Genomic DNA, 144,179 nt, shown 5'->3' on the forward strand with positions numbered 1-144,179 from the left:
CAAGGCACCTAGAAAGAGGTCCACCCGTCTCCAAGCCAATGCTTTTCTCCCTGACATGATACTTCCTTCTCAAAGGTCATTCCTGGGAATGGGACACAGTGGCTGGCTATTTTGGACCTTACAACATTGAATTAGAGACCCTTCTACTCTGCTTGCTTAACCACAGGATTTGGGAAAAGAAGACTGCTGAGTATGGATGAAGTGACCTCAGTTGTGCTGGGGGGGGGAGAAGCCTTACACTTATTTTGACATTAGGAGAACTGAAGCCTGAAACTCTCAGAACTGTCAATCAAATCACCATCTTCACACCCCAAATTGTTCAAACCAATGAGTAGCTCTGCAGCTATGGGAGCCTTGGAGAAGCAAGAGAGTTGTCAAGTCCTCATCCCCACCAAGGGAAGAAAAGGACGCCTCTTACTCCCTGCTTTAAGCGGCAAGTGTATCCTCCGATGAAAGAGGACACCTCCATGCACAACCATCGAAGGAAAGGGGACGACCCTGGGAGAGCCAACACTCGACTTCTTGGTTTGGCAGGAGGATAGGAAGGAATCCATCCGTGTCTGAGAAATAGACCTGGGCGGATGCGTCATCTGCCTTTCCTCAGGAAGTCCGTCTAGCTGCAGCGCCCGCTAACCTCCGGAGGAACTCTCAGCCTTCGCTCGGCACCCCTAGGAATGCGGATCACAGGGAGAGCTGCCTGGCTCCGCTGCACTGAGACCGCATGGTGATGGGAAATGGGAAATGCCTGGACGTGGGGTTTTTCATTCTCCGTCACCCTAAGAATGCCACAGCCTGAATGGCTACAAAGAAGGTGAATATGAAAATAAAATAAAGACTGATACCAAATTTGATGAAATAATGCCACTTGACACTGAACTCTGTTAGGTGCTTTTTAAATAGAAAGTTTTTATCTTAGTAATTAGTCACTGATTTGTGGCTTGAGCTCCACTGAATCATTAAAACACGACCAAAGGTCTAAAGTCTATTACAATATGTCCTGTGCTGTTAGATATTTGTTAAGGTGAGAACTTAATTCCAACTGCATTAGAAAGTCTCCATCTTTGATTGTATTTTGAGTTTAAATCTACAATATTGTTACTTAGCCTCATCTAGACTTCTGAAAAAGAGAATTACTAATTATATTAAAATAGGGCAAAATACATAGACTGTTGTAACTGGGTAAATTTTTGAAGTTTCCAAATCTGTGAATTTAATAAACACTTATTACATATGCTGTACATAGACAATTTATAAGACTCAACACTGAGCTATAAAATAATTTATACAATATAAGAGCTATACAGTAAAAAGTTTTTATTTAGTGTAATGTGCATAATGTAGTAACATAGTACTATGTAAATACACATATAAAAAACAAAAGGATCTTTTCCCTCAGTATCTGATAGCTTAAATGAAGACGGGTACATAAACAATTAAAATTCTAGGATTAAGCTGACATGGGCCATTACAGAGGTGCAGATAAAACGCTAAAGGATTTCAGAGGAAATTCTCCTCCCAGCCATGAGAAGAACAGGCACCAATCTATAGCTAAAGGCCTGGTATCCAGTGACTAGAAGTAAATGAAGTCATTTAGTAACATGTAAAGTAGCATCTTGGCAATGCAAAATCCTTCCTTAATGACTCACTTGAGATGCTGAGGAGAGAACATGGCCAAATCCACTATACATTTCCTTCCCTTCCTCAGAGGAAGTCCAAGTAGCTTAGGGCAGCTTTATCCTGTGCTTTATAATTCAGTGTCTGCAGTATAGTTAGCCATCCTTGTATACGCCAACGGGTCATTATGTAATAGTTCAGCTAAAAGTGGTCCTGTCGTGAGGTTAAAAGTAAGGCAACTACACAAAAACTGGAACTTGATTTCTTCAAAAAGATGCCAACCTTTTTCTTTTTTTTGAACTTCTGTCTTCAAGATGTCAATTGAAGGATGTGTGTAGTTGCTTGCATTCCTAAGTTTTATAGAATAGTTGTGTGTGTGTGTGTGTGTGTGTGTGTGTGTGTGTGTGTGTATTCTATCAGGTTAAATTCATCAAAGGCCAACGCTGTCTTTCTCCAAATGGCTTTCTCAAATGTTCTTAAACTCTTTAGCACCATTCAAAAGAGCATTAGGCCTGACTGGAATAGCTCAGTGGTTGAGCATTAACCTATGAACCCGGAGGTCACAAGTTCAATTCCCGGTCAGGGCACTTGCCTGGGGTTGTGGGCTTGGTCCCCAGTGTGGGGTGTGCAAGAGGCAGCCGATCCATAATTCTCTCTTATTGTTGATGTTTCCATCTCTTTCTCCCTCTCCCTCTCTGAAATCAATCAATATATATATTTTTAAAAGAGCATCAGACTTACATACCCCGTGTAAAAAACAAGCTCCTTCGCATGAGCCTGTACCCATCATTCTAGGTCCCTTGAAATACGTCTGACCATCGTGTTGAAGTGGGAGCTCACCTTTTCAAGAACGGGTGCTGCCTTCCGTCTATTGCCCGCGCTGCCTTCCTTGTGCCCTGTCTGCTCGAGTGCCCTCTCCGCCCACCGCACCGGACACACCTCCTACTGCCTGTGCAACCCGGTTTGTGCTTGAGAACCTGGTCCTTGTCCGACCTCGTCTGAGGCTCCCCTGACCTTAGGAAAAAACTTCTTTTAAATCTGTGACAGGGGAAGCACTCATGGAAATGGAACAGGAAATAAGAATGTTGGGAAATGTGATTAATGTTCTTGGTTCTACTAATTGTATGAGCTTAAATATACACACTGCCTTGTAGTTAATAATAATTACTCAGCATAACATCTGGTTCTATTTCGAGCTTCAAAAGAGATACAGGGCTTTGAATTGGTAACATGAAAATAAATATTTGAAAGTTTTCAAGTGTTTTTTACAAAGGCTCTGTTTCCTAATGACACATTTGCTTAGCGTCACTGTGTTTTGGATGTTATGCTGTCCTCGTGGGTTCATCGGGACAAAGGCAGTCCCCACCACTCAGCAAGCCCCAATGCTTGTGTATGTGCCCCATCGGCACTCCTCTGGGCAACAAGCTGCAGGGATGGGCCTCACAGCTGGTGGGTTTCCCTCCTTCCCTCCTTCCCTCCTTCCCAGAGCTCGGGCCTGAGCTGCCTGCTGCCCGTATCTGAGAGCTGGTATTACATCCCATATATTTCGTCTAGATTTCTAGTTGTGTAAGTGGAAGAGTCGAGTCAGTCTTTCAGATCCGATGTGGCCCAACGTGGACATGCTTATCACAGTGTTTTACACAAAATAATACCAAGAAGCATTTATGTAAGTAACGGGGGCAGAAACCTGACTCCCTGAATGTCTGAATTATTGATTTGGGGTTGTCTTACCCTCCACGAACCAAAATTCTTTGGCTGAAATTTCCTGTGGGTGAGACAGATGCAAGAACATCCGGAAGGCAATAAAGATATGGAAGCAAAACTAGAGAGACACATATTAGGAAGTGAGTCAAAAATAAATGTTCAGGTGGATATTGAAGTTTACCTAGGAGTCCTCATTCTTACATCAGTGTTTTAGGGAAAAAAAGAGAAAGAAAGGAGCCTGATCTACTGAAAGGAGGAAAGAATCCTCAGGGTGAGTTTCATTTTTCCACGGGCTGTCATAAGAAATTAAACGTGTGGCCATTTGGTTTTTGAGGTTCTGAGGTTTTAAATCGTTCCGATACCACACTTTGGAGTCCTGCCAAGATGAACAATAAACAAAGCGAATCCAGAGAAGGTGCTGACCGTGCTCTTTCTATTCTAGTTTATAATTCATGAGTATTTTTCTTTCTGGTTTAAATTCTCTCGATTGCAGCCTCATAACCAGTCCAATCCCAACCACAACTCTACTTTTCTCTTTCAAAGCCTCAAGCGTCACCATGGAGGGAAAAGACCTGTGCATAAGAACGCTTAGGCACGGGAATGGAAGACCACAAACTGCTACACTCGGTAGGCAGAGTGGGATGTGCCGGTGTACAGACATACAGTCCAGTCTCAAAGCAGACCCAAGAGAGGAGAGGTGGCCACATATTCACAGGGTTAGGAAACCAGCAAACAAAACTTGTTTACAAAGGTTCATAAGATAGAATTAAGGACGTTTTGTACATGGATTGGCTAATATCTGTTTTGGTGTGTAATAGAGGTAAATTGAAAACAGCCTAAATATTCGATAACAAAGTCCCGGTTAGGTGTATACTTATAGTAAGTACTACCTGACACCAAATACATGAAAATGTTTTTAGTCCTTTCCTTTTCTCCACACACAAGATGTGTTCGCTGAGGTATGCCTGACCTATAGCATGACATTGCTTCCAGGTGTTTTTAAGTAGGAGGTGCTATAATGTCACTTAAATGGCAGCTCCGCTCTGGGGCAGGATCCTAGTCCCCAAACCACTGGTTGCCTAGATCCGTGGTCGGCGAGCCACATGCGGCTCTTTGGCCCCTTGAGTGTGGCTTTTCCTACGCCTTAGGAGTACCCTAATTAAGTTAATAACAATGTACCTACCTATATAGTTTAAGTTGAAAAAATTTGGCTCTCAAAAGAAATTTCAATCGTTGCAGTATTGACATTTGGCTCTGTTGGCTAATGAGTTTGCCGACCGCTGGCCTAGGTGATGCTGGGTGGGTAGTACTTAACCTCTCTGTACCTCAGGCTCCTTTCCCGTGAAATGAGGAGAATCATATGATGGATGTCATGGGCTGCTGTGCGCAATGAACGCAGTATCACACAGACAGCGGTCACAGTATGCCTGACACAAAACTCAGTCAATAATCTGAGCTCTTGTTATTATTTGTATAAAATTAGGATACCCGAATCCATGTGGGATGCGCAAAGTCCTTAGGAACAGGACTTCATGAATTGCACTAACATGTTGAAATTAGTCATCTTTGAATGGTAAGGTTGTTGCTGTGTTTCTGTTTTGATATGACTTTTGCTACACTGTCTGCATTTTTATACACTTATGGCTTTTTTATGAAGAAAAAAGTCACCTAATTTTTAATTGTTATTTAAGTTTTAATAAAAAAGAAATATCTCTGAAAATTTTTGTAGACCTCTCTCCTTCTAAATCGGCAGCTCTGTGTCACCAGGAAAAATGTCAACTGTGTTTCTCAGTTACACATTGGAACGCTAGGCTATAGCTATCCTAATTTGTTAGAGATGAATATATTTTCAAAAGAAATGACTGGGACACAATTTCATATTCTCCTCGCTTCTCAATTATAGCTCAACAGGTATACCTCTTTTCCTCTCTCTGACTAAAAATGTACACTATATGGCTAGCCATGTAACATTCTACCTGCCATTTTTCAAAGACTTCATTTCAAAACGACATTTCCAAACTAATCAGCACAAATGGAGGAGGAATTCAAATATAAAATGACTTGCTCCATTGAATATGTCTACATTACAATGTGCCCTTTGCTATTCTATTTGTCAACGAATGTCTTCTTTCTTGGTCTTTGTCATTTTATAGTTATTTCTAGTGCCATTTAGAGAGTCTTCACCTTAACTTGTATGTAGGGTTTCCAGCTTAATTGGCCCACAGTGAGGCTGCTCCCTGCAATTACCCCAGCCAGTGTCAATAAGTAATCATTGTCATTTGAGCATCAATGGCGACTTTAATAGGCATGAGCAAAAAGGTTCATAATAGCACTTCATTGCAGAGTGCTGAGTTGTAAAAAAGTGGTTTCACAGAGAGAAAGCAATAGCCTATATTATATGCAGTAGGCTATCTTCCTCTTATTTTAATCCTTGCTTATTTGATGTGGTATTAATAAGGTTCGACTGGTGTAACGATTCAGTTTGTCCCTGAAACACACACACACACACACACACACACACGCACACGCACGCACGCACCACAACAAAGCATAGTGCTGCTAAGAACTCAATGAGTGGGAGTGGTAAGATCCCAGAAGTAATACTGATGCTGGGAAAGCTCAATATCATGAGATATATTCGCTTCCATGGGCCTGCAGTCGCTCAGCTCCCATGGCACTCCATGCCACTCCCCTCACCTGAGAGGACAGCTTTCAAAATCAAGGACTGCCGATTTTGATAAATCAAAAACAAAGTCTACTGTGTCTTGCCCTGCTTCCCCATGTGCACCTGTGTTTAGATAAATGAGGTCAAGTTGATTTTTACCCCTAAGGATGCGCATTGACCCCTCTCTTGTATGTGACTGCCCCCGCTGCTGAAGTAAATTCTTGGCATTCTCACTTAGAAAGGACACAGATAGAAGCAAACTGTGGGACAAAACCAAGCCAAACGTCCAGGCAAATCTGGGGCCACTGACTGGAATTAGTGGGTATTTGCTGTCCCCTATTTATCTGCACTGTATTTATTATTTTGCACATATCCAATATGCTATGAAAATAACATCACTTTGAAAAATAAGAAGGAACTAGGAGAGCAGGGTGTTCCGTGTGCAGCAGCCCCTGGAGGGAGAAAGTGTTTGGCTGTGTCCTCAGGTGTGGGGATGGGGGTGTGAAGGGCTAAATGGAGGAGGCTCCAATTGACCTCCCCACTTCTTAGGAAGAGAACTCACACTGACTCGCCTTTCTCTTGAGATGCTTCTTGGACGCTGAAGACAACACTCTGTTGTTTATTGTTTTCCTGTGGGGCTCATCCGCTGCTTTGCTCCGAGGGTCAGGGTGTGTGTGAGGAACAGGAAGCAGACCTTCCTCTGCCAAACCTGTACCTGCCCCCCTGGAGTCACCGTCTGCTAGAGCGCCCCGGTCAGAGCTCCTTCCATCCACGCGGGAACGGCCCTGGCTCCCCGTCTCAAAGGCTGTGGTCTGCTCTCCTGTTTTCTGTCATTCACACTCTCTCTCCTAACTCTTACCTTGAACAATTTTACTGAAACCTCATTTCCCTGATATCTCTGTTCCCCTGACTTTATACAGCATCCTTAACAATTCATAGTCTACAGAGTTAAGAGGATCACTAGAGGGAGAAGCAATAAACAGACGCCCAGTCTGCTATCTTGACCGTCTATCATTACTTCCCACTGTCAACATACACACGCAAAAGAAAAAAAAATACCAAATCCAACTAGACACGATGGGTTGGAGAATGAGCTGTTGGAGCTACTGTACTTTTCTCTCGACTTGCTAGAGGAGAATGCTTGTGGTTTCTGCTTAGGCCTTTAGAATGCCAGCTTGCGGGCTGTTTGCTCAGAACCTTGCTGCTCTTCTGAAAAAAAACATGAGCCACACAGAGAGATGACATGGCGGTCAACCATGTCACCTGAGCAACTAGTGACAGCCAAGAGCAACTGCAGCCACGTGGGTAAGCCACTTGGACATCGAGCCAGGTCTAGGGTGAGATGACTCCAGTCTCCTGCATCAGGAACTGTCAGTGAGAATTATCACAGACCCACGAGAGTTCATGATATATTTTTGTTTTAAACCACCACCCGTTGGAAGGGTTAGTTACGCAGCAACTGATAACCTAAACATCTTCAAGAGTTTTACAATCAGGTGGAGAACAAACACACACAGGTAGATTCTAATAATCCAATGTAGCACATATGTAAATGACAAAAGTGTGCACAAGATGTTATGGGGGAAAACTGAGAAGGGAAACATTGAGAGCGGGTACTGGGGGGCCAGGGAAGACTTTCTAGATAAGATGGCATTTACAAGGAAACTGAAAGGCAGAATAAATAGTTCAGGCAAAAGAAAAGCAAGTCATGACCAAGGTGAACAGCATTAAGGGAAATATAAGCATTAAAATTTTACTGGATTCTAATTATTGGGAGACAATGGTCAGAAATGCGATGGAAGATCGAGGCAAAGGGCCAACTCATTCAGGGCCCTGGATAAGCCAGATTGAGGATTCCACACTGGGCCACCTAAAAGACAGGAAGCCACTGAAGGCTTTCAAGCTAAGGAGCAACATGACCAAATTAGTTTTTCAATTGAAGGTTGAAAGCAGATGCAAAACTGGTTGTCCGGCCAGGGGGCGAAAACCACTGTAATAATTCAGATAATGTAAAGGGGGGTCTGATCTGGGTCTGCCTGGAGAAATGGATGAATTTGGAGATATTATAGAGAAAAAGTCAACAGGACTATTGATAGATTTCAAACAGGGACGAAGATGGGGGGGATCAAGTGTGACTTTCACGCTACTTGCTTTGCAATAGAGAGACAAATTGTGCTACAAACTAATGGGATTGAGGAAAAAAAATATTGATTTGAAATATTGAGTCTGAGGTGCCTGCAAGAAATTGAGTGACATCTAGCAAACCTTGGGCATATAAATATCCTGCAAGAAGGAATTAGGGTTGGAAATTCACTCATTCATGCATTCATTAAATCATTATTGATTAAGTCACTGCCAGGTGCCAGGCACTACTCTGGGTGATTAGATTACAGCAGAACAGCAAATGGACAAAGGGCCTTCCTCCTAGAAATATATTCTACTACAGGAGACAGACAGAAAATAACCAACCTTCTTAAAACAATAAATAGACCGAGGATGATTGGGGGTGTATTTTAGACAGGGTAGTTCTGAGAGGTAGGGGAGCTCAATGAGCGTGGCTTAAAAGCCAGCAAGAGAGAAAAGTCGCCTCCAGTGAAAACTGAAGAAGAACAAATAAAAGAGAGTGTGGCAGGTCAAGGACATGAGAAAATAAATCAAAAACTATCCTCACTTATATAACAAAAGATGAACATGTATTCAAGGGTTTATATAACCTGTTGGATTGCCGGGAGCCGGTCCATCCTTGCTGTTTCAAGGGACCTGGCATACCTGGCATACTGTTCTTAATATGTTTGCTCACCTTCTTGGCACTATGTGTTTTAACCAAAGTCACCTCTTTGAGAAAGGTTGTTTCCCCAGGTAGGGATTTTCCCCTGAAGTTAGGGAGGGAATAAAACCCCTTAATTAAGTGCCAGGTGGGTAATTAATCACTTTAACTACGAACAATCATGCTACATAAGCTACATAATCTTTACTCCCCGGAATGGAGATAAGAAACGCCCTAACCTTTGGAATAGAGATTGATAGGATTGGAATCAACTGGTATAAATACAGATATAACAAGACAACAGACACAGAACCTAGACACAGAACCTAGACACAGAACCTAGACACAGAACCTAGACACAGAACCTACACAAAACCTAGAGGCAGAAGAACTTCACTGGAGAGAACATGGCAAAAGATCCTGGACAGAAACTGGAGACAGAACCTAGAGACAGAACCTAGCGAGAGAACCTGGCTGAAGAACCTAGAGACAGAACCTGGCTAGAACATGGCAAGAGAACCTGACTAGAACCTGGCTGGAGAACCTACAGAACCTGGCATTAGAACCAGGCAAGAGAACCCAACCATGCTGATCAACTGAACGCTGCCTCCGAGTCTTTCCCTCTTTGCCGACTCTGTCCACACCTTGGGGAACCCTGGACCTGCTGGGGTTGGAGCCCAGCACTGGATAATCTTTTTTTTTTCTAAAATAACTAAGTCCATCAGTGTTAAATGATCGATGGAAATCAAAATAAGCAACAGTATTTTTTTTTTAACGAAATTGAACATCCCTGGGATACTGGTGCAGTATGAAATATGTAAAGAAGAATGCCATACCCTCTTTTATCAAAAGAAGATGAACACACACTCAACACAGTCAGCTAAAATAGAATTCATTATACATTTAAGTACTTACTTTTGTAATACCGGGCATAAATGTTTTAAAAAGTTACACCCTTTGTTGTAGGTGTTTTTGTATATGTACACCATTTCATATCAGCTTATTTTTCTGCATGCCTCTGTAGATAGCGCTGGCTAAAATTTGTGCAGGACTTTATAAATTTCAAAGCAATTTTGTACCCATTATAGGCTAGAAGGCTAACTTTAATTAGATACATAAATTTCAAATACTTTCTCACATATGTATTGGAAAACGCAATACAGTAGGTCCGCGGGTTACGTCAGAGATCCGTTCCTATGGCGCGACGTAACGCAACTGTCGCCTAAGTCGGAACCCACCTACATAAGCAACTACATCACTCACAGGGAGCACAGACACAGCAGTAATGAAGTGAAACAGTAAAAAAAACTTAAAAGCAAGGTAACGATTCCTGACCTTTACTTGTGGTAAATAAATAAAAAACAAAAAGCACATATGTACATACGTCGAAATGATGGGACTTTTTTAAATAAATAAATGGGAGATGGCAACGTAACCATGAAATGACATACGTTGAGTCCAACGTAACCCAAGGACTGCGGTATTTCTAAATCTATGCTATGCATCACTTTTTTTTTTTCCATTTTGTTCTAAGTTGCAATCACCAATCTAAGTTACAGTAACCTAGCTGAAGTGACTGTGAACACAAAAGTAGGCACACCATTTCCTTTCTATGATAGAACTCTTTGGAATGGCTAATACAGGCCACAAGTTGCAAAGAGCTTGATGGACTTTCTTCCCAGGGGAGAGGTGTGTAAATGGCTATGTACAGATAAGGTATGCTGTGGTCCATAATCTCATCAAGTTGATTGCATGCAAATATAAGACAGCTTTACTGTAAAACAAATGGCTACGTGCACACACTGTCAGAATTATGTTTCAGAAAAACTGCAATCTTATTTTATTTTCTAAGTGCGACAGAGGAAGTATTAGGGTATTGGTGAATTTGTGCTGTTACACTTTTGTTTTTCAGTGGCCTGTATATATGAGTTTCTTTGGTTTATTACTAAACTTGATTATTCTCTACAAATGACTAAGCTTTTCTTAGGGCAAGTAGGTTGTAAGTATTCGGAGATCATCTGTTTTCATTTGTAGCATAATTACCATACATTGCTTACTTCAGTATTTAAGTATGATCATCCATCACATTTCTCTGGCCAAGTTTCATAGAATTTGTCCGCTTATTAATTCACACATATAATACCAGGCTAAAATAGATGCAATCTGATGCAAATCCTTGGCAATTGTAACTTTCAGAAGTCTTGAATCCTAATTGAGATTTCTTGCATTACAACTATGAAGTTTTCAGTGAGAGATGGGTAGAGATTTTATACACAGGATGTGTCTGATATCTCAAGCAATGTATCATCTTTTTAATATGGAAGCAATGTTTATAGCTCCAATTCACACATTTAAATCCTTGGAAAATATCATTTCCAGAAAAATCAACAGAAGACATAACTCAGAAAGTACTAAAGGCCATCACTATATGAGAGGGAGGCCTCAGGGCGGCTGCCAACTCCTGCCCACCTTGTCATCATGCAGAACACTTGCATTTTTCAGCTTCGAAGAAATAAAGTTGCTTGAGAATAGTTAAGTGGTGCAGGGCCTAGGGTTAGCCGTTCACTCTTTCTCTGCTCTTAGGAGGCAACTATTCTGCCTCCTTTCCTGAACTCTAGAAAACAGAAGCGTTTGGGAGCTTAGGATAATCATTTTTCCCATTCCACTGTCCATCCATCACTGCATTCCCCCTCGGGCGTAAACAGGAGTCAAATTGACAGGGAAATTATATTTCTGGGTATCGCGGTGCAGGAGGGGAGAGATCGCAGCTGTGGGGGGTCGCTAATGCAATATCCCATTTATAAGGAAAAAAGGCAAGCCTCTTCATTCACGTACGCATACCGCATTTTCAGATGCTCCCACGCCCTAGGTGGATAAGTGCACATTTATACTAACCGAATAGGTTATTCCGGTGGGCTGTGCATACATGACAGTGCATCTATGCCAACGGAACAGCTCTGGACTGGGTGCCTCGGACAGAAAGCACACATGGAGAGTCTACACTGCAAACTTCGTTGAAAGCGATCAATAGGGTATCAAGTCCTCTGTCAATGACGGCAGAAGGTTCCAGGCGCTGCTGGTTTCATAAGCCTGTGTCCCACTGATGCTTACTTCCCTGCGGCCCCAGGAACCAGCACAGGCTGCACCGGAGCTGAGAGTCTATCCTCGTTTGGTTAACAAATTCCCAGCAAAATATACCACCCCCCCCGCCCCCCCCCCCCCGCCTGCCCCGCCCCGAGCCCCCAGGAGCTGTAGTGATGTCATATCCGTCGTCCAGGTCTCCACACCTCTCTGGGCGCCTACTCCCTCGGTCTCTTTCTTGGGTCCAAACTTTTGAGGTGGACGGGCGAGGAGAGGAGGGCAGAGGGGCGGCGCGCAGCTGGGAGGCGCTTCAGCACCGCGGTCAGCACCCGCTGCAGACGCCCCGCCAGGAGCTGCGGGCTGCGCGCCGGGAGCCGGGAGCAGCGTGGACGCCCCGCTCCGAGATGCCTGCGGAATGATCGCCCCCCAGGGCGGCTGCTGGGGCTGCCGCTGCCTCGGTCTCCGCGCGGCTCTGACCCGCGGGCGGGAAGTGCAACTGGAGGGGAAGGTCTCGGTCTCCGCAGTGACACTGGAGCGGCGACAGAAGAGAGAGTGAAGAGGCGGCACCCAACCCAGGGCAGGATGCAGGCGACGGCGCACCTGCTCAATCTGCTGCTGCTGTCGCTGCTGGCTGGATTCGGTCCTTCCCAGGTATGCGCGATATGTTAACTCTTGGCTTGAAATCAAGGTGCAATAGGAAACCAACCGACCAAAAATGCAAATACATTACCCCCTCCCCCCCCAAAAAAGGCATGCAAGACGGCTGTCTGGCTACCTTTATGGCTTGGGTGATAGATAACAAGGTGAACTGCCTGCCGAGGAGGAATAGCGCCTCAAGGTAGAGTCCCGGAAGAGGGGAGGGACCAGGCGCGAAGGGAATGAGGCTGGGCAGCGGGCAATGCGGCTCTCGGGGAACGGGCTCATTCTGGGTCCGAGCGCTAAGGTGCTGTTGGGGAGTCGCGGGGGTAATGCCGGGGAGTCAGCGGCGGAAACCATGCAATTTGTAAACACGGATGAGGAGCCGGTGAGCGGAGCCGTTTCTTTGTTGAAAGCGGAGGAGGGCTGTGTGTTTTCCCCAGCGGATCCCGGCGAGGAACGCTCCCCTGGCAGACGTGCTGCGGTTTGTGGCCAAAAACCCTGGCGCTGCTGCCTGCAACACGCAGGGCACAGCGGCAGAGCCGGACTCTGGCCCCGCGGCCGGGCGGGCTGGGAGGCAGGCGTGGGTGAACAGGGCTGGGGTTCCTCTGCTGCTTTCTGTTCATGGAGGGATGAGGGGGCCCAGCAAGTTCTGATCACGGGTGATCAGAGGCAGGCGGGAGAGTCCTGGGAAGGCTGCGGGGTCGCCTGGCTGTCGAACTCTGAAAATCAGCCAGCTCCGGCCACCGGAGTGAACGCTGAGCCCTTGTTATGAAAAGGCAGGAAAATCCGGCGAAATGCTTGCAGCGGCGAATGAGGAAAGTCTTGATGATAAAGTGAGAGAATTTGAGAGCGTCAGCATTGTACGATCATCTTAATTATACTACATAAGAAATAAGGCGTCTGATTAAAAAAAAAAAAGAGCAAGAGTTACAATTTTTAAAATGATGTCACTTGTTTAACTGGCCAAGAGCAATCTGACACAACCGGACAGATGATGCCATGTTACGGCCATTTAAAGCTGTATTGGGGGGTATTGGGAAGCTATTTATTTAAAGCTTCCCATCATCTCCGTGGTGGAGAGAGGTTAATTTTCTTTTCATAATTGAATAAGAACTAATTAAGGTGTAACCAAGCATGATCTAATCCTGTGGCGGACCATATTTCTAGGCCCAATGTAGCGCTTAGTGAAAAGTTAGAGTCACGTCTTACAGACTCGTCATTATCTGTGTGCTCTGTTCGTGTTTAGAGAGACCTGATGAGGATCAAATCATTTTATCTTAAAGCTCTGGTTGTGGTCATACTGTCCCTGACGTCTTCAGTGTGTGTGTATTCCACCTTAGTGATCTTCATGGACAGCGTTAAGGCACGCTACATCTAACTAAAAAGTGTGGGCTTTACTTTTACATTTTCTAAATCTTATTTTTCTTTTTGCCTCTGGACCTACAGTGACACCACTGTGACTATTATGTGGGTTAAAACTTTTAAATGCATTCCATTATGTACCTCACTCGAAATATTCTTAGTAAAATGCTTTTTCAAACTGAACCTAGTCACCGAATTACTGCAGGAGGGAAAAAAAATCACTTGACTTAAAGCGAGTTCTGGCATTCTTTAAAAATGAACTCATGTGAGCTTTCTCTGGTATCTTTAATGCATAAGTATCTTCGCTTCTTGGTCCTCTGTGCTTTCTCACATTAATATATAAACAAAGAAAAGCTTCTGTTAAATATTGAGATGATTCCTCCAAATAAATGATCCACTTTTAGTCAATATGAGCTTTTCTAGTATTAATAAGCTTATTGCTGGGCGTTCGACAATATGAAACTTTTTAAAAAAATTTTTTTAATATGAAACTTTTCGTAGATTTAACTGTGGCGGTTTGGTACAAATGAGTGAGACATTCAGGGAGGAAAGGCACACACATTAACTTTTCAAACTGTCCTTTTCAGCTTCTAGATACTGCCCCTCAGTGTGCAAAGAGGAGAAGACGGCCACTTGTTCTATGCCTCCTAGGACATTAGAGAGAATATCCACGTGTCCATAAACGGTTCTGGACAGGGGGAGAAAAACACTGCTTAAAAAGCGGAAAAAAGCTACTTTTGTATGTTTTATCCGACTATTGTTGATCACCAAACTATCACCCCATCCCATCTCCCATCACGAATGGCACCGTTCAATTCTCAAAGTAATCGTCAATCAGGTTGTAAACCTAGGAATTTTCTCAAATGTTATTGATTATTATACTAACTACTTAAGGGTTTACTTAACAAAATTAATATTGATAATGCAAATTATGCTTAGTAAAACTGAAAGTAAAAATCCAATAATACCACTCAAGATCACAGTTTTGGGACAAATAAGTAATAATGATGTGATGACACTTGGATGCACATAATTTTAAACAGCTGGTTTGTTAATACTAATGTTAGGACTGACATATTTCATAACATTTTAAAATATATTTATTCAAGTAATAAATTTATTCAAGTATGTGATTACCTTTGTGTTTACAGTAAGCATATGTATGTTCACACATGGATACACTGACAAACCAGAAGAGCTCTTAAAATGGAGATTTTTTTATGTGTAGCATTATACCACATATGCTAAATGTTGGAAATCTAAATCTTAGAGGGTGCACATTGTATATTAATTTACCCGGAAACAAAAAGGCTTTCTAACAACATTACCAGTTCCATTTCATAAACACTATGTAACATTAATGTTTATCATCATTTTACCTGAGAGTGAAACTTATAGATCTTATATGACATCTTATAAAGTGCTTAAGTATCGCCATCTTATGGTAAGGTAAGTCACTTGGAACTCAATTTTATCTTTAAACTGTTAAAAAACAAAATGCCCAAACCTCTAGATTGATAGGATGAACTCACTTTCAGCGTGTACTGATTACTCTCATTTAATACATCAGAAAATTGGCAAGATCACTATTCTCTTTCGACAAAGGAAGGCAATTCAACGCTAATTATTTGTATTTTTATGCAGACAGACGATCAATTTTCCTCTCAGGAAAATGATGAGAATTATGTTTTCTTAATTAAAATCTTATTAACGAGTTTCCAGTTCCATTTAGAACTCATGGGTCTATCACTCTGCCTATTGAGGAGATATTAATTAATTCCATTTGTGATGGAGAGTCTGAAGTATAGGCTATGTGCCAAACCACCCTGCTCTCGGTAAGTTCTTTCAGAAAGTGAAAGCTTGCCGGAATTCAGTTGTTGCTTTTAGGGAGAAAGGACGATTTCTGTGCAGGAAATTGCCGAGGGCAGCTGCTAGATGGCATCTCTGTGCTTTTCAAGGGAAGGAAATGAGGCCAGTAATGACCTTGATAGGAAGAAAGTGAGCCTTGCTCCTTTGTAAGAGTTTTGGCAGAACATTATTTGAATGTGATGATAAAATAGTAGCTGCCGTTCATCACAGCCACGCGTGTCTCTGCTCTGCAAGGCTCAGCTCAGAAGAAAGGAGGATACAAACGGGGCCACGCAGGTTTCCAGGAGAAAATTTACACCCGAGGCCGACACTTGAGTACCAGTGGCCACCGTCACACGTGGCAGGGCCTGTGAGCTTTAGGCGGCCAGACTTGTGTGAAAACTGTCTTGCAGAATGCCCCAGCATGCTCAGACGGAGGCGCATTCATTATCTTCTCGCCTGGAAATAGATGGAAGAACTCCCCACCGCGGTCCTCGCTCCCACTACAGACCTGAACTGTAACCATGACTCGGCAATAATCTTCAGGCACAACCTGCTCTTTCTGAACAAAAGAGCCCAGCCACGTAGGGCTCGCCTTACAAGAGACAGTTGCTTTGAAGCCCTATAAACATGACGGGAGCTAAGAGCACGGCAGTCATTATACTGCTAAGGGCTTCTTAATGTAATACACTGCGTCTCAGTGCCTTCGTGTTAGAGAATTTGCAAAAGACAATCATCAGACTTACAATGGCTAGAGGTGAATTTGTACACAAACCTGGTTAAAGTTCCTACCATTTTGTAATGAAATTGATAAAAAGCAAGAGCAGCAAGAGAAATGAACCGAGGTGGGTACCAGTCTCCTTTAAAATGTGCCTTAAATGGTCTCTCTTCTCCTGAACCCACTGTGTGCCAGGGAGATCCTCTCTATCGCAGGATCGACTCAAATCGGAACAGCAAGTATGGATGGAGGGCATGGAGTGAGGCCTACAGGGCTCCCCAGCGAACCCTGATGTGGCAGGAAGCGAGAGCTCAGTGCAGTCCACCCATATTTTGAAAGAGCAAATGACTTCTCTACTCCCATTTTCTCCCATCCTCCTGGATCCTATTAAATTTGTACTTTGCAGAAAGTAATTATTCTCCCCCCCCCCCGCCCCTTGGCAACTTGAAAAGGTTAAACTTGTACTGCTTTCCTTTATTGTAAAATTACTATTTCCTGTATTTTGCAACTATTCTCTTTAAAAGAAATGTTATTGGGACCATGTATTGATGCTCCACTGAGAGGGAAAGCAGGGTGCAGTCGGTCCCTCGTGTCTCATCCCTCCTTTGCCGCCAAGACGACACATCCATGAGTGACTCTGGGAAAGGTGTGATCTCAGTGCCCGCGCCTGGAAGATGAGGGGTCTATCTGTTCTTAAAATTTCTTTGTTAAACTTTAGAATGACCGACTCTGCACCTCTCCCTCCCCCACAACTCATACGTCGACCTACTGTCCAAGGTGATGGTATTAAGATATGAGGCCTTTGGGGTGATTAGGTCCTGAGGATGGGTCCCTCATGAATGGAATTAGTGCCCTTAGAGAAGAGGCCCCGGAGGTCTAGTTCACCCTTTCCATCCCAATAAATTCAATACAAAAATAAGATAAAAAACAATAAATTGATTCTTCTCTGAATTCAACCCATGTAGATAATATGAAGGGTAAAAAATAGATGAGAGCAGCTATATAATGTCTAGAATAGACCTTACTCATGAACAACTAATATTTAAGAAATGTATTATCTCAAAACTACTTGCCATGCTATAGTGAGATTTGCCTTATTTTTCTTTATTTTATGTTATTTATTTATTTAATTTATTTATGTTATTATTTTATTTTATTTTATTTTATTGCTTAAAGTATTACAAAGGGTATTACATATGTGTCCTTCCCCCCCCCCCCGCCCTTGACAGTCCCCTAGCCTCCCCTATCCCCCAGTGTCTTATGTCCATTGGTTATGCTTATAATTTTTCTTACTCGCTGAAATTTCTTTAAGGGAGGGCTGTCCAAGACACAGGAACAGCTTTAGACCATCTCTAGCGATAATGCCAGTAATTTTGCGAATAAAAGTACTCAAAAGTGTTGAAACTATTAAAAGTAGTTTTCTAGGAACATTTATCTCTTTTTTGCTTTAAAAATAAGGTGTTGTGAAGCATCCATCGCAAAGCTGTGCCTTCTGTCAGTGTCTGGGCAAGCTTCGAAAGCATAGAAATGAGTTCAGAGGGAGGATCCCAGATGCTGGTGTTCCTGCTCTTGCCTCTCCCTGGAAAGCTCTTTCCGCTTCTCCATATGTCCAAAGTCTACCTACATTCTAAATGCAACGCAAATGTCACTTCCCCCGTCTATCCTTCCCTGACACTCCTCACACCTGAGAGGAGGTGACGCTGATAAACTAAGAACTCCTACAAGAAAAGAATCGTGCTCTGTTTGTCTTCGCACCTGCAGCCCCTGGCACGGTGTCTGACAGAGCAGGTGTTCAATGAACAGCCTAAAGGGGATTTCCTTCCGCCCCCCCCCCCCAAGTTTGCAAAATATCCTATTTCTAGTCACTCTTATCATACGTATCCCTTTCTTATATTTAATCGGGTGTTGAATGTATTGTGTCTCCCCGGCTACATTATACTGTAGCTGAAGGCAGGCTCTGGGTCTTGATCATCATCTTATTCTTCCCTGCCTAGCAACTAGCACAGTGTCTATTCAGATCAGATTTCTTTAAAAATATGTTTTTATTGATTTCACAGAGGAAGGGAGAGAGAGATAGAAACATCAATGATGAGAGAGAATCATTGATCGGCTGCCTCCCGAATGCCCCCTGCTGGGGATTGAGCCTGCAACCCAGGCATGTACCCTGAACTGGAATCAAACTATGACCTCCTGGTTCATGGGTTGATGCTCAACCCCTGAGCCACACGAGCTGGGCTCAGGTAAGATTTTTAACAAGCAACATTGAATGAACAGATGAAGTCAAGGAAGCACTAAAACACTTAAAATTCTGCAATAACTGATGCATGGAAATAATCTCTGGTTTTGGCCCAGGCTCCCTTCATATCAAATAAACAGAGAAGAGAAGAAAGACTGATTTTAAGAATCTTGGTTTCAAGGGCTTAAAATGATCCTATCAGGCCATTTGTCTTGAAGAATGCTGCAAGATTATGCCTTTTTACATTTTTTGATTACTTTCCTGTCTTCCTTCACCATCCTTAGTGCTGTTGTTTACATCTGGTAACTCTGGGATGCAAGGACCTTGATCCTCTTGTGAATTACTTGCTGTGTTTCATGACACTCTGTGGCAAAGTTCATCTTATCCTCGTATCCTTGCTGTATGGATGTATCCATTTTGTTTGCATAGCTTATAAGTTTGAATATTAATGAGTACTAACTGTTTCACAACCTTTATTGGATGCCATGTCTTGCCTTATTGGAAAAATTAGAATGTTATCTGTATTTATCTCTTTTTTTAGTGACTGGGCTATTTTTTTAAGGATGTAAAATATCCTGTTGAAATTATTCTCTCAGTAGACATTCTTACACTAGTGCCACAGAAAAAGTAATATCGGTTCTGGATTTGTATGGCATTGCTATATGAGCACACTCCCACCTTGCAGAATGACACCCAATGGTTAAAAGCAAACACAGGTACAGTGGAGTTATATTTATCTGAATTACAACTTCTAAATATAATCCAAAACTCAGAATTTTAATAATTAACTTTGTAGCTTAAAATGCTCTGACAAGAAATGTCAGCAATAAAATTGTTTCACCATCTCAAGCAAACAGCTACCGAGATAACCCCCAAGAGAGGGCATACTTGGAGTAGACGATTCTTTTTCTTTTTCTTTTTCAAACTACATTGACGGCGATTAAGACGCGTTATCCCATGATGGTTAACTAGCATTCCTGGAGGACACAAGCCCAGATGCCAGAAATGCCTCAAACAGAGGACATTTCACCCAAGTGTCCCTGGTGAAACACTGCCTTACAAGACACCGTCACTTCTGGGAAGGATGGGCGTCAATGGCTGCTCGGGGAATTAGCACCGACGGCGAGTCTTTTTACACCTCCATGTACTTTGTGGCAGGATGACTACATCTTTAGTGCCTATCGCCCCAGTACGGAACAAGCTGAAATACTGTATGGCTCGGGACCCACTAGAGACTTTTTATTGGCGGTATCATTGATTATTTACATCCTGCTACAGATATATTCTACTCTTGACAACAAGCTGAGTGCTAGACCACATCAGAGAGTGAAAGAACGGACGGCGGTGTGATTGCCATCTACCTTAGAGCACCCTGGGGATATGCAGGAGGAAGCACACAGAGCATCAGAAGCTCATGCCGAAGAGGTAGTGATTGTCACGTGATGGCTCCAAACTGGGCATGCGATGGACGGAATTTACTCAGTCTCTCTCATAGGCAGCAAAGCACCATGAGCTCCCCCCGCCCCTGCCATCCGTCAAAGCAAGAAAAGATTCCACGTCCAAATATTCATCCTAAATCAAAGTGGAGTAATACTTGAAGAAGTGATGGAATTATAAACTAAACAAGCTTATGATGTGCATCTCAGACGTGAACAAAAGATAGTTAAAAGAAAAAGAAGGGTTGAGGGGAGATAAGTATTTGTTTACATGTAGGGGATGGGTTGAAGCTTTTAGAGATGGGGCATAACATCTGGCAATGTGTAATGAAGCATCGCAAGTGAAGATTATGCTCCCTACCAACACCACACACACACACACACACACACACACACACACACACACACACACACACACACACACACACACTGACTGTATTCATTCATATTGAGACCTGGTTACCCTCCTATTACTAACTGTTGTGTTGGCATTCAGTTTTAGAACAAGGCCTCTAATTAGTTCACGAATGTTTAGTGTCTTTTAGTGAGAAGAACTAGAAGGAAGGAAAAGGCATAAATAAAGGCATTAATCAGGTCCTTTTCCTTTCTTTACTTGCATCTCAATCTTGCACATGGAGAGGCAATAGAAACCTGATTGCATTCTGTCCATTTGTATGTAATCATTGCTTCTGGAAAAGCTGCCGCTCAAGGGATTCCACCTAATTAATATTACCTTAACATGCAAAATGAAGATAAAGAGAGAAACCATACCAAATTGGGGTAAATTATAGAATAATGAGGAAACTGGGCAGAGTACTAAATTAGGAGGAAAGCAGGACCTTAGCAGCAGATCTTCAGATGTCCAGTTCTGTGGCTTTGGGCAACTCACTAAATTGTTCTACAGAATCAGACGTAGAGAAACACCTAAAAGATGGAGGGAGGGGCCTAAAGCCAAGGGATGTGGGCTGCCTCCAGACATTGGAAAGCCAAGAAAACGGATTCTCTAAAGCCTGCAGAAAGAAATACAGCCTCGCTGACACTGATTTTAACGTCACAAGACTTAGTTCAGATTTCTGCCCTCCAGACTGTAAGGTACCAAACTTGTGTTGCTTTAAGCCACTAAGTTTATGGCCACTTGTCACTAATGACTAAAATTCTGCAGCACAACAACAGAAAAATTCTTTCTTTCTTTTTTGGTGATTTGATGAAAAAACTGGTATAATTGTGATTCAGTCACACCAACATTGATGTGTTGGCTGTTGACATTTTTTTATCTGACAATCTAAGAGAAAAGAGGTCAGTGCCTATGATTAGTCAGGTATTGAATGTTTTAAAAATTCTCACGGCACACCGGTTGAAAATCGCTGATCTAGATGATAGTAATTAATGTGTAAATAAGCACAGAATGTAAGTTAGCCAAATAACAGTACTGTCCCCGCTTGTCGATATTAAGATTTAAGAGACCATACCTGGAAATTACAGTGCGGTCTAAAAATTATAAAGTAAGATAGGCTAAATAGAAATAAAAATTGCTTATTAAAGACTAATTAAATTCGACATAATTCTAATTGATTTACCTGACAGGGTACAGTGTTCCCTAGGTGACATCTGTAAGATGCAGTGAGTCTTTTGTTGTTTTGGTTAGGTAAGGTCTGCCTAGAGAACCTCACCATCCATCTCAATGGTTGTCATTTCACTGACTTGCCAGCATGGGACTTCTGAAAGCATTGCATGTCAAATGTTTATACTGGATTTGTAATCGACAGTGAAAATACAAATAAATTGGCTGCTCTGATTCAGTAAAATGACGATGACGGCTCCTTCTTTTTCATCAGTCAAATCTGATCCGCCGAAGGCATTGGCATGTCTTCAGATGAAAGTAATTTCGTTGAGAGAACCAAGGCATGATGCACAATAAACGTGCCGTCAAACACGATGAGGGATCGGAGACATTCCATAAAAGACGAGCCAGAGTCACCCCCTTTCGTGTGCAGTAGAGGGGGAAATGTTGGGTTGTTGTGTTTACTTATTTAATTTAAAATAACAGAAATTTGTTCTTAGCTTTACAACAATTTGCAATATAAAGAAAATAATTAGTCCAAAAAATGGATGATTCCCAATGATCGTAATTATCACCTGTGATAGAATAGTCCATTGACAGTCATGCTGTGATAGTTTTTTCAACAAATGCTCATGCCCGGCACTGTGGTTGGAGTTGGAGATAAGAGAATTTTTAAGGAGTCACAGTTATTACTCTCCAAAGCCCTTAGCACTTTCTACTAGAGGACTCATCCAGGTATACTTACTATCGTAATGCTGTATGCTGCTCTACAACAGAGACTTGTCTAGGAGACAAGCAGGGGAGAGGCAAGGGACATCTACAGGGGCATAAAAGAACATTTCCTGGGTCAGGTGATGCTTAAAGGAAGATCAGTTTGACAGTGAAGAGAAGAAGGAGTAGCCCATTAAAAGGCAAGAAGTCTCAAAGGAGAACTATGTAATACTTTCAACAATACAGATTTAAATGTGTACATACATATATATACACACATATATATATACACAAATATATAGCTATATATCTAAGTATCTCTGTATTTTATCATATCTCTGTATTTTATCTATCTACCTATCCTCATCTCTATCTACCTTTGTAACCACTACCTATTTTAATAATCAGAACATAAGTTACTGAGAAGAATCCCAATAAGTATCTTAACACAAGATCCCTGTGATATCACTGTGATTATGTGTCCCTGCCTCATCCACATCATGCTCATTGGGCTCCCATGAAAGTCATGACTGAAGATGTTTTACATTGTGGATTGTATCACCACCATCATATATGAAAAGTTTTACTCAATTACTAAAACTATTGTTATCTTTTGATAGCATATTTGTGGTTGGAATGGTTTCGCCCAAATAAAAGGACCTTCTACTATATCTTCATCAAGTTATAAGATAATCCTGGCTCGGTTAAGTTGGCCTAGAATTTGGCATCACCTCAAACTGTTACTCAGATTGCATACTGATTTCAAATTTTATTGACAAGTGGGTTTTTTAATGATGTAAATTTATTCATTTTGGATTAAGAGAAATTTCATTTTTTTGCCTTTCTTAATTTTTTTCTGCCTTCCTTCTTTTCTTCCTTCCTTTTTCACGTTTTCTTTCTTATCTTCATTCAAAAATGCAATAAAATCCTATCAGAATGTTAAAATTGGAGCCCAAAGTTCAAACTGCATGAAATGGATAGCCACGTTACAACAAAGATCACAGAATGGTTACTGTAAGCCTATTATGAAGTCTGGGTCAGTCACCAACTACAAGACACCCGCATCACTTGGGGAGGATGGTGAAAGATCCTCCCTGTATCTTTCGAATTTCTCCAGATTAGAATAGACGGTGGAAAGGTGTGTCACTCCCCACCCCGTCAGCCTGGGCTTCATTTACCTAAGAAGTCACATCCTACTCGAGGAAGGACTCATCGAGTCTTGGAAATCAATCTATAATAATAAAAGTGTAATATGCTAATTAGACCAGATGTCCTTTGGGACTAAGCCAGGGCTGCAGCTACCGTGGCTGTGAGGGAGGGATCCAGGCAGCTGCCGTGGCTGTGAAGGCCTACTCTTGCATGAATTTTGTGCATCGGGCCTATAGTGTCATGTAACGAGGAAAGAAGGGTGGGCTGACAGCCAGTGGGATTGTATATTTTACCCATATTAAGCAAAACTCTACTCTGAGAATTTTTAAAGCAACATAAGAAAGTTGTACGCTGACTGACATGGGGGTATCAGTGCCACACAGCAACTTCCCATGTCCAAGAGAATATATCATTTCAGCCCCACCAAAACCGCACAGGAAAAACGGGGTTCCTGTTTGTTTTTGCAATTAATCCTGAGATCAAAAGAAAATCTTACTTTAATGTGCTGTATTAATGAAAAGAAAGCTGTAGTTTGTTATACTTAGCAATTTATTTGGGTCCAGAATATGCCTAAGGAGATATGGCTCACACGTACAGCTCTCAATCTGTTATATGAGGTCTTTCTAATCATCCAACAGACGTAAAAGAAGAAAAATGTTAAGTTTAGTTTTATGAGACAAAAGCAAGAAAAAAAAAAGATTTATGTGACTCACATTCTTCTCATTTCCCTTGCTATGGGATGACATTATAAGAGAGTAAAAGGAATTGTGAGCTACTATAACACTGGCGTTGAACTAAGAGTCTGGAAATAGAAAAATCAAAGCATGTGCCTGTGTGTGTGCACACGCATGTGTGTGCGTGTGTGTGCATGTGAAGGAGGGAAAGTTTCATCTGAAAACTACTAGAGTAAATCTCAACCATCCAAACTGATTATGTTAATTATAGACGTGAACAGCATGAGCTACAAAATATTTTTAAATGCCTCTTATTTCCAAATCACATAATAAGCTAAGTTTGTTCTACAAATGTATTTGAAAAGCGGAGCCTAATAGAGGTTGTTAGAGTTCATTGTAAAAACAGATGAGATGACTTTCAAATTATCCTGTCCATTAAATGAACATGGATGATTTAAATTTCCCATGAAAATTCAGTTTACACGAAGAAAGCTCATTTCCTTCTTCACTTGCTTCTTTTCTTCCTTTTTGGCTTTTATGCAAAAAAACAAAACAAAAAAAAAAACCCATCCTATTTGACCTCTGTCACAATTAGTATATGGTACAAATGACAAAAAAATGCAATAAATAACATTTCTTGATTGAAATTATAATAAATCACTTGTCTTGAAGTACGTTACTTCTATGTGAAATCATGTGGTTCTCAGTAATAAAACAGGGAACATAAGACCTCCCTTCTGGGTCTATGTGAAGTTTAAATAAAGTGACATTTTGAACCATCAAGTACACTGCCTGGCATTTAGATAAATGGCAGCTTATTTTTCAGTAAATTAGTGTTCAAAATATATTGCGTGTGCCATACATCCTAGTTCTTACCTAATGTGCTATTTGTATAACCTGACATCACTCATTTGGCTCATCTTTTCCAATTTCCCATCATTCCAGAATGCCCTCTCTCTATATAAAAGGCTAATATGCAAAGTGTCCTCTTGGGAGTTCGACCAGGAGACCGCAAGTTCGATAACTCCCTATGATGTACGTTGACCACCAGGGGGTGGCGTGGAATGAAGGAAGGCCCTAGCCCAGCCATGGGCAAACTACGGCCCGCAGGCCGGATCCGGCCCGTTTGAAATGAATAAAACTAAAACTAAAAAATAAAAAATACCGTACCCTTTTATGTAATGATGTTTACTTTGAATTGATATTAGTTCACACAAACCCTCCATCCATGCTTTTTTTCCGACCCTCCAGTCCAGTTCAAGAACCCATTGTGGCCCTCGAGTCAAAAAGTTTGTCTACCCCTGCCCTAGCCAGCAGCCGGAAGGCCCCAACTCGTGCACTGGGCCTCTAGTCTACCTATATATAAAATCCTAAGCAACTGTCCTACCATTTGACCATTTGTCTGGTAGCTATGATGTGCAATGACCACCAGGGGGCAGATGCTCCAACCAGTAGAGGAAGGAGCCTGATTCTTCACGGAATTGACCATTATTAGGTTGCTGCTGGGGCACCATCAGCTCTGAATCTGCTTCACCAACATCCAAGACCCCAGAGATCAGTTTTGGCCTGATCCCCGCAGGCCAGGCTGAGGGACCCCACTGGTGCACGAATCCATGCACTGGGCCTCTAGTATGAAAATTAAAAAATATATATTCCTTTCAGAACTCTCTACCTGCTCCTGACCCCTTCCTTTCAAAGTTTTTAATTATCTCTGGAACACTGATGTGAAAGTATTTATATTTAAGGAACTATAAGAACATGAAAGCAACACTGACCCTCCAAAACAGAAAAGGCTAAATCTGTGGGAATAAATCGACAGCACAACTATGTTTTAAAGAAGAAAACCAGTGATTTACCATGAGGGTTAACAAATGGGGGCAGAAGGAATCATTTTTCTATGTTCTGTCTTTACCCCCTGAAAGATCTTCTCTCATCTCTTGAACGTGATGGGTTGGTGTTGAAAATTCTTTCCCACCAAGTAGAATAGAATTGGATGAACAAATGGCCCCTAAAGTCCCTTCCAATTAAGAGATGCTTTTCAGTTCAACAAATCTTTTGCGAAGAATTGTGTTCCAATTTGCTATGCTTTTTGTAATCATGCCCCATTTGGTATTTATCCAGAATCCTAGTAAATGCTCAAGGGAAAGAGAAATACGAACAGATGTAAACTTCAGTTGACTTGTGGCCCAGCTCTTTAGCAACATAAAGTATCTCCAAGAACTAAGAGTCATTCAAAATGCCAGAAGAGAATAAAATCAGTCCATGGATCATCTGAGAACTTTCCATTGTTACAGGAAAAATATTGAGGATGAGGGAACCCCCTTGACTAAAACTCCCAAATGAATGTTACTTAATTTCAAATCCTTTGGACTCTTCCATTCTGGTAAAAGATGTTAATTCTAGTCCTAGCACAATTGTTAATACACATAGTTTGTATAACCACCACTGAGTTTTCCAGAAAGTGAAATTGCTAGTTTATTGTTACCCAGTTTTTACTGAAAACATTTTTGAGAGCAAATAATTCAGGGGAGGTTGTTTAAATCAGCGTGTCCCCCAAAATGGATACACACTTTAACAGCTGATAGCTCAATTTTGACACTGAAATGTATTTTAATAAACACTGCCTTTATAATTATTCAAAGTGTGTGTATACATTTTGGAGGGACACCCTACATACCAATGTCAAATCAGACTGTCCAGGGGCTAGGGATGTACACTGCTATAGGTGACCTCTAGAAGCCTCAGTTTACTTATATATAAACAAGAGGCCCAACGCATGAAATTTATGCGCGGGTATGGTCCCTAGTCCTGGCCTGTGATCAGGGCCATCTTCCCCGGCTGCTGGCAGCCGGCCCCGCCCCCTGCTGCCACCCGCCCCCAGTTCCTGATTCGATGTCGGGTGATGGGAGTCTGACGGCTGGGGGAAGGGACTGAGAGGTGGTCAGTGTGCCTCATAGTGACTGGTTGAGTGGTTGTTCTGGTCGTTCTGCCATCAGGGTCAATTTGCATATTACCCTTTTATTGTATAGGATAACTTCAGGAAAAAGCGAAACATAAGACTGTTTGGGGAAGCATAGAATAGGATATTTCCTGGCAGTAAACACAGTAAAACAGGGACAATCAATACAGATGCTAACACCAATTACAGCCCGATAGCTAATCTATTGTTGGTATTAGTACCTTTGTCTGTGTGTGACTGTCTCTTTTTAGGCTACCGATTACGTAAGCCCTCTCCATCTGTGCTTTTTACAAGAGGGAAAAGGCGTGGGTGCAGCTCACAACCAGTGCGTCCGCCCAGTGCTGGGCAGCCCTCCAGTGAGCAGATGGCCCTGTGGTACACCTGGGTGCCTGGGACTTGCCTGCAAGTACCCCCGGGTCAGAGTCCCTTACTGGGACTTAACCAGGAAACGGAGCCACGTGCAACTACCCGAGTACATAGTGGGTACGTTTATTTTAAAAGCTGAATGAGAAGGCCGAACACAAGTCACCCATTGGAAATTGACTCTATCGTGTCCTCATGTTCAGGGGGCTTCTACCTCCATCTTGGTTCTGTCCTCTCCTGATTAATTTTTCAAAGAGCTTAAAATGCCCCACTGGAATCTAAAGATGCCCATTAAACTCCGCCAATGCTTTTGTGAACACGCAGCAAATCCTTAAAGCTTGCCTCTCATTCCTCCAGGACTTCCCTTCCTCTGCTGATTTTCTAAATGCTCTTTCTGTCGTTTTTACACGTGTGGCCCCTCCTTTCCCAGCTCTCCGCATTTGTGTGTTGTGCTGCCTCTTGTGCTCTACGTTTTCACGGGAGACCGTGCCCTCTATGCGATGAGATGCGTTCGGCTGTCTTCCTCATGCTTTTGATAACCTCCATCTCTATGAAATGGCAATCTCTTATCTCAAATACTGGTGTTCCTTGTGGTTTTTGCAAACAGTAATAATAAGTGGTTTGCATTTTCTGTGCCAGTGGTCACAGATGACAAAAAAGGACTCATTTTTATCCTCAAGAAACCGTGATATTATTATTTTTTTTGGCGGGGCGGGGGGAAGGATCTCAAGTCAGAAAGCCACCAGGGAAAGCAAATTATTTCAGAAACCTTGTGAACTCCTCCATCTACAGCAAAAATGACATATTTCAAAAACCTAAAGGCTTTAAACATGCTTTTACTATTGATTCTTTAATATCCAAAGAATAATGCTTGTGGTCCCATAGTCGAAAGCATCGATACATAGATAATAAGCTCAGATTCATTTTAAAGACTAAAACCATGTGTGCGGGCAGTCCTTTCTGGCCATGGGACTGGGGAGGTGTGCTGTGTCACTTTACATATTCATCTGAATGTCATCTGACAACATCCACACCACCGTCCCAAACAGCAACTGTTCGCCTGGGAGAAACCAGGAGATGGTACATTGCCCTGTCACCGAAGCAAGCAGCTACCACCCCCAGCCTAGCAGTTACCCGAAGGGAGACACACACCTCCGGGACAGGTTCACCCCAGATAAACTGAGACTTGGGGTAAAGGCAGAGAGTTAGAGGAACAAATATATCGACTTTGCTTTCCTCCGGCTCCTGACGTCCTGCCAGTACCTTCCATTGCCCAGATAAGGCCCCTCCCCCAAACACACTGCAGGAGGAGGGAGTGGAGCATGGACCTGGAGTGCACATTAAGAACAGGGGCCTCCCTGGTCGGGCAGCTCTGCTGGTTGGAGCGTTGTCCCATATACCAAAGCACTGCAGGTTCGATTCCTGGTCAGGCCACATACCTAGGTTGCAGTTCGATCCCGGTTGAGGCGTGTACAGGAAGCAACCGATCGAAGTTTCTCTCTCACATCAATGTTTCTGTCTCTCCCTCTCTCTTTCTCTCTTCCACTCTCTTTAAAATTCAATAAAACATATCTTGGGGTGGGAATTAAAAACAAAACAAAACAAAAATGCAGGTGCCGCTATAGTATATGAGGATTTGGGTTATAGTGGAGCGAGGGAGTACTCTAAATACATATGTTGTGTTATCTGCACTAATAAGAAAGCACATTGAAACTATCAACACTACCTGAGCTCTTCCCCAGAATGAGAAATTTATGGGTTTGGGTGTGATACCCAGTGACTCTCAGCTCTGCGGCATAGACACGGGACATCTGGGCTGGTGCGCGTCTGCCAGATGGCGCGGATGCTCAGAGTTCTGAGTGGCTAATTTTATACAATAACTGCTTCTAATAGGAGTTTTACACTGAAACCTCTGACACGCTTTTACCAGGAGTTGTACTGCCAACTCGGGTTGTAATAAATGTGCCCGATTTAATAGCTAATTCTCCAGATATATCACCTTTCTTTTTTTTGCTTCTCTTCAAAATCTTTGCCCTGTGCAGCAGCTCCCATTTTAATCCTACAACCTTCATCCTTCTTGACCATTTTCCTGCCCCAAGTGGTAGTTCCCGTCACCCTGGGCATATATATACCACTGCGCCTCATCTGCGTGGCCCAGGCCATCAGTCAGCAGGTACGCTCTGCAGCTTTTGGTGTTTGTGGTCATTCATGGTGCAAATTCCAGCTACTGTGAGCTGCCTCCCCAAGTAAGCACTCTGGGTACCAATTTTTGTTAGTGCTTTGGATACACAATTATGTAGGTTTGGGGGTCGTCCCAACCCCATTGTCCCCATAAGCACTGTTATTTTTAACTAGAGGCCTGCTGCACGTATTCGTCCAGGGCGTGTACAGCCCATCTCGCCCAGTCTCGATCTGCCTGACCCGGGCAGCAAGCTAACCTACAGGTGGTTACGTCTGCCCCCTGGTGGTCAGTGCACATCATAGCAACTGGTCAAATGGTCTAAGGAACAGTTGAACACTTAGCATATTAGGCTTTTATTATATAAGGATAAACAGTTTTGCAGAACACAGGGTTCTTCAAGAATCCAGGTATCATGTTACAATACTTTTAGTAACCTCTGTAGAGACTTACTGGTACATACACTGGTGTTACTTGAATTATTGGCTAAGTCTTTCTTACTTTGATTTCCTTTGCTTGAAGCAACTTTTGATAATTATTGGATGCAAACATCCCATCCACTTGTCATAGTTCTCATGGGAAATTGTGAATTTTCAGTTTTTGTTACATATGTTAGTCTCTTGTGAATTTGGTTAACTCTTATCAGCAAACAATAGTTCAATCCATTCTAAGTACTAATAAGACTGGGTTTCTAAGCTTAAAAAACCTGATGACCAGATTCTGAACTCCAAGCAACTAACAGAGATTAAGACCATCCTAGAAGGTCGTGACTCAGCAGCCATCTAGCCTCGTCTGAGACTGGCCTGCCTTTCTATCTCGTGAGGCAACCTTTGTAAATGTCTAATTTCTGAATTGCGACACAATGGAGACCGATCTTGATTCAAACTCCCAACTCTGGACCAATCAGCTATTCTCTTTAAGTCTAATGTTCTGCATGAAGAAATGACGATATTTAGGTACCATTGACAGGGTTGCTGTGAATGTTTCATAAGCCCAGCACAGTGCTGGGAGTGCCCAAGTGCTTGGTAAAGTACACCCATTAGTCTAATTCTTGATGGCAGTGCATCCCACTTGTGCAGTCTCTTCCCACCAAAATGCCTCCCAAGTCAACAGAGCTTTAAAAAGAAAAAGGGGGGAGGGGTGGGGGAAAGGAAGGAAGGAAGGAAGGATGCATTGGGAATTTAGAAGGGTGTGGTTTTGAAGTCTAAGACCTATCTAGTTCAGCTTTATATTTCTAACTCCTAGCATATTGGACAGTAAATGAAATTTATTTCTGAAGTATTGCTGGGGGGAAAAAGCAGTATCAACAATATATCTGTACACATTGTAGCCTCAGGTAGTTCCTAGGGGTCCAGAGCACCTCCTGGGGCTATCGTATTGGTAGGAAACTTTATAACTACCTTATCCAAATTTTCATTCTCAGTTAATTAAAAGATGATGCATGCTCTATTCAAGATTCTTAAAAATCACTTTTCTCCAACAATCTACTCTCTTGCCCATAGATTTTAGCCAGGAATCTTCCTATGTCTTCTCCCAATCCAACCTTCAGTGCCTGCCCAGAGAGCGCAAATGGGGCCACATTCTGAACTTGGGATGAGAAAGAGCTTACGTCCTGAAGAAAACCTGAGATGCATGTCATCTTTATGCTCTGCTGACCCCAAAATCTATAATGCAGTATTCCAAAAGGACTCTAGATTGGTAGGATCATCTTGATATTAACACCGATAAGTTGTCTGAGTTGGGAAAGCCATCAGACCTGTCTGAGCCCATTTTCTCTGAGTAAAATGGGACCAGTAACATCAGGCATGCCCACTATTTAACAGCCTGGTGAAGGTCCACTGTGAAAAATGCAATCCATTACGACGGGCTACATAAACGGAAGAGTGTATCCGCGTACTAAAACTGTAACGATTTTTTAATAAGAAATTCAATAAAAAAATTCCAAGCTAATAAAAGCAGTACATAAAATTAACATGTAGTTCAAATTGTCAGTATTAAATAGAGTATAAAATCTGTTTTTCCCATCAAACTTTTAAAAGTGTCCATGTTTCAGGGAAATCGGGTTGGCTACTGCAGGCTCAAAAATCCAAGGCACAACAGGTCATCTAAACCCTTCGGCCACCAATGCCACCTCCTGAATGGAACAATCTAAACCATTGGCCACCAATGCCGTCATCTGAACGTGACAACACTCTGAAGGCCATTCATTCAGCCCCATCAATCACCGCCTAATTCCATAGTCACCGTCTCCCTTCCTGCTGGGCGCTCACATTTGATCTGGCTGTCGGTTAAATGCAAGCATTGTGTTACCATCTTTCCTCTCCCCTGGGACATTTCCTGCATTAAACACAGTTAAGAAGAAAGTGTTGTCTAAAGTTTCTCCAATTTCCATTCTCACTTCCTTACCATTTCTTGATATATGATGCTTGGAACTGATGGTTTGTCCATGTTAATAGTCTCTACCCTTTTAAGAACCCACAATGTGATCCTTTCTCTTCCTAATTACTCAGCTTCTTCCCAGAGAGACCTCATTTATGGAACATCAAGCCTTTATGATTTTCTTAAATTTCAAAGGGAAAAGAGAGCGAGTCCATGAAACTTAAGTATTAACTACTCTTTCGTTTCTGTAGCCATTTTTTGGTGCCATAGCAAGTCATATGTATTATCTCAGCCATACTTGGCAATAAAATTAGGGACGATTCGATTTTTAAGTTATGCTCTAACAGACAATCGGGTTGGATTTTTACATTTTATAAAATATAGTTTTACTGATTTCAGAAAGGAAGGGAGAAGGAGAGAGAGAGAGAAACATCAATGATGAGAATCATTGATTAGCTGCCCCCTCACTCTCTCTACTGGGGGATCAAGTCCGAAATCCGGGCATGTACCCGGACAAGGAATCGAACTGTGACATCCTGGTTCATAGGTCAATGCTCATGCACTGAGCCACACTAGCTGGGCGGATTTTTACATTTGTGACCTATGAGTTCCCCTGTAAGGTTTCCTGCGAAGGTGGTGATTTTCATTTGCATTCAGTTGATTGGGTAGCTTTCATACTGCCCGTCGCTGTTTCTTAATCTACTTGCCTCTGGTCGGCACTGTCTCTGGCGCCCGTGTGAAGAGCATTAGTTGGGTATTCCAGTCTAAGTGCTCTCCAAACATCCTCCACAAAATACCAACAGCAAAACACCAAGTAAACGGCTTTACTTCCTGCACTTGGAGTAGAAACTCCGAGTCTGAAACAACAGCTGGATGCAGCTGCCTCAAGTCTGGAACAGCTGGATTGAGCTGTGTCAGGTCTGAAACCACAGCTGGGTCCAGCTGGGTCAGGTCTGAAACAACAGCTGGATCGAGCTGCCTCAGGTCTGGAACAACAGCTTCTCAAGAGGGTGATTAGCGCTGGAGCTGCCCTGCGGGCGCACACCTCCATGTCTTACCTGACCAGGAGGGCATGGATTGCCTGCTGAAACCAGCTGCTCTGAGGGCACGCCTCCCAGAGCACTACATGGGCCTTTTGTATTGGACACAATGAGACTGTCTAAAACCACAAGATACTTACGAAGACATTAAGTGCAGACAATGAAAGGAAACAATTGAGTCTAGAAGCTTATCAACCTAATTTCATGATGATGAGAGAACTGGTTGAACTGCAAAGTGGGAAGATGGTCGGAAAGAGAAAAGCCCGCGGGTAGTGCTCTGAAAGGTTCCTCCTCCCAGCAACCAGAGAAGCAGGAGAAACATCACCGACCTGCCCATATTCCCCCAAAAGGTGTGCCATGAGCTAGTGCCTCTGCGAAGGCACTCCCTTTGCTCGCTCAGTTGAGAATGACATTGCTCGCTGCTCTACCAAGACCCAGCTACAGTTTCAGAACTTCTGTTTTACCTCCTAACCCTTATGTTGCAGATTCAGCTACCCAACAGAATTACTTGCTTCCTTTCCTGTGGTCTTCTGGCGTTTGGTTTAAACCTCCAGTCTGACACTTATGACATGGCTAAGTAACTACCTATGTGTTTTGCATATGTGTAAATGCCTCTCTGAGTAGATTATGGGCTCTTAAAAAGATGGAATTAGTTTAGCCGTCTTTTACCCCTGACACAGATAAGGTCTCATAAATTTTCAATATCAATCATTTTTCAGTAAATCAATTCAAACACCGGGATGCTATTTTTAATTAGCCAGCTAGCTAATTAATGTGTCATATTTCCTGACTCTGCTCTGAGCTCTAAGCCATCATTTACAACAGCTACTTGACAGCTCCCTGTAGACGTGTCTAAAGTACCTAAGATTTAATAATGTCCAAAAATTCATCCAGGGACTTCTTGTCCCCAACATGGGCTTGGCCAATAGTTTCTGCCCCTGTGACTGTCACTATCCATCCAATTGAACAAGCCAGAAGCCTGGAAGTCAGTCTCAACACCCTCCTTTACCATCTCCACTTCCCTTCCATCTCCACTTCCCTTCCATCTCCACTTCCCTTCCCTCTCCACTCCTCTCCAGTCTTTGTAGGGTTTTTACTGATGAAAGAAAACATTTTTTAAAAAGGACAGGATATGAGGTGGGGCAAACATAGGTATACAGTTGTTCATATGGAAAATAATACAATAATTAATTAATAATAAGACAAGAATAAACTCTGTTTCACGTACTCACAACTGTAAACCTATGTGCGCCCCACCAGGGAGAAAGTTAAAAACAAAACAAAACAGATAACTATGAACCAGCTAAATATTGGGTATTTAAAATCTTAGACCACTTGAATATATTTAAATATCTACATATTGTAGTTTTATTTCAAAGAAACAGTCCCAATGGAGACCTCTCAATTTGCAATTTGCCTTCTCTTAAGAAATAGAAAAATGGAAAATAATTGTCCCCATAAAATGTAGGTATCTTCTTCAACAAAGATAATCCTTTTGCTGTTTGGGACAAAGAAGGTTGAGTTTGAATGGTTTTGGTGACGTGAAAGAGTGGAAGAGCTTGTAATGTACAATCTGACTGAACACTTCAGAGATGCAGAGTATTTCAAACTCTGTCAAGAACAGAGCATGTTTGCTAAAGAAATGGCACCTTTACAGCCTCAAACCTGGATGGCTTTTCCTTTTGGACAAGATAAACGGCTGCAGAGGATGACTAAGTATCAGGTGGGGGAGGAAGAAGCCAAGACCCTCCAGAACTCTGAGGCCGTGGTGAGGAGCACGTCACCTCCTCCTGGTGCAGGAACCCCTGCCAACGTCTGATCATCCCAATGACCAGCTCAAATCAATCGTGAAAGATTCATTAAGGCAGGCCCCAGTTTGTTATGAGGCCTGTGTACACCTGGAATGCTGAGATAGGAAAGAAACCATTGTGGCTCATTTACAATCACACATTGCCAGAAATGTAGATCAATACCTCCATTTCCCTATGTCTCTATCCCACTGCATGGATAGACAAACTTCGGTGAAAATGAGTTGTAAATCCTCACAGAGAATTCACAATTATGAATTCAAAAGTCACTCACTGGTCTCACTTGGTCTTCCAAAATATATGTGTGTGGTGGTCATAATTTTTATCATTTTAAGCAACTTAGAATGGGGAAAAATTAGGTGCTATGAAGCTATGCTAATTCAAATATTTCCCGATCCCACTGTCATAGCAATAGAACCCGTTTCTCAAGACTTACTGTATGCTTAACTATTCCCATGTCATAGACAGACATTGGCCCTAAAATAGAGCCTGCAAGTTAGATTTCCTCTCCCCTCGTTTGGCAAAGAAAGAAACTGGAACACAGAGCTTTCATGTAATTTGACCAAGTTGCCTAAGTGGCAGATCTGGAACTCATTTACTTGTTCAGTCAATAAATATCCATTGGGTTCCTGTTCTGAGCTTGACCTTGTTGTAAGGGGCAGAGCAATGAACAGCCCAGACAAAGCCCTTGTTCTTACAGAGGACACTCCGGCCGACAGAGGTGGTCAATTAGAAAGAAACACAACTAAATAGTATCAGTAGCAATAGAGGGTGGTAACGTGAGAAATCCACTTGGGTCAAGATCAAGGGTGAAGGGGTGTCAGCTGGTCTGGGTTTCATACACTGAGGTCATGCTGCATCTTTCTGCTAAAATGACATCTGAGCAGAAATACAAAGGACGTGAGAAGAGTGCTCATCCCAGGACAAAGAAGGATACAGGGGTCTGGTGGCGAGTCCTGCTGGTGTGCTCAAGGAACACCGAAAAGACCAGCATGCTTGGGGGCGAGCAGAGAGTGATCAGAGATAAGAGCAGGCAGGTCAGTGGGACCAGATCCCAAAGGGTCTTAAACACAGTAAGCAGAATGCGGACTCAATTCTCAGCAAAATCACAGCCATCGGAGGCTTTTAACACAGGAGTGATTTCATCCAAACATTTCCTCTAACAGGTTTCTCCTTCTACTTTGCAGAGAACAGAATCTGAAGGGGGCGTAGGGGTCAAGAAATAGAAATGCGTGTTAATACAGATTTGTCCAGAGGAATGGCAAGCAAAGTGTGCGGAAGGTCCTGATTTTTAAAAGGTTTTGAAGGTAGAGCCAAGATTACAACTAAGAATATAGAATGAATTGAGTAAAGGAGTGGCATTTACGATCTCTGTAACGCTGCCTTTCAACGTAGAGCGACTTTAAAAATAGAGGTGGGCTGACTCAGGTAATTTCAGAAGGAAATTTTATTATTTACTTCCTTTCTTGACAGTGTAGTTAAAGGTGTGACACCAAATGAAGTCCCAGCTTTACTGACCTGCTTGGCGCCTTTGCAAACTGCTTCTGCTATGGAAGTTATGTCCCGTTGCCTCTGGCATTTTCAGAAAAATGGGCATCTCCCTTCCATTCACTGTTTCACCCAATTCCCTCTCTGCCACATACATGTATTTGAAGAAGGAATCACACCCTCTCTTAGTCTCCTCTTCCTCCTCCTCCTCTTTCTTCTATTTCTTCGGAAGACAGCTGGATGCTCAAAATAACAATACAAACGGGCTGACTGGTATACATCAGAAAACAAAAGCCTCAGTACTTAAGAACAATGAAAATGGATGTTGGATGGCCTAAGTTCCATTCCCAGTAAAATGTTTATCTCAGTCAGACGCTTAAGGTAGTGACATGATGCAAATGAATTTAGTTTGATATGCTGTTATCAAATCTACCAACATACACTAGCAATTATTCTCCCGGGACATTCTGAGGCAAACACATGGTGAGGAGTGTTGGATATAGATGTAGATGTAGATGTAGATGTAGATGTAGATGTAGATGAAGATGTAGATGTAGATATAGATAGATATAGATATAGATATAGATATAGATATAGATATAGATATAGATATAGATATAGATGTGGATCTATAATAGATGTTCTATAGACTTATAGATTTAGATACATATACCTATATATTTTATACTTAATAGTATAACTAAGCTGATACTAATCTATTTGCAAGTTAAGTGAGAATAATAGAAAACGGGATATCTACAATCCAGACCCATTCAATATTTTGAAAACCACAAGAGAATTACGTTCCCCCCTAACGTGGGGTCACCCCTTATGTGGAGTTTGGGTATTTCTCGAGGACTAAGGCATTACCTGAAGCCATTGCTCTACGTCAGTTGACATATGTGTGGAGGGTCCAGGGGCGGTCAATATTGGAGGTATGCAAGAGGTTTATCGCACATAATTATCTTACACAGTCACGGAGCGGGTCCGCAATCTGTAGGACACGCCCAGCGGGCAGGTGGAAGTTCTCCCGCAGGTAGGCCTCAGCTCTGTGTTTGAGGAAGGCCTTCCCTGCTGACCGATTCGGACCCACCCAGATTATCTGGAATAACCTCCCTACTTAGGTCAATGATGACGAACTCTGATCACATCTACAAGATATCTTTGCAGCCACACCTAGTCCGTGTCTGACTGAAACACGAGGAGGGACCGCAGCCTCCTGAGCTGACACATCTATAGACCATCCAAGGACCCAGGGTCCTGCTCGGGGACACGGGTCAGAAAGCTGAGGGGCTGCTGGTCCCTGCGTGTCTGAGCTTAGACATCCACAGGCCATGCCGGCCGAAGGTGCTGTGTAGGAATCAGAGCTGTAAATAGCTGTTTGCAGCAGCCGCTGCTCCGAACTGAAGAGAAAACCGAGGTCTAATTGCCAGGAGACAAAAGGTCACTCTTGGTTTTCCTTTCCCTCTGTTTTCCTAAGAACAAAGCCCGGATGGAACGGCGGCTCCTTCTAACGCAGTGCTGTTAGTCAAAGAGCACTCTCCAGTAATTCACTCACCCACTGTGGGAGGAAAATAATTTCAGGCCTCATATTCTGCCGCACTCATCAAAGCACAGTTCACCCTATGGCTACCAATTATGGTGGGCAATTGTCTAGTTGTGATTGGAAAAAATCACAGCAGGTCCACAAAATAACAGAACTGCAAAGGGCAGTGCCCTATAGTGAGCGCGCGGATGACTGCCACAGAACAGAGGGGAGAGGGAAGATGCAGGGGGAGGGGGTCTATGCGCACAAGAGACACAGAAGGACAGGGGAAACCCCTGGCCCCAGTGTGAGCGCAGAAATCACATTGGGGGCAGCACTTAGTAATGGCTCCCTGGAACTCGACATCCCAGACTTGAATTGCAAAGTCGCACGTTTCCATTTCAATCCAGGTGTGAGAGCACACAGGTGGGGAAGGGTTTAGAGCTTTTCTGTTGTTTTGTTCTGCTTTTCCACATAAACTCCCCACTTCCGGAAGCTAACTATTACAGTGCCTCGGCACCTCACTAACCTTAGTCTGCGTTGTTCTCCTGGAGTTTTTAGGTATGTGAGGTCCCCTGAAAGCGCTTCAGAGAGAATATTCCACGGCTGCATATGTGGCTGCCTGTGTGGCTTCCTGGGAGATGGTTTCCTGTTTCCTCTAGCTTCCTGAATATTCTATTGCCCTGAAATGATCCAGATGCCTGTGGGCATAAGCCTCTGCTCAGAGCTAAGCTGTGATTGGAAACCAAATGCTTATGTGATCTAGGGTGTGATTTGATCCCTCTCTTTTTTAAATTTGTTACTATGTTTTTTTATTAATTTTTAGACAGAGAGGAAACGAGAGATATAGAGAGACAGAAACATTGATGGGAGAGAAACATCAATTGGCTGCCGCCTGCATGCCCCGTATTAGGGATTGAGCCTGAAACCCGGGCATGTGCCCTGACCAGGAGTTGAACTGGTGACCTCCTGGTTCATAGGTTGATGCTCAACCACTGAGCCACGCCAGCCGGGCTGGGTTTTTTGTTTGTTTGTTTGTTTGTTAACATTGCAGCAATTTTACAAAACAAGGTGTACGTTGGCATTATAATTCAAAAGAAACAGTAAAATTGGGACTACAGACCAAAATAAGGACAGAAAGAACCCCCCTCGCCCCAGCCTTCCTCTCCCACAAGGACTCCAGGTGGGTGGGAAGTTTACCCAGATAGAGGACAAGGCAGCTGGGGTTTCTCCTTGCCGATGTGCCAATTCTCAGCATGGAGGGTGCGTAGGGGAGCACTTGAGAGAGACGCTCCAATTCTCTGCAGCCTCGGGGGGACCTGTAACTCCCCTGAGAGTGTGGGCCTCATCAACGTGTCCCCTAATATATGCCGGGGCGGGGGGGACATAAGAGCCGGTGAGAGGGAACACCCAGCAGGGGCCCCCATAACCTTTCACAGAAGTGGCCCAGGCCTCTCTCAGTTCCAGCAGAAGCAGCGGGTGCTGGGATGCGCACAGCGATGACGCTAATGGGACCAGCAACACTAGGCCGGCACTCAGCCACCAGGGAAAGGCTGAGCCGCCAAGCAGGCCAGCGGGGAGCAGAGCAGGTAACAGCAGTGAGGTAGGCGTGTGGTGGTGAGCACATGAAGTTATAAAGGGAGTCCAGGACCTCATTTACCAAGTTCAGACCATCTACTCCCTCCTGACTGGGTAACACTGGGTAAGAGCTTGACCTCTGCTCTTCATGTTCCTATGAGTAAAGGCGGGGGGGGGGGGGGGAGAGGGGGGCAGTGAGAGCCGAGTGTCATAATGACATACATCAGTTTAAAGTACCTGCATACAATGGGCACTCAATAAACATTACCTGTTGTTATTATTATTAATATTATTATTATAATGTAAAAGCAACCCAAACCTTCCATTACAGGGATGAAGGTGAGCAAAGCGGGTAAAGCAATGCATTGTAATAATAAACATCTGCTAAGATGATACATGCAATAGAAAGTGGGCACATGCCCACCCATTGATCCACCAACTTTTTACATTTAAGTAACTGCTACATGTCAAATACCATTTAAAATTCTCTATCATAGCTTTCCTTAAATAAAACAACCTGGATTCATTTCTTCTTCAACCCCCCTGCCCCCCCCCCCCCCCACCAACACCTTCTGAGACTAGGGCGTGATTTGGAATGAAAGGAGAACCAAGAGGAAGAAGTATCTTAATAGAGAATGGTGACAACACGCATTTGGGAGTTGGCACCTGAGTCCAAGTAGCACGAGAGAGAGGGTGGAGAGACGAGGGATGTGAGATGTGCGGCTCCAGAGGGGGCGGTCCCAGATGTCCGTAAGCTGAAGCCAAAGGAGATCATGAAACACAAGAGACCCCCCCGCCCCTGGGAGCATAGATGGGCTGTGGGAGTTGAGAGAGAGGAGCTAAGTGACTAGTGCTCAGCGTACTGCTCGTTCTGTGTATCGAGGGGTGTGAACTCCACAACCCTCACCCCAGCCTCCCATCAGCACAGCTGTGTCCGTGCTGCTTCGAGCGGCTGAAGCGGGTAGGAGTCTGTTCCACGTTAGGATCGAAGCCGCCGAGAGGAGAATGCAGCCCTGGAGACAGGCTGCGAGGAGCCTCAGATCCGAGCACAGAGGAAGGCTGGAGGGAGCACGCCCCAGGCTACACAACGGGCAGGACCCGGGGAGCTGCTGGAGTTGCGGCCCTCTGAGTCGTGGGCCTTTTGTTGTTGATGAACGGACAGGACCTTCCCCTCCAGCCGGAGGACTAGGGGACATTGGGGAGCGCCCAGGGCACGTTTCACTAAGTCCACTGTGGAGATGAGCACAGAGAAATGCTCTTACTTGGGAGGTGAAGGGGGAGTCTCCGGGAATGTGTCCTAAGACACAATGACGTTGGAAATATTTGGGGACACAGGAATTATTCTAACAACAACAACAAAAAGCAGTGTGTTTAGACTGTAAATAACATAAACAAAGATCCAGAAACCTGAGCGAGCGTAAAGGATTTTTGTAGGCTATGCTTTCCACACACAGCTTATAACACGTGACTGTTTTATGGGAAATTCTAGAATGTAAGTCTGCTATTATTACAGCTTTGTAAATAGAGGTTACATGGAGGAAAATGTGCAGAAAAGGACGTGCCTGGGAGTAATGGGTTATGTTCTGGCAAGTTATTCTCAGGCCACATTAAAAGGCAGTTTCTCTTGGAGTAGGCCACGTGATGGAGAATGCCCTCGGCTAACCCCATCGCCCAGTCTTGGAGCCGAGATCCAGAAATTGTGGGATCCCAATGGAACCTGGAACCTGTCTCCAGGCCTGACCCATAGCAACATGGAAGATAATACATGATGTGATTGGTTTAAGCCACTAAGTTCTAGGGTAACTTGTCTAAATATTTACAAGGAGGACTAACCAAGAAATCCAGGTGCAATATGGTCACCATATTTGCAAACTATACAGCTATAATAATAAAAGCGTAATATGCTAATTAGACCAGACAGTTGAACGAACTTCCGGACGACCTTCCAGACGAAGCCACGGCTGCGAGGGCCGAGCCCCTTGCACGAATTTCATGCATCGGGCCTCTAGTTTATTATACTTGTGCAAAAACATACAATAGTCACATGTATTTTCTCATTTAAAGGAATATAATATAGTAAACATAAGCTCCTAATCTGGAATCTAACTGCTTTGGCTTGGAATCTAGCTGGCCACTCATGAGTTGTACGACTGTAGAAGAATTAATTAACCTCTGTGAGTTTGTTGCTTCATCTGTATAATGGGTACATTCCCAGTGCCCACCTCGGAGGGTTGTGAGGAAGATAAGGGACATGCAACATGTCCTCACAACCTGACCCAAGTAGTGTAGGCCCCGACTACCTCACCGAGTGCCACCAGGATTAGGGTAGAATTCTTTGATTTGCTCCACAATAGTGTGGGATTAAAGATACACATCATTCCAACTTTACAGGTAAGAAACCGGAGCTCAGAAATGCAATGTTTTCCCCGGGACACGCAGCCAAGAGGCAGCAACGCTCCAGGTCGAATCTGAGCCATGTGACCCTGGATCGCATTTTAAAATGAGACCCGGACGCTCAGAACAGCCCGCTAGCCGGAGCGGAGGGTGGGCCGCCAGTCTAACGTCCAGGAAGCCGGCAGGTTCGCACCCACAGCAGCTAGTCAGTAAGGGGGATGCGGGATTCCCACAAAGGCACAATTAAGAGTCCATTTTTCTTTCTGAAAGCTTTAGAGCAGGAGAAAAGGCCCCTCTCCACCTTGCCCGCGTGTAAAGCAATCCATGCAGCACAAGCTGTGCCGTGGGGAGTGTGCGGTCCCCACACACTCCGTCCACCGTGCCCTGTGGAAGCGGCCGTCCCACTACCGCAGGCTGCCCTCGGCTGACCACGTGAGAACAAGGGGGTGAGCAGGTCTCCAGGTGACAGGCGGCCCTGCTGCTTCCTGGCAAAGATCAGTTGCCCGAAGTGCTTGGAACCTGTTTACCTGGCTGCCCTGGCTGCCCACGGAGCCACAGAAAGTTTCCTGCACCTGCTCTCCCCACCCCCCTGAACATGCAGCCCTAGGGTAACCCAGGTGGATTGCTAGTCATCACTAGGAGGCACCATTAATGGCCTCCCCACCACCACCACCAGCTATCCCAGGGGCACAGGGCCAAAGCCCCTGCGGGTTCTTGGATCGCTCGCTCCCCATGTCTCCCTGAGAACCAGGAACCTGCCCCCTGTGGCTAAGGGCACCTTTGCCTGGTTCTCTGTGAGCTCTGACTCTAGGTTTACTGCTCCTTCTGTCTGTGAAGGCCGGTGGCTGACACAGGAGCCTTCTGAGCTGACAGTGGAAGCAGGAGAAGGCAGCTGAGAGGGGAGGCAGCTGAGGGAGAAGGGAGCTGAAGGGGGAGGGAGCCGAGGGGGGTGCATGCTTTGCCCGTGGCCATGATTCCATTCCTCCCTGCCCTGTGTGGTGCCGGAGCTTGCCTTGTCCGTGAACGCAATTCCAGGTCCCTTGAGGACAAGGCCTCGGACTGCCAATCCCTGTATTTGTGAGACTGAGAAACAGCTTTCTGCAGACTCCAGCGAGGCCTGCGGCTGGGTTTCCCTGCGGCTGGGTTTCCCTGCGGCTCTATCTGTGACGTGGGGAGGGTTGACAGAGGTTCGGCAGTGGGGTGATTATGCCTCTTTTACAGCAAAGTGAAGGGCTCCCCCATTCTCTTCCATCCGCCATAAAATTTTATGTTTTTTCAGCACAAATGCCACCTTTTTCCCTCTATAATTTGTACATTCCACTTTGTCTCTTACTATTGAAGAATTATTGCCAACTAAGAAATAATTTCTCATAAGCGCGTCCTCTGCCGAAGGCTCTTGGCCACACGTACCTCATAAAGTGTCAGCGCTCGGCCCGTGATCTCAGGGCATTTAGAGCAAACCAAGCGAGAAAGGGTTGCTGGGGTTTCTTATTTTCAACCATCTCTGACTTCCTGATAATCTGGGGGTATTCCAGACGAATGTCCGACAAACTTGGTTTCTTTTGTGTGGAAGGAAGTTTGAACTGTGCTGTCACAGCCCGTGGTGGGTGGACTATGATTTCCCAGAGGCCTCAGTGGTTTCCTAAGTTATTTTTAATTCCTTGGATCAGCCTGCCCCTGGCGCTGACTGCTGCAAAAGGCCAAACTCCAGGGGGAGTATGTTGCGGGGAGACACAGAGGAGGGACCACCCGCCCCAGTGCATGCAGCGGCCAGAACCCGGCCGCCTGCCACGAGCCTGCCCGCCTCCCCTTCTGCCCGCCTCCCCTTCTGCGTTCATATGAGCAAGACCAGCGCTTTCGGCATCAAACCACTGGGTCAAGGAACACACGGCACCGCACATGGCCTCGGTCTCCCCAGATGCCTCTGGGTTGGGCCTCCGGTTCGCGGGGCTGGGCGTGACTCCAGTGCGTCCCAGTTTCGCTCACCCAGATGCAGCGAAGGAACGGAAAGGTGGTGACATGCGAGTGCAGGTGGCATTTCGCGGTGCCAGGATGAGGGAGTGAGTGCTAGGCGCGAGTTGCACCTGGACTGCTGCTGCTGCTCCTCTGAGTCCCGCACTAATGAGCTCAGGCCCCGCCTCCCAGGAGGAGCAGGCACCCAGGCCCCACTGCGCCTTCCAGGGCTCTCCCGGGGTGCACGGGGGAGGGGCAGCTGGTGAGCGGGGACATAGGGCCCTAGAGGATAATTAAAATATAAAACAAGCCCTAGCTGGTGTGGCTCAGTGGCTAGAGCGTCAGTCTGGGGATGGGAGGGTCCCAGGTTCGATTCCAGTCAAGGACACTTATCTTGGTTGCAGGCTCCTCCCCGGCCTGGGCCCTGGTAGGGGCGAGTGCAGGAGGCAACCAGTCCATGTGTTTCTCCCTGTCTTTCTCTCTCTCTTCCACTCTCCTTAAAAATCAGTGGGAGAATCTCCTCGGGTGAGGATTTAAAAAAATAATAACAATAAGAAAACAAAACAACAAAAGCAGTCTGTTTGGATCTGGACCTGCCAGAATCAGACCCTCAGCTCAGTCACCTCCATGTGGGCCTCATGGGTCCATTTAGTATTGTTGAGCCTCAGCCTCACTGTCTAAAACGGGGTGCCCGCGTGCGGGGGCTTTTAGAGGAACTAAACCAGAACCCGGACCCAGGGACAAGCATGGGCCAGGCTCGGGGGCACGGCGCTGGCTGCAGCCTCTCCGGCTCTGAATGCATCTAAACCATCACCCGGGCGCATCCCTGTGCCGGGAGCACACACCAGGGAGGACTGCGGGATCCTCAACCCCGTGGGTTCTCGCCAGGGCTCACTGTCAGGACGGGGGAAGGCGCTTAGGAGTTTCAGTCCCAGGAGAGGGGCAATGAGGATGGCACTGGGCAGCCGGAGTGAGACAGTCCCTGGGAAAGGGAGACGCGGGAGGCGAGGCGGAGGCGGCCTGGCCCTCCCGTTCAGTTCCGCGGGTCCCGCCAAGCTCACTGTGTGCTGGGTCGTGCGCCCTAAGCCCCCCTAATCCTGCAGAGAGAGCCGTTCCAGCAAACGCCATGGACACGCTTTCCGCTTGTTTCTTCCCCGCCGCCTGGCTGCCTTCCCGAAGGCTCGCACCTGCAGGCGTTTGAACATGTGTACTGCCCAGGGCCATGGCCACAGATGCGGGATTCTGGTCGCACAGTGCCCCTGCGAGCCAAGGTTTTCTGTGGTCTCTAAGGTAGCCTTGAAATTATGGCGGCGGCTTCCTTTCATGTTTTTATTTATTCATTCAAGAAAAAGTTACTAAGTGCCTTCTGCGAGGCAGGCGCAATCACGAACAGGAGAGAGACAGACCTGCCTCTTGAGGGGTGATACCTTCTCCATCTCTCACTCTCTACTTAGGTTGGCCTACGGTTTTTTAATGGCATCTTTTTCTAACTACGGAAGACAATTATATTCTGGTACAAAATTCAAAAGATAGCCCTGGCCAGTTTGGCTCAGTGAATAGAGCATCAGCCTGTGGATTAAAGGGTCCCAGGTTTGATTCTAAAGGGCACATGCCCAGGTTGCAGGCTCCATTCCCAGTGGGGTGGGGGGTGCAGGAGGCAGCCAATCAATGATATTCTCTCATCATTGATCTTTCTCTCTCTTTCTCTCTGAAATCAATACAAATATATTTTTTAAAAATTCAAAAGATATAGAATAGAATGAAAATGTCATCATCCTATTCTACACAAAATTGCCACCATCCATAGCCTGGTATGTGTGTTTTTTTCTCTACTTTTTCTAATTTCACTCTCTCTATATATTCATATATCACTACATTTTTCAAAAGTAGTATATTATACAATCTTTAATGTTTAGCATAATGACTGAATCACAGTAGTTATTCAATATATTTCCTTGTAATAAAGTTTGCAAGCCCTGAATTAACTTTAACTTGGAAAAGGCGGGGGGATGGGTGGGAACAAGACTTCAGGTTTTAAAAAAGTCGAACCGTCTTTGTGGAATCATGAAAGGAAATTTTATGTGGAGCTGCCAGTTCCGACCTGATTACTCCCCAAATCTTGAAAGATGGGCTGACTTGATCAGACGGGTTTTAGGAAGATTCCCAGCGATGTGATGAAGCTTCCTCCATCTCGCCAAGAATGTCTGAATGCATTATTTTTCAAAGGACTTAAAAAAAACCAAAAACCACAACCCACTCTAGATTAGTTCCTTTCTGTCTCATTCAAAGGAAATGGAAAGACAAGTCAAAATCATTTTAGAAGAAAAGTGCCATTTTATGTCAAGCTATTGCAGGCGGTTTTTACTCCTTCTCTCACAATTCCTCTCCAGACTTTTACAGCGTTGGGTTAGCGAGGCCTGTCATTTTCGGTCCTTCTAGCTCTTTGTATAAAAATTGAAGTGGTTATATGTAAAACATGAAAGCCATTTTTCCGTGGAAATGAGGCTGCATAATTTTTTAAAGATTTCAGGCTAAGCGTGCCTCTCACATGCTTTTCAATCCGAAGGCACGTGGTGGCTTTCACTTGTCAATGGGCAAACGCGCTTCCAGCCGGTTTGCAAGTCTCCGGTTCTTGCCCTTGTCATCCTGCAGAAGGCGGTGAGGGAACTGAAGGACTTCCTTTTAAAAATGCAATAAAACGGGTGAACTCCCTTTGGATCTAAAGTTGGAAGACTGTGCTCAGCTTCTATTTTTTAGGTTCTACCATACTTGAGTTAAATGTCTATCGTGTATAAAATGTCAACAGCTAGTTTTAAAACCCATCTTTTTAAAACGTATTTTTTTTATTGATTTCAGAGAGGAAGGGAGAGGGAGGGAGAGAGAGAAACATCATGATGAGAGAGAAGCATTGATTGGCTGCCTCCTGCATGTCCCACACTGAGAATGAGCCTGCAACCGAGGCCTGTGCCCTGACCAGGAATCGAACCGTCATCTCCTGGTTCATAGGTTGACGCTCAACCACTGAGCCAGGCCAGACAGACTCAAAACCCATCTTTATAGACTTAGAGACTCATAAAGACTCCAAAATGGTCACAACTAACCCTCGTATTTGCGTAAGTGAAGGAACTTGGGGAGGTGCTGGGGGAGCGGGTGCCCCTAGTGAGGCAGTTACTCTCAGGGGCTTTCCCTGTTTCAGCCTATTTAATCCGCCAACCAGCTTGAAATCGGAGGCTTCAGGCCCAGTGGATGATGACCTGTCCGAGGTCACCAGGTGACTTAATTGCGAAACAGACCTTTTCTGGAGACGTCTATCCTTTTTGTTGCTATTCATCCTCACCCGAGGACATTGTCCCATTGTCTTTTAAAGAGAGTGGAAAGGAGATGGCGAGAGAGAGAGAGAGAGAGAGAGAGAGAGAGAGAGAGAGAGACAGAGAGAGAGAAACACTGATGTGAAAGAGGCACGTCAGTTGGTTGCAGGGGATCGAGCCTGCAATGGAGGCATGTGTCCTTGAGCGGAATTGAACACGGGACTCTTTTTTAAATTATGTATGAAAATGTGGAGAGAGAAAATATTTTAGTGTGTAACAGCCAGACAGCACAGTCCCAGCCTCACCTGGACGGGAAAGCAGCATAACTAGCGCCTCTCGTGCTGTGCGTAGGTACAGAAACGGAATTAGAAAATCAAGGGGCTGTCTAGGAACTGCAGGTGGAGAAGACCGAGAGAATTATGTGAAGAACTTTGGTAGTCTTAGATCTTTTTGATAATTGACTCAATTTCTCTTTTTCTTATTTATGAATGCCTCAAAAATATACGCATTTCATTTGTTAGATTGGCATGGGACTCCCCCCACCAAATGCTGCTACTTGCATAAACTTTAAACAGATTTTCGCCCCGCTTTAATTACCCCGCTCATAAAATGAGGCTGAGAATATATTTCAGGCACCCTATTGCCAGGGTGTCAGCATTCAGAAACGCTGAAATTCCCCTGCAGTGTAGTGCAAGAATAAAGTTAGAAATCAGTCCTTAGACTGAGATTAAAAATGCACAGATTTAAAAGGACATGGCCACAGGAGAATCCTGAAGGATTTATAAATTCCACCAAGTCTCCTTCTATGATATTCAGGAGCAAATATTCAAACATAAAGGAGCAGTCGCATAGGAAGGAGTGGATCCTTGTGTAAATTTTAAAATTAGCATTCGTGGGGGGCAATGAGCAATACGCCAAAGAACTAAAGGGCACTGGCTGCTACATAAGGCGGCTTGGCACCCAGAAGGTGCTGGGCAGAACCCTCAGGGTTCATGGTTAAGCCTCAGGGACCAGTTGTCAGATGGCCCGGGTCATAGTCAGGTTTTATAACTTTGCTTGTTTGGGCCACTTACTTTCAGAACTGCAGGTTTCTCACCTGTAAGTACACACTCGGTGGGTAGGTATACTTAGTACACACTTGGTTGATAGAGATACTCAGGACACCCTCAATAGGTAGGTATGCTCAGTATCTAGCTTAATATCTGGCTCATGGTAGGTGCTCAACAATATGCCAATTACCCATATCTCTCAACAAGTTTTCAACATTAAGGATTTATTTTTAAAAACAAAATTCAATCATATATGACAGTCAGTATAGGTTCAAGCCAATTTGCTCCCTTTGATCGCTTTACCAAAATAATGCAAAATATGAATAAAAGTAACAGTCCTTCGGAATGGAAAGGTAACCATCGTCAACAAAAACTCCAGTTGCTCTCAAGATATGTAGTAAAGCAGGATATTTAACTATGTATTTCTAAAGTATTGTTGACAATCACAAAAACTACAAGTTCAGCCAGCCAGAAGGCCAATTCCCCAACCAGTCTCTCTCTGAGATATTAGCGCCCTGAGATCACCTCCAGTTATAAGAAGAGGTGCACTACACCCACCGCAGAGAGACGGAGAGGGGAGTAAATGGGACACTCTCTCAGAGGGAAGCGCTTGAACTTGAGGTCAGACACAGCCCTCAATTTAGAAGCCATGGTGGCACCTCGCTGGGCCTACGCATCTTGACTTGGAAGAGGACAGCAATAGCTACCTTTGAAATGTGCTCGAACTTTTGAAGACAAAGGATGCCAAAGTGTCTGAGGCAAAGTAAACACACAGTACTCAGCTATTACTATCGGGAGGGGACAGTCACTGCCAGAACAATATCTGATAAATACTTCCATCACTTTTTAAATTAGAAAGAGTCTGGGCCTATGGACCCGTCTCCAGTGGTGAACCTGCCTATGATCATTCAGTCCTTACAACTCAGGTCCCCGCCCCTACAAAGCGGAGGGTAATAACCAGCCCTCTGTACCTCTCGGAGTTGCTGAGGGAGTCAAATGAGGCAACGCAGATGAAAGCCCTTAGAACACTACAGGGGGGTGTTACTCATGGCTCTGCTAATACCCATAACAATTTTAATAGCACGGATAAATCTGGCATTAACTCACCACAACGGGTTGTTTTACTGAGGGTGTTACAATGATCTATTTTCAGGATAGAAAATTCCTAATGAGTTGGCAAGTGTGTAGACCCAGACTTCGCCAAGGCAGTCAAAGCTGGCATAGCCTCGCCTCCTGGCAGTCTCCAGCCACAGGAAGTGAAATCATTCTACCTGGCAAAGACGATCATTATTTTAACATCCATCAATCTCTTCCTGTTCTCAGTATTTGCCAACTTATTTTCTTGGAGGGCCTTTGAGCTATTTCTAAGAGAAGAGGGTTATTGTATTGTTAGTTCTATCAAATGATTATGATCATTATTCGTTAAGTTCTTCAAGAATAGAGAGTCAAGCTTTAAAGAATAAGCATAGATTTTAAGATAAAGGGCTTCGTTGTTTCTACAACATACCTTATCATCTACGTCAAGATAACAACCCTTTTTGCCAGTATCTCTTTTAAAGATGCTTTCTTTCGGGAAGTTCAAATCCTGAGAGAATTACAGTATAAAAATTATTCAAAGGAAATTTTAAAAAGCTAAACTAGACCTCATTTTTTAAAAAAAAATAATGATTTCAAGTGTTCAAATGAAGGACACCAAAAAATGTAACTATTTTTTCTGCATCCTGATAATATATTGGCCTAACTGTATGCAAAATATTGACATTCACTTATATTTCTTGCCACTTAAAAATCAAAATTAGCCCTGGCCGGGTAGCTCAGCTGGTTAGAGCATCAGCCCAATACACTCAAAATCGAAATTAACTTTCTTTTAAGCAACTTTGTTCTTTGTATTCTGACAATTCCATACCTTCAAGAACACGTGCTGTGCACATAGACTGCACTCAGCACACCACACACTGTGGCCCTAGTTTACGTAGTGTTGGTATGTGTGCTTGTGTTGGCACTTCAGTGATTTTGCTTCAGAGCCTTTGAAAATCCCGTTACTGTTTTGACGACTACAGTAAATTAAAGGTTGGAAGGCGCCCCGTGCAGGCGTCACGCTTTGGCTACCTACACATTTATTAAAACCCTGCCCCTTGATCCTGCCTCAGTATATTCTCACCCCGAGCAGTTTCTGGCACCCTGGCATTATTTGAAGTGATACCTGTGGTGGCACAGGTCCCCGGACTATCACTCCAAAGCAATGAGCCAACCCAATTCTATCAAAATTGTATTCTCCAAACTGGGTATAGCCAGGAATGGGGAACTGGGTGGTTTAGACCTGAGTGTATGACTCGGCCCAATTTAAGGATGACTGTGGGATGTCAAACACTGCCACCCACCAAGCAAGACGGACACAGCACACAGAACACGGTCATTACCCTCAATTATGTGCCCCCTGTGCTGGGGAGATGGACACTAAAGAGACAATTTCAGAAACAAGGTGGTAGGTGTTAAGACACCGGGCACAGCAGCAGGCCCTGGGAGACAGGATGGAGAACCCAACCTGAACGAGGCATCGAAAACAGCATCAGGACGCTGCCTGGGTGGGCAGGCTTGCAGAGTGACTTAGAGCTGGTATATGTTCCTTCACCACCATCGGTAACAAGCAATTTATTTCATTATGTATGTAGATCCCATGTTTTTTGTAAATGACCTTAATATACAGCTTACATGGGAAATATTGACAAAAATTCATTGGACATCTTTGTGAGGGCAAATATCTCATTTTATAAGTTTGCTTTTCAGTTTTGTGCCTCAAGTATAATAGCATTAATTAACCCAAAATACAAGGAATAAATATATCTAGAGTTCCACAATGAGTCCTGTGAGCAATGTCTAGACTTAGTCATCTTTTGACCTTTCCTAGCCCCTTTCATTTTACATTATTTACCCAATTCATTTTTTTCTCTTCTCATGAAGCATGGAGATCATTTTATTCTGGTGATAAATTTTCAGTGGGTCTCCAATTCCAATGATTATGGAAATTACTGTTTCTACTGCTGCTTCATGGTCTAGGGTATCAGTATTTTTGACAGTTGGCTAGTGGGTATTGGTATTTTTTCTGCAGAATTTTTAGGATTGACCTTTGTTAACCCCTGGATGCCAATAGCTCCTCCGTGATTGTCCTGCCATCATATTCTCCACCTGAGAACCCCAAATGCCATTGGCTGCGAAGCGGCGGTAGGTAGGGTCTTTGGTGGTTGGTCTACATCCCAAACAATCAGCAACAGCAATGAAGTTATACAAAGTTCATGTCTTCTGTTTCGACCAGGCTGTAAATATGGTCTTCTTTTTGTAAATATATCTTTATTGATTTCAGAGAGGAAGGGAGAGGGGGAGAGAGATAGAAACATCAATGATGAGAGAGGATCATTGATTGGTGCCTCCTGCACAGATTGAGCACACAAGCCGGGCATGTGTCCTGACCAGGAATCAAACCGGGACCCCCTGGTTCATAGGTCGACGCTCAACCACTGAGCCACATGGATGGGGCATATAAGCACCTTTTGTCGATTTGTAACAGTGATATGCCATTTCTAAGAAGTGAAATTATTCTTATAAAATTCTTGGCCTCTTGTCCGTGGAGGGGCGTTGAAGTCCCAAATTATTGAATGCAGAATTAGTAACCTCCAACTTTGCTGATCCAGCTTCCTCTTAACCTTTCAATTAAAGTGCCTGATGTAGAAAATCAATCGCTGCAGTTATATAATCTGTAGCCTTTCATGGCAGGGAGGATGGTGCAATTATGAGGACGCCAGACATGTAATTATTTCTTTATATTCTAACTAAAGTTAGAGAGCTAAACTCAGAGCACTGATTTAGAAATCGCTTCGCTCAAATACTTCCAAGACTGTTCAAATGAGAAGGCCTTCCTACTAATTAATCTTCAGATTGGCATTACAGCGTGGGAGGAGGGTGGCGGGTGGAGGGAGCGCTTTCAGTGGAATCTTTGCTTTGAATTTTCTCTCCCCTATAGTCACTGTTTGGACAAGCCTTAAAGAAGATTAAGGAAAAGGAAATTTGATTTGTAGCTTCCTACTTCCTTTTAGTTTCAGCTCCTTCCTTATGTCCTGGTGTCCTGGCCACGCTCTTAGGGATTCCACAGTCTTGCCCTGACCGGTTTGGCTAGGTGGATAGAGCGTCGGCCTGAGGACTCAAGGGTCCCAGGTTCGATTCCAGTCAAGGGCATGTATCTTGGTTGCAGGCACATACCCAGTGGGGAGTGTGCAGGAGGCAGCTGATCGATCTTTCTCTCTCATCAATGTTTCTAGCTCTCTATCCCTCTCCCTTCCTCTCTGTAAAAAAATCAATAAAAAATATTTTTTTTAAAAAAAAAAAGGATTCCACAGTCTCAGAGCTACTGCTCTCAGAGAGCTGACAACTAGCTCCTTGCAGAGATTCATTTGCGATGACTTTCCAAAAGGTACTTGCACTTTAACTCATCTTGACGATCGCATAAATATTTAATGGAGGGAGTATGTATTATCATGGGAGGAGGCAGATGAGAGATTGCAGGTAGAAGGTAGCACCTGGATCTTCTTCAAATTATACCAACTTGGAAGATACAAGATTTGACCTACCTAAGCGCAGTTCTCTCTCTCACTGTAGGCGTCCCCAAGGCTTTCTTGACCTCTTCCCTAAGTCCCTTCCGCCAACGGATTCAGCCCTCCTGCACTGCTTCAGAGGATGACTGTTCACTGTGAAATCAGATGGTCATGGGTTCAAATCCCAGGTACTCCACTAGGAAACTCTGACTTTGGGCGTGTTGCTCTGCATCTCTCAACTCCGGTCCCCTCATCTCTAAAGTAGGGGCAATAGTACAACTTCCTCCATAGGGCTTGTCAAGATTAAATCGATGGCGACTGGGACTTCACCTTGCTGGAGCCCCCCTGGGAAGCCATGCTCAATGCACCTCAGAAGCTTACACCAGGGGTGGAGCGAGGAGGACCCATCCCATGGCTCGGGTCCCCCATTGGTTTGGAGTTGCACAATTGTGAGTGCAGATGTCTGGGTGGGTCCCCATAGGCGATCCAAACACGAGGAGCAGAGAAACCGCAAAGCAGAGAAACCACAGAAGTCACGTGGTAAAGGTGCTGTTGGGTTGTACCCGCACAGCTCACTGCCGGAGGAATAATTAGAATAAACCTGTGGGCCAAGAGAACGCCAGGCAGAGCGAGGAGGTGTGTGATAATCCCTCTCCCCCTCCTGTCAGGCCGCGTTGCCAAAGCTTCTCTACTGGTGATATTGTTTAATACTAATGACTTCTGTATTCAATATGAAATAACAGGACACTTCGAACTTTTCAATAACATATCCTCTGAAATTACCTACTTAAGCAAGAGCAGAAAGTCAAAATGTGGGCGAGAGCTCAAGGAAGTAACCTGAAATATTAGTGTGAGGACTCAAAACTCGAGACTCGAATGCAATCCTCCCTCGGCAAGTCACAGATGGGTGTCCTGTGCCGGCTCCTTAATCTGACGTAGACTGGGTTGCCTCCTCTGTGAATTGGGCAATGACACTGCTTTATTAGTGCCTCAAAATAGTAACCGTCTCTGCATAGCTCACCATGTCTCTTTACAGTAAATGCCCAATTAGTATTTGGTTCCTCCTTTGACAGCCTTGGAGGGCTGATGTGAGTTTAAATCGATTAACGGGTAAGAGTAAAAACCCAGAGCACACTCCTTTCACTTCCTTTCCTCCCACCGTGTCACAGTAAGTGAGCAGTCAGTCATCAGAGCCTGAGAGGAAGCCCCACCTGTCCTTCCCAAGGCAAGCAGAGCGTCCACACAAGTCCAGTCCCTCCTCTGAACTTGCCAGGAGGCCTCAACTCACAGTGCCCGGTTTCAGCTTTGGTCTTCTGGTATTGACCACACCGGTTTCTAAAAGTATTTCTTTGTTTATATTAAAAATCCCATTGGCATACCTGCCACCCACCAAATATAAGCTTATTTATTTCACGTGGCAGATTATGCTCTTGCCAGGGCAGAGATCCGATTCCGCTGTGTTAAAGGAGACCACCCCCCCCCCACCCCCAAATTCCTTAGTAAATCATTGACTGGATTTATAACGCCTCTAATCACGGGGCAGCTACACATGAAATAATAATGAGATTCATAAAATATTACCCATAGGAGTTGCTATGCTATTGCACTGTTTTCCTTTCAAATATTTTAACAACACAATGCCAACAATTCTGTAGATGGAACATCCTTTCTGGGTGGTGACTGAGGGGAAAAAAATCACTCCCTGGAATTCTGAGTTCCCCAAAGATGTCCCCGAATCTTAGTTTTTACTAATTGCTCCATTTCAGAAGCTTTAAATACCGCAGTTATGTAATTTGGAAATAGCGGTGATTTCTATCCGGGACTTAGGCATAATTGCACTCCCTCATCAAAAAGAATTGTAAAGTGCTAATTCTGCACCGTGCTATTTCAGGGTTTGTACAAAGAGAATTATTTAAACACGGTCCCAAGCCCTCAGGAGGCCACAGTCTAAGAAACACTGGCAAGAAAAATCATAGAAAGACATGTGAAATATTAACCAGAGGAGAAAGCCCGGAAAGCAATACAAATGGCCATGGCGTTAGGGTCTGTGTATGTTTTACAGTTCATGTTGTCAATAAGTTTTCGAGGGCAGAAGGCTGAACTTGTACTATAGTCCAGCGATTTTCAACAGGTGTGCCACGGTACACCAGTGCGCCACAAGAATGTTTAAAACATGAGCTACTTGACTCTTTAGTCAGGGGCACTGACCTCTTTTCCCTTAGATTGTCAAATAAAAAATAGACAACAGCCAACACAACTATAGCCATCTGGTGTGAATGGCCGGTCTTGAACCTTAAATATATAGGTCATGTAATAGAGTTGAATCTTATTGGTCATGTCACATATTGAGTTTATGTCTGATTGGTTAATTCTTGGTACCAGAAGTCGTTATATACAAGTATAGGCATCTGATTTTTCTTTAAAGTCACTTTGGAGCAAGAAGTGTAGGTAATTACTATTATTATTTCTTTTGTAAAGCAATCAAAATTATACCAATTTTTTCAGATTGGCAATATATATATATATATATATATATATATATATATATTGGTGTGCCACAGAATTTTGGAAATTAGTTTATGTGTGCCATGAGATGAAAAAGGTAGAAAATCGCTGCTATGATCTGTTCAGGGTGTATTTTTACATGATAGGTACTCCACAGACACCTAGTGCTGATCAAGAGGATTATTTCATTGTAGAGTTGAAGCTTCTTTGGGACATAGGATAAAAGAAAAAAACCTTAATGACGTGCATGGAGATCAGACTTGATCTAGTCTTCCCCTGGATGTGCTATATTTCTATGGTACAAAAAATCTTACTGGATAATTCTATATTGTACCCCGACACCAACTCTGCCTTTAAAAACATCCATCTAGCTCAGGATCTTAACATTTTCCAAACCAACATGTACCCTTCTCATTAGAAATATTTTTAATGCCCCCAAAGCAATGCTTTGAAAAATCCAAAGAATTTAAAAACTCAATATAATGAGCTGTCTGTATTATACTTGAGATATATGACAAGTAATGGCAATGGAATAATGGGCCTTTCAATATTAAAAGACATAATTAGGTAATCAGGTGCTTGCTCCTATGGGAATAATATTGCTACGTATGGACATTACAATGAAGAGCCACCAAATGTGTGGTATGAACAACTCACATATTGTTGCCAACACAACACACTGGATGAGTTAGTGGACAATTTAAAAAGTGGTGAAATGATCTTGGTAAAGTTCCAAACCAACTAAAATTCATTCTTTCTTCAATTACATGGTGAATATATTCCTGGAAAACTTGGTTTATATTAAAAACATTTTCCATTTATACCAAAAAAGATTGTGCTTTCTTGGGTCAACTAATCACAAACAGGCGTTCTTGCCTATGTTAAAGTCTTTTTGAAGGTGTAAATGATTTGAGGGATCCAGGAAATTATTTTTAACTAGAGGCCCTCGGCCTGGCCTGCGCCCTCTCACAATCTGAGACCCCTCGGGGGATGTCGGGTAGCCGGTTTCGGCCTGATCCCTGCAGGCCCGATCCAGACAGGGGGGAGCCCAATCCTGTACGTCGAGCGTCTGTCCTCTAGTGGTCAGTGCACGTCATAGCGACCAGTCGACCGGTCGTTCAGTCATTCGGTCACTTAGTACTATCCTTCGATCTGCAAGACCCGTGGCCCAGCTGCCAGACAGCCACCTGAAGCATCAAGCATGAGCAGTAGGACCACCAGCAGCAGCAGGGAAACCCCAGGGCAACAGGAAATGGATTGTGCAGCTGAATGGAGGCAGCACATCTAGCCGGCAGCTGAAGAAAGAGGTAGGCAAAGTAGAAACGGGACCCAAAGACTGTCTGCTACCCTCCTATACTGGCTTGCAGTGGCTACCATCACAAATGACCACAAACCTGGCAGCTGCAAATAGAAAGGCATTTCCTCCCATGTCCATGTATAACAAGGGCACTGAAACACATTACCGCTCACATGATCTCCGTGGTAACAGAAAGCACGTGAGAGAAACTCTGAGGACATTAAACCAGGGATACACAATTGGACATATCAAAACCCACCATGTGTATTCAAATACTTAAATGTTCTCACTGTGGCCAGGTTCTGAATTAAACTTGCCCATGTCCCTCACAAATGTACATTCATTTCAACCAACAGTTTAGCAATGATGTAAGAAAGCAGACGTATTTTTGTAAGTGTGCTGGACACCAAAGCGTTAGGAGAAACTGTGGCTCTAGGTCATTTCTCCCAGGCGCCTCCGCCCGGTTTCTGTGGGAGGATGTGCCAATCAGGAAAACGCCTCCCATTTAGAGGAGGAGGGAGGGCCCTTCCTCCCCCGGCTGCTCGGGGAGAAGGGAGAAGGCGGCTGGCTCAGCCACCCCCACTCTGCTGACCAATGGAGGCGCTGAGGTCGGGCTTCCCTCCTCCTCGCTGGCCACTCTTGGTTTAACTGGACACAAAGGCAAAGGCAGCCCATGTGAAGCCGCTGTGCTGGGAACAGATCGCCTCCTGGTTGCACTGCCCGGACATGGAGTCCTCCCCTCCAGCCAGAGTCAGAGGATTGCTGGTGCTGAATTATTCATTAACCCTAAAGGGGACCTCAGCCAGCTGTTGAGTGTCCTCGTGGATCCTGGCGGCTGCCTGGGACTCAGCCTGAAGACACTGACTGCAGCGCCGACCGCAGGCATTCATGGCCCAGCTCGGTCTCAGTCCTGAACGCCGGTGATCACAGCGCTGATTCCGCCGCTTCCTCCTGGACCTCAGAGCCAGTTCAGAGGCCGATTTCCTCCAGGGAAATGGGCTGCTGGATCCCCGATCACTCCCCACTGAGAAACTAACTTACAGCTTCCTTCAATTCTTGCAGGGGAACCAGTAGGCTCCCTCCTCCTCCCCCCAACCCCCTCCAGTCAACAGATCTAGAGTAAAATAACTCTGGGCAACATAACACCAGGGGAGTTAAGGGCTTCCCATACCCAGTCTGGATGAAATTACACTTGGCCGCAGGCCAATGTTGAGTGTATTTTAAGTGATATTCTCGTTCAGGGGCTGCTGCTAATGAGATTTTGATGTTCCAGGAAGTTTAGCTGCAGTCAGCTGCAACCAGTGACTGCTGGGTGGTCTTCAGGTTCCTCCCAGTTTATAAACTGGGGGAGGTGTTTCCCTCCAGGGTTGCACTCGAGTGTTGCAATTAGGAGACGTAGCTGGGTCCAACAGAGAAGAACGTAGATGGCTGAAGGCTGACCAGTGGAAAACAAACCCCCCAAATATGCCAAGTATTCCTGACACATGCGCACCATCAAATCCCCTGTTGCCATAGCCTCACAACCAAAACCGTCTTTAGGAACCTTGGGAAAGGTCCTTTTCATCCTCCTGTGGCACAAGAATGTTTCACAGACACTTCCTCCTGCTTTACATTCCCACGGCCACAGACGACGCATTTGTGCGTGACCACACGCTGCCAGTGAGCTATGTGAGACATGGCGGGGGCTGGTGGTGGTCGGGATGTTGTGGGGAGCAGAGGGAGGCAGGTCCGAGGAGGACTGATGTCAGCAGTTTCATGTTTTCTGGATGGCTGGTCTCCAAAATTGTAAGTTATTTTCAGTCACAGGGAGAAGTCACTTGCCTTGCTTTGTCGGCCATCCATTTTCCCCTTCCAAGAAGAGAATCTCCGGGGAGAGTCATTTGTCATCACTGAACTGTGCTGCTGGCCCCCGGCTTTGGGCGATTGCCTTGTGTGATGCTGTTGGCATGCATCAGCCGTGTGCTCGGGGATGAGCACAGGCTCATCTTACCCCCACACATTAAAAGATAAACAATATGTCCCAAGTTGCATAAAAGTTAGAAATTGGTAAAGTCACTCTTGCCCACTCTTTCCGTGGAACTGAGGCCCAGGTTTCAGTCCAGCACGAGCAGCCAGCAGCTGCACCCTCGGAAATGAGGAATGGAAGGCCATCTCCTCTCCTGCTCAGGGTCACGGATAACTCCCGACTGGTTCTGAACATCAAGTCAAGATTTTCTCTCTCCTTCCTAACATTAGTTCTGAAGCTCTGTTGCAATTTTCCCCAACCACATCCCCTCCTGTCTTGTCACTCAACACTATTTCTTTTCTAAATTCTCCCACTGATTTTTTGATGATCCTAATGGTTAATTCAAGCAGGTGTGTATGGCGGATTATCCTATCTAATAAAAGGGAATTATGCAAATTAGCTGTCACTCCATCACAAAGATGGCAGATCCCAGAGCCACAAGATGGCAGTGCCCAGTCCCCTCAGCCCTGCTGGAGTCCCCCAGTCCTGGGGGGGGGCGGCCACTGAGAGCAGGCAGTGTGAGCGGCCTGGCGGAATGTTTGCTTTGTCACCGTGGTGACGAGGCAAGCGTCCCGCTCCAGCTGTGGAGGGCCTCTGGACAGTGGAGAGCCTCTGAACTGCAGAGAGCCTCGGGGCAGCGGGCGTGGAGCAACCAGGCCCTGCAGAGAGCAGAGAACCATGGGGAGTGGGCCTAAGCCATCAGGGATCCCAGATTGGAGAGGGTGCAGGTTGGGCTGAGGAACCCACCCCCCGTGCACAGATTTTGTGCACCGGGACTCTAGTATAACATAAAGAATGAAAACTTGGCAAACTATACCGATGCCTGAGTCAACCGTAAAAATACTCCACAATTACCCCTACTCTCTAGCAGGTAACAGTCGTTATACAAAGGGGAAGGCTCAAGGAGACATCCTGTTCTTGTTACAGAGCCTTCTGAATAACAAAGGAATTTCAATCCAAAGATGTGGCTTAAAAAGTAGATCTGTCCAGCAGCATGCTAATACATAAAGCAATCATATTTCTTTATTGTAACCAGAGAGTCATTTCAAAATATTAACTAGAAATAATTTATTAGGACACATACAAATTATCATTCTAATGATAAAAATTATTGTGAAAAGACTTTTTCTTCATAATATTTTGTTTCAAAGAGTTCTTCGGATATCAAATCCCCTTAAGAAGGGCACGTATCAAAATATATCCAACAGTTAAGTTCAAAATTGTTTCCAGAGCTGTTTTGCTTTGATAGGATATGAGCGCATGCAGAGATTTTAACAGGAGCTGTAGGCATCACTAATCATCAAGTATATCCTGTCCGACCGTTCCAGCCACGGTCCCTGCCCATCCCCGGTCTCCTGTCCTCAGCTCCAAGGCTGTGGAGACCCCATCTCTGCTCCATCTCTAAGCCCCGCCTCCCAGGGGGCCTTTGGATGCCCAGGGCTCAACACAGGGCCGCCTGTTCGGCACGTAGATGTTTCCGAAGGAATGAAACTCCTCTTTGAACCCAGTTTTTCTTCCCCTCATCCCTATCAAGCCTGTCCCCGTCCTTGGGAAGTCAAGTCCGTGGTGATGCCCTGAGCTTCCAATGAGCGGCCCTCACGGCCTTCTCTTCTTTCTCTCCCAAGAAGGGAATTCAGTGTTAGCTGCTTGGAAATAGCTCAGCTCACATCGCAATTTCTGCCTCCTGTGTCTGTGTGCAATGTCTGCCCTGCAAGGAATGCCTCAGATCCTCTGCTGCCTTCCCATCCTGAGGTGCCAGATCCTGCTGGGCGATGTCGCAAAACCAGACTAAATGCAGTGCAGAGCCAGGCTGTCTGCGTGAGTCACCAGGGCTGCTGGGAAACCCCTCTGATCCTCCCATTCCCCATCCACCCATCTGGCCTGCAGGTCAAGGTCACGGGCTTTGGAGCCAGAGAGTCTTAGGTTGGACTCACAGACCTACTTCCCTCCAACAAGCTCTGTTCCTTAAAGATTCCGTTCCCTACATTGAAAATAAGAATGTTTGCAGCCCAGGCTGCGCTGAGCTCTTGGAAAGAAGAGATGAGCTCATGTGAACCATTAGGTGCAGTTTCGGGCAAACAGCAGCCCCTAAACGAACAGTAGACGTTCCTTTTCATGGGTCACTGCCATCAGGACCAAAGGACGGGAGGGTTCCTTAGCGCCTCGGTTCTCTCTGGCATCCCCACTTCTCTCTTTGCAGCGCTCTCCTTGAATCTGTTCTCTGACCTCTGTCTATGCTAAGCTTCCCAGTTCCTCTCAGCTCCATTTCCACCTGCACTCCTTCCCTCTGTCCTACAGGGTCCCTTCCTCTTTGGGTAACAAGCAGGCTCCATTTCCTCACTTCCTCTCTGTGATGCCTCTATTTCAAGTTTCCGCACCATCTGCCCCCCTACTTTGCTGCCAAAATTATGGAAATGGAGCATATCTTTCTCAGAATTCATTCACTCCTCAAATGTATCCCTGTAATCGGGACAGAACCAAGACGGGAATAAAGTTTAACAAATAAAATACAAACATATTAAATGTTAAGTAACATACAGGGTGGGCAAGGTAGGTTGACAGTTGTGTGTACGTGAAACACAGAGTTTATTCTTGAGTTATTTATTATTTTCCATACAAATAACTGTAAACCTACTTTTGCCCCACCTTGTACATAAAAATAAATTCCCAAGTTTAAATTATGTATGACACATTGAACATATGTGAATGTAATTATTCAATCCATTTTTATTGAAAATTAAATTGTTTTTATTTTTGCAATTAAAAAATATTCTTGGATAGAATTATTTACTTTGGGGAGATTCAAATACATTAAACTCGTAAGATAAAAGGTATGCTAATTTGTAAGACTCTTAATTCCTTACGGTAAGGACGTAATTGAAGAGAAACTTGATTTTTGCCTCTTACAAAGTCACGCTACTGCTGACTCCGTGAATACTTCAGAAATTCAGAAAATGCATGTACCAAGGGGTCTTTGTATCATTCTTCTTCCATAAATTAAAATTTTTTGAATATGAAATAGAAGATAACTGGCTATTTTCTATTCAGAATTGCATTTATTAAAAGAGCATTCAGTCGGCCCATAGATAAATCTAGGCTTCCATATAAACCCAAGTTCACTGTGTGAATTAGTAATACTCCCGCCATGATAAAAGATAGAAGAAAAGAATTTTAGAACCAGATGCAGTGTATTGCATCAAAAAGCAAAACAGCTCACTAAAACCAAGAAAGACATAAAATACCTAACAAATATCAAACAATCTTTTACAAAGAGAAGATGAAATAATAAAGAGCACAGCATTAAATAATTAAGACACAGCAAGACAGCTAACATTGAATTCGGTGATTATTTTAAGGACTAGTTTTCCATTTATGTAAGACAGAGATATCATCAAGAATAGGAAGAAATAAGAATAAACTTGGAAGGTCACCACTCAAACTATGTTGTATAGTCAGCAGCACACAAGTAAAACCAGGAAACTAAACTCTGAAAGGAAAATACAGTGGTTAATAGATAAATCTTTTTTAAAAATATATTTTTATTGATTTCAGAGAGGGAGCGAGAGATAGAAACATCAAGGATGAGAAAGAATCATCAATCAGCCGCCTCCTGCACGCCCCCTACTAGAGATCAAACCCGTAACCTGGGCATGTGCCCTGGAATCCAACCATGACCTCCTGGTTCATAGGTTGACGCCCAACCACTGAGCCACACCAGTCGGACTAAGAGCTAAATCTTGAGACATACATTCTGTGCTTCAGCCCTTGACAAAAGGAAGGGTCCATGGTCTACCTCGCATACCTCCGAGGAACTTTCATGGCTCCCCTTGAACTGTTAGAACCTCAAGGCTGAGGGGTGAGTTCAGCTCATTCCAGATCATTCCTCCACGTTTCCCTCCCTCAGGGCCTTCCTCAGCACTTGCACAGTCATTGCTGGGGAATGCATCAGCAAATACCATCAAACCCTATGCCAGTGGTTCTCAACCTTGGCTGCACATTAGAATCACCTGGGAATCTTTTTAAAATCCTGATTTCTGGGCCTCATCCTCCGGAAATTCTGTTTCTTTGTTACTAATGTGGTGGCCCCGCCCCATAACAAAGGAACAGAATTTCCGGAGGATGAGGCCCAGAAATCAGGATTTTAAAAAGATTCCCAGGTGATTTTAATGTGCAGCCAAGGTTGAGAACCACTGCTCTATACAGTGTGACTTTCTGCTGCATTCTGGGTTTGCCTCCCAGAACTTTGGGGCCATTGATCGAAAGACAGGCTTAGAAGATGCCTTGCTGCCGACGGCTGGGAGCTCACAGGTAACAGCTTCCGACAGGAGCCCGGGCTGACACTAGAATCTTACCTCCAGGACTCCCACCCCCGATGCTACCTACAACCAGCGACCTCCAGCGCCGCCAGAGCCCCAGTGCCCAGGCTGCATCCTGAGTCCTCGTTCTGGTTGGGGCAGGACACAGTGGCAGCCAGCTTCCCTCCGTGTGGCAGCTCAGGGAACGGACCAACATACACAGATGCGTGTGGGCTCGTGGGCTCTCGGTGGTAACTGCCCACTGCTTCCTCCTGCCCGAGGAGACTCTCAGTAGCACAGCCTCAGGGCTGCTTAGATTTCCTAAGAGTGTGCTGGACACGTTTCTCTTTGACAAACGGGTTTTCAAGATGTGATAAAAGCGTCAATAAACTGAACAAATTTAACAGGAACTAAATACGTGCTCTATACTCCGACCTGCTGATCGCCAGCTTATAAAACTTGGGTCCAGGCACCGTAACCATGTCAGGAAGCCTAACAGGACTGAGGAGAGAAGTGGATAAAAAGAGAGGGACCTAGCATTTCCCTAAAGAGCTCTGATGGCCCTGGCCGGTGTGGCTCAGTGGATAGAGTATCAGCCTGCGGACTGTAGGGTCCCAAGTTCTATTCTGGTCAGGGCACAGGCCTGGGCTGCAGGCTCGATCCCCAGTGGGGGATGTGCAGGAGGTGGCCAATCAACGATTCTCTCTCATCACTGATGTTTGTATCTCAGTCTCCCCCTCTCTGAAGTCAATAAAAATATACATCTTTTAAAAAGAGCTCTAATGATGTGTATGGCCCACACTGAAACCCTTAGACAGCCCACCCACACTATTCTCTAAACAATGCTGACATCCAGCGTTAAGGTAGGGCGGTTATGAAAAAACATGGGAAGCCAAACTACAAAACACCTGAATAAACTACACCGATGACAATATTCCATTTGGAATTTTAACGTTAAAATCATTTCTTCCTTTGGCCAGGCTTACAGTTGTCTTCATTCTTAAACAAATACAAACGGAAACAACAGAGCTAGAGTCATTTCATGGCCTGCCCTAAATTCCGGAAGCTAGCGTTTATGTGTCAGCCACTCTTCGTCCCAGAGGACACAGAACTGCTTCAGCCACTGCATGTTTGGAAAAGCATTTTGGAGGGTGTGACATTTGCCAGTGGCCCGACCGCCATGGTTCCCTCGGTGTTCACTGCCCAGGCGCCTGGGGAGCTGATGGACGAGGGGCAGGGCCTGAGGACCCACCCAACACCAGGCACCAGGCCTGCTGGCCTCCCCAGTCCCCTCTGATCCACTTTGCATCCTGAGGCTGCTCAGAGCAGGTGGCTCCCGTTGCCAGCGGAGAGTTGTGGGAAGGGCCTCATGAAATGAATATTTATGAGCAACCCCAATCCTCATTTTAAGTATAAGGGGAAAGTACATTTTAAACACCGGGAGAACCGTAGGAAGTGCACCATCCTTAAGTACTTACAACCTCCTTGTGTTCCTTCTGAAACCCTTTCGTCTGAAGTACAGTAAATACATTAGGAGAAAAACACTGAATTTGCCGGCGAAGTCTGCTAAATGCTCTTCAGCACGGGAAACCAGTCACGTATGTAAATGGTTTCCTCGTTTTTGCGCAAATTGCTTTGCAAGCTCAGTTAAATCGCTTTGCCGTCCAACTCAAACCCGCTTTGTGACACTCACTTAAATGATGGGGGTCAAGTTCCCCCTTGTAGTTCTGCATAAGTTGGCAAGACCATTTTCATCGATTATGGGGAGTTAGGCATAAGAATGGAGGACGCTTTCTAAATCCCTCCCACGCAAACAATTTTTGGGGGGTGTCTTGTTATAGCTTCAAAATGGGGGCAAATGGTCTAATGACAAAAAAAACCCCCAATATTTGAGATAGTCCTGCTTCATACATTTCAGTAGAGAGAGTATAAGTGGGTTTTACTGCTGCATCGCTATGTGACAGTGTTTTGACCCTCTCTCAGCCTCCAATGGTTCATTGTGAATGGAGGTTTAACAATACGAACCAACCAGCAGTACACAGGCTAGCAGGGCCTATAAGTACTGCTGTCCCCATGGCTGCAGGAGGGACAGACAGACCACCGTCCCCATGGACCTAGTCAGCGAAGAGCCGAGTGCTTGAATTTTAAGGAATGGTATTCCTCTTCCAACATCATCAAAATGTAATTTCTAGCTTGTTTTCTCTAAGGCACAACACACAGTAAAGCCAAATAAATATTTTATATCCCACACACACACACACACACACACAGAAGTTAAAATTAGTGGAGCTATATCCCATTACTGAGCTATGTTTATTGTTTATTTAAAAACCTACAAATATTTGAATAAATGATAAGTGATCATTACATATTGCATTTCAATGATTAGCTAACTTGCAAAAATGTTTTATGCAGAACGCATATCCAAAAACATTAATATGAATAGATGAATGTTTATTTGCATAAGCTAACTTAGTTCACAGTAAGTACTGTTAAATGTTCTTTAATTCACCACATTCTTTTATGGCTGTTTAAAAAATTACCATTCAGCAGATCTCAAAATGTAGATTGCATTCCTAATATGCTGGGACATTTAACAAACTACTTACGATTTTATGAAGCCAAGCCTTCATATTTAGGTGCTAATCACTATAAGCTAAAGAGATGTGGTAGCATGTACTTTAAATTTTTATTATTTATTGATTCAATGTGCAAATTACAGTATGTAAACAATGATACTGAAAGTATTTAATTTTGGTAAAATAGAACTAGAATAAATAAAATGTATTCAATTTAATACCAACACAAAAATACAATTTAATCCAAATCAATGGTTCTACTGAGGAGAACAGAGAAGTACTGAGCTTCTACTTCCGAAAGAGCAATTACATTTTTAAAGTAGAAATAACTTTTATCATATTCACTTATATTTACCAAGCCGCTTAATCGTGTTTCCTTAAATGCATTTGGCCGATGAAGCAATTTCCTGAGAACTAGGGACATTCTGTTTCATCTGGCTATATTTTAAATAAGCAAATTAGCGCTCTACATATGGATAGATTTCTTCGGCTGATGAAATATGACTGTGTTTCTTCTTCTGTGTGCATCTGGAGATGCAAATGGCTTTGTTACATATAATGACAAATCACTGCACTAACTTTCTCTTTGGGAACAATTCTGACCGAATAAACACTGAACTGACTAGAAATGGCGTGTGAATTCTTCAAGACTCGACTGCAAGCTCTTCATTTTCTTTCTAAAAGCACATCTGCTAGAGCTGAATGTTTCCAAGTTCCCTAATTCGACCTGCTTGTCCTTGAACTGCCCACCCTGAGTCCACATGCCATTCTCAGCCCTGGACCAATGGCACTGCAGCCAGAGGCTCCGGGGCTGCCTGGCCGTGACTCTGTGGGGCTTGTTGGATCCACAGGACAAATACTAAGGATTTTAAATACCACAGACAGGGTTCTATGGCGCAGGGACCCCAGCCCCTCCCGTGACCCGCCCTGAGCTGGAGGAATCATGTGCCTGCCCTTCCATACTGAAACCCTCCCCTTCAGAGCAGAAGATCGCATCCTTGGAGAAGCCACCAGGATATAAACACACACGCATTCTAATAGGAGACCCGCAGGCCAGGGGTCCACAGTGGGGACCGAAGTCCCCATGCGCATACTGAGCGGACAAGGCAGAGCCCTGCTGAAAGCGACTGTGACTGTGAGAGGCTCCCGGGTTCGCAATATGCCCCCGCGGCAGAGACTTTCCAATTCAACTTCTGCAGGACTGACAGCGGCTCCCGCCAGGGACAGGGCCGGCAGAGCAGCCTGGCCGGGAGGGCACCATGGCGCCGGGCCTGGGCAGGGAAGACAGAATCCACAAGGAACCAGAAAGCGAGGCCAGGATGCAAACCAATGAGCGAGAACAACAGGAACCTCGCCAAGCCCACGGCGAGAGAAGGCTCACGTACCTGAACCGAGATAACTGTCATGAACCCTATGAAGGTAAATGGACCATTTCCATGAGCCTTTTCCTTCCTCCTGAGCCGGGAGCACATCAGAGAACCCCGCTCTGCTTGGGGCAGCACTGGCCAACGACAGTGTGTCCAGACGAGAGTGGCCTGGTGGCCCTGGAGACCCGCTGAGAGGGGAACCGCCCCCGGGGCTGGGCATATGCTTCTTGGATAAACACGGGTTCGGGGAGCCTGTCATTGGAAAGGCTGTCAGGTAACAGCAGTGCAGCTCCCAGTGGTGCGTCGGAGGCAGGACAAGGACAGCAGACGGAACCCGAGTGACCACGGACTCACTCGTGATGGGAAATGCCCGATATCGGAGCATCTAGTTGCACAGGGTTGATTGACCTTAGCAACGTGGAGGTAGGTGTCCAAGCTGCAAGATGGATGTCTTGGGGCTGCTGCTGAGCTCGTGTCACCACTGAGCGCCGGCTGGACCGGAGGCCCCGAGCCAGGCTCTCTGAGGCCCTACCCCGTCCTCCTCGCCCCTGAACCACACGCAGCGCGGGAGGCCTCCGCACACGCCTCTGGCTGCCCACGCGCGTCTGGAATGTGGTTGCCCGTCACAATCGGGGGCTTTTGACACGTGAAAACGCACGTTCCCCCCCAAGCCCCTGGAGCAGCATTTCTGGTCACGTGGGGCCGGAGAGCTCTGTTCTCAGAGGCAACAGGTGACCGTGTGGCGTCCAGACCATGGTGCAGGGGACGGAGCCTGAGTCAGGACGGGGGACTCCGTCCCTCTAGTGGCTGGTAAGGTCTTCAGAATCGTCCTGTTCAGCGAGTGAAGCGGGGCCCTTACCCCAGCAGCCAGGTAGGTTGTGGGGGGTCTCCTGGTGAGAGGACAGCTGAGCAATATCGCTGCCATGAGCACCAGCCACAGCCCTGACTGCTGAGTGGGCAGCCCCGTGCTCCCACCACACGGCCCCGGCTCATGTCATCAGGACAAGGCCGTGGGGCAGCCTCTGGTGCTGCTTTGGTCACTGGACGTGCAGGATGGAGAGAGGTGTTGCCCTCTGCCATCATCAGTGATCAGAACGTCACCATGGGAAGCAGACCCGTAAGAATGGACCAGGCCGCTCCTGCCTGGAGGACCGGAGTCACTTTGACGCGGAGATGCGGCCTCCATGTTCAGCCGGGTGCCAGCATTCGGAGGAGGGCTTTCCGGCATCATGTTCCGCATCTCTCTTCCCTTTGCAGTTGCCAAGGAAACAGAATCCAGCCTCTACACCACTCGGGCCTGACGCTAGTGAACTCCCTTACCTCACAGCCTTGCTCTTCTCGGCACCCTCAACATCCTGCTCTACATGAATGCTAAGCGCCACGCCGCCCCCGGCCTGCCTTTAACCCCGTTTCCTCCTTTACTCGCTGAGAAGCTCCGTGGTGCCTCTGGTGTGCAGTTTTCCTGCTGCCACAGGCTCGTCAGGTGGCCCTTGCTGGACCCCAGGGACGTCCCCGGGCTCTTCACCAGATGGGCTCTCTGGGGAGGGAGCATATTCCTTCCTCGAAACATCAGTAACACAAAGCGGGCCAAGAGCCCATCCAGGGCCACAGGGTTCTGACAGAATGAGCCTCCGACCCAGGGAGAGATGACCTCTCAACGCTGAGCACCGAGTCAGGAATGTGGGAGCCGAAGGGAAACAAAGGTGTGAAGAAGTAGGACCGGCATCCAGGTCTCCTGACCTGCCAACCCCATCACAGGGGGCATTTTGTTTTTATTCAACTGCCAAAAGGGCAACGTTTCCTGCTTTCCCTGTTGCTCACGCCCTCTATGGCCCCACCCAACATTGCTGTCCCCCCCGAGCCCTGCCTGCCCCCGCCACACACAGAATGAGCAGTCACCTGTTCATGTAACGCTGCATCTGTACACACTGCATCGCTCGTTCTATTGGAATTACGTTCACCGACACACTTCTCCCTTGTTCCTGTCAGTGCCGCCAGAATGCGAGATGTTGAGTGAGAGTGAATGTTATTCAGCGTCGATAGCCTGCATTTAGTGCCAGCACAGAGAGAATGATCCATAAATCCTCTGGATGCATAAGTGACCCCCATGAAACAAACCTGCTCCTCAAATAGGTCTAAATCTCATTTTTGTGGGGAACTACTGACTAACATATTATTGAGAGGCAAACATATATGAGAGGAGCTGATTTTCTCTCACTGACGTATTTACAAATCTGTTTTGGAAGAAAAGCTCTTTGGAGGTCTGCATGAGCGGGGTGCCAGCATTATCGAGCAGCAGGTCTGAGCAGCCCCAGCGCTAAATCCAGTAACTGCCGAAAACCCCCTGGACGGGAGGCTGAGGCAAATCCTAGTCTGAGCATGCCTGCCGGATGCTGGGGAAGGGAGCCTTTGTTTTGCTTTGTTCTCGGTAGCACTGGGTGAGTGGAGAGGGAAAACACAGAATGTGAGTGCGCCCTGTGAGGATGCTCCACGCTCGACCTGCAGTCACGCTACTCAGCTACTCAGGCAGCACGACAAAGCCCCTGGGAGCCCTGCCACCCTTCTCAGCTCCCACCGCAGTGCAGCTCCTAGGAGGGCTCAGCCAGGTTTGCTGAAAGTGAAAGAGATGAGGGAGAGAGAAAAGGAGGGAGGGAGGGAGGACGAGAGGGAGGAAGGAGGGAGGGAAGGAGGATGGAGGAAAGGATGGAAGAAAAGAAAGAAAGGAAGGAGAGGAGAGAGAATGAAAAGGGGAGGGAGGGGGGAGAGGAGGAGAGAGACAGGAAAGAACGATGGAAGAAAAGAAGGAAGGGAGAGAGGAGGGGATGTGGGCTGAGAGAGGGAGAAAGAGAGAATGCATTGCAAAGACAGCCTGCCTTCAATACGGCACTATCTCAGCCTCCTGCGTTAGAATGTGCCCGCACTCCTTTTTGCAGAAGCCTGACAAGAAGCGTCTCAGCTGAAATTAGTCTTGGCCACATGTCTCCCAACTCAGATGACGGCTAAATGTTCGCCTTCCCGCTACTCCCTGCTGCCGTGGGCATGTGCTTGTTGAATATGGTTTACTTGGTAAACGCGGGCCCTTCGGGAGCCCCGGTTCTCCTCTCGGCTCCCTTCCTTCCTGAGAAAAGGCTGTTTTCACAGCAACATTCACTTCCTCTCCACAGTCTCCTTACACTTAGCAGTCTGCTATGATCCATCTTATTTATTAATAGAAAGAGAGGTCAACATGGGAAACACAGGGACAGGAGATGCACATTGACCCAGAAAGGGCATGGTCCAAATTCCTCACAACCTACATTGTGTCTCATTTAGGACCCGTAGTCCACTCCACTGTGCACTGCCCTGAGCGAGTTAAAGATGAAGAGAGTTTAGAGCTGAACTTTCACAACCAACTCCAGCACCTTTCCCAATGAAGTCCTTCCCATCACTTCGCCAATGGCCCCAGCCCCGCCTTCTCTCGCCCTCCACCGTGCACCCTGTAAGGCTGGGACTGTGCGGCTCAAATGGCCACAGTTGTTTCTGTTCTGTTCCGTTCCCAGACTGACAAACTCCTCAAAAGATGAAGCCGTACCACATGAGCCTTGTAGTTTTCAGTATACCACAGTTTCTGGCCCAGCGAACGAGCTTCATAAATGTCTCATAGATCAGTGCCTTTATAGGCCAATGGGAGGGTAATGACATGCTTCTGCTTATGTTTTTCTAACAGCAAAACACAACACATACCGGGGCTGAAAAATGTGGGGAGAACAAAAGATAGTAAACAGGACAGAAATCATCAATAACGCTAGTCAGCCTTTGTCAAAACGTTTTCCTTTACTTATCCACTGTCAAGTTCATAATTCTGTATGTCACTGGACCTCTTTCAGGTACTGCTTACATTGTGACTAAAACCATCTTTATAAGGTTAATAGTCCTTAATTGCATGGAAACAAAAAGACAAGGGAATGAGGTGATAAGGTTGCACAGCTTCGTCTACGTGGTGGTTCTTTCCTGTCCCGGCCGTGACTGTTGCTCTGACTCCCTTTTACGAAACTGTATCCTTCTCACGACCCTTCCACGGACACAGGTTGCCTGGTCACAAAACCACCCTGACCACCCGTGCTGGTGAGGGGCCGAGCAGACAATAACACAGCTCAGGCTGCTACATGGAACTAACCCCGCAGAGCTAGGCTGTTTCTGTAGATTTGTTCAAAAGCTGGCTACGAACGTCCTCTCCTTCTGTCCTTTGATGTTTGGGGTTATTTACTACCACCAGGTCTTTGGTTCCTGCTAGACGTAATTTCAGATTTCACGAGGGAGATCAGCTCTAGCAAACGACTTGTCAGAAGAGTGCGCGTGTGAAGCGAGTGTGTCCTTGCGCGCCGCCAGGGAGACGGCTCGCTTCCCCATCACCAGGCAATTTCCCCAGCGCTTTGAGGTGCCTCGTCCTGAGCAATGTCTTTCAGAAAAGCTTTTAGCAATAATTTAACTCCCAGGGCCGCCCTGGCGAGGTGGGCGAGGTTGGAAAATCCGAGAACAGATGCCACTGGTAACTGAAAACACCTCCCTTCTGGTTTCTGTGCTCAGCTTTAAGCAGCCGAGGGCATGCCCAGGGCTAAGTCATAACGCTTCCCCCAAATAACTCCAATTATTTTAAAAAGACAACCTTTGACATTAATATTTGCCACGGTCACGTTGTTCTTCTCTGGGTGCGTATTGTGTGCACATGGGCACGTGAATAAGGAGATTCTGAGAAGGTGACTATTGGGGTTCAGATACTGGCCTTGCCATTGATTAGCTATGTGACCGCAACTAGCCCATTGGACCTCTCAATGCCTCGTGTATAAATTGGCTGTACCAACAATACCGACTCCTAGGGTTTGCGTGAGAGTGAATGAGTTCCTACAAGTGAAGTCCTTAGAACATGCTGGGAAGACAGGCTGCAATAGGCCGCTCCCCCAGGCTGGCCTGTGGGAGGGGCATGGCTTAGACCCGCCCTAGGATGCCCTGAGCAGCCAATCCCTATGAACCAACCACATTAGAATCGAGAATATGCTGCACTTGTAAAACTCTTCAAGGTAAGCCTTTATATTCGTAATCCACCCGAAGCTCGATGGCTTCTTCCTCATCACTCGCCATGTCTCCCTCTCCCCTCTCCACCGCGGTGACGAGAGAAGACCCAGACTGCTCTGTGGTGCTGGCCTCATGCCCAACACTGAGGGCCAGATGGCTCCTTACCTGCCGGGGCCTATGACAAGCGCTTTATAGGTGGACCTGTACTCCACCCTGACACATGCCTAAGGAATTGGGTTCTCTTGCTAAGCCCAATTTCCACACAGGACCCCGAGGCTCAGGGCGGCTGCATGGCCAGCAGCGTGTCAGGGCAGAGCGGGGGGTGTCTGTGGGCCTGCAGGGACACAGGTGGGCTCCTCCGTGCGACCCCATAGCAGGGAGAGGGCTACGTAGGAGACTCGGTTTAACAGCTTCATTTCCCCGCTGAAGAACCCGGAGTAAGGCAGGGGCTAAACTGATATCAAGTCTACATCCTCCGCCTTGTGGTCTGAGGGTCTCTCTGTCCCACCACCACCCCCACTCCCCCCGCCCGTACCCCCTCCTTCCCTCTGGCTTAATCCTGAATGTATGTCCTCAACTTGGAGAAGAACTCAGGGGAAAGGAAGAAGCTGTTGGCCCTGAATACATTCCTCCCACACACTCGTTTTTCCGCCTTTGAAGCAGCAGCCGCTGCCAACGCAGGATCCCCCCGGGCCTCGCAGACGACGGTGGAGATGAGAAGACAGAAATCCTTCCTGCAAACGACGCTGCGCATGTTTTTCACTCTAAACTCATTCCTTCATTAGTGAACGCTTTTCAGACACCCCTGAAACCTCAAGGCAAGAAGGCAAAGCACCGCATTCTAGGAGCTGTCCGTGGTCCCTAATGAGCTGCCCAGGGCCAAACCAGGGGGAGTCTGGTGATTGGACGCACAGCCAGGCGCCTTCTTCTAACTCCTTTTATTTGAACTCATCCTTCCCATCGCCTGCTGCCTTCCCTTCTGCCTTCCCTCCGTTCTTAGAGACAAACTTCAGTAGCCAAAGGCAAGAGGAAGAGCAGGTTGCTTCCACGTTTATTTGAGGTTTTGATGACCCGAGGCTCATCAAGAAAACAGAACAAGAGCTGGAGACAGTACTTCTAGGCTTAGACGCCATCTGCTTGCATTCTAACTCTGACACCTGCAAGGAAAAGCATTCTTAGCCATAAGCAGAATGTTTCCTTATTTTGCACAGACATATATATCCACCAGGCACACACAAAAACACACATGCAAAGTGCACTGTATTACAATGGCCCGTTCTGCAAAACATAGGGCTACAGTGTAGTTTCGAGCTGAGAACGGTCTCCTTTTTAAACTGAAGTCAGGTCATGAGCAAAACAGTAACATGTTGATTTAGCCATTAAGTCAATACATGTTTATCGAGAACCTACTCCTAGTATGTGCCAGGCACTCTCCTAGGTATTGAGGACACCCCAGGGAACCGGCCAGGCGGGGTCCCCACCTCCATGAAGCTCTATGCCTAGAGGAGGAGACAAAGGGTGAACAAGATGAGGAGATGACCGATACAGATTGCTAACTTGTCATAGGTGCCGGGGAGGGAAAAAGTAAGGCAGCCAGGCGCAGTGTGAAGCAGCCAGATGAAAGGAGGAGAGACTGGACAATGGTGTGGTCAGCAAAGACCTTCTGAGAAGGGGATCTTGGAATTCAAACAGAACGGATGTGAGAAGATATTGGGGAAACTGGAATGCCCCCCCCCCTCCCAGAGAGGAGCAAACCCAAAGGCCCTGAGCTGGGAAATTATCTTGCATCAGTGAGAAGCCACAGTGGCTTCAGAAAAGAGTAGTAAGAAGTGAGGTCAGAGAAATATGAGGAGGCCAGGCTACGTAGAACCTTCCAGTTCATGCTAAATAGTTATACTCTTACCAAGAGTGAGATGGGATTTGTTAAAGAGTTTTAAGCAGAGAAATGACATGATCTGACTTACATTGTAACAGAACCACTCGGATGGGGGGTAAGGGGGGGGGGGGTAAAAACAGACTGAAGTGATACAAGGTCAGTAACCGGCGGCTTCTGCAATAAGCCAGGTGATAGAGGATGGTGACTTGGAGTAGCATGGTGGCAGTGGAGGTGGGAGGAAGTGGTGAAAAGCAGGGACTAGAAGACCTGCTGATGGAATAAGTAAGAGATATACAATTTTGTTTTATTTTCATTTTTATTGAATTGATTGGGGTGACACTGGTTAACAATATTACATAGGTTCCAGGCACACAATTCTACAGCACATCATCTGTGCACTGTGCGGTGTGTTCACCACCGCTTCCATCACCATTATGCCCTCTATACCCTCCTGAACTACCTCCCTTCTCCTTGGCAATCAGCACCCAGGAGTTTTTTCTTTTTCTTTTCTGTTCTGCCCAACCCCTCCACCAAGATGTAATTTTTTTAAAGGAAAAGTTAAGGTTGAAATTTAACCTTTTGGCCTGAGCAACTAAACCTTGGTGTTAAAATAGGGAAGATTACATAGGAATGACTGCATGTATATGGTTTTGGTTTTTGTTTATTTCTTTGGGGGTTTGTTTTGTTTGCTAGAGGTGGGGAAGGCATCCTAGGGGCTCGGGTTTTTTTTTAATGTGTTCAATTTAAGATGTCTATTAAACATCCAAGCTGGGATGTCAAGTCGATAATTGGATGTATGGGTCTGGATTGATAGAACAGGTCTGAGAGGAAGAAATGAATTTAAAAGTCATTAGCATATAGATGAGGAAAAATCAACAAAAGGGTTTGAGAAAGATGGGTCAGAAAGTCGGGGGGGGGGGGGGGCGGTGAGAACTAAGTGAATGTGGTGTCCTCGAAGCCAAGTGAAGGAATTATTCTGAGGAGGAGAAATAAAAGTCTGATGAATACTGCCCATAGGTCAAGAACGTTGAAGACTGAGAACTGACTGCTAAAGTCAGTCACGTGGGTTGCTGGCAGCCTTGACAAAAGTTGTATCGATTGGTGGAGTAGAGAAGTGTTGACAAAAACCTTGAGTAGGAGGAGAAAACCCGAAGATGGTGAGCACAGACAACTCTTTCCAGAAGGTCTGCTCTAAAGAGACAATAGAGGAAGAGGTGTCCCTGACGTCACTTTGGTTCAACTGTTCTTTGAGCCCAACCACAATTCATGTCATTATTCTGCCCAATTATTCTCCTCCTCCTCCTCCAATAATTTCTTCAGTTGGTCTCCACAACTACATCTAATATGCCATTTTCCTCTCTTCCTCAAACCAACCACAAAGTGTAAATGTTTTAAACTACAATAAAGTACAGGTAGATTGTTCCTTCTTTAATATTCTATTGTTTAACAAGTAATCACACTCTCTTTTTCTTGTCTTGTTTAAGGTCAAACTTTGGGATTTTCTACCATATTTTTATGTGGCCATAGGGTCTTTCCATGTACTTGATGTTTTAATATCTGCCTTAGCTGAGTTTTTCCAGAAACCCACAATCACGTACCAACAATAGCCCCCCAACTACAAAGTGCATTGAGCATTAGAAGAACGTTAAACTTCTGTGCTCCAAATCCAGGGAAAAGTGACAGAACATGTCACTATCACATAGGATCACCTATACGTCTTTTTTGGCCATTATTTATTTGCTTACTAATTATTTATTAGATAGGTTTGTTATTAAATACTCTCTGGATAATAGGAAGATAGATTACCATAAGAAAGCTAATAAATAAAGGCATTAGTCAATATCTTGCAGCATTCCATTAGCAATAATGCATTTTGTAGGTTTTATAGTTATTGAACAAAGAATAATCACCATCCTATTTGCAAACTAGAACTCAACTTCCAAAATGGAAATTAGAATGATGATCACTTCACTGGAGCCTGGGAGCACCAGAAACTATTTAGGTTTTCACAAATGGTAGTTACGTTTATTTCCCACAACTAATACTCATTAGAATGAAAGCTTTTCTATTTCAACATGTGCCATTTAAACCTGCTTCTAAAAACAACACATTACCGCTTTTATGTTGTTCATCAACATCAGCGAATCACAAGCCTTCACTGTTGTTTTCTCTCCGTCTTTAGTGCGGCTATTTGCATCTCTGATCTCTGGGAAATTGCAAGAAGCATTCCCTTTATGTCGGATTTTTATTTCTTCCTTTCTTTTGGATTTGCAATTAAGAGTCTGGTTTCTCCTGACATTAAAGCCTATATTCTTCTAAAGAGACTATTATTTTGTCAACTGACAGTTTCATTAATAAGTAGAATTACCATCTGCCATGTTGCATCTTAAATTATCCAGTAATTGCATGTATATTAGTTTTCAATTTGGGGAATTAATCTCTTGAAAAGATACTCCCCTCCTCTATTAGAGTCAGATAGAGTTACAGGTGTATTTCGACAGAATTAGATTTGTAAGTCCACTTTGCGGTTTTGTTCCTGCCACACTGTAAGCCTAAGGTAAAATTTCACAGTCCTTTCTAGGAATACTCTGTTCTTTAATGCCGAGTTCAGTATATAAACGATTGTGCTTTTATCCTTATTGCTTTCTCATATAGGATATGATTTTTGAAAGACAAAAAGAAGTAACATTTTTGTTTTCTAGACACTTGGTTAAAAAATAAGAGTCAGCTGAAAGCCTTTGGATGTGTTTTAAAGGGAAAAGCCTAGCCTGGTTCTTATGTATGAACTAGCAAGGAGGATTTGGGGGTACCTCTGCAATCACCCCACTTTAAAGCTGTTGTTAAGAATAAAAGGCACACACCTCCATAAATATTAAAGCCACTGTCTTTATTCCACCTGCCAAAACTGTTTAAGAAAAATATATATCTTTGGCTGAAAATTCCAATTACAAACAAGTTCAGAATTCTCTTAAGGAAAACAGTATTTTTTTCTTTCTTTCTATAACAGATTCCTTTTCATGTAATTTTCATTCAGCCACATTTCCCTATGTCTTATCTCTATTTTTATTTTAAACCATATATATTATGCAGACAATGGCCTCTTCTTCCATTTGGGATCTCAGATTCGGATGTGGGCAATCTGGGGTATTTGTAAAGAACAGAATGAAGTTACCCAGGGGCTCTAATCAAGCTACACATTTGCTGACAAAACCCTACTGAACGGATCTGAAGGGAGCCTTGGAGAGCAGGGAGACATTGTAGAAAAATAAAAACCTGAAGCCAAGGAAATGCAAGTCACTGGCCAGTCACGCAATGAACTGCAAGTAAATAAAGATTAGGCCGCAAACTCCCTGGTTCTGGTTCTGGGCAGTTTCACTAAGTCCCGAATTCTCTGAGGAGGCAGACTTCTAGCACCCGTGGCCATGCCCCCGGACGGAGAACGTAGAGTTAGTGAGCTTGCCTGGTGCCTGAGCATCTCCTGGAAACACACATGAACTTCCCATAGCAGAAGCTTCCCCTAAGGCTGCCTGTCCCCCACAGGCAATAGCTATTCCTCTTTGAGTATTTTTTCTTTCTTTTTTTTTTTTAGAGGCAACAAAGCTCATTGTAGGTGACTGTTTAAGAAAAATCTCTCAGATCTTGGAACTCCTTTGCAGACTGGCTTCCCTGCCCTGGCTGTGCCCGGAGCACTCGGCAGGTCCCGGTGTGTGTCTGCAGTGGCCCGCTGGCAGCCCTCCCTGTGCAGGTGCATTTTTTATGAGGGATAAAGAGCAGCCCATTACACTCCCGGAGACCCTGGAGGAAACGGACTCCGTGGATGCTCGCTGCCTGGTGGAGGGCAGGACGAGCTCCATTTCCCCTCCCTGCAACCTCTGCTCCGATAAATACCAGCCCAGCCCTCCCCAGAATCCTCCTGGGATGGGAGAGCCCAGTGTCTGGGGAGCAAGGAAAAGGCAGGGCCGGGCACTTCCCGGGCAGGAGGGGAGAGGGCAGCCCATCCCGCATCAGAGCCGGAGTGGATCTCTTTTCCTGCGGAGATGTGGCTGCTGTGGGCACGCCTCCCCGCTGCCAGCTGGGCACCAGCCTCACCGCCAGTCCCTGGGAAAACCCGTTAGCTGCACAGCCATGCGCCCGCCCCTGCTGCAGCTGGGCGCGCTGCTCAGCTCCATGGCCATGATCTCAAACTGGATGTCCCAGACGCTCCCCGCCCTGGTGGGGCGCAACACCAGCAGGCTGTGGCCGCCAGACGCCTCAGTAAGTCAGGCCTTGCGGGGTGGGCTGGGCGTCTCGGGGAGTGAGTGCACTAACCAGTGGGCTGGCTTCTGCCGTTTGCGATGCCTGAGGTTTCTGCTTCTCTGGGTGGTGGTAACTTCAGTATTTTTTTAAATGAGCACTTAAAAATTACATGACATAGATTTCCCCAGAAATTACCTGCGAAGGGAAAAACTAGACTCCTTGAATGCTTCAGCATAAAGAGTTTTCACTTAACGATATTAACCCGAGGTGGGGAAGGCTATTTAATTGTTTCTTGTTATTTTAAATCTTCGTTTAATGTCTGTAAAATCCCGTTCATTGTTCCTACAGAGTCTAGTCTTTCTAACCTAGCTGTGCTATAGCAGGTTCTGCCCTGAACTTGAATTCCTGTGACTTCGCAATGCGTTCAGCCAGAGAAACCAACCTCTTTTAAACATAAATGAATAATAATAAAAAAACACCTCAGCAATTTAAAGTCTGCCAAGAAGACCTTAAGAAGCTAAGAAACGCCAAGAACAGATAACTTGCCTGATAAAAAGCCTCTCTCTGTACTGTTTAATTTTTCATAAAGACTTTTCCCATTACAAGTGTAACTCCCGTAGCCTTCCTTCACTGAAATGAATGGCTTCTTAACCCTCCCCAGATTATAAGCAAGTCTCTTCTGATAGCCTAAAGCCCAGTTTAGTTAGCAATACTCTAAAACCTCACAAACAAAACCAAAAACGATCAGCTTTTCAAACAGAAGTGCGTAAATCCATTAGAGGGGGTGTTCTAGAAAGACAACTTCCCTGCTGCCCTGGGAGGTCTTTACGTTTTTATCTGATCTGTTTTTACCACTGGACTCCCGCAGTATAATAAATGGCCAGTAAAAAAGGCAAGTGACCCTCTATTTTCAAGACTGTTTGCAGCTACTACTAATAATTAATCTATCCATCAATGTGCAATTAACTGAGTAGAGCCAGGGGGTCAAATTAATTACTTAATTAGCCCGATTCGCCAGGTGGTAGGGCGCCAGCAGAGCATGCTGGAGCGCACTCTCACCTGCACTTAACGTTCCCTCTGCCCTCAGTGACTTAAGAAACCTCAGTGCCTCGGGTATTGAGATTCCCCTCCTTGCTTGCATGGTGTGTGTGTGGCTGGAGGGATGTAAAGAAGATTGCAGTTAGAAAGAAAGCATACTAGCCCAGCCAGCGTGGCTCAGTGGTTGAGCGTCGTCCCATGAACCAGGGAGGTCACGGTTTGATTCCCAATTGGGGCACAGGCCTGGGTTGCGGGCCTAACCCCAGTAGGGGGCATTGCAGGAGGCAGCTGATCGATGTTTCTCTCTCATCATTGATGTTTCTATCTCTCTCCCTCACCCTTCCTCTCTGAAATCAATAAAAATATTTTTTTAAAAAAGAAAGCATACGCTATCACCAACAAACAATTACAAAACAAGGAAACTCACACCACTTCATAATCCCTGAGCCAAGCGCTCTGACTGTGCACGTGAATACCGGGGGGTGCTCACCAGCTTAGCTGTGTAACAAACTCTGTCTGGGAATGAAACTGAACTGAGAAATTCAGCACCGAGCTCTTCAAACTCCGCACCTTGCCTCTCAGGTGGACATCTTGTGTGTAGATAAGACATTGGTTTGGTTATTTCCAATGTTGATGGCGAAGAACTGAATTTCCAAAATAAGGCATGATTCTCTTAGGATCTCTATTTTGTAATTTTAAAGTAAGTTTATGTTCTTTACTTTCTGGTTGATAATCTGTGGGTGGAAAAGTGTAAAGCATCGCTATGGTTTATGGATGGGTTGACACAACCAAATATTCCTTTCGATGAAAAAAAAAAAAATCTCAGAAAGTTCTGGAAAGTTTCTGCTATGGTATTTACTAGAATGGATGGAGAGACCAGCTTGCAAAGGTTCTTTTTTCCTTTGGGCAAAATGGCATACCTTACCCAAGAGCAATGTCAAAGATGGCCTTTCCCCACCTTAATTATTCAAGATAATTGCTCATACTTTAGAGTTCCTGTGGTGAAAAAGAATGAATCTGTATTTCCTAGATTAAGATCATCAAATGTTAATGCTGGAAAGGCTCTTAGGAACCATCCAAGCCAGGAATTTCACACTATTTTTAGCAGCAATGCCTGGCTATATGGCTATTTTATTCAAATCCTACATAAGCATACTGAATAAATATAGGGTGTCCCAAAAGATGTATATACACTGTGAATGAGTATAAAGGCAGTGCTTATTAAAACACATTTCATTTTCAAAACTGAGCTTATCAGCTGTTAACGTGTGTATACATCTTCAGGGGGGAGCGCCCTGTATTTGTCACAGGAAACTTGGAGTGGAAATCCAATATGTAAAACAGGTCATTAGTCACACAAATAATTCATGATCGGAGGAGACATTTCCTGGGCCCGCACCCTTTGTCCCCTTCCCCCACAATCAACCCCTTGGCCCAGTCAAGATGGGGCCTCGGTCTGCACTTTGAAAAATGCCCAGGCCCAGCCAGAGTGGTGGCTCCGTGGCTTAAGCATCATCCTGTGCCCCAAAGGGTTGCAGCCAGTTTGATTCCCCGTCAGGGCACATGCTTAGGTTGCGGGTTTGATCCCTGCCTGGGGCACGTGTGGAGGGTGGTGTCTCTCGCTCTCTCTTTCTCTTTTTTCTTTCTTTCTCTCTCCCTCTCTCTGTCCCTCTCCCCCTCCCCCTCCCCCTTACTCTCCCCCCCTTCCTTTAAGCACATCCTCAGGTGAAGATTGGGAGGGGAAAATGCCCAGAAACTCAGCATAAAACATAAGACCTAGCAATGGTCCACCCACTGATTTTGTTCCCTTCAAAGGATCGGAATCCTGGCCCTTGCCTGGCCCTCCACCCGAGCCCCGATAAATGACTGCCATGCCTTCCACAGAAAAACCCACTCGTGTCCCCGGATATCACTGCCAGCTTCTCTCTGGGTTGCCAAGGACCAAGTGCTTCCCTGCTGCTTGGAAAACGCCCTCCACCCACCTGGGGGCACCTCCCCTAGAGCGCAGCCCTGTCTGGCTACTGACAGATGGGCTCAGACCGCCCACCAGCATCTACCTGCAGAGAAAGGCTGTGATGAGCTCTGGGCTTAAAGCTGGAGAAACCTGACATTTACTAAATGGGTTATTTGCCGGGGGCGGGGGGGGGGGGGGTCGGATTGCTTACATTTTTTGAGTTTGTTTCCTGATGAGTAAAATAAGATACTGTCTATTTCTAGTCTATTTCTAAAGGAAGTTGATTCAAAAGAAATGAAGCTAATACAAGGTAAGAAGTTTTCTAAACAGAAAAACCTCCTGTCATGCAAGGCATTGTATTAATTTCTACGTTCAGCCTGGTCTCCAGGACCCTTCTTTCCTGGTACAGAGCCCTGAAGTTTGGAGGTAACTCCCGTATAGTAGCTTTATATTTACAAAGGCAGTTAAATTATAAGCAAAGAATGCAGACTTGACACCCGATTGTTGAAATTATCATTTCATTCTCCTATGTAGAGCACTCTTAAATAGTTCATGACTTTTGTAATATTAAGAGCTGCTAAATAGTTCATTTAGTTCTAATTAACACAGAAGGTTCAAAGGGACTGCATCAGCCATCACTGTGATGAGCAGTGTTTTGGAAGGTAGCAAACTACACACACCCTCCGGGTTCAACTGCAGGGTTTCACAATTGTTAGCAAGGCTACGTTCATGGCGCAGGGAAGTTCAGGTCACTGGTGGTTCCCTGTTAAACTTCCAGGCTCTGCCTCAGACCGTGCAAGCACCAATCCCAGCTCTGCTGATCACCCCCTTGGAGCAGCTTCCCTCCTGTCTCCAGGCCTCCGTGTCCTCACCTACAAAATGGGCAGAAGAACATCCCCTGGTCCAGGAGGCCCCTGCCACACTCAGGCAACAGCACCGGTGCGCTGCCACGCAATGGCTAGAGCTCCGGGAGAGTCTGCTATCACCTTACACGCGTGTGACCGCCGCCTGAAGACTTGCTCTTACAAGTTCAGACGGAAGCAGTCTTTTCGCAGAACCACCTAGTCACTTCCTTACATGGGAGGTTTTCGTTGTTGTTTTATTTGGATCCTCATTTTAACGCAAATGTGGTGCCCTAGAGGAGAACACAGGAGCCATCCATGAAACCTCCTAGAATTATCACTATTCCTGGAACGGGGATCTCCGTCAGACCCTGCAGAGCTGTGGGGACCCCCTCTCTTACTAGCCTTCCTCCCTCCCGAGTCACCTTTTCATGGCCCCGGAGGGAACGTGCTGCATTTGGGATCATTTAGACCAGCAGTTCTCAACCTGTGGATCGCGACCCTCTTGGCGGTCGAACGACCCTTTCACAGGGGTCGCCTAAGACCATCCTGCGTATCAGATATTTACATGACGATTCATCACAGTAGCAACATGACAGTTATGAAGGAGCAATGAAAATAATTTTATGGTTGGGTCACAACATGAGGAACTGTATTTAAAGGGCCAGAAGGTTGAGAACCACTGGTTTAGACAAACTCTGCAGTAGAGAGCTCCGGCTCTTTACAATGATTCCTACAGGGAGACGCCTGCAAGTACAGGCGAGGCTGGCGTCTGTGCTTTGATGAAGCGGATGCTCCAGGGAAATGTGAAGCGAACATCAAACCTATTCACCTCCCCGTGCTCCTCATTCCAGGCAGCACCTGACCCCTGACCCCTGCCCGGCCGTGATCAGCACCTGACCCCTGACTCCTGCCCGGCCGTGATCAGCGCCTCACTAGTTAGCCCAACACTTGGCAGGCGGACATCAATATTAATGCTGCCAGGTTTCATCATCGCTGTTTGCACTGCTGTTAAAGGTGTTTTAATATTATAATTGGGTTGGCCCTTGCTCCTTCATCCAAAAGCTAAATTTATTCGAGTGACGAGCCTTAATTTCCTGACATTTTTTGAGATTTGTGTCCCATGCTAGAAGCCTAGCTGCATCGACAAAACCTGCGTCTGGATATATCAATCCCATCCTGCTCCTAAGCTTAAACCTTTAATCATATCATTGAAACCACTGCTAAGCTGTTTCCATCTCCGGTCCATCGGTAATCTCTTTGCATTGTTTTCTCCTTTAATACAAAAGGAATATTCTTTGAGAACCTCTCTGACTCCAATAATATATAATTCTGAACACATCTTTCTATCCTAACTGGATATTCAGGTATAAATCCTAGGAGGAAGGGGTGAGGGAGGATGAAAAAGATAGAAATAATCATAAATCCAACGCCCCAGAAATAGGCGAGGCCACAGGAGACTTCTATGAACTACCCAAAAAAGGCGTTTGTGAAAGGAGCCCCAAAAGATGGGTTTGTTGCTAAATCCCTTGAAAAGAGAAAGACCTGTGTGCTGGCTGATGGTACGTGCGGAGCTGGGGCCCAGGACAGAAGAAACAGGAGATGACAGCTGAGAATCCCAGAGACGGAGATGCCAGACCACGGCGGATCTGTGGGGAGAGGATCTGCCTGGTGTGTCCTTTTAAGAACTGGCTTCCAACGTCTAGATCAGGGGTCCTCAAACTTTTTAAATAGGCGGCCAGTTCACTGGCCCTCAGACCGTTGGAGGGCCGGACTATAGTTTAAAAAAAATCTATGAACAAATCCCTATGCACACTGCACATATCTTATTTTGAAGTAAAAAGACAAAACGGGAACAAATACAATATTTGTATTTGCATGTGGCCCGCGGGTAGTTTGAGGACCCCTGGTCTAGAGGCAAACAGAGCAGCCCAGTAACTCTGGGCATTTTGCAAGACAGTGCTCTGCTGGCCTCCAGTCACATCCTGTTCCAAGCCCCATCTCAGCAACCCACCCCAGCCCCTCTCCCAGCCTTCCTGGGCCTCACCCCTCCAGATTCATGTAGACGCCTTCCTTTCTAGACAGCATCCGTCTTCCTCTTCCCTGGCCATAAAAGAAATGCCTCCCTGCCTGCTGAGTCCCGGAACCAGAGAGGGGCGCTGGGGATATCAGGTCCTGAGCGTGGACGTGAACCAGCGCTCACTAAGGCGGCCCAGGGATCTGTGTCCACAGGAAAAACAGTCAGTGCAACTTGGGTGGCCGGTCGCTTTTCTACATCCGTGTGACTGACCTTCAAAAACAGCTGCCTGGCCCAGCCAGTGTGGCTCAGCAGTTGAGCATCGACCTCTGAACCAGGAGGTCACGGTTTGATTCCTGGTCAGGGCACAGGCCCGGGTTGTGGGCTCGATTACCAGCCGGGGGCGTGCAGGAGGCAGCTGATGGATGTTGTTTCTCTCTCATTGATGTTTCTCTTTGTCTCTCCTTCGCCCTTCCTCTTTCTCTAAAAATCAATAAAAACCTATTTTAAAAAATAATAATGGGCCCTTAATACACGGGCAGCTCCTTGGGATAAAGCTTAGCTTCAGAATATCACACATGAGTAACAATCAGAAAAGAATCTATTGCTAATTGCCACTATGGTTGAGAAAGACAAGCTGTGGGAGCTACGGAGAAAGACTGGTCGTGTGTGTAAGTGGTTACCGGATGCTCCTAAGGCAGCATTCGTCTGTCCACAGAGCACTGCGGAGGGGGCAGGCGGTGAGTATCAGTCGCACGGAGCCTAGAGGAAGAGAACGGCTAAGGAAGGTGTAACTGCATGAGGCTGTGCCGCCCATGCAACCCGTCTCCTCGCTCTCCTTTTAACTGTAAAAATACAACCAGACTTTGTCCGAAGGATGCTTTGCTGGCCCTCTCCCTGCTCTAACGGGTCTGTGTGTGCTCCGTTTCCCCAGACGCAGGTCAGCCCCAAGGAGGGGTGGCAGGTGTACAGCTCCGCGCAGGACCCCGACGGGCGATGCATCTGCACGGTGGTGGCTCCGGAGCAGAACCTGTGCTCCCGGGATGCCAAGAGCAGGCAGCTGCGCCAGCTGCTGGAAAAGGTATGTGTGCACGGAAATCCCCCTTCCTTGCAAAGGAAGTGGGGGGAGGTGGGCGTGGGGGTCAGGGTCCTCCCAGTGTTTGCTCCCGGAAGGAGTCCCTCGCGCTTCCTGCTCTGCTCTGCTGATGTGACTTTTCACTGCTCCCAACCCCGTCTTCTAAAGATCGGCTCTCTGTCATTTGTCTTAATGTCCAGTGTGTCTCCTTAAAGGAAAAAAAAGGTAGGAAGTCTTATTCTGCTGCCAGAAATGCAGCCTCGACTCTCAGAATCACACCAGGCTCCTGGAGCTCCTACTTTGGGATTCCATTATGAAGCCTGCAAGGAAGCTAAGCTAACGGCTCGCACTGCGCAAGCTCTCAGGACGGATAACGAACAAGTCCGAGTATTTGTCAGCACTCTCTAAGGCAGTGGTTCTCAACCTTGGCTGCACATTAGAATCACCTGGGAATCTTTTTAAAATCCTGATTTCTGGGCCTCATCCTCCGGAAATTCTGTTTCTTTGTTATGGGGTGGGGCCACAACATTAGTAACAAAGAAACAGAATTTCCAGAGGATGAGGCCCAGAAATCAGGATTTTAAGAAGATTCCCAGGTGATTCTAATGTGCAGCCACGGTGGAGAACCACTGCTCTAAGGCATGCCTTTGAGCATCAGGCGCTTCAGTTTCACTCACTAGCCTTCGCTCCATATCACTACTGAAGCCAGCCCCTAACAATCAACTGCTGAACGGCCTTCATTTCCTCTTTTACAGACACCAGTCGGCTCATGAAAGGTTACTGATGTGTGGTGTGGGGAGAACAAAACAAAACAGAACAACAGTGGATGGTTCTTTCCATTCTTCTCATTCAGACTTTGCCTGTGCTGGGCCCTTCGTACAGCAGCACAGCTGGGGTGGCCAGGCTGGCGGGGGATTGGGGGGGGGGGGAGGGCGCAGTGGCAGCAGCTACAAGTTTAAATGCCATCGGGGGCGATACGATACATCAGGCGGACATCACTCTCAACAACTCATGCGGTGCCATATCCATCCACGTAACTGAACACCCAATAGGAACTTTACAGAAAGTTCAGAGAAGCTAGGAAAATGAAAGCGCTGAATCTCTGAGTACAGACATCCCAGCTTATGCCACTCCCAGGTGCCCAGTGGCACACAGGACCTGACCTTCACATTCCCCACTGACCAAGCATGTCACATGGTAGGAGAATCCTGTTCCTACCAGCGATGTTCATAACAACTCCTGTCTGTTCTGTGTCCACCCCCTTCCGACCCTCAGAGCAGACATGGTTGCCTCTCTCAGTTCCCTAAGAGGAAGCTGGTGCTTGTTGAGGTGAAACCACCTTGCAACGTCACTCACTGGCAGGCGGTGTGGCGACGCCACTCCAGTTCTGCATTTTCTCAATGCCCTGCGAGTGCCCCCAGAATGCCCCCGGTGGCCCGCATGCCTAATTCAGTGCTGCCCTGCCCAGCAAGCTGAGCAGTGTTTGTACCAGTGAATGCTAGGACTGCCAGCGGTTCCACATGCCCCGGGTGTCAGATGCCCAATCTAAAGTTGTCCCCGGGTGTCAGATGCCCAATCTAAAGTTGTCCCCTTAGCAAAGCTTGCCAGCCGTGCAGTCTCCCTGCACAGGTAAACGCGCCTGCGCTGTCCAGCTCAATCATTCCCCAAGTGTGGCTTTTGGAACAGGCTGCCAGCGACGGACTCACCGACGAAATGATTGAGAGACACTGCACAGGGTTCCTCGCTCTGGAGATTTCCACCACGCCGTTCACACAGAGGCCCTGTGAAGCCCCACAGTAAAGAAAGCTGTTTGTCTGTGTTAACCCCGTGCCATGTAAACATGTGAAACTGCTGGACTCTTTTCCCCGAGGAGCTGCCGCACTGGTGCTGAAGGAGAGTGAAATCTAAGTCGATTTGCAGTGACGTTTCAAAGCCCTCAGACATTTGATTCACACAAGGAACCAGGGGAGGGAGTTCCAACAAATTATCAACGAAGGGGGACCCCAAGCTTGCCACGCCCTGCGGAGAGGCTGTGGGCACGGGGACACGTGTGGGGGGATGGACAGCAGGGCGGCAGGGCTGTGGGCACCGGGAGATGGCTGTGTGGGGAGATGGACAGCAGGGCGGCAGGGCTGTGGGCACAGGGACACGTGTGGAGAGATGGACAGCAGGGCGGCAGGGCTGTGGGCACCGGGAGATGGCTGTGTGGGGAGATGGACAGCAGGGCGGCAGGGCTGTGGGCACCGGGAGATGGCTGTGTGGGGAGATGGACAGCAGGGCGGCAGGGCTGTGGGCACAGGGACACGTGTGGAGAGATGGACAGCAGGGCGGCAGGGCTGTGGGCACCAGGAGATGGCTGTGTGGGGAGATGGACAGCAGGGCGGCAGGGCTGTGGGCACCGGGAGATGGCTGTGTGGGGAGATGGACAGCAGGGCAGCAGGGCTGTGGGCACGGGGACACGTGTGGAGAGATGGACAGCAGGGCGGCAGGGCTGTGGGCACCAGGAGATGGCTGTGTGGGAGATGGACGGGGACACGTGTGGAGAGATGGACAGCAGGGCGGCAGGGCTGTGGGCACCAGGAGATGGCTGTGTGGGGAGATGGACAGCAGGGCGGCAGGGCTGTGGGCACGGGGACACGTGTGGAGAGATGGACAGCAGGGCGGCAGGGCTGTGGGCACCAGGAGATGGCTGTGTGGGGAGATGGACAGCAGGGCGGCAGGGCTGTGGGCACCGGGAGATGGCGGTGTGGGGAGATGGACAGCAGGGCAGCAGATGGCTCTTCTCCCCGTGCGTGGAATCCCGGGGACCCAGCCTCCAGTGTCCCCAGGAAACTGACTCTCCGTGGGTCCCCGAAACCAGTGGGAAACTAACCAGTGCCGGGACAGCCAGCGGGAGAGGCCGAAGGCAGCCGAGCAGGTCCTGTCCGAGTGGACAGCTCTGTCTCTAGCCACGGCCCGCGGCGGCTCCTGAGATCGTACACGATTCTGCCGAGCAGAGGCCAGACCAGGACTCGGCACACGTTCTCTCCGGGCACTTTCCCGCCACACAGTCAAGCTGCGCCGGAGCTCGAGGGGGCGGGTCGGCGGCAAAGGAGCAGGGAGGCTGTGTCCGTCCATCCAGACCCCTCGCCTGCCCTTGCTTCCTCCCTGGGCACAGCCTTTCCAGAGAGGCTCGCCGCACGATGGTGGGCTCATACACACGCCGTGTTCACGCGTGCACTGTCCTTAACATAAACGGCGCTTCTTCATTCGTGCTGAGCCGCAGTGAAGCTCAGGAGTGGTTGAGAGCCTCACATTTATCCACGATGCAGCCATGATGCTCGCAATGTTGCCTCGGTACGTCCGTGCTGCACTGAGGACGGGGTGTAAGTGAGGCTTTGAGTGCAGGAGCGACTGTCCGTTAATAAACACTCGTACTTGGAGTCCTGCGGTCGCTCCTTCTCGTGTGAAAGGGAATCACACACTTACCTCCATGGAAACCTGAGATGACCCCCCCGACATGGACTGGGCTTTTCCGACTTGTTTTTCTCCCGGAAATTCCTCCATGTTAAGCGTCGCTTCTCAAAATCTCACAAAGGGATCACTTGGGGATGCTGATGAAATGCAGATTCTGATTTTCAGACAAGATTCGGGGTCCTGGACAAGCTCCCAGGAGGATGTGGCGGTAGATGCTGCCCGGTAGACAATAACCTGGGCACCAAGGACACGGCCCGCCTTGTCCTCTAACCTCGCACGTCCTCCTCCTCTCCCCGAGCCCGTCCACAGCTCCCCTTCCCTGGCCTTCGTTCTGGTTCCAGAATGTCGCTGCCACAACCGTGAGCGCAGTCCTTCCCCGTTTCTACACGTTTCCTGGGCCACCTGTGGCCCGCTTCTCAACAGCCTGGGGCTCAGGGAACCTGGGGCGGTGCCATCCACCTAACACGCGTTGCGTGCCCACCTGCCCAACTGCCCACCTGCTACCGCTGCCTTCTCCCAGGTCTGCGAGAGCAGGCTCCATGGGTGAGGAGGGTCCAGCAGGGTCTGGGAGCTGCCACCACGCACCTGGGTCTGTCCCCCTCCCCTGTGTCTGTTCCCCTCACCTGTGGGTCCATCCCCCTCACCTTGGGGTGTGTCCAGTGCCTCGAGGTGACTGCACCGCAGTGAATGCATTGAATGTCTGTTAGGCACTCCTGACACTCACAATGGCTAAGCACCCCAGATCTCGAGGTCAGAGGTCAGTGTTAGTACTCACAGAAACAACGCATTTTAAACCTTCAACAAAATGGGGCACTGATACGCTTACGAAGCCTGGAATAAAAAATCTGTTTCATAAAATGTCTTTTTCTGACACGTTAAGTCCTCGCTTATATCCAGTCATTTCTAATGTTCGGATGCCCGTTGCATTACTTCCTGCCTCAGTCTAACTGTCTCTTACTGAATTCTTTGACTGTTTATCACGGAGAATTATCCTTCTAGAAATGTGTCCTGTGGGATTAAGGACCTGGGACTTCAGTTCTCCATGTTGACGCCCTTCTTGCTGTTCCGGTGGTGACCGCACAGACCTGTGAACAGATGCTGATTGATGGCCAATGTTCTCGTTGAACAGGTTCAGAACATGTCCCAGTCCATCGAAGTCTTAAACCTGAGGACTCAGAGAGATTTCCAGTATGTTCTAAAAATGGAAACCCAGATGAAGGGGCTGAAGGCCAAGTTCCGGCAGATTGAAGACGACCGGAAGACGCTCATGACCAAGCACTTCCAGGTGGGTCCACGCCCGCGAGCTGGTCCAGCCGCGTGCGATGCAGAGCGGGCCGGGCAGCCAGCGTGGCTCGGCTGGAAATCACTGAGCGGCCCCTCCAGGCAAGGTTCAGGGCTCGCTGGGGACGCCCGGCAGCTCCCACCGGCCCTGGCCATCAGCTGTGGGTGCACAGGAGACTGGCTATCACAAAGCGAGGCCTGCGAGAGCTCGGGGAGTGTCTGCATAGACGTACAGGCCCTCCAATGTCGATGACACGGGGGAAGCTGAAGGAAAAGTAATAATTCAACGTAGCAAAGTTTTTTTCCCCTGGTGAAGTTTTTATGCCCTCATATGAGAAATATCAGGAATATAAACTGTTAAACGAGGCAGTTTTATAGTTTTAATATAAACTATTAAACTATTATATTTACCATTATAAACAGCCATAGAAAGAAGGTTGCTTTATGATTTCACCCAAAGACCAGTCTTTAGACCAGGGGTGGGCAAACTTTTTGACTCGAGGGCCACAATGGGTTCTTAAACCGGACCGGAGGGCCTGAACAAAAGCATGGATGGAGTGTTTGTGTGAACTAATATAAATTCAAAGTAAACATCATTCCATAAAAGGGTACGGTCTTTTTTTTTTAGTTTTATTCATTTCAAGTGGGCCGGATCCAGCCTGCGGGCCGTAGTTTGCCCACGGCTGCTTTAGACGTTCAGTTGTTTATGGGCAATTATTTAGAAACACTGGGAACGGAGAAGAGGTGCATGTGGACTTTCATTAACTATGAATGACAGGGTCATCGATGAAAATAAACTGACTGGGATGATGCCGTCCGCACCTCTATTGAAAAGGAACAGTCCACGTTGCAAAGACACGGCACGTCGTTTCGGAAACACGCTGTGGTTTTGTAAGGGTCACAGCCCCGTTTCCCGGCGGCCTGTCAGGAAGCGGGAGTCGTGCTGGTGGTGAGGGGGCAGGTCTGAGCGCAAGCTCTGGCCGAGCCTCAGAAGCGCTCTCCATGCGTCAGGGTGAGGGCCGGATGCGGCCCAGGGACATGCAGTGGGCCCTCCGCTTCGCATGGGTTACCAGGAGCCCGGGCAGAGGGCAGAGGAAACAGAATTGCACTGAACCACATTCAAAATTCCACCTAAAAGAACAGGAGGGCAAAAAGGCTGAGGGCATTGGCCGGAGAACGGGCTAAAGTGATGAAGCGTGAGGTTTCAGTTGAAGAAAGATGCAAGCAAGGCCTGGGGGTTAAGGAATTAGAACAAATGAGAGCAAAGCCTAGAAGATACCAGGAATTGAAAGATTGTTGGGAATAAGAGAAGGAGTGAACTGGGAGAATAGAGAAGGGGTGGGAGGATGGCAAACAGAGAAAGATACAGGCTGGAGAGCAAATGAATTCATTTTAACCAACATTTATTGAGCAGGTCCTGTGAGCAAGACAGGGCTGGCCCTCTGGGGGTGGGGGTGCAGTACGTAATCTCTGTTCTGTGAAAGACAGCTGACCAACAGGCAGGCGAGACCGACAGCAATTAGAGGCATAAACATTGCTCGGGTGCACAGAGAGAAGAGCTTTGCTTAATTTTGTTTAGAGAAGAGTTAGAGGAAATATTCAAGAAAGCCATTCTGGACTAGTGGCTCCCAATGTCACCCCAATAAATTCAATTAAAAAGGAAAATAAAATAAAAGTTTAAACCACTAAGTAGGTTTTCTCCTCCCCGCCCTGGAAGGTGGCAGTTGTTCTGGGTATCACACTTGAGACTGTCAGTGTCCCGTGAGGAGCTCAGGGTGGGGCAAGAGAGGCAAGCACAGCTTTGCCATCCGAGCAACACAGTGGGAAGCGCAACTCTAGGCGGAAGCAGTGAGCACAGATCTGCACTCTTCTGCTCCAACCTTTCAAACCTCTGACAGGCATACTGGCTGCTCCCTGACAAATGCAGGGAGTTTCCAAATTGACTGCCAGTAATCACATTACGAATGTTTTTGAAAAGAGCCAGAAATAGAACACTTACTATTATTACTATTATTATTTTAGTGCAGGGGAAAAACCTGCCACCAAACTTGGGACACTGCATTGTTCTCTTTTCAGTGTTCCCACTGTGGAACGGAAAACCCTTCTTTGCGGCAGTTGCTGCATATAATCGGCAGCAAGTGGTACCGACGGAGCCAACTCTTCGCGTTAAGGTCCTCGTGGGGCAGCGGTGCTCCCCCTGAGGCCGCAAGATGCGCGGCCCAATGCGCCTCGGAAATGAGCGAGCTCCCGGCTCCGCCTTTTGGCTGTAATGTGCGCGCATCTTTCTCATCAGGACGGCTCTGTCCCCCCCACTCCGCAGGGACACAGGGACACAGGCCAGTTCAAAGAATCCCGAGCTGGCAGGGCAGGTAGAAGTTGTCCCCCAAGGAACGTAAGCCCATAAAGCAGGGCAGCAACCGGAGCGCCTGCTATTTGAACGCGTTTATGCTAATGGCATCTCCTCCGAGTCATTTTAAGATGCGAATTTTGAATCCGTTGTCATAACCACCTGTGAGGGTCCAGGGACAGAGCGTGGTGCTGGTGAGTGGGAGCCAGGGGGCGCCAGGCGCTCAGGGCCCACGCTGTCCCCGCAGGAGCTGAAGGAGAAGATGGACGAGCTCCTGCCGCTGATCCCCGTGCTGGAGCAGTACAAGACGGACGCTCGGCTCATCACCCAGTTCAAGGAGGAGATCCGGAACCTGTCGGCCGTGCTCACCGGGATCCAGGAGGAGCTGGGCGCCTACGACTACGAGGAGCTGCACCTCAGGGTGCTCAGCCTGGAGACCCGGCTCCGCGACTGCATGAAGAAGCTCAGTGAGTAGAGCCGCGGGCCGTCCGCGCGGTGTGTCTCAGTCGGTTCCGTGGAAACCGCGTTCCTATGTTGTGGGGGTGGTCAGACGTGCCTCGTGTCGGGGAAACCAGGGCTGGCCTTCCAAGTGCAAGGTAAGTGTTCCTCAATGGCTCACGCGCCCCTGGGAACGGAGTGGCCTGGGACTAACAGTTGCCTAATTCTCCGATCGCCTGTAACATTTGAAATAAACAGCCTGGCGATAGAGCCGATTCCACTGGCTAATGGAGATGTGTTTTAGTCCAGGCAGATGGTGCGTGATGAGTGATCACTGCTGGGCCAGGGCGCAGGGGAGGCACTTCAGGGAGCGGAGAAAGTCAGAGACTGCAGGAGAGGGAGTGGCCCTGGGCCAAAATGTGAAGCCGCAGAGCTGAAAGCAAACCCAACAGCTGCCCTTCCTGCAGAGCTGCCCACGGCCGCTCTGACCCGCTGAAGCAATCAGAGGCACCTTCCCAAATCGGCAGCTACACACCATGAGTGAGGGCCATGCAAGCGCGCGGGGCCTGGACTGCAGTCCCTGACTCAGCCCGGACCGAGGGTGCAAGCCCTCCCGCTGCACCCAGGAGCTAGTGACCCAGCCGGAGCCTCCGGGGACTAGAGTAACCTAATGCGGCGTGAGCACATGGTAGGGAACTGACCGAAGAGGCTGCGGCCCCTTCAGGAACAGCTTGTTAGTAGTTGACATGACGGGGCAAGGCGGGGTGGCAGGGGGCGGGGGGTAGAGGGAGGCAGCTCAACCACAGAAAAGTGCTCTCTCAAGGTCAAGAACACTTTCTGGAGGAGGAAATATGCTGGGAAGAGGAGTAAAGAAGTTGAGAAAAATAATTTCTGGCCAAGAAAATCTCAAAGGATACATGTAACACTTGATCGGTAGCGTTCAAGTGTTTTAAAATAAAATCTGCATGAGTGACAAGAACATGTTACCAGGGGTGGGCAAACTTTTTGACTCGAGGGCCACAATGGGTTCTTAAACTGGACCGGAGGGCTGGAACAAAAGCATGGATGGAGTGTTTGTGTGAACTAATATAAATTCAAAGTAAACATCCTATCTAATAAAAAGGGAATATGCTAATTGACCCTCACACTGTTGCAAAGATGGTGGTGCCCACAGCCAATAAGGAGGGAATATGCTAATTGACTGCCATGCCCTCAAAGATGGTGGCGCCCATAGCCACAAGATGGCTGGCAGGGAAGGGCAGTTGGGGGCGACTGGGCCAGCAGGGGAGGGCAGTTGGGGGCGACCGGTCTGGCAGGGGAGCAGTTAGGCATCGATCGGGCTGGCAAGGGAGTGGTTAGGGGGTGATCAGGCTGGCAGGCAGAAGCGGTTAGGGGCAATCAAGCAGGCAGGCAGGCAGGCAGAAGCGGTTAGGGGCAATCAAGCAGGTAGCAGTCCTCGTATTGTGAGAGGGATGTCCAACTGCTGGTTTAGGCCCCACAGGGATTGGGCCTAAACCGGCAGTCAAACATCCCCTGAGGGGTCCCAGATTGGAGAGGGTGCAGGCTGGGCTGAGGGGACCCCCACCCCCGGTGCATGAATTTCGTGCACTGGGCCTCTAGTCATTACATAAAAGGATACGGTCTTTTTTTTTTTAGTTTTATTCATTTCAAACGGGCCGGATCCAGCCCGTGGGCCGTAGTTTGCCCATGGCTGTGTTAGACTCATCAGTTCACTCTGCCACTCGTGCATCTCGCCATCCACCCGAGCCTGGGCTGTGTGTGCTGAGCCAGGCGTGTGCTGAGCCCAGGCGTGTGCTGAGCCAAGGCATGTGCTGAGCCAGGCGTGTGCTGAGCCAGGCGTGTGCTGAGCCCAGGCGTGTGCTGAGCCAGGCGTGTGCTGAGCCAGGCGTGTGCTGAGCCCAGGTGTGTGCTGAGCCAGGCATGTGCTGAGCCAGGTGTGTGCTGAGCCAGACGTGTGCTGAGCCCAGGCATGTACTGGCCTCCTTGCTCTTCTCTCCCAGACTGTTCACTACATACCGACTCAACCAAAGCAAGGCCAGGCCCCAGGAGGTCGTACCTGGTGAATACCGTAAGCCCTCCCTGAAGTGGGCCCGTGGAATTCTTGTGGGAATAAATGGGAAAACTCTTGGGATTGGCTTCATTTTAGAAATGAACTTCACCTCTAACATATGCAGGCTGGGCAAAAGTAGGTGGACAGTGGTGAGTATGCAAATTTTAAGATAATTAAAAAACAAATGAGCCTCCTCACCTGCAGGGTCTCAGAGACTCTACTAGAGAATTAAAGTTTGGGCAAAAAATAGAAATTAAAAAAAATGCTTCCACAGCAATGCACCCTTGTGGCCTGAATGGGGGCCAGACGTGCCCTCCTGAACGCTTGATTTTCTACTCCGAGAGCCGAATAGAGCAGTCCCCTGTGCTTAATTACATCGGACCGTATTCCCAGACATGCAAACTGTAATTATATGCCTGTGAGGATTTAACTGAAAAAGCACAGTGAAAGCCTTCGCCACCCCCTGAGATCACCAACAGACATTTAATGTCGCTGATAACCAGGCTTCCAGCCCTCTCCCCGCCTGCAGTCACTTCTCCCTCAGGGCAATGGTTCGGTGCCATCTAGTGAAGTTCAAGGCGCATCCTTCCCTTAACACAGCCTGCGGAGTATCGGCAGCGTTCAAAACTCGAGATCCCAATAACGGCACTTGGCTTGTTGTCTCTGCCATGTTCGTGCCAAATTCCTTTCAAAGGGGAAAACAAAATGTCTAGGTGGTAATAGTCAAGTTTGCACATTCAGCCAATACTGAATGAGCCCCGGTGTGTGCGGGCACTCGGCCAGGTATTGGGGAGACGAGGCTGAGCGGCAGACAGCCCCCCAGCCCCCGTCAGGGAGCTGCCATTCTGTGGGGGCACAAGCACATAGCAGAGAAGTGCAGCCATGTTGACAGCCTGCTGCGCGACAGGCACCATGCCAGCCTCTTCCATGTGGTCGTTCCAATCACCGCGAGAACTCTGGGTGAGGCCTTATTATGCAATTGATTGCAAACAGATTGTTCAGCTTAAAGTCATTTGCAATTTATTGGAAAACAGACGGGTTTGGACACATGTTATTCTTGGTCCTGCTTGCCACACACACACTGCAAACTCATTCTCGTGCCCGTTCCATTATGGCAACTGTTATGATCACCCTTACCACCACCTTCCCCCGGCACTACAGTTGGTGAGTTAGACATGAAAATAAAAGGTTAAATAATAGAAACAGATTTTACCATCAAATGGATGGTAGAGGTAAACTCATTACAAACAAGTAGCTTCAAAGGACGCACGTTAAAGATCAAATCATATCTCCTCGCCACACGTTCTCCAATGGCCAGAAGTAAAAAGAAATGAGATTCTGGAGAAATACTAACTATTCCATGTAATTTACTCATATGGACATGGCCTTGGGATTCCAAGTCAGAAGCCATTAGTCCGGGCCATCACAAGGTACAATGATGTATTAAAGAAAGACACAAGAGAGAAGACAGAAGTCTCCGTGCTTTGTTGATCCAAACAACTGCTCTAGCTGCTGAATCCCAAATGACACCTTGTCCTGAGCTGCCGTTGGATCAGCATGGGCTGTAGCTGATATCACAAAGTCCAATGTCTAGAAGGCATCAGAGAAAGACAATGGCCACGATCTTCAACTCCCTACTCAGTATATTTTCTGAATAGATAAAACCATACACACACAATATATTGTAAAATGCTAATATTTTCACGTGTCTCACTGCCAGTGAGAGCAGAGCGGGAGAGAAATCAATGAAGCAGAACCCTTCACTTCGCTCTTTGCCATCCATTTCTGCCCAACATTTGTCTTCCCGGCGCTTGGGAAAATCACCCTTTCCGTCTGGCTCCCTTCGTCCGTGTGGAGAGTGAGAGTGAAGTGAGAAAGATAATTATGTCTTGGAACAAGAGCCAGTGAGGGGGAGCCAAGACACAGAAATGACTTCTGTTTATTTTACTTCATGTTTACAATCTCTACATTTCATCAGCAGCTGACAAGGCCAGTGTTTACTTCACACAGAGACCCACAAAATTATAACTACAAAAACAGCCAGTTTTTATAAATTCCTGAAACTTTAATTTCATTTGACGAGATGAATTTTACCTTAGGAGTCCAGTAACTATTTGTAAGGAGGAACTTCTTTCAACAACGAGATACTATTCTGTTTTTTTGCTTCCTGAGAATAAGAGATGATGGTGATGACCATGATCTTATCCTGATGGTGTGTGTGTGTGTGTGTGTGTGTGTGTGTGTGTGTGTGTGTGTTTTACTACCACCACAAATGCCACCTTGTCCCCATCAGCATATTAAAAGTTTGTTGATCCCCCATCCATTCAACGTTTTCTCGGTGAGATTAACAAAATGTCAAGCTCTAGGCTGTCCATCTTACAGGTGAGGAAACCATCCCAGAGAAGAATGGCACAATCCAATATTATCGGATGATTGACTGTGGTGCCTTAGATTAGAAACCAGCCCTCCTAACACCCACCTGAGCATTCTAACCTGGATGGAGGTACTACACACAGAATAATTCCAGGGAAATTGTGGAAGAACAGAGACAAAAAAAAAGACCATATAAAAGGACAGAGGCGTGGTTACTCATGGCTACTAAAATAGATTAAATTACCATCTACTCGTGAGTTCATTTATTTAATTATTCTCTCTTTTACATCATCAGTTTCTCCCTATTAGATTATTCCTAAAGGCAAACAGTATTTTCTTAAACAATGAGATCAGAACAATGGTTAAATTTTTGCAAAATTGTAATGATTTACTAGATTATAGAGAGCTAGCTTATAGAGATTATAGAAAACTAAACATGGAACATGGAAGGTTAGTTGAACATGCTTGGTTCTTTCTAGGTTTGACAATTGATGGGTATGTCTGTAGATGAGTAGGATAAACGTGGCTTAAAAGACAAGAAACCTCAAGTGACCTAAGGATTCAGGCTTGGTCTGAAATAACTTCTTCACTTAATGTTCTGTGCCAGTTGAGTCAAAAAGGAAAAGAGCCAAAACTGGTTTGGCTCAGTGGATAGAGCGTCGGCCTGCGGACTGAAGGGTCCCAGGTTCGATTCCGGTCAAGGGCATGTACCTGGGTTGCGGGCACATCCCCAGTGGGAGATGTGCAGGAGGCAGCTGATCGATGTTTCTCTCTCATTGATGTTTCTAACTATCTCCCTTCCTCGCTGTAAAAAATCAATAAAATATATTTTTTTAAAAAAAAAAGGAAAAGAAAGGAAGGAATGGAAAGGATGGGCATAAGCAGTAGTGGTTTAAGAAGTTATACCATAAGGACATACAGAAGGCCGAGAGACATATGAAAACATGCTCAAAGTCACTAATCATCTGAGAGATGCAAATCAAAACAACAATGAGGTACCATCTCACACCTGTCAGACTGGCTATCATCAACAAATCAACAAACGACAAGTGCTGGCGAGGATGCGGAGAAAAAGGAACACTCGTGCACTGCTGGTGGGAATGCAGACTGGTGCAGCCACTGTGGAAGACAGTATGGAGTTTCCTCAAAAAGTTAAAAATGGAACTCCCATTTGACCCTGTGATCCCACTTCTAGGACTATATCCCAAGAAACCAGAAACACCAATCAGAAAGGATATATGCACCCCTATGTTCATAGCAGCACAATTCACCATAGCTAAGATCTGGAAACAGACTAAGTGCCCATCAGCAGAGGAGTGCATTATAAAACAGTAGTACATCTACACAATGGAATACTATGCTGCTGTAAAAAAGAAGGAACTCTTACCATTTACAACAGCATGGATGGAACTGGAGAGCATTATGCTAAGCAAAATAAGCCAGTCAGAGAAAGATAAATATCACATGATCTCATTCATATGTGGGATATAATGATCAGCATAAACTGATGAACAAAAATAGATCCAGAGACAAAGGGCAGGGGAGCGGGGGGAGGGGTTAGAGATCAATCAAAGGACTTACATGTATGCATATTAGTATAACCAATGGACACAGACACTGGGGCGGTGGGGGCCTGCCCTCAGGGGTGGGAGTGGCTGGAGGGGGGGTCAATTTGGGAAAAGGGAGACATATGTAATACTTTAAACAATAAAAAAAAGTTACACTATAAAAACCTATTTTTATATAAACCATAAATGAACCCACAAGGAGATGGTAATTTAATCTATTTAGTAACCATGCCTCTATCTGTATAAACTTATTTTGTCAATCTCAACACTTAGCATAGTCCTGATACAGCAGAGCTTCTCAGCAAATGATGGTTCAGTGAATACATGATTTTATTTAAATAGTAACTACTGGTTTAACTGCTGACCTATTTCAGAGGAAAGGCCCATCACTACTAGAAGGAAGCAGAGCCATTCTCAGTTTAGGCACCAGAAGGGCGACTCCGCTGGTATAATTCCTGCCTCCATTCCTGGCCTGAACTGCCGGAGGCTCAGCAGCACCCCTCTGCCATATGGTCACCCGCTGGATTCTACCCAAACACCACAGAAGCTGAGACACCCACGCCACCCACGTGCTGCCGCTTTTTGGAATTCTTGATTACGTGAGATTCGTGGCACAGATAACTGCCCAGGAGAATTCTGAGGCAGATTTTTAACTAACCCGTCCAACTCAACTCCTGTGGATGTTACGTCTACATAAGCGGGATCCAGAAGATCATTTAAACCCAGAAAACGAAGCAACACCTGAAATATGCACACGTTGAAGGGAAAATGAGCTTTATGTCTTCTTGCTAGTTTTTCATTTGCTCATTTTGAATGGCCCGAGACTGATGTTATAAATATCCAAACAGCCCTTGGCAGGAAAAAGGTTCCCCACCCCTGATTTTGAGTACTGAGAAAGCAACTCTTCACTGTTCAAACCTCACTGTACAACACCCAACATGAGTGATCATTCATTCAGAATGTGTGTTTCCAACCCCATGATTCAGTGGCCCTTGCTTTGCTCTTGTGAGTATGTGTGTTGGAATCACTGCCCGTGGTCACCTAACGTGTTTATGTTTCTCTAATTTCAGCGTGTGGCAAGTTGATGAAAATCACAGGCCCAATTACAGTCAAGACGTCTGGAACCCGATTCGGTGCCTGGATGACTGATCCTCTAGCATCCGAGAAAAACAACAGAGTATGTGTCCTCCACAATTGCTTTTGCTTAGAATTATGTTTTATTTATACCTTTTTTTGTCTACTGGGCTGTTCATTTTCTTTAGGGATAGAGTTTCAACTTGAAAACGGTTACATCGCTGCAAATATTGTCAATTTGATCATATTAGCACAGCTACAGAGATAAATGGCAAATTTATTTTAGTAAAATGTTCTATCCTATCATTCTCCAATAGAGTGAATCTAGTTTTTGTTTCAGTCTTATTTTGCACTTCACTGGGCAAAAATTACAAGAGTACAAAATTCTCTTTATATTTCTACTAAAACTTGCTCCATAATATGAACACACACACACACACACACAGTAAGGGAAATACTTGAACTTACCAATTCACAAAACAAACTGAAATATTCCTGGAGTCTAGAGTTAACTTTAAGGGAAATAGCACTGAAACTTTGGGGGTGGGGAGGTATTTTCATAAATCAGCAACACATATATTATGTAAATCAATATACCGCCAACTTACCATCGCTCTGGGCATGTGCTATTGCAAAACTTACTATACATTAAGATTCACAGGGTCACATCCAAATGAGATTTGTAGCTAGATTAGTGACATGGTTGTGTTAAGAGGTAGGTGTACCTAGAAGCAGGTTCAATGAACAAGGGTTAGTTAACTAGAAGGTTCCGTGGCATCCATAAAGGAGAAATATGTTCAATGGTGTAAAGTTAGACCACACATTTTTTCAGAGCGAGTTGCAGAATAAATAAAGTTGCTGAAGGCGGTATTTTTGCCGTTATTGATCGCATGGATCGATCAGGTGACTAAACAAAGTGATGTGATTTGTACTGACACATGTCTGGCTCACTCCATCATGGGCACTGAATGGTCTAAACAAGAAAGGACAAGAAGCAAATCAACTTCAAGGCAGCAAATTTAGCTGTTTCCTTTCCGCATAGTTCATGCCACTCTCTTTGCAAACGCCCGCCGTACCATCGGCCCTAAGATAAGGTGGTCTCTGGCGCCTGGGCATCCTGAGACGGATGTGTGCTCTCACTGCCTTTATTTTGGAATTCTCAGGAAAGTCCAGAATTTAGGTGCTCCATTTATTTATTCTTTCCCCCCATCTTCCCAGGTCTGGTACATGGACAGTTACACTAACAACAAGATAGTCCGGGAGTACAAATCCATGGCCGACTTTGTCAGCGGGGCTGAATCAAGGACCTACAACCTCCCTTTCAAGTGGGCGGGCACCAACCACGTGGTCTACAACGGCTCGCTCTACTTCAACAAGTACCAGAGCAACATCGTCATCAAGTACAGCTTCGACCTGGGCAGGGTGCTGGCCCAGCGCAGCCTGGAGTACGCCGGCTTCCAGAACGTCTACCCCTACACCTGGGGCGGCTTCTCCGACATCGACCTGATGGCCGACGAAATCGGGCTGTGGGCCGTGTACGCCACCAACCAGAATGCGGGCAACATCGTCATCAGCCAGCTGAACCCCGACACCCTGGAGGTGGCCAAGAGCTGGAACACGGGCTACCCCAAGCGGAGCGCCGGGGAGTCCTTCATGATCTGCGGGACCCTGTATGTCACCAACTCCCACCTGACCGGGGCCAAGGTGTACTATTCCTACTCCACCAAGACCTCCAGCTACGAGTACACAGACATCCCCTTCCACAACCAGTACTTCCACATCTCCATGCTGGACTACAACGCCAGGGACCGGGCGCTCTATGCCTGGAACAACGGCCACCAGGTCCTGTTCAATGTCACCCTCTTCCACATCATCAAGACCGAGGACGACACATAAGCGAGTGTAACCTGTTTCCACCGAGCTACACCATGTCATTTGTGACCCATTCCCTAGGACTCCTTTGGTGTTGCTTTTCTTCCTTAGAGCGTCCCCACCCTTTTCCCAAAGCATTTCTACCATCACGTGGGTGTTCCGGAAAATTCCGCGGGGCCCGCCTCAGTGAACCCGTTGGACACACATCGGAACTCCTGCATTCACAAGGCCTATCATGTCCTTGTCATGAGAAGCACTACGGAGAGCTTACGTGGCTAAAGTCATACTTTTGCAAAAGATTAATGGTCTGCCTTATACTAGTGTCAGAGACTAATGGTAGCTTCAATGCATGAATGTCTCTGTCTCTCTCTCTCTCTCTCTCTCTCTCCCTTTTTCTCAACCCTGCCACTTCTTACTATATGTCTCTAGCTCCACATCAGAAAACATTCTGGTAGGAATCAGAAGAAAAAAGGAAGAAAAAGGAAAAAAAGCACTTTTCCCCCATTCATTTCTAAAACAGACGTCAGGATTTCATTTACATGGGGACGAACACGCCGTCTCGCTGTTCCCTGGTCCTCTGGCGCGGTGCTGTACAGCCATTTTTAAATCTCTTGCTAACATTTGATTGGCAACCTGTATTTCTACCATTGTGACCACCATTGTGCAATTGTATCTCTTCACTTCTGTGACAGTAAGTGATGTTTTTTTATAAACGACACTGAAGTTCAATCTCAGTGACCTCCTGGGTCCATGTCCAAGTGTGGTCCCAAGGAAGTATCTTCCCGGCTTCCCCTTCCCATGGTAGTGTAAGCTAAACAGGAAAGCAGACCAGGCCCCTTCCATCCAGTCTTTATTTGACCCCTGACACACAATGGACCACGGACACGCAAGGCCACACAGACTAGGCACGGGCGAGGCAGTCCGCTCACCCTGCTGAAGGCAACCCTTAGCCACACAAATTAAACTCGAGATGACTATATTCCTTCATGATACGACCAAACAAATTTTGTTCTTCGTAATGAAATATCTCAGTGTTTTAACTTATATTTCACACACAACTTGCAATAATGTAATTCCTTGTGCCAGCACTAGAAAAGTACATGAAGCACATATAAAAAGTCTTTAAAAGATTTCTGTAATATCACCTAGATTCCCATGATAAACTCGGGAGCGGTTATTGGCAAGATGTGTGCAAAAGAGAATGATGGGAAGACTTGGGAGTTGTCTGTGCCATTTAAATGTGCAAACGACCAATCTGGAAGGCAACCCCTGGTCACCCAGATTCTTTGTGTGCAGAAACAATGCAACCAAAAAAGACAGCTTTCATCAGATTTGGTGTCACTAACTCCCAAAACATATTCTCAATATATATATCGAACACATTGTTGAGTTTGGATGGACTTTCCATATCTCAAAAATCCTTACCTGACGCCATTTTACAGAAACTAGTATGTGTTGGTTTTAAAATTTAAAAAGCATAGAGTATAGTAAATAAGATGTAACTTAAATGGTTGTAAATGCTTAGTTTTGCACATACATCCTACTGTAATTTCCTTCGTAAAGTAAGGATATAACCTTTCAGACGAAGCATTGTGTAAAGAAATGCTAGTGCTTAAGAAATTCATTTCCATTGTCACAGGTAAACCATCACCCTCAAATAGCTCACTGTCAGGCACGCAGGATAAAATAACCCAATCTTGAAAGTGTCCAAGTTTAGCGAAGCTTTCTCTCTCCCTCCCTCCCTCCCTCTCTTCCTCCTCCTCTCTTTCCCTCCTTTCCTCTCTCCTTCTCTGTCTGCCTGCCTCCTGTGGTCCTTTGGTGATATTGTCCTTCTCTTTGAAAACATTTATCTAATTTCTCCTCTGCTTTTGGGTGTTAGAAAGTTTAGGGGAATCTGCTTGTTGTCGTACACTCGCTACAAAAATAATCAGCCAATACTTTGAATATCAAGAGTTTGTCTGAAAAAAAAAGAAAATCAACCTCGGAGATGAATGAACTTTGAAGTCGAGGGCCTCTACTGAACAGCCGGGTTGTCGTTACTCGCTTCTGTTTGTAAAGAGATGGATATGGCATCATGTACATGCCCACCTGGACTGCGCAGCCTTTTGGGAGACACGCAGCTTGTGAAGCCCTTCGCCTGCTGCGTGTGGCCCAGTCACCTTCTCCCACCCCCGCGGGACGCGCAGGCGCCAGGACTGCGCTGGGACCGGGAACGTGAGCGTGAAAATGGATCTGCATTAAACACTCACAGTTCAGAAGCATTTTTCTTCATAAGTTATCAGTTTTGTGCCTGAAATAAATAAGAACTTACTCTCATCACTGTTTTATTTTTAAATCTCAAATAAAATAAATTTTATGAGGGAAATGATGAGCATTTATAAATTGCTCACATAAACCAATCAGTAAAGAAAGTCTTTTTTTTCCCCATCGCCATTTATCCCTTCTCTGCCCTCTTCCACCCACTGCCCTTCCCACCCTGTAATCACCACACCACTGTCCACGTCCATGAGTTCTCTCTCTCCTTTTTGCTCAGCGCCTCCACCATCACCTCAACCCAGCCCCCGCCAAGCTGTCTGCCTGTGCTCCCTGAGTGACTGTCCTCAGATATCCGGCACAGGGTCCGACACGGAATCATCCCACAGCAAAGGCCAATAACCAAAGAAGCATAAGAGTGAGTCGTAGAGTAACCACTTTCCCTGTCTAAACACACTACACATTTTGTTCCACTCTGAGGTCATGAGAAATTAACTTTCCCAGTGTATTTTATTGGGAATAGATGTCCATCAGCTCCTAAGGCAGTGATGGCGAACCTTTGAGCTCGGCGTGTCAGCATTTTGAAAAACCTTAACTTAACTCTGGGGCCGTGTCACATATAGAAATTTTTTGATCTTTGCAACCATAGTAAAACAAAGACTTATATTTTTGATATTTATTTTATATATTTAAATGCCATTTAACAAAGAAAAATCAACCAAAAAAATGAGTTCGCGTGTCACCTCTGACACGCGTGTCATAGGTTCGCCATCACTGTCCTAAGGTAAGACTCCTAATACATGGACCGGACTGCCAAGCAGATAAAAACGGACTTCCTTTGCTCTCTTGGATCAGTTGTTCCCGCAGTGATGCAGTCAACTTCATTCCAGAACAAAGTAGCGGAAAGGGGCTACCGTCCTTATTTGCATTATTTCTCTCCTTGACACCCATTTTCTAAAGAAAAAAAATCTACATTTTTGCCCACCCAACTCTTGGGTCCTTATTTTGCCTTCTTACCCCTGTAAGTAAAGATTGTATGTAGCTATGGACTCTGGTAGATGACACTGGGTTCCATCCAAGGGGCCTCTCACCTGTCATTCCCCTCCCTGGTCCTGGGCTTGCAAGGGGTGCGCCCATAAGCAATGTGAAGCTCGTCAATCTTTTTTCCTGAGAAAATGCATCTTGTCACGCCTTCTAACTAACACAGTGAGGACCCTGGCAACTCTTCCGCAAGGCAGTGCATTGTTTCTAAAATTAGGCTTAACTACCCGTCTTTGAGCACATTTCTCGGTTTCTGTAGATGAGAGTGTTAGCTGGATGGGTAGTTACCCAACGGTTCCCTCTAGAGCTGGAGGTCATTCTAGGGACCCCTCAGAGTCGCCAGAGGGACAGAGGAACTTAACGGAGGTGGGGCAAGGGCGTCCAACTGTCCCTCACCACCTCCCACAAGAGCAACCTCACTTTTGTCTACTTTCTAGAATGTTTCTGTTACATGCTTTCATTGTCAGAAAGCATTTCCGTTGCTTTAAGTATAAAAACTACTTATGTAGGTGGTCCCCAGGGTCTGGCTCTAACTTCTCCGAACCTGTGATTCTCAAAGTCAATAAAGGATGTGCATGCATGGGGGCTCAGACGCTTGCATCGCTCAGAATGAAGGAGAAGACACCACAGGGGAAGGAGAGAGGAAAATCAGCTACTAATTGGCTTGAGCTAAGACGAACAGTTCATATCGTTCTATCACTCGACTGAACCCTGCTCCCTCACTAGGGATATTCTGCTCGCAGAACTCAGTTCAAAATCCATGGTTTCTTCCTCCTTACACTCCTCTGTCAGGAGCTAACTAATGATGCAAAAACCCCCTCCAATGAACCCCACATTTGGACCAGCGTTTCACTGCATCAGCTCCCACTGAGTGCTACTCTGGGGGAACCACACAATTTCTAGTGGTTCTGAGAAACAGCGGGAACTAATGAATCCCCAAAGGAAAGTGGAGTATGTATCATGGTACAAACAGGCCTGGACTACGCTGAAATTCCTCCTCAAGCACGCCGTAACCTCCGCAGGGCTTTCTTCAGGTTGATTTCAAAGCATCTTTTGTCCCCTGAAAACCTAGCATTTCAGTTTCAACAAAACAAGGGAGGCCAGTTCAGATCAGCATGTGGCATGATGGGAGGAAAGAAAGCAGGCGATGCGAGAAGGTGGAGTAAAGCTTTCAGTCAGAAGGCCGGGAGCTCAGGGTGCACAGAGGCTCATCCTGAGCTGGGACAACCCGTTCCTTCATTGGGCAAATATTTGCAGTGTGACTAGGGAACGCCAGGCGGGCCTGTGAAATCCACCGGGCGGGCTGCTGTGGACAGAAAGTAACTCCGGCCACTTGGGGGCTGCTGGGAACCCTGAGTCCGCAGCACTCCACAAGCTGTGCTGGGCGTTTGGTAAGAGCGGGGAGCAGGCACTGACCCCCCTCCTTAAACGCTTCTTGATGGGACTCGGCTGCAAGAGTCAATGTCATGCCCTTGAACCTGCTTACTCATGCCCAACAGCAAGTAAGCTCCATCCCCAGGGACCACGCTGCCTTTCTCATGTGTGTGCCTGTGCTGCCTGCATGAGCGCCTGCCTGACATAGAGCAGCTTCCCCATAAATGCTAGTAACTGCTGAACAAACGAACCAACGAACGAAGCAACCAATTGTTAGAAACTCAGCCATGACCTCAGTCAGAACTCCCGAGTGAATAGCTCAGCCTCTGATGTTACTTAGTCGTTCATTTCCTCATTGGCTTTTAAAGTGCTTTAGTTATTTTTGCATGTGTATTCATAATAGGACTAAGTGGTTGTTTGTTTAAACACAGTGATTAATTTAAGAGAAACTTCAAGACTTAAGTCTGTAATAACACAAGCTAAAAACTTGTGATTTTTTTTACCCGTCGAGAGGTAACCGTTGAAGCGTGCTTATTCTAAGACTTCCTATAACTACTCTTTCTACTGCTAATCATAACAGCCATGTAGACTAGCAGCAGGAGGGAAGATGAACTAATATGTCTCTTTGCCCTTCTGTGCTCAGCTTTCCTTTTACTAAGATAACAGACACGTATTTGGGGGATCTGGGTAAAATTGGTCTTCCTTTAAACACATCTGTGGAGCCATCACCCCATGATGAAGTACTGAGAGAGAATCTGCTTTCTAATAGCAACTGAAATATCTTCATTACTTTCTTTCCTTGTCAGAGCTTCACTGCTCACGTTTTAGTGGAGGCTGTTTAGCCCTTCTGTTCTCCTCGCTCCCAGGCAACTGGAAACTCCCCGTTTTTCCCTGAGAGGGACAGAGAGTCACAGCATCGAGCTCGCATTTCCCTAAAGGCCAGCACCATCTGCCGCCTCCTAAGTGACCTGCCATCAGGGGCTGCTTGGAACACCCCACTTCAGTGGGAAAAGGGGGGGACCGCGAGGGCGATACCATGGTTAAGGGGGCAGAACACCTCTGAGTGAAGAAGGCACCAGCTCACAGGGCTCTGTGTGACATCAGCATCGATTCTCATTCAGTCTCGTGTCCTGGGTCCTGTGCCCGTGTCCCCATTGCATGTGAGTTTTGTCCTTGACCTCATCTCCCGTGACCTCATCCTGAGCAACCTGCTCACGTGGTCATATGATGTATGCACTCGAAATGCTTCTCTAGTGGAAACTTTCCCTCTTCAGGGAGTTCGTATCCTCCTGATTACACAGCACTGCTTTCCCCAACCGCCCCTTCCCCCCCTCACCCCCCGCCCCCAGAAAAGCAAAAAGTAATCAATCCTCCAGAAGAGAAGCATGAGAACTGAATCAACCCTACAGATGCGGCTACGGAGACACCACATTTCTGAATCAGCTTCCATTGCTTTATCTCCAGGTATTAGAATTTTCACATATTGAATGATTCCTGAAATAATTAAAATTTTGCCACAGATCAGATTTCTCTTGTTGCTAAATAACGCATTAGACTATAAGCCAATTTATTATAAAGAGGTTTGGCCGACTGTCCCAGGTATCGCATGCCACCAGGAAGGCAATTAGTCAATTTTCCAATTAAAATAAATGTGTTTCAGTCATCACATTGCACACAGGAGAAGGAAAAATGACTTCAATCGGTGCACTTTGCATTTCTACAGTAACTTCCATCTAAGAAGCTCAAAGCACTAATTTAATTAAACTCCCTCAGAGTAGGTGTGATTATATCCTTTTGACAAAGGCCTAAATGGAGTCACAGAAAGATTAACTCACTTGCCTGGGTGACACAGTGAGTGGGAGGAGGGGGTCAGAATAAATCTGAGACCTCGGGCAGACGGTTCCCCACAGCCCGGATCAATGATCTCTCGCTATCTGTGCTTTTTCCCAAGTCTCATCATCTCAACTCCTGCCTGGAGCTGGGCCACTGACGCCTTGATTCCTTCACAAGTTGGGGAGAAGTGAGGCACAGATGATTCAAAAATGCTTCTGATGCTTATTCTTGTAGCCTAACTTATGGATGGCGCTCATTTGGAGCAAATTCTGGTGGTGTTTTTTTCCGCTTGCCAACAAATTCTCTCTCTCTCTCTCTCTCTCTCTCTCTCTCACTCACACACACACACACACACACACACACACACACACACACACACAATTAGGTGGCCTAATCCCAGAAAGCAAGCCTGTTTGCTTTTAATTAAGGAATGAATTGTGCATCAAAGTTTCATGAGAAATTTTGCAGAATCTTCATCTAATCTTTCCTTAATGAAATGAATCTGATGGCTGCTCTGTTTGCATTAGCCACAGCACAAGCCGCCCATGGTTTAAGAAGTGTATTGAGCAAACAAAGTTAAAAAGACCCCAGGAAGTAGTCATTATCCAGGGGATAAATATTTAGACATTCTCAAGGGCGAAAAGTCCTTCGTCATATTAAGTTACTACACAGAATCTGCCCATCTTTGTCAAAGGTAGTTTTTTACCACTGCTTTCTAACCTTTCAACCAAGGGGCCTATAAGCCCTTTCAAAAAATAACATCTTTAGAAAAATCTATTTGGAGAAAAGTAACTTCCAGTCTTATCTAGGCACCTCATGTATAAGTGCTGAGACCAATAAGGTCCAACGGGTAAACTCAAAATACGCTATTTCTTACTGGTAAGGAATGTGCTGGTCAGCTCCAGCTGCCATAATAGAATACCAAGACGTAGGTGAGTTAAAGAAGAGGAGTTTATTTTCTCTAATTCTGGAGACGAGAAGTCCAAGACCGAGGTGCCCGCAGGGTTGGTTGCTGGTGAGGCCTCGCTCTGGGGCTTGCAGATGGCTGCCTTCTCGCTGTTTTCCCGTGGCCTTTTCTCTGTGCACACACAGGAAAAGAGAGCAATCTCTTCCTCTTTATGAGATTAGTGCCCAACCTCATGCCCTCGTTTAACTGCAAAGACTCAAAAAGTCCCCTTAGAGGATTAGAGGTTCGGGCTTCAACCCACAAATTGTGTGTGTGGGGGGGGGGGGAGGGGGGGGCGGGCACAAAATTCAGTCCACAACAAGCAATTTCCATCTTAGTCAATGAAACAGAGGAAAAGACCCATTGCTATGTCCAGGAACCCCCCGCGCCTCTCCCCCTCCCCCTCCACACAGACACAGGAATAACCCTAAGACAGGAAGAACATAATTGAAATACATATACATACATACATACACACACACACACACATATATATATATATATATATATATATATATATAGTATCCCCCAAAAAATGTATACACAATTCACAGCTGATAGCTCAATTGACGTTTCTTCCTTTTCATCTTTCCATTTGAATTCATAATTATTCAAAGTGTGCATACATTTTGGGGACACCCTGTATATGTGTGTGTACATGTGTACATTTTTTCCCCAAAAAATGTCTTTACTTCCTTAAAAGGAAGCTAATTCCATGGATTACTGCTAAACTTTAATTTACGTCCACTTTTCACAACATGTAACCGCCCCACCCAGACCCACTGAGCAATACAACCCACACCCAGGGCTCAGAGACCCCTCTGTGCAGCCTCGGCCTCCGAACAGGTCCAAAGCTCAGCTCCATGTCAACTTCCCGATGGAAACAATACACAGAGCAGACTTCCGCTCGTGCTATAAATCACGTGATCTGACGTTTAGTCCTCGCTCTGACATTCAAAGACACAGTCATCTCAAGAACTGCCGGAGGGGAGAGAGGTTAATGCTTCAATTTTTAATATTGAGCCCAGATTCAGAAACACCTATGATGAAAGGTTCCGAGCACTTCAGCATATGTATTTAAGGGATAGTGGTAAATTGTAATGATGAGTTATGGTTGGCATCAGGATAGATCTTTCACTCATCAGCAAAAATGATCATTATTTCAAATATGCGAGCCGTTCTGGAATCAGTTAGCAGGATGGGAGGATGGATGAGCCGACGTGGGAATGAGGATCAGCCTCCTGGTTCAGGCCTGAGTGATGTGCAAAACACAAGGGTCCCCCGGGAATGCCGGAGGCTGCTTTTTTCTGCTGCTGAGCCCCCGACCCAAGGTTAAGGGCCTTGATGGATTTGAATAGCCTACAACGTTTGGGAAGTGTATTTGGTAATTAATAAGCTGAGTCCTTCTAGAAGCAGCTGAAGCCCTGTCACCCGGCATAGCCACAGCTACGGAAGACATTCGGCTCAAGTCAGGAAAATGTTTCCATGAATAGTGCCTGGTCTGGGAAAGGCGCTGACCTATCTGGGCCAAGTCATAACACCCACCGACACTGCAGCCCTTCCAGAAACCCGCTCCCCCTCCCGAAACCCAGGTCCCCGGTGCTGATCAATCTGTTTAAAGGGCCCAAGTAGGTGACCTTGTTGTTGCCAAAACCCACACTCACTGCAGGTGGCATTTCAGGAGCTTTCTGGAGAAATTGCTGCTGTCACTTTGCTCCTATAAATTGTACCAAATGGCCCATTACCCCTGGTCCCTGCGACAGGAAACTTCAAAGGCGAAGGAGAAACACTCGCCTGACCGGCAAGCTGCCAAGGAGCAGGTAGTGACAGGGAGAGGCAGGCAGGACTGGGGGGGCGGAGGGGCTCCCCACTTCCGGAGGAGTCTGAGCCATTGCTTGCCCTGCCTCCCTGTTCCTCCCCTTTCTCCTGCCACGTGGGACAGGATGGGATGCGAGCCCTTCACCGTGAAGCAGGTTCCCTGTCACAGACACACGCTGGCACCTCTACCCTGTGGTCCCAAGTTCACAGAAACCCAGTCTCCTGCCCAGAGCTTTGATGATAAAACCAAAGAGCAAAGTGTCCTGGTTAAAAAACAGACAAAACCAGCCCTGAGCTGGATCCCACGTCTCGCCTGCTAAAATAATCGGCAGTTGATTGTTTGATTCTGGTTATAAAACTCATTTAAAAACCAGTCTGTGTTTTGTTTTCGTTTTTTTTAAAGAACATCTGCTGAGAGTGCAGAAAAGAACTTGATTTATTCACGCACCCAAACCCCAGGATGACAGTGTTTACGCCACGGCTCGCTGGCCAAGCCTTCGAGACCCAGCCAGGAACGACGAGAGAGAGCGTTCCACACATCCCATAATTAGCTCATAAGCAGATGTTCGTCCCTCACACAGTGTGAGCGAGCGCTCTTGGGGAAAACAATCACTTTACTGGATGCGAACGCACACAACGGCTGCGCATTTTATAACATCGACATAAAACCGCGCCCAATGTGTTAGTGGAACATCGGAACCTCTACTGTGGTGATGGGCACAAATGTTTTCATCCAGAACGATTCTGCAAGAATGCAGACACACTGCTCCGTGCGTCCAAGTCGCTGATGTTGAAGTAAGACGGCTCAAGTCCTAATCACGGGCAGGAAGTAGATGTGCATTATGACGGCCTGAACCTGTGCACAGGTTCTATGAACTGGCAGGTGGGGGAGGCTGTGCAGGAGTTTGTTCCAGTTAAAAACCGAGGGGGCCCATCCAGCGTGGCTCAGTGGCTGAGCATCGACCTATGAACCAGGAGGTCACGGTTCGATTCCCAGACAGGGCACATGCCCGGGTTGTGGGCTCCATCCCCAGTGTGGGGCGTGCAGGAGGCAGCTGATCCGTGATTCTCTCTCATCACTGATGTTTCTATCTCTCTCTCCCTCTCCCTTCCTCACTGAAATCAATAAAAATATCTTTTTTTTTAATCGAGGGGCCACAGACAATTTCAGTGACTCCCTGATCATCTGCAGACCTTACTCATTAAAGCAAAATGCAAATCTTTGTCTCCTGGGTGTCAGCTCTGTTACTCTCCTTCTGGGCCAGCCCTTGCTCGCCTGCTGGCTAAGAAAAGAGAACGTTACCCGCAATAACTTTATAAAAGTAAATTGTTTCTATTTTAAAGGGCTGCCTTTTCTTTGTCCTGTCTTTTTGTAAAAAGGTTCTTTTTGAAAATTAAATGCTGATAAAAATGGCAGCTCTTGGTATTTCTAAATGGCCTTTCTTGGTACACCGGCTGAACCCCCTCTGTGCACAGGTCTAAGCCTGACTCAGACCTTAAGGGAATTTATTGGCTCATGGGATTGAAAAAGAAATTCCATGGTCCGAGAGTCAGATGTGGCTGAATCCAGGATTCAACTCATGCTTTCAAGCCTTGGTCTTGCTCCACCTCTTGGCCCTGCTTTATATTTTAAAGGCTTCCTTCTCCAATTTCACGATGGTCTCCAGATTCAAGTTTACATCATTCTTACTGCTAACTCTACCAGTGGGAAGGAAATGTTTCTCTTTCTACTAGCTCTAGAAAAGTCTTCCTGCGTGTGGTTCAGTCACATGACCAACTCTGAGCCAATCATCATAGCCAGAGGATACAATGGTCTAATTGTCCATCCATAATCCCAGCGTAGAGTCAGACCCTCATGAACAAAACAAAGTCATCATGAGGAAGAGGTGACCTCCCCCTCAGAAAGTCAGGGTGCTGGTCACACAGAGAAAGTCGATCATTTTGAGTTAAGCAAAAACATCAGCTCCCCACCAGTCTGGCCGTTCATGCCTCGACAATGCTCTTTCAGGTCCCCAACTCTTTAAAGAGGGTGAGAACACCCTCACATCCCCCAAGCTGGAAACTGCTGCATGAATGTCCCATAATGAGCACTCTTTCACCATGCCTCCGAAGTAGACACACGGGGGGGGGGGGGGGGGGGGGGGGGGGGGCGGGCGGCGGCTGTGGGATTCTGTGGGATTCTTTTTAGTCAGTTACCTAGACAGCTCCAAATCCAACTTCTCATCACTAATACCAAGCACATCTCAAAATTCTGAAGTACAAAGGCAACCGAGCTATTAAAAGCATTGTTGTCTGTGAGCTAAATTTTAATTTACTCAGATCAAAACTGAGAGAATAGAGGACAGAGAAATATTCAGCCATCAGGCTACCTGGCTCCAAAATCAGACTGCACGTGAGCTGAGCAAAGATGTTGCAGGTAGAGACCTGGCATTGTGTGAAACCGGCAAGCCCTCTGGGTTTGGTGTGTAAGGTGTTAGACTTCGGATGCTCTTTAAGAATGGAGTCAGAGCCCTGGCCGGTGTGGCTGCAGTTGGTTGGGTGTCACTCAATGCACCAAAAGGTTGTGGTTAGATTCCCAGTCAGGGCACATGCCCAGGGGCATGCAGGAGGCAGCCCATGGCTGTTCCACTCTAGCACTGATATTTCTCTCTTTCCTCTTTCTCTAAAAAATAAAAAATCAATTAAAATATTTTAATAAAAGAATGAAGGACATCCCTTTATTAAAAACTACATTTGTAGCTGAAAATTGGTGCAAAGAATTTATGGATTGTAACCCTTGAAGAAGGAGCCAGAGCGGAGCTTCAGAATAACCCGCCCCAGCGCCCCTCCCCCCGCCCCCCGTGTCTTCTGCAGCCCGCTTCAACCTCCTGTATGTCCCCCAAGATCGCTGGCTTTGCATCATCAACCGAAATTCCAAAATGATTAAAAAGGTCCAGTGGGCTTCATTTCCTTAAAAATATACTCCATCTGATGAGCATAGTGTCTTCACGATATAAAAACAACACATTTTCAAAACGCCAATGTTTCATGTAGAAACACTGACGTGAACAGAGCCTACTGACCCTTCCCCAGATGCCACAGGAAGTGGTGCACACTCTGCAAGTCTGGACACGCTCCCGCCCCACGCTGCTGTGGGCGCCTTCCATGCAGCGCGCACTCGTTTCCTCTGTGACCGAGGGACGTGTGTCTTCTGTAATGTCCAATCTATTGAAAACGCTCGCTTGAAGATCTTTCTTGACAAACCAAAGGGTCTTTTCTCTGTCTTCATTCTCCTTGACCCTTTTCAATACCCGATTTTTAAAAATATTTTTTTCTCATTTTCGTTTATGCAAAGACTCAGTCCCAGTTTCCATCTGTATTTAGAATAACTTCTCCTTATGCGCTTCCCCCTTTTCTCCAAATGTGGATAAGCTAATAAGAGCTCATATTTTTCTGACACGTATTCTTTTATTTAATAGTACCTTGGAGAGCATTCAAGTAATAAGTGGAATCTAAGATTTAAATGAGAGGATCAAAATGTGTAATACCTATCGCTGCTCTGATTAACTGGTTAACCACCTGAGAGTACAATAAGGCTTATCAACCCCATTCCTTCCAGTTGTTCTTCTGGATCTAGAAATCGTGAAGAGCTACCTTCCCAGCTAGTCAGTAAGCAGCTTCAAACTAAAAAGCTGCCCATGGTTTTTGTATTCACAGCACCTAAGCAGTGTCTGGCCCCGAGGAGATAATAAAAAGCTTTATAAAAATAGCAAGTAGTCCAAATGTCTAGGGCATATGGTATATGGAGGAGAAAAATAAAAGTACTAAGAATGTATGTGAGGGAATATTGAGCTACATGCTCAGAATTGTAGATTTATTCTGTATATAAGGGAGAGTTTTGAGGGTGCTTATACAGAATGAAACGTGGACACCTGTTCCATGAACCTTTGGACAGGGCAAAACAATCTTTGGACTGGACCAAACTGAGACTGTTGTAATTAGCTAGTTATTAATAACAGGAAAGAGCAGAGGGGAGGCCAGCCATTATAGGCATGTCATTGGGGCAGCTTCACCAGGAAGCTGCAATTCTGCACTCCCCAGGGAACCACCGGCCTATCCCCGGTAAAACATTGGGGGAAGGAATCCAACAAAAGGAAGAAAGACACATGCCCAGTAAACCTGAGGACTAGGGAACGTACTTGCCTGTCAATCAAACCTGGGACAGCGATGGTTGGCTAGCCTGGGAGTGGTCACTGCAAGTGCATGAAAATTCCCTTAAACACAGGAATGCTCTCTCTTGTTGCTCCCCATTCTTGTGCTTGACTCTTAGCTTGTGGGGCTCCTTTACTCCTGTTCCTACTTCCTTGTGTTCACCCCTATGGCCCACAAGCCATGGAGAGCGCCGGAGTAACTCAGCTCCTTAGCACCAACAGAAATTTCTTTCTTCTATGCATGTAAACATTCCCTTCCTTTTCTCACAAACACCCTTGCCCTCGCCTTGTAATTGGGGCACCCTTGGGTTTCTGCCCGGATCTGTGCTTCCACAATTGTAATTCTTTTTAGTCCCAAATAAAAGCTTACTGCCTCTCATCTCGCCTTTTTCTTTTTGGGTTTAACAACAATGCAAATTATTTAATACGTTGTAAAGCACTTAGGACGGTATCTGCCACATCCTAATTCCTCTGCAATCCTTAGTTATCATCATATTCAACCTCTTTATCAGAGCCATGCTATTGTTCCTTTCATAAGAATTTCTCCTTCATGTTGCCCTGATTTATGTTCATATTCAAATGACCAAAACATGGAGTTTGCCTTTAGTATTTTCAAGGCATTTTCTTTGCAAAAACAGATTGCAAGAAAACTGCTCCTGCTTTTTAGTCTCCTGCTCTACAATAAGTCTATTTCCAAAGTCGACCCCCTGCTTTCATCCCCAGAACTCATTCTGAGTGAAAAAGTTGCTTAGCTCCTATCTATCGCCAGACATGAAACATTTCGGCTTGAAAGGGCGCCAGCATCTGCCTCCACACCAGGGACCACATGCCGGAGTGAGCGTGGGGGCTGCACGTGGGGAGGAAGGGATGAGCCTGAGCATGTCTGCGGTGTGATCTTTGCAGAAATGAAGAGCGGATCAGAGGAGACCCGGCTCAGGGAATGGGATAAGCGAGCAGGCAGCTCTATGCAGGCCACAAACTATTAATCAGGCTTTGGAACCATTTTCTTCTCGTTTGTATGCTTTGGGGATAGCTTCCTTAGCAGCAGCTAAATGGGGTTCCCTGAGGCCTGCCAAATATCCCATTTAAATTAGCATATATTTGCATATGTTGACATACAGGAAAATGCAGTCAGACTCCCAAAAGGTGTCCTTTCACTCTCAGGTAGGCTGCTTTTTCCTGTGGCTGGCTGGGCGACCAGGCATGAGTGATGCAGGGACTGTGACCTGCTTTTTGTGACTGAGGGAGTATCCGCGCTGCCCTAGGCAATGCATTCCTCCTTTGCAGGCCTTAGTTTTCGCATTTACAAATGAATCAGGCAAAGCGATTAGCCAAAGAACATATATGCAATAACCCAGAGACAGGATAACAGTGTGGTGATGGCAAGAGGGAGGGGGCCGGGGGCTGGGTGGAGGTGGAAAAAAGGGGGGAGATGGGAACATCTATAATGGTGTCAACAATAAAAATAATGTTAAAAAATGAATGGGGGAATGTCAGAAAACGTCTAAAATTCCTCCCGTTTCTAAAATTCCGATCTCTATTAATCACATCTTTCTAGTAGCAGGCTGTTGGTCTAAGTTAAAAATTGGCAAATTATAGCCTAGAGGCCAAAGCTCCCACCACCTCTTTTTGTCAACAACGTTTTGTAAATAACGTTAGTCACACCCATTGTTTCTGTCTGGTCTCTGGCTTGACCCTGGACGTTGTGTCTCCTCTGAGATCACTGAGTAGAAAATGGAAGCAGCTATTCCAGTTTTTTTCCTGCATCTTTACAATGGGGCGTCGCTGAACACGGGAAATGTGTCTTTGGCTCTTTACAAACTAGCCCGCGCTCTACTTGAGCCTCAGCGCGCCTCCAGTGGCCAAGCCTTCCTGCTTCCCGTTGCCCTGTGGAAGTCATTCCTTCTTGTTTTCCCTTTAATCCCCATGCTCCGTGTTCATCAAGCAACAACGCTGTTCTTTGTCATCCATTAAAATGTATTGCCAAGTTTGCCAAACAGCCTTGAACTGAGTGTCCGTTTGGAGCCACACAAACCTGGATGGGATCCCCAGCATTGTGACTTTGGGGAGGTGATCCAACCTTGCCCAGCGGCAAAGTTAAGAACTGGTACTTGCTACTTCATAGGGCTGCTTGGGAATTCGATTGGCTACATGCATATCCCTGGTCCACAGCACATCCCTACCAACATCATTAGTCAACTTGCTTTCCACAGCAGAGTCACGAGATGCTCTTCCTCCCAAAAGTGGGTTCCCCAAACTGTAGCGTCCTACCAACCATTCACACCTGTGAGTTCAGGCGCTTGTATTTCTCAAGTGCTTAGCTGGAACCTGTCAATCAAATCCTACTTTGGTTGAAATGTGTTCCTATTAGGTAAAATGTGCAAGACTTCGTGTGTCCCTTTCCTACAGTGGAGGTAAGACTCATCCTCAGAGACGCTGTACTGCAGGTGCCACTGGTGAGACCCACAGATTTATAATGTTGTGTGGCCGCAGTCCATGGAGCTGGGATCTCTTCATCATTCCTGACAATGACCTAAGTAGTGGTTAATTATTTTCTACTTTCCCAAATACATCAAGCGTAAGTCCACAGAATACATTAACCACAGTCAATGAGCAGAGAGGAAGGAAACACCTCGAAGCCTCACACTGAGACAAGAAGGCAAGTCCGACAATATGCATTTAATCATGTGTGGTATTTTAAAGGTCAGCATTACAGTTCAATTCGCAATTTTATTTATTAGATGCATTTTCCCTAAGAGAATTATTCATCTCAGCTTTTAAAACATGTTCAAATCCCCATAAATATATCTCTTGGAAGGAATTCCCCTCCCACCTCTTGGTCTGACTTCAGGCCCCTTTAATGAAATTGCCGTTCGATACCATTACATTCTGTTTTCTCCCAATCATCTCTAACTCTCTACACAGACATTTAGGACACACAGCATCTTTGCATACACAGGTAGGTAAGGCCAGAGGGCTTGTACTTAAGTAATACAAGGTAAGTAACCCGTGCCCTTTGGTTTATTCTGCTCCAAAAATAATAACAACAACTTGTTGACTCTCAAAACGTTAGACCGAAATGAGTCTAAGGTGATATTGAGGACCTTATTCTAAAATGCCTCTTTCTAGAGAAAAGAACTTTAACACTGTATAGGCATATGAGACTGAGTGTACTATGACAATATCCTGTAACTGAAACAGAAGAATATGTGGAAAATGAGGACTATATGAGAAACACCTTCATACGAAGAGCAGACTGACAGTTGCCAAAGGGAAAGGGGATGGGAGGAGGGGTCTGGATGCAGAAGGTGAAAGGATTACGAGGTACAACTTGGTAGCGACAGAACAGTCACGCAGATACAAATGACAGGGCAGGGAATATGGCCAATAACAATGTCACGGCTGTATGTGGGGCCAGGTGGGCACTGGAAGCACTGGGGAGCCACTCTACAAAGCACACGACTGTCTGGCCACTATGCTGTACATACGAGGCTGAGAGAGGATAATACTGAACATAAGTTGTGATTGAAAAAAAAAAAAAAAAAGAAAGAAACATCTTTAAAAATAGTGGAACAGTAAGATTTAAGGAAGGAAGTCAACCAATAGAAAGTGGAGAAGGGATAGGATGGGATGGGCGGTAGCATTTGTCATCATTTTCACATTACATATGTAAACAAGCAAACACAAGCAGCACAGGGCTTCAAGTCAGAAACCTGTTGCTCTCAAATTGCATGAAAGGACTCAAGATCTGAAATCACTTATGTATTTACAGAACATCCAGAAAAATTCGAAACTAATGCCAAAGTAATAAATTATTCCTACTAGTCAATGGTGTCCTGCCGTACATAAATGCTAAAACAACAGAAGGTGTTCATTTTCATAGCAAGAGAAGCTGGTTGTCCTTCAGAGTCTATTATATGAGGAACCACTGGTCTCTCTGAGGCTGCTCTGTGTCCTTAGAAGCATCCAAGACCATGTCTGCACTTGTACCTGGAATTACGTTCAAGGAGAAGATTTCTATGGATTCAACACTGATATGCTCTCCTGTGAAAAATCATGGGAACCTGGGAATTGTATCACAAGCGATTGACATTAAACTCTTGCTTCTACTTTTTTAATGAAATAACATTTAGTTTTAAGTTTAAATCCTGTGTCAATAAAAGAAAACGAATGTGTTTGAAATGCAGCGTGGCTGGACAAATGCTCTCTTGATGATCCCAATGGACTATGGGAGAAAAGGACCTTGTGAGCATGAGTCGGGAAGGTTTGTGTACTAACCATCCAGGCACAGGATACCCATGGAATCTGAGAAAAGATGGCGGCATTTAAAGACTGAGATAATCTATCAAACCCCTGAAAATATTTTACCTTGTAGATGATCAAGACAGATGAACCCAATAATTCAGACCTGTTGTTAAAACTGTCCGTTTCCACGCATGTCCCTTGGAACTGTCATTTCCCCTACAGTCTTTTTGGAACCAACTTGTGGTTTAAACCAATTAGGTCTGAGTCACTGGTTTTATCGGCCCAGTTATCAAAGTGGTGGGCAGCGATTTTCCTTGGCAAAGTGGAAGGATCAGCAGCTGAGAGAATGGGTGGTAATGAAACCAAACTTCCTGTCTAATGACACCATTCAGATCTCATTAGGAGACAGAGGGACAGCTCCGTGGAGAAGGCGCTACCAAGGAGATGAAAGGCTCAACCCCCATCAGAGGCTCCTCCGCCAAGCCCACGTCCGCTCTACTCCAAACAGACACCTTGCCGGGTGGCAGGGCCAGAAATAAATGAGGCAGGAAACGGGCAAATGAATCATCAGCTGCTACTAGATGCGGGCCCTTCCTCCGCGCAGCATTAAACCTGGTATTCTCATTTCCACTGTGGGCGCCGCACTTTAAATTGTGTTCTCGTTATTTATTAACCGTCCTCACCTCTCCTCCTGGCCACCAACCGCCTGGGACCGCCTGGGACCGCCTGGAGAGCCTGGCTTTATTTAACAACTCTCTGTGTCACCTCCGGAAGTGCCGGCATTCATGAAAAGTTAATGGAAGGAATGACTGGATGAATAATTGAAACAAGCTAACACCTAAAAAGGGCAATGGAGAGAAAAAAAATCACAGAAGAAGTAGGATAGACGAGCAGGGTTAAGTAGGTGCACGATTAGAGAGCCACCTCCGAATTATGTCCCTGGCAGAGAGGTCCTTGGAGATGGATGGTCTGTGAGCCAAGCAGTCTCAGCCTGGCTGCCACCTGGTGGCCCGAGGGAGTAAGGAGCTTCTGCATTGACCTTGGTCATATAGTAAAGCCCTGAAAACTGGACCCCACCTGGCCACGGCTTGGACACCTGGGAAGGTTAGCCCCTCCCTTCAGGGCTGCCGGACGCGCGCCCATTTCCTGCACAGTTCTGGCCGCAATGCTTCTCTTACAAGAGACACAGCCGCAGCCACACCTCCACGGAACCGGCAGGAGAGCAGAGCTGGGCGAGGTCGGGAAAGCAGGTCACACACAGACACAAAGCCGAGGTCAAGGCTGTGGAACTTGATTCAAAGAACAATTGGAATCCACCAACTGTTTTAAGCAAGTGCAGCATTTCCATCGAGGTAATAGAAATCAATTAAATGAGGTAAGAAGGAGACTCAAGGGGACCAGTTCAGAGACATTCGCTCTGTTACAGGCCAAGTACCATCCTGGCGTGGACATCCCTAGAAGGGAGAGGAGAACACAGAAGAAAGGAAGAAAGGTACAAGGTGGAAGAGCAGGACATGATGACAGAACGAGGACAGGAAGTAGGGATGAAGAGGAAAAGGTTAGAGAACAACTCCAATGGCTTGGGCTTCCGTGAGGCAGGTAACTGACCGCACAGACAGAAAGGCCTCAGTGCTGGGAGGTGGGCGTTTAGAGGAAACAGCATCCCTTCCAGGTCCCTTCTACCAGCACACGCCTCCTCTCCTCGGCTGGTAGACACTACGTGCTGTGCTTAGGTAACAGGAATGTGTTTTGTTTTGTTTTTGAATATGCTCACAGTACTCCTGTGCTGGTCGCGTTAGAATAACGCTGGGAAAAGCGACCAACTCACTGACCAGCAAGAACTTACTCTTGCATTTTGGAGCTTTTACTGTTCTTTCCAATGACCATTTTAAAAACCAGAGGGAAATGAGTTTGGATGCTACAACTTGGCAAGAGTATACAGTGACCTTATCATTTAGTCTCTGTCATCTCAGCTTCCTTCCCTGAGAGGGGATGGTCATGGCCATTCCTACTGCCTAAATCTCTGATTAGAATTGTATGATGTCACCCACATGGATTCTAGCACATTGTAAACAGTCAATCAATCAGCCAGTCCTCTGGCAATGCCAGTATTGATAGGTATTGATAAGAACATTTTCATCAAATAAATCCAGATATATATTTTTACACTAAGGTATTTCTTCTGTCTTGATTTTCATAACAAAACACAGTTTGCCTGGTCACAATATTTTGTTACACTTTCACTGCAACTTACGTGTTTCAAAGTACCTTCGTGTGCGTTGGTTCGCTTGAGCGTCACCATGTCTGTGTGAGACCATCAAGGCAGATACATCATCCACGTCTGTGAGTGAAACTGAGCCGCAAAAGCAAGTCTGACAGAGCCTGTAGCTGGCGCACAGAGTGGCGGAGCGGTCCCAGGTCTGCGGATCCTCTGACCTGCAGCGAAATAGCATCCCACCCCGAGTCCGCGAAGGGAGCCGGCTGCCTGCCTGTTGTGAGGGGAGATCATTCTCTCTACAGAGATTCCTTCCGAGGCCTCGTCCTCCTCTTGGTTTACTGCCTTCGCATTCCTGGGGCACGGGCTGCGGGGCAGGTGAGGAATGTGTTCTGCTAATTTTGGAAAGCACCTGGGACTCTGGCTCGGGATTTATGAGCTCGTGTAAATCAGAATCTTGTCAGCGGGCTGCTGCCCGGAGCTGTCAGAGAAGGAAGGAAACGGCACGATGCTGGGACACGGGTATTGTCACAACAGCCGGGGTGAGACCCACGCCTTCCAGCCCGCCCGTGTGCAGCAATGCGCATACAATGGTCTGCACTGATTATGAGGCTGAACACCCATGAACTCAGATAGTTCACAACACAGAGGGCAGAGAGGCAGAACAAACTATTGTGATAGAGTTTGTTTGTTTTTTAAAGATTTCAGAGGGGAAGGGAGAGGGACAGAAAGATAACAACAGTGATGAGAATCATTGATCAGCTGCCTCCTACACGCCTCCTACTGGGGACATAGCCCTCAATCCTGACTGGGAATCGCACCATGGCCTCTTGGTTCATAGGTGGCCGCTCAACCACTGAGCCACGCCGGACGGGCTGGAGTTGGTCAAGCACGATTCTCTAGATTGAAGTATTCTCGTATCTGCCCGTCTCTGGTCCTGGACTGAGAGCTGGTGGTCATCTCTTCCTCGGAGGGCTGGGAGCCCAAAAGGCTGCGGGGAAGCCCATGGGGCCCGGAGACTGGGCTCCAGGCTGAGGGAGGGGAGTGTGCGGGGCGGGTGGTGGAAGCCATGGAACTGAGGGCAGGTGGGCGTGGGGAGGCGGGGAGATGCCCACGCAGGGGACAACGCCAGGAGGGTTATTGATGAGGCGAGGCTGCGGGAGGGCAGCTTGGGAACCGCGCTCAGTACATATGAGAAGGGCGGCGGCGGCGGCCACAGGAAGATGAGGGGTTCGATTTAGACGCGGCCCCTGGGGACTCTCGTGGGAGACAGGTCACTGTCGGCGCAGGTGTGCAGTTCCAGACTCGAGAGATTTTTAAAGCATCCGTGAATAAATGCTCATCACCGTGACTTCCCAAGAAGAAAGCAGTCGGGCCTTGTCAGGATAAACTGTTTTCCACCACCACCCAACAGTGTTGCTGGTCCTTGAGAAATGAGAGAGAATTATACCAGGAAACAGGAAGTCTGAAGGGCTGGAATGAAGACCTTCGGTTCCCCCATGTGCTGAAGCGGAGAGGGGGGAAGGGCCATCATCTCGGATGCTGGGGGAAGGCAGAGCGCAGTGCGAGCCGGCTCCACCCGAGAAGGCCCGTCTCAGACACTGTCAGTGACGATGAGGCTCCCTGCAGTTCCCACTCGCGCTCCGAAACAGGGGGGGAGGGCTGAGCAGTCATCTTCTGCCTCTTTAGGGCTCTAGAACGTGGGGACGCCTTCCTTCCTTCCTCTATAGTAATTCTCATCAGAAACGTATCTTACAACTAATTCACATCATTCTTGAAGCCTTGCCTTAGAGGCATTTAGCTTGAATAGCTATTTTCGTAATTGTTCACGAGACAATTTCCCTGATTGTTTTCTGAGGGTTTAAACTATGCCAGAAGCATCGAAATAAAACAGAATCCGTACTCCTCGTCCTCACAGTCTCAGACAAAGCAGTGAAAAAGCCACTGTATGGGAAACACAACAAGAAGCAAAACTATCAGCTGTGCAACTGACCGAAACTTACCAGGCTGGTCCCTACACCTGCTTAGGTGGCCGGCTGGGAAGGGTAGGTCAATAAAACATCTCATACCTATATGAGCATAATCCCAAAGGCTATTTAATCCTGGTCTCCGCAGCACTGAGAGAGAGAGAGAGAGAGAGAGAGAGAGAGAGAGAGAGAGAGAGAGAGAGAGAGAGAGAGAGAGAATGTGAATATGAATCAACAGAAACACTCTTTGACCTTTTATAAGCCCGTGAGCTGCAGGCATAGTCTCACCGGATCAAGAAGCTGCTCCAAACTGCTGCCTGCAAACGTCCGAAGATAAATGAGGGAAACAGCACAACTCAAACCAGCTCCCTCTTTCCTACCCACCAGGCTCCCTTCTCCCTCCTTGGGGCACTACCGTCAGGCCCAGCGGCTATTAAGCATCGCATCCGTTTTTTTCACAGGTGGCTCATTATGGCTGGCATGCATCACGCCCACAGGAAGGAGAGGCGCAGGCAGATTATGAGAGAGAGATTATGTGAGAGAGAGAGAGAGAGAAAGAGAGAGAGAGAGAGATACTGCTTAAGCTCCACATCCCAGATGTGTCACCGAAGGCTGGGTGGCAATCTGTCTGATATTATTATAAATGAGGTGGACTTTGGAATCAATAACACTTTGGATCACTTCAAACTCTGAAATAAACACCCCCTATCTGAGGAAAAGCTGGCAGCATGGATTGAAGCTCTCGTGAAAGGTGGGGCATAGACAACCTGTCAATACTTATTGTCAAGACTTATCGATTGGTGATCAGATATTATTGTCAATGTAATAACTGAATACCTGGAAATCAGTCTCTTCAAAGGGTCAGTCCAGGCATAGTGGCGATGGCGGAAGTCATACCTGGTAACTCGGGGCGAGCGAGCCAGACGGAGGGAGCCGCCTGGGAGGCGAGAACCTGCGCTTTAAGAGGCGGCGTCTCCTGGCTGGCGTGGCTGCTCCGGGGAGAACGGGAAGAAATGTGGTTGTAATCGGGTCCAAAGGACTTGGATGACAGATCACAGGGGGCGTGGAGAAATGTCCAGCTGCCTGCTCTTTGTTCTACCAGGATGCGAAGCTAAAGAAGTGACTTGGCGGGACTGAGATGCAGAAATTATCTTTGTTACAGATGAGAAAACGCGAGGTCGGCAGCACGAAGTGAAATGCCCAACGCCATGCAGGGGTGAGGGGCAGCGCTGGCAGACGTGGAATTTGCCCGAAACTTTGCCTCCTCCCCCCTGTCCCTGCAGTGCCAGTCTCATGCTCCAGGCCGTGGCTCAGCACCAGGTGGAACGAGACGGAGGTAGGAGTGAAGAAAAAACAGCAAATGAAAAAGATATGAAAGGCAAGCAGAATCCGTGTTCTTCACGCGATGCCCGCCCCGCCCCACGCCGCCTGCCTTCATTCAGCAGCATTTCCACCCACACAGCCCAGGGGTCATGTGTGCGATGAGCGCAGCTCCTGCCCCACCGGCCTTTCTCGGTGGCCTCCCCGGGGGCAGGGAAAGCCACCAAGCCTGTGTCCGCGAATCAAAGCCAGGTGTATGTCTGCAACATTCAGATGGAAAAGGCGTCCACGCTGAGAAACTATTGAGGACCAATCGTGAGGAACGCAATGGCAAGTTATTGCGAAGCTGCAAAGGGGTGTCATCGCAGGAGGACAAGTTATTGAAGGGGATTCCATCGTAACAAGACATCATGTCTAACGGAAACGAAGTCTCGCCTTGTCCGATTTTGTCCCAATATGCAGAACAAGCATACAAACTCCACGAGAATTACAGACTGGGAGAACGGCCGTGGCTGAAACAACCTCAGAACACGCAAGTTCAGGAGCCCAGGGAGAACCTTGTGTTTTGGAAAGCAAATCACCCAAAATAAATTCATCAGCTAGGAACTGAAGATCAATATTGCAGAGAGAGAAATGACCGATGCTCTCCCATGACTACTCACTCAGGACTGGACTGTCCTCTCATTTTCATACATGCAAACATCGCCACCTGAATTTTTGAAGTTAAAAAAATATCCCTTTTGACAAATTAAGTTGATTTTCAATTGTGTAGTCAGACAGGTAAAATAAGAAGTAAGCCGAAATGCTTTCGACCCTGGTATAGGAGCGCTTCAATGTGTGTAATTATGTTTAAGACAACTTTTTATCCTTTTAACATTAAGCAAAAAAGAGCTAATTAGTGAATTTGGAGAATTATCATCTACAAAACCCCCACATGCACTTTAAAATTTAAATGATGTAATTTTGCTATTTGTTATTATTATCTTATGAGCCAGGCACTGTCTTAGGCTCTATTTAGACTTAGAAAATATGGATGAATAAAACAAATATCCCTACACTCATGGAGCTTACATCTCTAACCAGGAGACAGACAATAAACAAAGAAAGCGAGCATATGGCAGGTTGGCGAGCGATGAGTGCTAAAGGAACCGTGTAACAGAGTGGAGGTCCAGCCCGTCTGCCCTCCCCCCGGCCCTCAGATTCTCATCCCCCGGCCCAGCAGGAGCAGCACACAGAGGCCCCCAGTCTCCATGAGCAACGCCTCCGGGCTTTCTCCAGCAGCTGGGTGTGCTTGGCGTCTCAGATTCCCATGCAGAGCTCCCTTTCCAGATCTTTCCATCCCTGGTTCTCCTACCTTTGTGTCAGGCTCATTTCCAACAGAACTTGGGTCCCATAAAATCCTCACAGCTCCGCTTCCTCCCCCGTCCTCTGACCCAAACCATCTTCACCGTGAGATCAGAGTGTGCTCCCAAGGAAGGGCCCAGGGTGGTCGCGTTCGCTACCTGCTAGCAGCGCCCCATCCCCCTCAGGATCAAGTCCTGGTTTTGAAAATTGCTCACCAGACCTTCATGGCCTGACCTCAACTATCTACATAGGCTTCTCTCTCTCAGACCCAAACACGGAGAACTTCCAGCCTTCCCTCAGACTCTCCCTCATCCCAGGTCATCAGGCACCCCTTCCCCTTCCCTGGCGTTGTCTCCTCGTCATTCATCTAATACATTTCTTATCCTTACACCTCAAAGGAGAGACCACTTTCTTAGATAAACCCTCCCAGGGCCAGTATCGCCGCTCAGGTTTTCCTCCACGACCCCCGTTCTGTACCTCGCATCACACGTTAATGACATGCCTTCCTCACTAAGCAACCCTGCCTGCTGCGTTCCCGTGATGTCCTCACTGCCAGCATGATTCCCAGCTCATAATAAATACTTCATCCACACTGCGCAGCGAGCAGATGGCGGGATGAATAAATCAGAGGTATATTAGTCACATCTTTCTGTGGGGAAAAAAGGTGAGCACAAACTTAGAGGATTAAAACCACGCACATCTGTTACGTCCCAGCTTCTGGGGGTCAGCGTCTCTGGGTCAGGCTCCCTGTCCCGTGGCGGCCCCCAGGGGTCAGCCAGCGCTGCCTCTCAGCCCAGAGCCTGCGGGAAGCATGAGCCTCTGAGAGCCCGTGGTTGTGGCAAGTCCAGTCCCAGCGGGGTTGCAGGACCGAGAGCCTCAGTCCCTGGCTGGCCGCTGGCCAGAGACGCACCTCCGGCCCTTGCCCTGCGGCAGCTCTCCGGGTTGCTTCTGCATCAAAGCCAGCAGGGAGTCTGACGCCAAGACAAAGTGAGAACCTTCTGGGATCTACCAGCAGAAACGGTGTCCCCTCCACACTGAGGGATAGCGTTGGTTAGGGGCCAGTTACCCACAGGAAGGGGTTCACACAGCATGTGCACAGGAGGCGGAATGCACACACATGTACAGTCCTGGCGATCACGTGGAGTCCGCCTGCCATGGCAGGCATGTGCCACGCCTTGTGCCCGAGCACCTACGATGCGTTTCTGCTGGCTGTCAGGAGCCTGTGGGAGGCGCGGGCCGGCCTTGTCTGTGACACCCAGGTCAGCACGTGCCGCCCGGAGGGAGGCCGCCTTCCCCAGGTCGCTCGTTCATCTCGTCTAAATGCGTTTACAGTATCCGGGCAGGAATGACGAGCAGCAGGAAGGTTCTGGTGGACGCTGGTGATAGGACGAAGAAGAGCCGAGAGTGTCTAACAGCCGAGGGCAGGGCCTGGCAGGCAGTGCTGCTTTTCCTGGCGGCCTGGTCCTGACCCCAGGCCCCTAGCCGCCCATGCTTCTCTGCGCCTCCTGGCACCACTCGCCCTCACTTCCCTGGCAGACCAGCTGCTGTGACTGAGGACGCGTGGGAAACACCTTAGAGGGCTCAACAGTGCGTTCGTCCCCTGAATAAGGCGAGCATCACAATAAAGATGGCCACCATAATAAAGCTAGTCGTCATCTTTTTGCTGGTGGAAGGTCTAGCCTTCCATTTGCAAAACAGAGTAACAACTGTGACGTACAACAGAGCAAAGTCGGATAAAAACCAGGTTTGCTATGGAGTCTCATTAACTCTTCCAGGTCAGTAAATCTGTTTTCTTCTACTCTGTTCAGCTGAGTTAATGGAATACACGTGGAACGCTGGGAAAGTACGAGTCACAGTGACCAACGATGGATGGTTACCCGGGGGCCCCCAGGCAGAGCAGCACCTCAGAGAGCAGTGGGCCCCATGGGGCGGGCAGGGTGCTCGGGGGGAGAGCGGCGTCTTTCCCGAGAACTTGGTGGGGAAATAGCACCGCTCATGTGTCCATCTCTCTACCTCATCCCCCACCCGAGACCCACCTTGATAAAATGGTCGCTGGCGAAGATTAATATTCACTCCACGGTCTACCTGAGATGTATAAGGGCTTCCACTAAACTTCGTTCTGTTTGAATGGATGTAATTCTAGCTGCAGTTCATCAGAAAGTACACAACAAAAGCATCTATGCGCGTTAGGTCTATGGAACTGCATTACTGAGTCAGGAAACTGGCACCCAATTAAAACCACCAAGCAGCAGCAAAAAAAATAAAATAAATAAAAAATCTGTCAATAGTATATTTTACCCATATTTACTTGTTTAAAAATATTTTTTCATTTATTTCAGAGAGGAAGGGAGAGGGAGAGAGAGATAGAAACATCAATGATGAGAGAAAAATCATCAATTGGCTGCCTCCTGCTCTCCCCTCACTGGGGATCGAGCCCATAACCTGGGCATGTGCCCTGATCAGGAATCGAACCGTGATCTCCTGGGTCATAGGTCGATGGTCAACCACTGAGCCACGTCAGCCGGGCTACTCATATTTATTCTTTCAGCTTATATATCAAAAGTGGTAGAATCCTTATCTATTACTCATGACCGTCTGAGGAAACACCCTTCTGTGAACTGATTCATTCAAATGATGAAATTCCAAGACTCACTACAAAAAAAACAAAAAACAAACAAAAAAAACAGAACAGGAAGTGACTCTTAGGAGGTATTTTCTCATCCCCAGCGAGTGGTCCAGCTTCCTTCAAAACATGCGCCTGCATCTGTCTGAAGTGTTGAGAACAAGGGACCAGGGACCGCGGCGACGGCAGTGGGCTCGGCCTCAGCTGTCACGCTGCAGCGACAGCCACAGGGGTACGCACTCTCCAAGTGCTGGGACCGCAGGTAAGTAATTCTTTCCAACACGTATTTCAGGGCCTGGGGGGACATGTGCCCAAGGATGTATTCGTCTGTGTCTTTAACGAAGCCGATAATTTCATATGAGGTCATTTTGTTTTTGGAAATTTGGAAATTTGCAAATGACGCTCAAGAAAGTCTTGCCCGGGCGCTCATTCTAAACTTCACACTCGCCTGGACGTCTCAGGTCAGACATGCCCCCAGCTCCGCGCACCTTCACCGCGGATACCACATCGTCCGCACTGTCCCGACCAGCCCCGCTGCAAAAACAGAGCCAGTCCCTTCACGAGGTTGCTCTCTGGGAGCACAGCAACTACAGTACAATTTAGCTTTGATGCATGAGCCATTTTACAAATATTTGATTTATACAGAGAAAATAAAGGGCATAATACTGAGGAAAAATATGTTTACCTCGCTCTACTCATTTTTAATTTCTGCCTATTTTTCTACATCACATGACACAGGAGATATATATATATATATATATATATATATATATATATATCCATCCATCCTAAAACTAGAATGTTATATTTTGAAATGCACAAAAAAACAAATTTGAGACTTATGTTGTAGGCTTCGTGTAAGCTTTGTTTTCTGAAGTTAAAAGAAAACGCATCCTGTTTCCATTCATTCCAACAACACAAGGTACACAATGGACTGCGGTCATTTTTTAAAGCCAATAACCCTCTTTCTTTGAGGCCCTGCTCGCATGCAGCCCAATCTTACTCCAGCTTTCTGGAGCGGCCCAAAAAGCAATATGCTGGTGAGAGCGCTGCTGGGAACGGTAATTGAAGGAATCAAATCTGAATCCTGCCCTAGTTCAGGCCCAGCAAATAGATGGCATTTAAGAAGAACTGTTTCCCTCCGCAGCTGTAGCAGCCGCGGCACTTTCAGCGACGCTGAGAAATATTCTGGAGACGTCGCCTCAATTTTTAAGCAGCATCTAGCTGAACATGTCTGCTTTGCTCTTAGTGTCTTTTTTCCTTTTTAAATGAAAAACCTCCCTCCCCTTTTGTTTTTTTTTCCACAGGAATTTAACCACTTTGATCAAGCCTGTCTAAAATGCAGCAAGCAAAGAAGACTTCAAATACATGTTCGTTTCAATTGTTGCTAAGAAGGAGAATGAAATTGACTCTAGTTTAGAAAATTTGCAACTAAGTTAAATTCCTAAACTTCAACCAAATTCATGTCCAGGGTGCTTTCAGTTTGCCGCCCCAGGCTGTCTTCTCTCATAGAGCCTGGGGACTCAGTCCCCGATTGGGAACGAAGACTCCGAAAGCTTACACCGTGTGTGCATAGAAAACGGGGTATCGTTCCCCTTCGTGTACCTTCCTCCTTTGCCTCCTTTGTTAAAGGGTATCTAATATGACCATACACTTCCATAACATCAGGTATGGGCATGTTAACAAGAAGTACATACAGGGTGGCTGTACGTTAGCCAGAGGAACCACTAGCTATGTCTCTATCCCAGAAAGCTTCCCTGTTAGGACAATGACCTACCTCTCACAGAACGGGGGTTCTTTTTTAAAAAGAGACACCAAAAGGACACCAAAGTACAGAGATAGGAATAAAGGTCTGACCACTGACGTTGCCATGAGGACGCAGGACGCGCCTTGTCTACGTGAGAAGAAATACTGACCTGACCGCGGTATTTAGAGAGCCGGGGGGGGGGGGGGGTGCACGTTCTCTCAGAAGAGAGTGGCCCCGCTGGACCAGGTGCTGGGTGTGAGGACAGGGGACGCCTCCCTCCCTCTGGGTGACACATGCAAATGGGGGAGCTTGCCTCGGCGTCGGGTGAGGTCAGATCTGAACACCTCCCCGATGCCTGCGGGAAAATTTCATTCTGGAAATTTCACAAGTCAGTTCACATCAGTTGGCAAGATGAATCGAACCTTCGAAGGACGTTACCCTCCATTTTAAATGTCAGAATATTTGCTTTAAAATTTTTTTTTTAAATTTTCGCCTCTAGGTCTCAGCATCACCGAGAGGCCGTTTCCTGCCTTTGCCAGGCCGCATCTCACCTGCAGGACTTCAACCAAGCGCCTCCCTTCCCCAGACATCATCCCCCGCTCCCCTCTCCCTGTATCTAAGATGCTCTCCTCTGGCTTCCCCTTTATTCTAACTTCCGGCTGAAATGCTGTGCGCGGACTGAAGCCTGAGCCAGGAGGACCGCGGCGAGCCCCTCATTCCGTTCCTCCGGAAAAGGCGGCCTTGTGCTCGACGCTCACACAGGAAAACTGCTCTTCCCCTGCCCTCCTCCCCACAGTCCCGACAGCATTTCCAGAAAAACCCAGATAAACTTCATTTCCCACAGACACCCCACGGGCTTTTAACACATTCACAGAAAAAGCGCAAGGAACGATTCCTGAAGGGTATCCTTTGGAGAAAACATTATATTAGAAATATAAGACAACTCAGAAAGGAAACTCCCTGCTAGCAATGCAGATTTTTATAGTTTCGAAATAATTTTTAAAACCAGAAAGAACACAGTGACCTTAGAGTCTCATTCAGTGACTCTAGTGATGGCCTACATTATCGTGCGTAATCCAACCCTTCTTCCTTGTCTCTGCATCAGACACTATGTCTCTCAGAAACAATTTCACCTTGAACGCATGTCACAGCACCACCAACAACAATAATAACGGCAGACACTTACCTTGGGCTTGACACATTCCAAAGCCTGTTTTTCCAGGATATGCATATAACATAAACACATATCTATTCATATACATGCATAGGATACACACGCGTGCATTGAAACCTCAAGCCCAGCTTTATGAGGTCGGCACCCTGTTTTCTTCTCGTTGAGGAGAAAATGAGGCCCAGGTGCAGAACGGCGTGTTCCAGCGCCCACAGCTGGGAGCCCGCCAGGCAGTCCGGCTGCGGGCCTCCCACCCCCCTTGCTCGAATCGCCGAAGTGTGTGACTTAGAGACACCCTGTCCTCTCTGGCCCCCCGCCCCCTCCCCCATCAGATCCTTCCCCTTTACAGCTGCACAAAACGAACACTCTCAAGATACAGTGTGATCCCTGAGCTGAGGGGTTGTATGTGCGTGTGAACGTTTGAAGCAAAGATAGAAGCGCTGGTCGCTTACCTTTTCCAGTGCGAGCCGGGGTCGGGGAGGGGGCCTGGTCCAGGTGCGTGGCACGTGGCGGGCGGCGTTTCCCACGTGGGCAAACGGGGTGCAGCTGGAGCCCCTGGGGCGCTGGGCGGCGTCAGGTGGGCTGTGAGCCCCGCAGTCTGGCCGCAGGGCCTGCGTATGGACGCCCTACCCCCTGCTCTCAGTGCTGGGAGTGTGTGGCTTAGAGACCCCAGGAGAGCTGGTTCAAACCTGCCCTCCACCTTAACCAGGCAAATCTGCTCTTCCCTCGAGAATGTGGCTTCATTAATCAACTAAGGTGGCCCACAGGCAGGCTCATTGATGACATAAGACCTTTACATTTCATGGTCCTGTCAGGAGGAGAACATGTGGTTTCCAGCACGGTGCCCAGGCAAAGCAATGGCTAATAAACGCTCATTTAATCTGAGCTTCTAGTCGCTTCCCTGACACGGGTTTCCCTGCCCTTTGCTCCTCCCCGCGGCTTGCAAGGCCCGGGGAGTGCGAGGCTGGATGGCGGATGTTAGGTAAACCAACTGGGCAACAGACTCGTCGCCTCCCTACATCCAATGGCTCTCCAGACACGTCCTCTCGCACTTTGGGCCCGACATGGGTCAGAAAGTCACTGTGCAATGTGCTCATTGAGCCGCCCGGCTGTGTGTGCCGCTCGAGGAACTGTTAACGTCAGAAAAGCTACTGGAAGCAAAGAGAAGCGCTGGTCGCTTACCTTCTCCAGTGCGAGCCGGTCGGCCTGGTCCCACTGCGTGGCGTGCCGGGCTTCCCACTAGGCGAATGGCGCGGCTGGAGCCTGCAGGCAGCTTGTGGCTGCGGGGCGTGGGGAGAGGTGTGAGCCCACGGAGGCGCCGGGCAGGACGGGCTGCGGTGCACTGCGATGAGGGCTCTGGCGGCGGAATCCGCCCATTAGGCTGCAAGCACACTTCCCAGGAATCCGACCTCAGGAGATCTCAGGAGCTTTAAGGGCTGGCAGGTGGGTCCTGGAATGAGAACCACCTGGACGCCCAGGTGCTGGAGGCTCCCCGTGGACGCATCCGAAGGGAGTCCGGCTGACGCCACCTGTCCAGCAAACCCCAGTCCTGGTCAGCGCCTCCGGGGACGCCCCAGTTCTGGGGGGCCTTGTCCCAGGGTCCCAGACAGCTGTCCCTGACGGGAGGGTGGCCCAGAGCCCCGCAGGGCAGGCGGCAAGGCCCTAGGCCAGAGGCGCCCTGATCCTCACGTGCCCGGGGCCAGCGTGCACCCAGAATGGCCGTTCCACTGCCCCGTCCAGGGTCAGGGCTCCTTCCGCAGCAGTGGGAGCTTCATCCCAGGCCCCAGGACACCAGGCTGGCTGTTCCTGGAGCCCTTCTTCTGCAGAGCAGCCCGGGCGCTGCTCCCTCCTCTGCCCCCTGCCCTGGGAGGCTCTCCTATTTGAACACCAGCCTCGCTGGGTGGGTGGAGCCTGCAGTTTCCCGGATGAGTGAAAGGTCATTCAACAGACAGGGAGACCATAATAACCAATCCGGGAAGAGAAAAGGGGAAACCAGCGACCACCACGCCACTGCTGGGAAGGCTCGCTTGCTGGCATCCCTTTTGTGAAATGCGCAGGTGTAACATGGTGAGACTCCAACAAAAGTGCACCGGGGACCAGAGTGCTGTTTTCTCCTTCTGGCAAGGGGCTTCGCCTCCTCCCCTCGCTGGGAAACACTCCACAAGGAACTGAGCTCCAGGAGCCGTGTTTGGGGGAAGATGAGGGCGTTTTAGCAGGAAGGCCTCCGCTGGGGCGGTAAGGCTAAGCTCACGGTTGCATGTGTAGTCCCCCTGAGTGTGCGGCCACAAACTGGCCGCCACACGTGATACCTTGACCGTGACATAGTCATAATCCTTCCAGCTGAAATAAAACTTAGATCCTCACAGCTACACATGCAGAAGGGAGATAAAGAAGCAAGTGTGCACGGAGTCCAAGCTCTGGCCTCCGGCTTCCCCGCTCCGGGGAGCGCGCTATCACGTGTTATGCTGGCATTGTAGTCAACACATTCTTATCTGCAGGGGCCTGAGCTCTCGGCCACAGGCCAAACATTCTGACCTGCTTCTCCTCGCTTCTTGACACTGATTCAAAAAGAAAACAATGGCCCTAGCCGGTTTGGCTCAGTAGATAGAGCCTCGGCCCATGGGCTGAAGGGTCCTGGGTTCAGTTCCAGTCAAGGGCACGTCCCTTGGTTGCATTTACATGAAATGGTTGGGGTGTGTGCAGGAGGCAACCCATCAGATGTGTCTTTCTCTCACATCGATGTTTCTCTCTGCCTCTCCCTCCCTCTCTCTCTAAAAATCAATGGAAAAAATGTCCTCTGGGTGAGGACTAACAAATAAATAAATAAATACATACATAAATAAGAAGACAATTGACTTTTTATTTGGGACCAAGTCCCCAGGGTGACCAGCAAACAAAACCCCGTGCCCAGCACCAGGTTCCAGGATGAGGGCAGAGCAGTGACGTCAGGCCGCTTCACCTGCGTGTGTTCTATCATTCACTCTCTAACAGGGAAGCCATTGCTGCTGAAGAAAGAAAAGTCCACTTCAGATCCTTCCTTCCTGCAGTGAGGAGCCACGGCGCCTTCCTGTTGGGTGTGATTTTTGAGCAATGCTCTTTCAACTCCTGTGCCTCTCAGCACCGTGGTGCAAAGGGAGCAGGCCAGAGGAGAAGGGAGACAGGGTCGCGCCCACAGGGAGTGCGGCGGATGGAGCTCCAGCCAGCTGCCTCCAGCCTTAAGCAGTGTGGTCAGTTATTCGCGCTGGGTGCCACAATACCACTGTCTCGTGTGCCACGGTGCCCACAAGGTTGGGGCCTACCCCGTGGACATCAGGCATCCTAACCCCCAAAGAAGTGTCCGCTCTGACCTGCGGGCACAGGGGTGTTTGAGCTCTGCGTGCATGTTTTCCGGGACAGGTTTCCCAGCGCTCACAACAACAGCTCGTCCTGAAAGACTTTCTGGAGAAAGAGGTTATAACCTCTGGCTGCTGGGGCTCAGTGGGTTGAGCATCATCCCAGCACCAGGAGGTCACGGGTTCCATTCCTGGTCAGGGCACAGGCAGAGGTTGCAATCCCCAACAGGGGGCGTGCAGGAGCAGCTGGTAGATGACGTTCCTTTCTCTTCCATGTTTCTATCTCTCCCTCTCCTTTCCCGCTCTGAAATCAGTAAAAACATTCTTTTTTAAAGATCCTCTTCTAACTTCTGTGAATGGATGCAAACCCTAGCATTTGAAGCTACGGTGGCTACACCTTCACATAATAGTTTTGAATCCTGAGATACAGACATTACATCTTTCTTCCATTATTGCTTCTGTAGGACATACATTTTCAACCCCCTCATAATGCTTCTATAATGAGGAGACTCAAGAACCTTCCACAAGTTAGCAACCATCTCATTTACATGAAAATGACTCTCTTTAAAATGCAGGGCCTAGTAGTGAATGCCAGATGTAATGGGATCAAAGCTTATTACAATGTGTCTATTATTTCCTCAATTTTTATTTAATCAAGAATAGAAGAATCTTTTCTTTTTTTTTTTTCTTTTTTTCCTTAGCAACTTCATTGTATTTTTTTGTTTGCATTGAATTTGTGGTCAATGAAAAGCCTCTGGCTGTTTTATATAAAACTGCTATAGAATCAAACCATAACTTCTCCACCCTGTACTTACTGATTTTGTTTTCTTAATTAATAGGCATTGTTTTTATAGAAATTTTAGGTTCGCAGCAATACCGAGTGGAAAGTACAGAATTCCCATATAGCCTCTCTCTTAACACAGGCCCAACGTCCCCTATTACCGACACCCCCCACCAGAGCGGTACATTAGTTACCAGGACGAACTACACTGACACATCATTATCAGCCGAAGTCCACAGTTTACATTAGGGCTCACTCTCGATGTTGCACGTTCGGCGTTCTGACAGGTGTTTAATGACATGTGTCCACCGCTGTACTGTTGCATGAATGGTCTCACTGACCTGAAAATCCTCTACCTGCTCATCCCTCCCACAGGCCTCGCTGCTGGCAAGCACTGATCTTTTTACCCTCGCCATCGCCCGGCCTTCCTCAGCGTCATCTAGTTGGAATTACACAGTAGATCGTCTTTTCAGATCGACTTCTTTCTCTTCATAGACATTTCAAGTTCTCCCATGGCTGATTCCGGGGATGCAAGAGCGATTCAATATTTGAAAGTCAGTGTAATCCACTACATCAACAGGCTCAACAAGAAAGCTCACGTGGTCATATCAATCCATACATTCGAAGCGTTTGACAGAATTCAATGCTCATTCGTGATAAAAACCCCAGGACAAATGGGGACAGAGGGCTCTCCCTCTTGGAAAGGCACCGACAGGAAAGACTGGGGCAAAGATTCTGCTTAACAGAAGACGGAGCGCTCTGCCTCGGACCAGGAGACACAGGATGCCCTTTCTTGCCGCTTCTACCCAGCCTTGTAGTGGAGCTTCCAACCAGGGACATCGCCCTACTGACTTCCCTGCCCCCTCCCAGCTTTACTGAGGGATACCGACAAATAAGATTGTACATATTGAAGGTGTGCAATGGGCTAATCTGTGTACATCATGCAATAATTACCATAACCAAGTTGATGGACACATCTAGCACCGTGCGTGTGATGAGCACGAGTCTCTCAGTGCATCTCAAGCACACAATACAGGACGATGAGCTGCAGTCACCACACTGCACGTTAGCTCCTGGGAACATACTCATCTTGTAACTCAGAGCCTGTGCCCTTGGACCAACGGCTCCCCTTCTCCCCTCCCCCAGCCCCTGGCCTCCACCCTTCTACTCTGTTTCTATGAGTCTGACTTTCTAAAAGGCTCATTTTGTTAAATATAAAGACAGTAATTTCCCTTTTGTCCCTCGTTTAAATGTAATTATATTCACTTCTCGCCTGAGAATAAAGTGTTTATTCCTGTTCTGCAATCAGTTTTGACTGTGACAGGTCTTTGGACCATGGCCTTCTTTATGGGTCCCCTCATCAGGCAATTACATGGCAAAGTCATCACAAACAAGTCGTTCAAGTCAGACAGGCCAGGATCCCATAGAAACTTCCCTTGACCTTGGCACCTAACCACCTAAATATCACCAAAGGATTTCTTATCTGTTCTATTTTCCTTATCTCATTCTTTAGTGTGGTGTAATTTAAAAAAAAAATTCATATAAAAATCGTACTCAGCTTATTAGTTAAGTAATGTTAGCTTATAATACAAACCAATCTAAAGACAGCTCCAATGCGCTAAATGTTTATTTCAGCCTCCTGTAACGACTAGAAGGTATTCCCGAATGGCTAGAAACTCACCTTCAAGGACCAGTTCAAGGACGCAGACGCCTTCCGTCTTATGGCTCTGCCATCTTCAATGAGAGGCTTCCAAAGTCGCCATGTTCCCCTGTGCGAAGCTGGTGAAAGATGAAAAAACAAGCGGGAATGACGCGTAAACACCCGACAGGTGAGTCATAAGACTGGCGCGAGTCCTCGCTAGCTGGGAAACCACATCCCAGCAACAGCTCCACATTCTGGGAAGAGGGACACGATTTTAAGGGAGCTGCTATCTTTCTTCAAAAGAGTCCACCCCTCAGACCTTGCTTTTCCTCAAGTCAAGCTCTCCCCACAGGAGGCCATCCCGCGTCCACGCAGAAGCCATGCGGGCGGAGAGGTGGTCGGGAGGGGGGACATACGTGCTCAGACATACTGCTTTAGGGATGCTGTTGAGAAGAGATGGCCAAGTAGGCAGCTGGAGACAAAGGTCTAGAGCTCCGTAAAGATGCCAGGGTTGTCTATTTAGATTTGAAAGTTAAGGCATAGATGAGAGGTGAAGGCATGCTAGAAAATGAAAGCAACCAGGCAGGCCGATGCAGAAGAAGACAAAAATGAGAAACCTGGGAAATAATAACATGGCTGTGAGGTGGGGCAGAAGAAACCCAGAAAAGCCCACGTGACGTGAGATATTTGGAAGAAAAGTAAGGGAAGTGGACGTGACAGAAAAACCAAGAGAAGAGAGACTGCAGAGGGAGGGTCAACAAATAAACGACCACGGAAAAGATTAAAAACATCAACTCTTGCCCGGCTGGTGTGGCTCAGTGGTTGAGCATCAACCTATGAACCAGGAGGCTATGATTCAATTCCTGGTCAGGGCACAGGCCTGGGTTGCAGGCTTGATCCCCGTTAGGGGGCGTGCAGGAGGCAGCCGATCCATGATTCTCTCTCATCATTGGTTTCTATGTCTCCCTCCCTCTCCCTTCCTCTCTGAAATCAATACAAATATATCTAAAATAAAAACAAAAAACATCAAGACTTAGTGGGGGGTCCCTAGTAAAGTCTGACAGCTTCAGTGGATTAGATGAAAGAAATTTATGGGGCGGAAAGAGAGGTAAGGAGTCTAGAGAAGACAGTAAGCATAGCAAAGACACAGAAGCAGGAAACGGTAAGGTGTGCTCGGTGAATATTAAGAGGGCCATCTCTGGCGTATCTCATCTTTTGTGCAAATTAGAAAAAGGCACCCCACTGAGCAGACATAACCCCAAAAGCATCCAGTGAGGCAAGGGCACAGGCTGCTTTTCAGCTCCCTCACCTTGTCTGCTTCCGTGTGGTACACGGACTGCACAACCATCTGCAACAGCTCTGGGGAGAGAGCCCCATTTAGTTGAAATGCAGTGTAAGGAAAGGACAGCACTGAGAAGAAATACGGAGACAGGCTGATGCTATCGCAGAGGCCTCTCCAAGGGTCTGGCAACCCGAGTGAGGCCCCAAACGGTAAAACTGACACATCAAGAAGGAGAGGGTTTGGGGTGCAGGTAACTGCAATTGCAGCAGCTCTGAGAAATCTCACGCTTGGCCTGGTGGGAGAAGAGTGAAGGACAAGGTGGAGACAGAAGGAGAGAAGCAAAGGCCCATGGGAAAGGCTCCCCCATTGGGTGGAGCTTTGAGGGACATAGTAAGAACTGGGGATTCTGTCACAGCGACAAAAGACAGTCTTGGGAGGGTCATACAAAAAGGAATGGTAGGATTTGATACTCATTTTATGAAAATCTCTTTGGCTGCTGATTGGAGAATGGCTTTGGGGTTTTGGGATGGAGACAAGTGTGACGGTTGAAAGATCAGTTTGGAGACTTCTGACGTCGTAAAAGTGAGCGATGGTGGTGACTTCACCGGTGCAGTAAAGAGGTGGAGAAGTAATCGGATTTGGGAAGTTGTTCGAGACAGCGCCAATAAGACTTCTTGACGGATTATGTATGGGAGGCCAGAGAAACTGTATCCTAGAGCATTAGCAGCTGCTCCAGGCTATAAAGTCCTCACTGAGCTGGTCACTGAGCTACTTCTACCAAGAAAAACTCAACTTCTAGCAAGAAAAAGCACGCAGCCATGGATAGAGTAGAGGAATGCAGTGGTGTGAGTTTTCTTCTGGTTTTGTACTGCTAAGAGTTAAGAAAAATTACACCTAGCGGTCTCCATATGAGCTGAGTGGAGGGCAGTCTGTATGCGAGAGAGCTTTCAAATGCTTCCAACATGAAGTTTGCTGAAAATTTTCATCTGCTTCACTCCTGAGGCCGCAAATGTAAATGCAACCCCCCAGACACCTGTGGGAGCATGTCTGGTGCTCAGTGTCTAGTTCTTCTCTGGTTTCATCACTAAACCTAATCTCTGGATTCTGGGCCGATGGAACTGTGCTATCTTCATTTTCTCTTGAGCTTTTTGCTCTAGCTGGTGAATCCCTCTTCTTCTTTGTATACAATGCATGTAGCCATGGAAAATGGATTTTAAAATTAGCCATTTTCAGTGGAGCATTTGACTTACATCAGGATGTGAGAAGGTCACCGCTTGTCAAACATGCCGACTACTGTTAATATTTTATTGATTCTACAGAAAATCATTTTCAACCGTGCTAAGCATAAATTTGATTGTGTTTCCAGAAGCCAGACAGAACGGTTGGGAGCAGGGTCCCAGCATCCCAGTCCCCCACCCCCCACTTTCACTTCCTCGCACTTGGGTGTATGGCCATCCATCATATAGAAGGTGATTATAGGAAACAGTTCTCTGAAATTCAGTCGCATCCATTTTCAGGATTGGTAACAGTTTCATTATTACATCACAGACAGTCCTTTCTATGAAGTACTTCTCTGGAGAGATTGCTATCTGGTCAGAATATTAATATTGCCTGCTAATTGTACTTTTGCCAAAAAAAAAAAAGATTTTTTTTTTTACCATTGCTATGAATCCTGTGACTCAATTTTCCTTTGTGCATAAGCTGTTCAAAACAAGAGCCCTGGCCAGTGTGTGTCACTTGGTTGGGCCTTGTCCTGTGCACTGAAGGGTCACCGGTTCCATTCCCAGCCAGGGCACATGCTGGGTTGCGGGCTCGATCCCCGGTAGGGGACGTGCAGGAGGCAGCTGACCATTGTTTCACTCTCACATCGATGTTTCTCCCTCTCCGTCTCCCTTCCTCTCTCCCTAAAAAATCAATGAAAATCTTGAAAAATAATAATAGTTCCAAGATATCTGGGTTATATACAAAATGCTTAAACAGGTCATTACAGTCTCTGGGTTGACATTTTTTTTCTGATATATGTATATTTTTTGATCCCAAGTTTTACAGGTTTCCTGTTACATTTATTTCACATAACTTCATAAACCTCCAGGGGCAACTTCAGATTGGAAAAACTACCGGACCATCCTGGATCTCAGGGTCCCCCTTCTAAGACTTGGAAGTTGGATGACAAAACACGCAAGGTCCCCTCCTCCCATGACTGTGCGTGTTCCAGTGGATGAAATATGCACCCCAGCTTCTGAGGTAGGAAAGAATTTCCCCTCAAATGCCAGCATAGAAGTAGCTGTTCACTCCGCCTCTGTAACCCCAGCTCTGCCTTCCAGCCCTGGGACCCACTTCCTGTCCCAGCCCATTGAGGTGCAAGGTCACACTCACGGCAACTGGACTCATGGGCAGCATGAGCTCCTGGACCCCGAGGTTATTTTAGGTGCCTGTCACTCTCCAGGAATGTGCAACCTGCACCTCAGCCATTCAGTTTATAACTGATCTCCACCCGCCCCCCCACCGCCGACCCCTTAAGTGGATTTTTAAAAAGCGCACGGCATCCGTCATAAATTTCTGGGGTGAATTGGACGTCGCCCTGAACCACTGCCAGCTGCCTCCGTCCTTCACTTTGTGAACCCAGAACATCCTAAAGTCAAACTGTCCCCAGACCAGACACTGGCTCCCATCCGGCCAAGCGAATACAAGCACAAAACAAACACACAGCAGAAGTGCATGAGCACAAATTGGAAGGAAATCCCGCTCCGTAAATCACCAGGCGCTATAAAGTCCTGCGGTATTTCTTAAAGCGACTCCATGCTGTGCCTACGCCAAGAGCTCCCATTGCGCCTGACTCTATTCTGAACCCAGACCTACATCCGGGACCCAGAGACCCATCCCGGGACCCAGACCCCAATCCAGGAATCAGACCTCAATTTAAATATTCCATTAATGTTTAAAGGCTTCCAGAAAAGAATATTGACTGGAGAAAAAATCTAATCGTGGGCGAAATGATGGCTTTGGACTGGAAACACAAGAAATTGATGTTGACTTTGCATGAATAAAAGGGTATATGGGGAGCCCTAACCGGTTTGGCTCAGAGGATAGAGCATCGGCCTGCGGACTGAAGGGTCCCAGGTTCGATCCGGTCAAGGGCATGTACCTTAGTTGTGGGCACATCCCCAGTAGGGAGTGTGCAGGAGGCAGCTGATCAATCCCTCTCCCTTCCTCTCTGTAAAAAAAATCAATAAAATATATATTTTTGAAAAAGATATATGGGGAGGGGCACTAATATTTTGGAACGCATGCATTTCATGCCGGCCTCACGCTAAGCACCACACACACATTAGCTGCTGGAAGCCCCACTTACCGTTTTATGGGGTAAGTAGTAAGTACCATCCTTTTGTAGATGAAGATGGTGGCACTCAGAGCTGTTATGAGGTATTTGCCCTGATGCCATATAAAGAATAGATGCTGCTGCTGGATCTTGAGCCTGGGCCTGGTGGCTTCGTTCTGTCTTCAGAGGCTGAAGTCCATGGTGGACACTGTGAGGGTCTAGTGACCTCCTACTCACATGGCCAGACAAAAGGCGTTCATTCCTGGAAGGCAATTATTTTCTTCTATTTTGAGACAGAGGACAAAAGGCTCCAGGGAGTTCAAATGAGTATCTTTCAGGCTGGTTCTTCATGAATCCCTAACACGTCCGAGTTAGGGAAATCAGTTGAGAAGAGACCAGCTTCCGCTTCCCACTTAATAAATGAAATGCCTCCATCTGGGAAAGAATTTCCCACTTGGACTTCGCTTTGGGGAAGCAGTGAGAAGGACCTCTCAGTTCCCATCAAGGTATCAGTGGCGGCTTCATTTCCAGAACAGAGCAGTAGCTGAGGCAGGGCCGGGGGAGTGCCGCCCAGGGGGTGAGGATGACAGGATCGGGTGTTAGAGGAGAAACACTTCTGCCACTTCCTGGGAGGCTCCTCTAGGGCCACACTAACCAGAAAGCCCATCCGGGTCAGGTGACCTCACACCCGTCAGACACGGGGACACTGTGCTGTTGGCCGGCCCCACTGCAGGCAACATAATGTGAATGATTGTTCTTGAGGATGTAAATACTCTTATCAACTTGCCAACGTCTCAGAAAATACTAGTGTGGCAAAGACAAAATAGCCAAGTCTTGATGTGAGACCGTGTGCAAACAGCAGCCCCGCCTCTCACTGGTCTAGTCATCCTTGGATGCATTCCTTCGCTTGGCCAGTTTCTCAATCGCCGTAATAGTCTAATGATAATTATGTCCAGGCTGCGGTGAGGATCAAAATGGATATTATACACTACATTGCACGAATGAGTGTAACAGTATTTGCATCTAGAACTGAGGTGTTGCATGCTATTGGTAGAATGAGTCCCATGACCTAGCAATTTAATGCATTGGCCCTTGCACTAATTTCTTTCTTCCTTCCCTTCCTTTCCCTTCCTTTCTCTTTCTTTCTTTCTTTCTTTCTTTCTTTTTTTCTTTTCTCTCTCTCTCTCTCTCTCTCTCTCTCTCTCTCTCTCTCTCTCTCTTTCTCTCTCTCCCTCTCTCCTTCTCTCCCTTTCTTTTTTTCTTTCTTTCTGTAATTGAGGCGTGATCCTGGTATGGAGGTCTGGGCCCCGGGATTGAGGTCAGGGCCCCAGAGGAAGGTCCGAGTCCCACCATGGAAACAGGGGTCCTGACATGAATATGGCTTTCTTTCAAATCCAGGCCAACACTGATAGAAGAGAAATCACATTGGTGGGTAACATGAAACTAGAGAGAAAGCGCATATGCTGAGTGCTGGAGCTAGGAACCCAAAAGGATCCCATCAAATCTAATTATGGGCTGCCTCTGACTAGAAGTTAGCCTGGATAAGTAAATTTAGACACAAGTCCAAAAATACAGCTGCACATACTTAACCGTTTGAAGATTTGATTTCCTATGAGATTCGTAAGGAGTGACAACAAACGTGTACTTTTTTGCATGCTAACACGGAACCTGTTTGGGAGGGGTGCGGTCAACTGTAATTCATCTTCAAACTGTGGAGGATGCCCAGAATGATTCTACTTTATCTGCTTCACTGGGTAGAAAGTACCAGAACAAGAAAGATGGCCCTGTTTTACCCTGAGCTCATCAGGACACACGAAGTCCTGGGTATTAGAACGAATGAGACTTCGGAGGGTGGGACACTCCGGTGCGATGGCTGTGAGCTGTGGCCCAGGCCCAGCGGAGAGGGGAGGCGGGCATGGGACTCCGTAATGGACCTCATATATTACGCCAGCGAGAAATTAGACTTTTTTTTCTTATGTGCCCCAAGGAGCCACACAAAGAACAATGAGCATTACTCTCTGGGAGCCAGATTGCATTTTAACATAAGGGAAAACCTCCTAACGATTATATCTATTATTAAGTTGGCCAGGCTAGCTTATAAATAGCTGGAAATCACTGGTGGTTTTAAAACACAAGCATTCGAGCTTTCTCTCATCAGAAAATGACCTCCAACGTGCCTTCCCACTGAAAGGCTCTGATTTCAGGATCTCCTGTAAAAAATACGATTTTCTAGGCGAGAGAGTCAGAACACTCAGAGAGAGCTCAGCCAGAACCAGCTGGGGGAGTGGCTGGGGACCGGTGGGCGGTGGGGTTTGGAGATGAGGCTGGGGTCGCAGGTGAGCGT

General features: G+C 46.7%; 1 protein-coding gene across 2 annotated transcripts; it reads left to right on the forward strand.

Moving 5' to 3' along the window:
* The first annotated feature begins 12,036 nt into the window (after positions 1–12,036).
* On the forward strand, positions 12,037–103,791 carry OLFM3 (olfactomedin 3). Of its 2 annotated transcripts, none has more exons than XM_036343459.1 (6): positions 12,037–12,482; positions 84,772–84,918; positions 89,498–89,653; positions 92,244–92,463; positions 99,517–99,623; positions 100,739–103,791. In XM_036343459.1, exons 1-6 carry the CDS (start codon positions 12,414–12,416, stop codon positions 101,414–101,416), a joined length of 1,377 nt encoding a protein of 458 aa, XP_036199352.1. In that variant the 5' UTR covers positions 12,037–12,413; the 3' UTR covers positions 101,417–103,791. The 2 variants fall into 2 exon arrangements, with proteins under 2 accessions (XP_036199352.1, XP_036199353.1); XM_036343460.1 differs by lacking the exon at positions 12,037–12,482 and adding an exon at positions 77,738–78,004.
* The last annotated feature ends 40,388 nt before the right edge of the window (positions 103,792–144,179 follow it).

This window comes from Myotis myotis, unplaced genomic scaffold (assembly GCF_014108235.1).
Source record: "Myotis myotis isolate mMyoMyo1 unplaced genomic scaffold, mMyoMyo1.p scaffold_m19_p_18, whole genome shotgun sequence".
In the NCBI taxonomy this organism is placed as follows: Eukaryota; Metazoa; Chordata; class Mammalia; order Chiroptera; family Vespertilionidae; genus Myotis; species Myotis myotis.

Bases quoted from the DNA above. Each gene is read 5' to 3' on its own strand.
- OLFM3 (XM_036343460.1), top strand. From the start codon at position 77,876: ATGCGCCCGCCCCTGCTGCAGCTGGGCGCGCTGCTCAGCTCCATGGCC. The intron at 84,919-89,497 runs GTATGTGTGCAC...CTCGTTGAACAG, and splicing joins TGCGCCAGCTGCTGGAAAAG to GTTCAGAACATGTCCCAGTC. The intron at 89,654-92,243 runs GTGGGTCCACGC...CTGTCCCCGCAG, and splicing joins TCATGACCAAGCACTTCCAG to GAGCTGAAGGAGAAGATGGA.